This window comes from Numenius arquata, chromosome 5, assembly GCF_964106895.1.
Source record: "Numenius arquata chromosome 5, bNumArq3.hap1.1, whole genome shotgun sequence".
NCBI classification, from domain to species: domain Eukaryota; kingdom Metazoa; phylum Chordata; class Aves; order Charadriiformes; family Scolopacidae; genus Numenius; species Numenius arquata.
In genome coordinates, this window is record NC_133580.1 from 43,984,849 (window position 1) to 44,129,027 (window position 144,179).

At 37.8% G+C, this 144,179-nt stretch overlaps 3 protein-coding genes across 3 annotated transcripts; 2 read left to right on the plus strand and 1 right to left on the minus strand.

Annotated features, from left to right (window-relative positions):
- Positions 1-37,894: 37,894 nt before the first annotated feature.
- ANXA10 (annexin A10) lies at positions 37,895-56,349 on the plus strand. Its single transcript, XM_074147957.1, has 11 exons — positions 37,895-37,973; positions 40,364-40,458; positions 44,716-44,829; positions 46,647-46,737; positions 47,374-47,453; positions 50,230-50,283; positions 50,399-50,492; positions 52,000-52,095; positions 52,756-52,814; positions 55,301-55,423; positions 56,281-56,349. Exons 1-11 carry the CDS (start codon positions 37,934-37,936, stop codon positions 56,347-56,349), a joined length of 915 nt encoding a protein of 304 aa, XP_074004058.1. The 5' UTR covers positions 37,895-37,933.
- A 2,256-nt stretch (positions 56,350-58,605) lies between these two features.
- Positions 58,606-67,523, plus strand: LOC141465017 (uncharacterized). The gene is made up of 8 exons (XM_074148193.1): positions 58,606-59,151; positions 60,567-60,653; positions 60,861-61,094; positions 62,654-62,676; positions 63,533-63,678; positions 64,259-64,359; positions 64,455-64,556; positions 65,670-67,523. Exons 1-8 carry the CDS (start codon positions 58,606-58,608, stop codon positions 67,458-67,460), a joined length of 3,030 nt encoding a protein of 1,009 aa, XP_074004294.1. The 3' UTR covers positions 67,461-67,523.
- Positions 67,524-70,752: 3,229 nt separating this feature from the next.
- Positions 70,753-117,219, minus strand: DDX60 (DExD/H-box helicase 60). Its single transcript, XM_074147365.1, has 37 exons — positions 116,871-117,219; positions 116,696-116,765; positions 114,809-114,986; positions 114,325-114,666; positions 113,680-113,787; positions 112,136-112,297; positions 111,068-111,226; positions 110,436-110,577; positions 108,832-108,993; positions 107,334-107,436; positions 106,491-106,606; positions 104,235-104,398; positions 102,928-103,180; positions 101,918-102,081; positions 99,732-99,884; positions 98,377-98,526; positions 97,209-97,328; positions 96,234-96,329; positions 95,405-95,520; positions 94,748-94,893; positions 94,448-94,557; positions 94,236-94,340; positions 94,021-94,149; positions 93,081-93,208; positions 90,310-90,468; positions 88,912-89,056; positions 87,153-87,305; positions 84,743-84,847; positions 83,632-83,832; positions 81,374-81,478; positions 79,876-80,014; positions 79,089-79,210; positions 76,952-77,099; positions 74,893-75,035; positions 73,769-73,920; positions 71,561-71,623; positions 70,753-71,476 (listed from the first exon to the last, which is right to left on the minus strand). Exons 1-37 carry the CDS (start codon positions 117,217-117,219, stop codon positions 71,374-71,376), a joined length of 5,463 nt encoding a protein of 1,820 aa, XP_074003466.1. The 3' UTR covers positions 70,753-71,373.
- Between the last annotated feature and the right edge of the window lie 26,960 nt (positions 117,220-144,179).

Here is a 144,179-nt window from a genome sequence, read left to right on the forward strand (position 1 = left end):
CTTTCTCCAGTAATTCCACTGTCACTCACTTTCTACTTAATCTGTTCCATACATAACTCCCATGTTTTATCTCAGTTCCCATCTTAATCTACCTACTGCTTTCCCATGTGGCACCATGTCAAATGCTTTATTGAAATCTATACAGATTAGACATTTCCATTTTCTTTTGGGTGGCCAATCAAGTCAAAGAAAAATATCAGGTCAGCTGGCATTATAAAAAAAATTCAAGCTCGGACCTTTATGGTAGCCTGTTTACCAGTTTCTTCTGTTAATTCAAAAGAGTCAACTTCCTAGAGCTGAAGATCTTGCATCCCACTGACCTCAAAGCAAACTGTTTCAAAGGACAAGACTTGTCTTCCTATATTATTACAAACTGTGATCGTTTTCTGTTCAGCATGTGTGTTGATATCTATAACTGAAGATCTACGCAGTTCTCTGCCAAATCTCTAACCTCTTCAGTTCCATATGCAGCTCTTCAACATCAGGGGACTTTAACCAACACTAAAAGACAAGAACATATAAGCTAAGCAGCTATTTAATGGGTATTGAGCATTAACAACCTTTACACTGGAGGAGGGTCTGTCTGTAGGTCTAGTTACCATTTCAGTAGTACGGCATCCTTCTCACCTCACCTTTTATCAGTGTACTGATAAAAGTACTGTGTACTTGGAAAATTTCAGGTGAAGAAATTTATTATTTTCCCAAGCACTTAGAAAATCAGTTAGGCAAGAAACTCTTGAGTGCTTAGAATGTCATCTTTCTCGGTTTATACGAGACTGTCTTGTCCGTGACCTGGAAAAGTTGAAAGATACTAAATGACTGTATATACCTGTAAAATAAAAGCAGCCCAAACCATTTATCTTCTAAACTGTTAAATGTAATTAACTAGCAATCTCCAAAATGATTCCTGGCCTGGACACAATTCAGACGTTAGTACAGGATGGGGACCATTATGAAAGCTGCAGTTTTCTAGTAGATGGTAGCCTCCTGTTTCGAAGGCTGGCAAAGTCTGAAAGTAGCAGCACAGACAATTCCACATCAATTAATTGGTCTCAGTGCACAGAAACATTGCTTGGCATGCTTAACTTACTTGTGTAAGTATACATACGTACAGGCTAGGCATATAGCTACTGAGGAAATCTTACACTGCAAGTCAAAAAACAGATGTAAACAGATCCCTTTAACCCTTAACATACACAAAACAAAATCAGTTTAAAATTCCTTGTCTCCTCCTTCCCCATCCCAGAAGCGTATAGGGAATGGGAAGACTGCACTAGGAAGAATTATTTTGTGCCATATGAATTTATGAGACCTGACACTTATAAGCTTTGATGGCCCTGGTTAAATTATTTTCTGGGGCCAGCTCCCACACCACAGGCCCTAGAGCCCACTTCACCTCAGCCCCGGGTGACAGTCCCAGAGGAGCACCAGCTCCACCACACACCCCATGGGTCCAGACCCCAACCAGTGGGCTGACTTCCCAGCCTGACTTCGGGCCTGCCTCATCATCACAAACCCAATGACAGTCTCAACTGTGGTTTGAACTTTTCCATGAGCTCTGGGCCTGCCCCAGTTGCCTCATTTGGGTGGCAAGGGCCAGGGCACCCGCTGATCACGATATCACACTCAGCTTCCAACCCCTTAGGGAGCAGCCAGCCCTGCTGCTCCCTGACAGCGTGCATCATCACGAATCTCTTGATCAAGAACAGATTTAACTTTGTTTGCAATATTTCTTTTGAAGTTCTGTGGCACACGGACTAGCCTTATTCACTGCGCAAGGTTGGGGTGGCTACATCAGCCTCATTAATCAGCCAAGCTGAAATGCAAATTGTCAGCCTAGGAAAATATTGCTGCTGAAACTCATAGTGAGTTGGTTTAGGGAACAGTCTTACTTAATATTTCCACTCATGGCCTTGGCTCAAGAAGTAGATAGGTGCTAAAGAAGTTGGCTAGTAGCACAAAATTGATAGGAATACAGATGAAAGCAGGAATACACTGGGGAAAAATAAAAAAGACAACCTGGAAAACTGAAATAGTATAAACTGAATGAGATCTAACACTACCAAATACAAGCACAGGAAGCTAGCAACTTCCTACATGACCTTCCACTATAAGCATAAATAACATCAGTTGAACATCACAAAGGAGAGACCTCAGCTGATTAGTGAAGCTCTGTGAAGTGACTCTCCAGAAGAAAAATGTGAACCAAGGTCAAACAGATGAAGTACTATCAGTAAAGATGAAAACTAACTCAAGTTCTTGTGGAAAGAGTTTGTGGGGCCTTATTCAATACACTGAGCTCTTCTCACTTCTCCATGCTGAAGAACATAATAGGAGACACAGAAGGGACCACCAGATGAATGCAGAACCCATTTCATTAAGGGATATTACATTAATCTAACTTATTTAGCCCAGTAAAATGACAGCCAAGGCCGAAATACAGAAGGCACATATAAAGACCAGAGAAGGAGGACAGATTGGGTCCAACACAGGCTGTGTATAAATAAAAAGGTTTCCAAAGAGTAAATTTCTGGAAACGCCCTGCATTAGAGTCATGGGAGGAAAACCAACCTGTTCCAGCAAGAAAAATCCTAATTTATTGAAAAGGACAACAGTTGTATAGCTTCTTTCAGGATGCAAAAAGCATAGAGACACCCCACAGTTAGAACTGTATAACTTTACAGGGATATACCTGCCCAGGTTAGTGCATTTATCAGCCCCTAGTCAAAGTTCATTGGTTAATAGTGATAAAGCGGAATTAACTTTCCCTTTGAACTGAGGGACACATGCAGGACAACCACTTGACATCATGTGTTGTGTGAACATCCCTGTTGCCAGAGGAAACCACAAGCTAGGTCTGCATCAACAAGCAGAGCAGTTCAACAATAGGACATCGGAGGCAAAATAGTTAGTGCTGAGGACCTGACATCCACACTGAAAATATCTCAGGATGTTTTCCCTTTGTACTAACTAGTCTGACTCTGTTGTGACCAGAGTACATTAGATGCATTCCTGGAACACATTTTCCAGTTAAGCTTTAGTCTGAAATCAATCCAGTTCACATTCTAGGAAACTGCTCTGCAATGCAAACCAAAGCTCAGCAAGAGGACACAAGCAGGAGACTTGCTTCAAAAGTTCATTCTCCATCTGAATTAAAATGTAAGACTGTTGTCATTACAGCACTGACAGCCTTTAGCTACACACAGTTAGAGATAGACAAACCTTACCTTTCCACAGACCAAGGTATCCTCCCTGAAGTTAATCTACAGCAACAATGATTTCAGCAGATACTCCTAACCCTGGTTTTGCTATAAGAAAAACATTTGGCTCATTCCCCCTCACTGATGGCATGAGAGCGCTATTCAGTATAATCAAAACCACAGGTGAAACACATCATCTATTAGCAGGCATCACCCTGTCTTATTTGAGAAGAGGGAAGCAAGTCACTTTTCTATCCTGCCCTATGCTTGTTAAATATAAGCTTAAGAAAGGAAGTTTCAAGGCCATGCTGAATTCATTTGTAAGTGTTTTCTGGTCTGGGCTTTTTTTCCTCCTTCCTTTAAGCCATCAATAAAACATTAGTTGTGAATGGCTGATTTGTTCCAGTTCCAGCAGGTACACTCCAGGCTCACTGCAAGGCTTTTCATTTTGAAAATGTTTTTGACATAACATTGCTATGTTACCATCTGCCTGAGTGACAAATCCCAGATAAACAGCTTTGTTGGGACACTCTCTGTCCCTTAACACACAATCTATGCTAAACTTCCAGGGGCAGTTTTAAATATCTTAAGACCAAAAACAAACACTACAACTTGCACTGTATGGAGTATATTGGAAGGTTATAACAGCATATACAGTATGAAAGGCCCATACAGAGAAAGGCAAGTGCAAAAATACATATTGTATTTATTATTTATTAAGAATGAGAAGAAAACCAAATAGCCTACAATCCAAGCCATGCTGTTTTCCCATCTCATGATAGATGTCATAACGAGCTGCAAGGAAGGAACAGAAGAAGATAGTCCTTTCCCTTGGAGGTGGGGTAGGATTTTGAAAGCTTTCTGTACTTCATAGCATATGCTGAAAGAGCAAGGGTCTTTTACTGCCATCACCTGGAATAAATGAAACCAGAAAAAGAAACTCCCTCTTCAGGTAATACAGACAACACTCAGTAAGTTATGTGCTGTTATGCAGATACAATGGCAACGTAGGCTTAGTTCCTCATGAGAGTAGTCAGAGAAGCAGTGAAATTAGAAAATGGTATCTCTCAAGAGAAACAGATATATCTTCATTCAACATCTGTACAGTGAAACAAAGCATGATCTCTGCAAAACACAGATACCATTCAACATCCCAGCAGGGCCAGAGCTTCCACACCTGCTGTGCTCACAGAGGGACCTGCAGAATTAAACCTGCAGTTACCAAGGTGGTAAGAAAACAAAATAAGACTCCAGAAGATTTGGGAGAAACTGTAAGAGTGTAAAGCAGAATCATCAGGTGTATCAGACAGAAAGGCAGTGGGGCTTCCAAATCTCTGTTTGATGATTATGGTAAAATTTAGCTAAATATTATCAACCTCCTTTGTGCTTCACACAGACACCAAAATACATGCAGGTGATGTTTAGAGAGAAAGAGACACAAAACAGCATCCTAATGCACATAGATATGTAAGTTGTCTGTTTTTCATTAGATCCCATACGGAAAAATATCTTGCAGCTTGATGCAACAGACATTACTGCAGCTGAAACCAACAAAGGAACTCAAGAGACAGTCTCTGAATCTCCCTCATCCTCTGCTGCATAATCATTCAGAAATAGATTGATCTGGTAAATATTGAAGTCTTATACTGAGAAATTAATAAGAGCTTCCCTACTTAAACAGGCACCTCAAAGCACTCTTTGGGTCAAAAATAAAGATTAATCCAGTAGCTTTGAATCATGTCTCAGAGATTTTTTTATGAACCTTTTTTTAATTCACTGCAGTGATTTAGCTATAAAAAATACTCAGATGGTATGTGGAGCAGCTCTGTTGTCTGCTGTTCACATACCTCATTAAGCAGTTTTAAGACTCTCAAACTAATACAGGAAAAAATATCCATAATTCTTTGAATTAAGTATGTGCTATCTTTTCTTATTCAATACAGTAAAGGGGGGAAAAAGAAGTGTCACTAAAAATATTGATGTAATACATTTCTCCATTTCCCAAAGCGTACGTTAACAAGGGGGAAAAGATGCACAATAACCTGCACCTTGATGGTTCTTGAATACCTGGCAAAAGCTGACAGCTGCAGCTTTGATTTGGATAAGCAGCAAACAGGTTAGAGACCTGTATTCACCCAAGTTTGCTGGATGCAATGCTAGTTAAAAACCTAGGCATAAAATTCCTCAGCTGGTATAGAAATTCATGTCTCTTTCATACGAGATATCTATTCTTAATGTTTCATTATGTCCTTGTTCAAATCAAGTCAGAAAGAGCAGTAGAGTGAAAGCCAAAAATGAAAATCAAATCAAAGTGTATGCATGCTCAATTCAAGTTTTCATTAAATCCTTGTGTCCATCTTTTGAAAATGTTTCTTAGATGTAACACCTATCCCAGGTCAAAGTAATAGGCACTACAGACAGAAAACCTAGTGTATTAAATATATTACATCAGAGAAATGAGAATAGGAACTGTAACAATAGAAGAGCAGCTTTTTTGAGGGTAGACTGCGAAGTGTACATGATCTACAAGAAGAGGTTGGCTTGTGGCAGCACACCTGAAATAGCAGTCTTGTAAGAAGGTGTGCTACACTGCAAACTCACTGCTTGCACACACAAATATTTTCAAATGCACTTTTGAGCACTTCAATTGACAAACAACATTTAATATTTGTTCCCATGGCCAACTATGAAATACAGGAATTTGGCCCAAAAAAAGAACCTCTACTGAAGGTGAATTTCAAAATAAATTAAGATGTCAACACTAATTATGAAAACATAAGCATAACCACTAATTTGACTTTTGCATGCATCACCTTAGCTTAAATAAGAAGCAAAGCATGTAAGGGAAGGGTTTCAAAATCTGCTAAAGACTTCAGAAACCCATATCCCACTGGAAGTCACGGATTTAAAGGAGATTATTATGCTATTAATATAGAGTTTGTTTTGTTCAAGGTCCTGCTGGACCAGCAGGATAAAACCCCTGCCTTTGTCACATATACATAGAAGCAAAGAATAATGAAGTAATGCAGTTTGGAAGATACTTTTGGAAGTCATCTAGTCCAAGCCTCTGCTCAAAGAAGGGCCACTTCTGAAGTTAGAGCAGGTTGTTCATGGCCTCATCCAACCAAGTTTTGGAAAGCTCCAAGAAATAATATTCTGCACGCTCTGCGGGTAATTTCTTTCACCTTTGGCAGGTCATTCAAACAATCTGACTCCCACCTGTGAACTGGGGTAAGGACAAAACCTTACTTCAAGCAGTTAAATTGGAATGGATTCAGAGCCTGGGACACATGCTTACCTTGATTAGATCTACATACACGCATTAGCAATGTCTCTAATTGCCATGCATTTGAATAGCTTTTTGCTAATATTTAAGAATTTGGGAATGTAGTTTTAAAAGATTATGGGTATCAAATACTTCCAGAAGGCAATTCTGATTTAAAGATGTCTTTTGGAATACTTTTGAATAGAAAGAAGAGAAACTGGAATCATCTGCTTTATGAAGCTCTAAAATACATTATTCTTTTTAAGATAATAAAAGCTTCTCAAGAGGAACTGGCCACTACCTTGTTTTTGCACTGCACACTGCAGAAAACCTTTCTATTTTTCTGCCTTACCCCCATGTTATTTCAGGCCTTTTAGAGCTACTATAAAACAAAATTGTAATAGTACCTTCTAATAAACCAATTCAGACTTTATAGGTAATTGCTTTTCCCGTAGAGTGACCCCCTCCCTCAATTCAGACACAGCTGCAGAGAGCCAAGCAACAACAACTTCAGTGTAAAACATTTCCTGAGAAATATTCTTTGGATGAAGTTAATGGCCCTGAGTCTTGCCTCAGGCCATCAAGTCTCTCAATCAGTCATTAATCCCCAGAAATTGCCCAGGGCCTCAACTGTTACGGCTTAAACACACTAAATTAGGTTTTGAACAAACAGAGCAAATGAAGGTCAATATCAAGAAACAGAATTCAGTGAAAATTAAAGAAAATTCTGAGTATATAATAGGTCTCGAGTCAGTTCAAGGGATACAAGGACTTAATCACAAGGTCTTCTGTGGTTACTGAGGGTAAGGCCAGAAGAGCAGGTAGTTTAACTTCAGCGAGCTTTAGGTCAGATGCTTAATGCTCTTAACTCTCACTTCTGGCACAGGGTCAGGTCATAAAAGGTGCCTATAATGTCAAAACACTGAAAACAAATTATAGTTGCATGATATTTTTAATTATCCCTGGTAGATGATGCATTTCAAATACATTTATGTCACAAGACTCTACAGATACTGGAAATACTTCTTTTAGACTTTCCAAAGAGACTTTCATTCCCACAGCCTCATTACATTAGTCATTACTATTGCTAGTAAGCAGTTACAATCAACTCTCCTAACCAAGAAATGAGAGCTTTAATTGCCATCTTCCTTTAGGTTACTTTGTTTTCTTGTGTGGTGTAGTCAGCTGGCTATACCTGGCCGTAGAAGACTTGTCCTGCAAAGATAAGTCTTCCACTTCTACAAAACCAATTGAGGTTGCACCATCAACACCATCTTCCCCCCCTCAGCCCCTGGAGAATTTATATATGAGTGTACGCAGCAGCAGCATATGGGCCAACGAGGTTTAACGAACCAGAATCAGCTCAACTGCAATGCAAGTATCTAACAACAAGAAAGCAAAAGCAAAACATTCATAAGCCTAAGACAAATAACATTTTTCTAGTTACAGACTTTATTATATACCTATGTAGCTTTTACAGACAATAACAGAGTAGAAGTGCAGCAATTCAGAAGCTGTAAACATTGATAATAATCTGATGTTGTAGAAGTGCAAAACACATCCTGTAGCATCTACAGAAAACGTCAACATCATCATTTTATGTACCATTAAGTAACCAGTGAAATGTGCAAGTTAGTTAATGCCAAATAATTAGGTAAGCAGGACTTAATGGTGCCTCAAGTTGGTCACTTCGGTCCATTCAGGATAACTAACAGGACAAAGAGGACTGATTTTCACACACATTCAGTATTTTCCATGTATTTTGGAGATGCTGTACAAATAAACTTTCTCTTTTTTTTCGCATCAGCCCTGCTAGAGCTCCTACATGTTACCACAGTATCACTACATTTACACAACTAGATCCACTGGCTACCACTACAACTTAAGCAGACATTATGCTAAAAGGTTTGCCATTTTTTCCTAATGAAGACATGCTTTTTGTTAGCAATACCTGCCTTTCACAGCTTTCCAATGCAGTGTAACAGTGCAGGAACTGTGTGGGTATCGGTCATGCTTGATCAATATTGCATAAAACAGCTATTGCTACTTTTTATGAGCATCACAGACCATGCCTGCCATGCAACATGGCAGATAAGCTGTTTTTATCCTCATTTCCACTTTTGTCTCAGCTAAATAATGCAGCAAACGGATAGGGACCCTTTTACCCTTAACAGTAAACCCATTCTGCTAATACCCAACATTTTCACTTCTTACTCAGATATTTAGATCTTGGGGACATCATATACTTTGTTTAAAATCTATCAGTGTCTATTGAGTCTCTTATTAAGCAAATAGTGTGCGCTGACTAATGCACAGCAACAGAAAACTATTTTAACATATTTTAATTTGGTTTTACTACTGCCTTATTCTGGGCAATACGCTCACAACCAAAATTGGTAGCAGTTTACAATTTCTTTTTTTTATGACCTGCAGTAAATAAAGACTTGTAAAAGTAGTCATTATTTACTCTGCTATTACTGCTTGATAATACAGATCAGATCAAGCAATAGAGATCTATATTTCCAGAGAAAACATGCCACTCTGAGCAAAAGCAAGCCAAACAAAGCTGACTAGCTGTTCACCTATACCAAAGGAAAGAGCGATCTGCTGTGAGAGTACCACGCACATCTGTACAGCCAAAAGAGCCTCCCTCCTTCTGTACTCTGCGGATCAGTGTCAGGAAGTTGTATCCAGAGTCAGATCCTGTTTTGGGAAATAGCCTACCTCAGCAACAAGAGCTGCTACCCCAGCCCCAGCCCTCAGCCCCAGCTACCCCCCTCCCTGGCAGCATCAGAACTTCTGCCCAGGGCACTCTTCCTCATGGAAGGCTGGTCCCTTCCAGAGCAGCCACCCAAGAGACACAAGGGCTGCTGCAGGGAGATGCAAGCACCTTTCTATAGCAATGGAGAAGGTTGCTGCAAGTGTAGGTATAGTGCTTTTTCATCACATGGGAGTGGGAGAGGAACAGACCAGCCTGAGAGCAAGAGAAGGAAACCCTTCTGCAGCCCTTGAAGATCCTCTGATCACTCCCAGTTTACTTTCCTTACCAAGAATCCCCCTTCACCAGCAATCTCCAGCAGTCTACCATGACCCACTGGCCAGTTCTCGCATCACTTCTGAGCTTCACTGATTCCCTCGTGTTCTCCCTGCAGACCTTCAGAACTCCTACAAGTGTCCTCATAGATCTCCATGTCAGCCTCCCAAAGCTTCCTCTGATCCCCAGACCCACATTTGTCTGACCCCTGCCAGACCTAACTTCACCAAAACCACCTAAGACATCTAAAGAAATATTGCACGTGCAGAGAACTGGATGCACAAACTACCTAAATACACACATTTTTTTTTTAATTCTTTTTTTTTTCTTTAAGTGAGCCATAATGGTCAAATTTGAAAAAATAGCAGGAAAAAAATATATAGAAAAAGTCCGTAAAGAGTTTGCCAAGACAAAACCTGCGATATTCTTGGCCTACTGTTATGCTCTTTTCCAAGCACCTACTATTGGCCATTCTCAGAGTCAGGAAACTGTCTTAGGTACACAATTAGTCTGACATGCTTTTACAGTCATGGTCAAAAACATGCAGTTGTATATGAAAATCTTTAAAGCTGCTCATCTTTCATAAACAATTTTTTTCTCTGCTCTTCTTTTGCTTGACTTTGTAAGAATTACTAATCCTGTACATTTGACTTCCAAAGTAGTTGTCATGGAAACTCAGGTGATCTTGCAAACTGTAAACATGATTTCCCTCTAAGAGCATATAAGGAGAGAAACAAGAGGTCTTGTTTGAAGACGAAACAACAAATTCTGTTTTGAGCTAGACAGTCACATTTCACTCAATGGTAGACAGTAAGTCACAAGCCAGCAGAAACTATCATATCTCTACTGTAAAATGTATATAAATTTATCTGGCTGACTGCATCCTCCCTCCCCTCCTCCCCGAATATTTTATAGTAATCAGTTTGGAGTTGCATCGGTAATTATTCAAAGACATTAATTTCTGCTTATTTCAAAAGTGATGTGGTAAATAAGAATGGACCTAAACTCACCTGCCACGTATTCCAAAACTGCAGTGAGAAATGAGGAATTTCAGTGTTAATCAAGTTAGAGGTAGGCAAGTGACAAAACAAACAACAAAAATATTTATAATTCCAATGCAGAGAGTTTCTGGCACATACCTTCCCTTAAAACAATGTTGCCCTCTGTAACGTGCTTGAGTAAAATAGACTGAAGTACTCTAGAGCAGTTTTCACTCACTTCTTCATACGTGGCACCCCCTTCTTCAATGTTTGCATAGAGCTGGATTTAATGAAGTTATAACATGACTACTTTGCTGTCTAGTCTCAGTCACAGCACTTAAAATATTAACTTTTTTTTGAAAAAACAACTACTCTCCTGCTTGTTCTCTGGAAGTTTCAAGGAGAAAAAAGTGTCCTTACCTCATGTTGCCCTTGCCAAAAGAAAGTCAGGGCCTCTCCCATCACCTCTTCAGAGATAGGTTCTCTTCTCCACATTCATACGAACACCAAACAGTGAGAACACAGAATAGGTGCAGCTGCACGGCCGATCTGTACTGGGGAATTACACTATTTCTGTATTGAACCCTGGATAAATTTGATGCTAACCAACATTTCAGAGGAACAAGACAAGGAATAACAAAAACCATAAAGACTTATGTATACATTTAAATCATGACCAGATCTACATACTGAAGATTTTAAATATTAAGAATTTCTAGCAGGAACCCTGAACTCCCAAGAGTGCCCAACACCAAAGAAAGAAGTGTCCAGTCTAATGTACAAGGCAGATAGTGTGTAATATAAAAATCATAAATTCAAATAAACTATTTATTCAGGTATTGTAGATGTATATAAAAATCATAAATTCAAATAAACTATTTATTCAGGTATTGTAGATGTATATACTATATATTTAAACCAAAACTGAAAGAATTCTATAAACTGAGTACCAAAATTAATCCCTGAAGAAGTCGTCATACATACAGTTCTGTAGGTGCTTACTTGAAGCAAATGGCTTCAAGCTTTGTCTTTTGTTTAGGCCCAGATGAAAAGAGCAGCTATGGATTTAATAAAATTGTGCAGAGGCTCACAATTCTACTGATTACATTATCTTGCAAAACTTTCTACTGGTTTGAAAGCTCTTATTATTTTATAGTTCTTCCACTCCACATACAGAAAATTCCTTAAACTGACAAATTCCAAATTAAAACACTGCAAGGGCAGCCACTGTATCTATTTGCCTGTTGGGATTTATACCTCATTACTCAATACAGTTTTGCATACAGCTTGTGAATTGCTAAAGTATCCCCCTATACCTACTTGCTTCTGTATTTATTGACTTCTCTTTCTTCAAACTCTTGATTAGCTAGAGGCATCAGAAGATTGTGTCACCTCTTCATTGGTGCTCAGAAGAGAGGCTAATCAGAGTTCTATCTACTGTATCTATAGCAGCTCCACCTAACATTTTAGCTACTTAAGATTATTTATTGTTAGATTCTCAGCTTAATGGCACCTCATCATACTTGTAAGATATTTTTATCTTACAAAATTTCAGCTCAAACTTCATACTTGTGATAGAAAACAAAAGCTTTTGCTTTCAAAATTACTATTTGCTATTTGCTTCTGTATTTTAAGCTTCAAAACCTCCTAGCTACAGACTCAAAACTGCAGCTTTAAGTTTTTTGGTTGGTTGTGTTTTGGTTTTGGTTTTTTTAAACAAGTAATTAATTATTAGTAGCCAAATTTCAAAAAGAATGGTTCATCTCCATCTTTTATAGATAGCACTGCCAAGATTTGAAGACAGATGCTAGAAGCGGAGTAACTTTGAAAATCAGGACAACTAATTAGGTGTGAAAATGAGATTTGAGAACTACATTTCATGCACTTCAATTTTTCAAATCTTGGAAACAAAATTCTCTAGTATATTATCAAATTAACTTCACATCAAGGTTCTGCTGTCATGATAACATGATTTGTCTAAGATTTCCAGAATTATTTTCTTGGGAACCATAAATGAGAACAGTGAATAAAAGAGCTTGGGATTTTAAATTTTCAATTAGATCCTTATGTTGAACTGCTCTAACTTCAAAATTTTGGGACTTTAATAGCTTGTCAGGCAAGGTTTCAAGTGACATATACCTATACGAAAAGTGAGCATATACGCAGTGGATGCTGAAATGTATTGCTATTTCTTCATCTACACACCATTTGAAATGCTCATGAATGTAAGACAACATTTTGGCCCCTTGAATTTTTTCTCCTCAGCCTAACCAGATAGTGCAAAAGCATAAGAAAAACACAGCAATGAGAGGAGGCCAGTCGGCACAGGGAGTTGTGCTCTGCTTGCGTGCTGCTTGATGATCTGATTCTGGAATTTTTCCCCCCAAAATCTCGTGGAAGCTCTACCTCACCACAAAGAAAATATCATTTGCTCTGCTGGATTTTTCACTTCCTTCCCTTCCAATTATACCTATACAACTAAAGAAATAATAGTTGAAAATACCCCAAATTTGGAAAGAAAAAAGATATATTATTTGCCAGCCCCCTAAGAGCAATTTTCTTCCTTTCTTTCCCTTCCCTTCTTTTCAGTACTGGAAATACTGGAAGTACAGCCTCTAGCTGTAGCCAAGGACTCAGTCACAGGAGTTTAACTACAAGCCTCTACTGTCATTTACCCTAAAGACAAATAATAAAATATTTGGTTCAGTTGCCTACACTTTCCCCTTTTCCTATACTAAAAAGAGTGGGATGTTAACAGAATAGTGAAGTAGCTTTATCCTCCTTTCCAATACACAGTGTTCATAATTACATACCTGTGGGAGGACTGAAACAATACTTGTCACACGTTGTACTTCATCCTTTAAGGATTCAGCAGCTTCCGTTTACTCTTTTTGAATGCACAAGCATTGCCAGAAAACTCTCAATGCACTACTGCATACTAACTAGCAAAATGTGTTCATTATCTAATAAACAGGCTGACAGATCATTTTGGATGTTCTTCTAAAGCATTGGCCAGATCATCAAAAAGTGCAAAAGATTATAAAAGCAGTTTAAATTCATATACAATATATATCACTCTAAAAATTTAGGCAGATTTTCACAGCATTATTAACAGAGATTAACAGCATTAACAGCAAGTCCAGACTCTGCATTCTTAGCAGTCTGCTGAACTGCACACAATATAGCATGTGTTTCTACACAGCTGCGCAGCCATACTGGTTTGGAAGCTGCCACTCTGCAAGTACACGCTATTCAGGTGTTTATTTTTCCAAACTGTTCTGCTCTAAAGCCAGTAAAGTTGTATCCTTCCTGCAGCTAAACAAATTTAAGCTAATCCATATTCATCAGAACTAGGCTGGCACAAGTTTAAAATAATTCCTTTGCAAAAAAAAAAAAAGGGGGCAGGGGGGAAGTAAAACTGTAGGATAGCTATGTTAAACATGTTACTTTCCTAACCTAAAATCCTAAAAGGAAATTATTTTACCAGGAAAACTCTGTGTGCGGTATTTCCATCAGACATCAGTTAAGTTGAAGTCCCCCATGAGAACAAGTGATTGCGACACTTCTGCCAGCTGCTTATAGAATATTTCATCTGCCTCTTCATGCTCATGGAATATTCTTTAACAGACTCCCACCATTATGTCTGCCTTGTTGGCCTTCCCCCTGGTTCTTACCCATAAACACTCAACCCTATTGTCACCACCATCAAGCTGTAGACAGTCAAAACAGTCCCTAACATACAGGGCTACCCAACAGCCTCTCCTTCCTAGCCTATCCCACCTGAAGAGTTTATAGCCATCCATTGAAACACTCCAGTTGTGCATATCATTCCACCATGTTTCTGTGATGGCAAGTATATCATAGTTTTCCTGCTGCATAATGGCTTCTGGCTCTTCCTGTTTGTTGCCCATGCTGCATGCATTGGTGTAGATGCACTTCAGTTGTGCTATTGATCTTGTCACCTTTTTTGGTGGAGAAGCCCCAGTTCCTATGTGACCATTTTCAGGTGCTTCTGTGGTTTCTAATACATCGATAACCCTTGCGTCTTTGCTGCCGCGTGGATCTACATCCCCTACCTCCACTGAGATGGCAGACCAAAGGACCTTGATAGCACATTGTCCCTCAAACATTGGCATGCCACCCCCAGCCTTATCTCTAGTGAGCCTGGAAAATCTGGTTTAAAGTTCTTTCAATGAGCTCTGCTAACTCCTGTGCAAAGGTCCTTTCTCCCCTTTGAGACAAGCATACGCCATCAGTTGCCAGCAGGCCTGGTGTCATATAAACCAAGCAATGATCAAAAAAGCTCAAATTCTGCCAGTGTCACAGGGCTCAGAGCAAGGTATTGATCTGCTAGCTCTCCCCCTTTCTTGCTTCATCATTCCCTGCAACTGGCAGGGTAGAGGAGAACAATACTTGTGCTCCTGATCCCTTAACCACTCCTCCCAAGGCCCTGAAGTCTTTCTTGATTGCCCTTAGATATCTTGTTGCAACTTCATCACTGCCTACCTGAAAAATCAATGATGGATAATAACCTGAGGGCCGTACCAGGGTAGGAGGCTTTCTCTTCACGCCTTTAATCTGGGCTCCAGGGAGGGAGCAGACTTCCCTAAGAAGTGGGTCCAGTCTACATATTGGGCTTTCTGTTCCCTTCAGAAGGGAGTCTCCTATGACAATAACGGCCTTTTTTTCTTTATGGAAGCAGCTTTGAAGCAGGGCGTAGGCCAAATTTACTTTGGCAATAGCTCCAAGCTAGATGAACCATCACCACCATCATCGTTCGATTCCACTTGCAGAGCCTCATACCTATTATGCAAGGGGACCTGGGAAGGTGGCTAAAGCAGGCACCTCAATAACAGTGTTACTTATTCAAAGCCCTCACATAGCTCAAAATTTCGTTCTTAGACCTCATATGTTAGAGGAACAGCCAGAGCCAAAATAAGGATTAGCTTGGTTTTGTTTTTTAAAATCTAACAATATTTATACCAACTGAATGCTGTTTCTGAATGCTAATGCTTGTGCTTGGTAGTACTGCAGCAGATTCATTCAGGCAGTAACATTCCTGTGTCCATACTTGTCACTATCACTTCCAACCTTAGCCATTGGCACGGGAGTGCAGAGGGCTCACAGTCTTCTCTCAACTTGCTTCATCATTGACTGGAACAACTAATCCCACTGTATGGTGGAAAGCCGGAGTATTCTTGAAGGGTGCAAAGGCACTTCTTTGTATCCTGCCTGGCTTTTGTACTTTGCCAAGGGAAGTTAATGCATGACTTTTACATACGTTAGGGCCAGAGAAACACGAAAACATCTGTAATCAAAGTTTTGGGTATTTAAGGTTCAAAGATAAACAGCTATCATGAGTGCAAACACAAGGCTGGATTCAAATTGCAGCCTCTCTGTGAAATCTTCAGTCAATCAGTGATGAGGAAAATGTCAGAGCACAGTATTGAATCAAAAATATGGAGTATAGTATTCAAGGCAAATGGCTGCAACGTTTACAGGAGTCATCTGTGCAACATGTTGAAGCAGTATGCAACAGAAAAGAGAAAAAAGCAAAACAGAAAAAAGATTCACTGACTACAATTTTGATGACAGATTTTGCAGAACATGGACTAAGTGCTACTGAAGTTACTGATGGGAACATTAATTTGAGATTTTGCACAACATCAACAAAAGGCAAAGACAGTCTTACTGTGTAGATCTCTTTTTGATAAACAAAAGGATTTATGTATTTTTTTAAAAAATAAATCACTAGAAGAGAGTAAGTGCAAAGGAATAACTATAAAATATTCACTAAATAGATTTGACAAATGGGTTTCCCAGCATCATGCAGTAATGGCTACTCTCTGTGGAGAGATATTAATTTGAGTACCTCAATACTGCAGGAAAACACAAGCCATTTTTCTAAGTGTAATGAGCTTGGAAAGAACAAGAAGGAAGTGTAGTTCAAGTTGCACAAGTTTCTACACGATGAAAAATCTGTATGTTTGTATACATCCTCAGGCTTATAATAAGATTCTACACACCATGAAAATCTTGTTTGGATTTACATAAATTCTATAGACTGGAGGTTACGTTGCCTTTGAATGTGCACCGAAATTAATCATGATCTTTCAGTATGGAGATCAGACCAATCATAAACAGAGTTTTCATTTTCCTCTCAACAGTAAAAGAAACAGGACTCATATCTTCCTTGCCATGGAGATATTGGAAATTAAGCTCGTACTGTTTATTTTCAGCCTAATGTAGTCTTTCCTGCCTCCTGCTTTGTAAATTATTTATACTCACAGGACAATATATGGCATACAAGATAAAGCCATATGTGCATATCAGTTCTTACTTAACATTTTTCATGAACAGCATCTAAGTAACTTTGTAAAAGTTATCATTATACCCTCTTACAGAGGGGAGACAAAAGCACAGACAGGTAAGTTAACTTTCCTGTGGGGCGTCAGCCCCTTCGTTACATATCTAAGAACATAAACCAGGCACCTGAAAGTCCATTTTGGGGTTTTAGCAATTCTTTCTCACAACACTGAAAATGATGACCAAAATGCAGAAATCATAACCTTAAATTATCACAGAAAAGAGCCAAGTTCTCAACACTGGGGAGGGGTTTAAGATGATTCTTAGTTTTTATGGCCAACTTCGGAAAGTTAGGGTTATGCTACTGGCTATGTCTCTAAGCTTTCCTCTTTAGGCATAGTGGACATAAATAATATTATTTTTCTCAGATGAAAGTGCATGTGTTAGTGCCAACCTTACTCCAGTTACTAGGGCAACAAGGAGAACATACACACACACACAAAATGCACAAGTCAGATAAAATCAGCTCCTGTTTAAGCATGTGTTGTGACTGTCAGCATTGGCAAAGATTCAAAAAAACAGACAACTGGCACTAGGCTACTAAAGAGGCAGCATTGATTTTACTCTTCCTTTTGCTGCACACACCACATTTCCCTTATGTCCTTTTGACTTCACTCCCAAGCAGAAAATTGCTCTACCTTAAGTATGGAAGTTATTATCATTCCTTCCTTCAGATTCAGGCACCCAAATAAATGAAATTTCAACAGTGCTTAGCACCAAGCAGCTTCTAGACTCTAATGTTAGTGGAACCACTCAGGATTAAAAGTGGTAAGAACAGGCTTAACTGTCTGGAATAATGCAGGCAAAATATCATGTCACTTTTATGTGAAGTAATTTGATAGTGAAGCAATAATATTGAGCCTTACATTGTACCTAATCAAGTCTAAGTTATAGCGTCATATCAAACCTTTATTAAACTCATCGTTGGAAAACAATTCTCACAGAAGCTGATTCACTATCAATATCACTTTAGTCACAGTAGTTGCAGCTCTGCTGTAAACAACTTGCTAATTGTATTTCTCAGTCTTTATGCTGAGACATGCTAACGGATTTAAGCATGTCATTACAACAGAAAAGTTCCTCGTGAGAAACAAAAGCTCACAAATAAGCTATGCTCTCCAAATAAATCAAAGTTGCCCCACGTACACACCCACAGCCACTTTGCTTCTTTCTGAGAGCTTGCATGGGAGATGAGCAGCATCCATCATCAGTAAAAGCATGCAGTAAAGAAGCGTTCCATCCTCTACAAGATCAAGTGCTTGCATAATGGAAACAGCGTTGCAATTTGACAGCTTAGCATACAAGAAATCATACATTCATTATGTTTTCTACAAGTCTGTGTAAATCAGTGGTCTATTACCACTGATTCATTGTATATGCTGGTTTTGGTATAACTTACAACACATGACAAGACTTATAATATTTAAACCAGGCATCAATGTAGAAAGTTACAGCTACATCTTCCAAACACAGCTGGGCTTAACAAATTGCCTAAATTCACAATATTTCATATTTTATTTATACATATTTCATTAAAAAAGTAATGTGCTGCCTATGGGAGCATAGTGAGCATTTCATTATATAAATAAAGTAACCCTTAAATGTTTTTCATAAAACATATCAAATCCTTGAAGTGCTTGCAGTAAATTCCATATATATAATTATCCGATTTATTTTGAATCTGTTAGTGGATAAATTACACGTATCTATGATTTATCTGGCATGAAGCTAATAAAGTTAGTAACGAAATATTATGTTAGTCAGAGTAGAGAGTTCATCCTTTTATAGCTGTATTTCCAGAGAACCATATTAATTTTAAACTGGAACACCATTGTACCAAGAATGCTATGAAACATTGCTGCCACCTACACAAATTAGTATTGAAGAAATGTGTTTACTGTTTCCTTTTCATTTTGCAATAATATTTTAGGCAGCAGCTTTAGGAACCTTGCTGCTTGGATAATTATGTGGTTTATGGCACCTTCCTGTTTTTTTTTTTTCCTTACTGTGTATATTTTCTAGAAGGAAAACCTTTTTCCTCTGTTATGGCTCTCTAGCAAAAGTGGATTTTGTTGAAATTAATAAAACAAGGCAGTTTTGAACACTATGCAAAATATCCAGGAGAATGTCTTAAGTAGTATTCAGAACTATTCTGCTTAAGTGTAAGAAAGCAACTCCTAGGAGGACTCATTTCCACACATCCATATTTCCACTACCTCACCACCTAATTTCCTGAATATATCATAGATCCACTATGTTCTGTAAGTTTACATGTGCCACAGGCATAAATTAATTCTCTCTACAAAACATCCTAATTCTCCTGCCCAACCATTCTTTGAACAGCCTAACATTAATTTTAAAAAGTCAAAATAAAGAAATAGTTCATATAGTGCTGGACTATAGCCAGTTTTTCTAGGTCAGCAGAAATCTGTCTTAGTTGATACAAATATTTCCTTCCTATGGTGAACATATTTAAAGCTTAGGTTTTTTCTTATAAATGCTAATTAATTTCGCCTTCTGAGGTATCAAAGAGAAATTACTAGAGGGAAGTTGCTAAGAGAAGAACTCCTAGGACAAAGTTAAAAGAGACCATTTTCATACATTTTAAGGGTGAAAGAAGCACACGTGATGCCTTTTTTTATATGGACCCTTGCAAGGGCTCCTTATGCCTCGAAGTACTGCTCGGTTTATTAAACTTCTCTTTAAATTCCTATGCAAGCTCTTTCACCTGCTTTTCATAATGGCAATCATATTTTTGAGAACTTTACATGTATTCTACTGTTTACTTCAGCATACAAGAAGTGTAATTCAGAGAGACACCACCATAGGACTTCAGAGTAGACATGTGCACACCTACCAAATGATGTGCACACCTACTCAAAAGGAGTATAGACATTTGAACCACAGCTAGACAAGAAAAAAGCAAGGAAGCTGGGCACATCACACAGCAGAGTGTGGCACAGAGATCCCCAATGTAGCACATACCCACAGTGGGTATGCGTAACGCAATACAGAGCTGGTGACGCTGTGTTCAGCCTGAGTTAATAAGCCCTCCCACTCAGAAGCAAATCAAAGTTTACACCGACTAGACTATGTGGTATTTATGCCTGATCATTAGTCTCATTCCCTTAAGATAGCCTTAATGGGATATACTTCAGTCAACCCATCACCGTACAAGCTTGTTTTCACTAGACCAACATTTCTGAGAGTTTCCTGTAAATGGGAATCTGCGCTAACCATAGGAGGATGGTTTTACTAAAAAGTCTGAAAGCCTTGACACTTGCTACCGGCTCTGCTACTGGCTTCCTAGGTGACATCACACAAGTCAATCACTATTTCCTTCATTTGGAAAATAAGTAAATAATATTAGTTTTCTGGGGGCAGCATACAATACATCAAAATGTTAAACATGATCATTGAGTATAAGGTGCTACAGCCATGAACAGCTAACAGCTACTTCTCTGAAGCAAGACATTGATAGGAAAAGGGAATTATGAAGTTAATCGCACAGTCTTTACTCAAGCAAATGATCAACAATGATTCAACAAAGCCCAAAGTTGATAAAAAATTTCCCAAAATTCAGGATAATTTACTAAGCAGTGGTAAAATATGCAGAATGCAGCTCAGCATGAGATACAACTTGTAAATAACTATGGTTGTGAAAAGACCTTGCTTTTAATTTGCTCATTTGAATGTCTATCCTTTTCACTCATTAATCTTTTGCTCAGTTTTACTGTAATCTTGGGAAATACAATCGTTGAGAGATAAACAAGGGGAACAGGATTAGACATAAAGTATCAAAAAAAACCCCTTCCAAATAAAGGACTAATAAATTAGACAAAGCAGAATGGTTTTATTGTATATTCAACCTTTGAGGCAATATAAGTGCAAGGCATTTGTTTGACAAATATGTATTGTATTTAAAGTAATAAAAACAATTACAATGACATTTCCCTCCATCTGTATTGCACAGCTTACTGTGCTATCCATGACTAAACATTTTAAACTAACTTCTGTAAACAAAACATCTTCTGTGAACAAGGATAAAAATCAGTTCACTTTATAAGTGAAATAATTCTTAATACCAATTACCAGTTGCCATGGTAATAACAGAAACTCAAGAAATACGTATTTTGATTGTTTGGCATAGACAATCTGCTTCCCAGAAAGGCACACACAGACAAAGTTAAACATCTGTAGGAAGACAATACCAAGGTAAGATACGCATCCTACTGGCATTTACACATTGCCATTAAACTTACATGGTAACACTATTAATTATTCTTGGCTGCCTCCTTTTCCTTTCTTTTTTTTAAGCAAATAATTGGGAAGTTTTATAGTGAAAAATTCCTTCGATGATAGTTAGAGAAAAATATTTTTAAATAATGTGACTTTTCTTGCAGTATTAGGTTAGTCACTGTCATTGTTAACGTTTGGTTTTTTTTTTCATTGCATTCATTCCAATTTCATATTTAAACTGTGAAACTTTAAAAAATGCATCCATGGTGATTCAAATACAACCATTCCAAAAGTGTCAGAAGTTCTGTTGAAATAGTTTTATACAGTTTTAATAGGTTTTTAATGAAATGTTTTTCTTGGCTGGAAACATACAGTTATTTTTCATTTAGCTACTAAGCTTTGAGAATGTAAATGTTGAGTCCTTCATTAACACAGGTGTTAAGAATACCACATGCATACAGATGTTTTCTTTAATATTTTCTCAAAGTTCAGGAAAACCGTTATAGGAGTTTTAGAAACACATATAAACTTGTCAGCAGAAGTGAGGTCCAAAGAGTGAATTCCTGAATGCAAATTTGTAGAAACAGCTTTCATACTCTTAAAACATACAAGTTACCCACAAACACTAGCACTTATAAAACCAAGAATAACATCATAGGAGAATACAGCCTGAAATTAGGAAAACTTATCTATGTAATACATCTAAATAATATATACAAATGATATATTCTTCCATAGGAAAAAAACCAAGACTTCTTGTTGAGAAGACAATCCTCCAAGCAGTTCCCCAGACCAAGTGATTAGAACCCTAGGAAACCAGGGGCACACATCTGCTATAGTTTCAAACATAACTTAAACATGCTAAATATGAAAAAGCTATAAAAAGTCTGTAAATGAATGTAATTACAGTGGCAGAAAGAGTCTATAGTGTAAGATAAAAATAATAAATGAAATTTCTGTATCAATCCCACTTCAAAGCCTCAATCTACAGAAAAGCTTAGCTACCTGCTTACCCCTTTAGGCAGCTAAACCCCTGTGACATTAACGATGTGGGGCTTTATGGTTTGTGTTGTGGAAAAAGCTGGCAATTTTTTGTGGGTAACAGTAGGCACTTAGAGAAATTAATGGAAGGTGTTCTGCATCTCCTCTAGCTTTAAATAAACATCTGACACTTAAATATGAAGGCACCTCCGGTAGTGGTAAAGTTGAATTTGGAGGTTTAGAGCTTTGCAACAAATGTGTCAGTTTTGTTTTGGGTGGCCAGTATGCAAATATTTTAACAAATAATCTATTAGCTGTTGCCGAAGTAGAACCGTGGGCAACAACAACTTCACTACAATTACTATACTGCTTATCAGTACTTTACAGAATAGGACTCTGAGCTAGGGCAATTCCAGAAAGGCAAACACATCAGTGCAAGCCTAACATAATTCTCTGGTATCCAAATCAGTGACACTCAGGACTGAGAAGTGCTCCATAGGCCCAAAATTTTTTTCACCTTCTACTGATGAACCACCAGAAACTGCAATTCTAAATTATATCGACACAATGGTGAAAACAGAATTTTACACTCATTAAGTAATAATGTTTCTGCTGTTTCTAGAAAGCTACGTCCACTACACTTTTCATTACCCACTGTCTCATTCAAACCCTGTTCACTTTTTAAAAGCCTCCATCGCTTCATGTGGTCAGCCTCCCGGCGCTGGCTATACCCCAAATGGCAGCTGGCGGTTGCCCCTCCAAGGCACAGATTACCGGCTCCACAGTCCTCCCAGTATTGGGTATAGCCTCCTGTGCACGCATATTGTGCTCTGAGCTCTTCTCAGAAAGCGGGCAGAACTTGGCCCTGTCAACCCCAAGGAGAATTTACAGGTAGATAAGAGCCCAAATTTCTTTTGTGAGAACTTGGGAGTTGCGAAAGTTAAATTTGACTCATAGATCCTATGGTGATTCATTGTGTTAAGGTATTTACCTCTAAATAGTTCGTTTAATCATGGTGACTAAGTTTTCACACATGATTTTAAGCTCCTACAGTGAGTGTAATTCCCATTGACACATTTTTCAAACGCCCAAGACTGTTACTATTACACTAGAGCTAGAGATTACCTTTTCACCACTTCTTGACCTCTCTCATGTGCTGACACATGCTGTACTCTGGTGAGGGCTGGCAATTCCATCAGCTCTGGTTATACACAGATTTTCTTTCCACCACGTAAACTGCAGACTCAGCAACACAGAGTAAACTGGCCCATGCTTTTAGCACATTGCTACTTCCCACTGCAGTAATACTGGACAAAAACAGCAGTACAAATGTGTTTGCTAGTGTTCACATTTCAATTTTCTGAAGATACTGCAGAGCAATACCTGAAAGTTATTATTCCAATAATGTGAATTTTGGTTTTAATTTATATGTAACTGATATGCTAGAACCTAACTTTCAGAGAAAACAAATAGAATAATTTCATATTAAATCATTTTTACTTTGCACTTTAATTAAACCATTCATTTTTAGAAGTATACGGATCTCTAATTAGAAATTAATTTTGTCTCATTATTTTTACTCAGGGTTTCTATTAGAACAACACGGAAATGATCAGTTGCAATGTCTAAGCCTAAGCACATCAATGAGAAGGACAGGGGAAGTTTGAGGAAGAATCTTTACACAGTGGAGAAATTCCATTGTCTGGAAGGGTCTGAAGAGGAAGTGACCCCTCCTCACTCCTACAGAAAAGAATTAAGTCTCTCCACAAAGGAATAACAGGTAGCAAAGTAAGAGAGGAGAAAATTAAGAATGAAGAGGAAACTTTTTAGCAAGAAAAAGAGTAAGGAAAGCAACCAGGGCCCAGAGCAGTAAAAAAATCTCACCCTATAGCAGGGTGAGAATTGCAAAGTTTAAATAGAGGGAGAAACAGCAAAAGGGCCTTTCATCCGTCTGGTCCACTGTGAACAGAGAGGACAAAATATTTTTTTTTTCACTTCCCCGTGTAACAGCTTTTATTTTCTTGAATTGTTAAGGGCTCCTTCACTTTTTTTTTTTTTTTTTTGATCTAAACGATGTGAGGGTTTCCTGTCTTTCTGTATAAGTAATTATTTCTGCTCTCTTCAAGTAGTCCTTGTTTTCTTTTTTTTTTGGATGTGAGATTGCCAAAACCACTTGCAGTGCAACTTCTTTGGTTTTTCCCCCAAAAGACAGGCTAAGCTTCTCCCCCAGAAATGATTCACAACTTTGACCTACTGTCTTGAAGAACGTGTAAAAGTGAGATTAGGTTCAACATACTCCCTTTGGTACACAAACATTCAATCCATTTTGCTGAGCATTACGTGGACAAATATATTTTCATTTCCTTGTCATAAGCCCTGCCTCTTGCCTTGGAAAGTAGACGACAGGAAAGGACAGCCAAAGGACATTCACAAGGAAAAGGAGGTTGTAACCTCCTCTTCTGTTGAACACTTTCTCTCCCATTTTCTCTAGACTTTCTTGCGGCTTTTCTCCAGACTTTCTCGCGGCTTTTCTCCAAAATATTCATTAAAACCAGATCAGTAATTAGTTAAGTGCTTTCCTCATGCTATATACCAGGTATTAGTATTTCATAGAACAACAATTTTTGTCTACTTATTTACACCTTATGGTTCCTGACCACTGAAGGTTTTGACACAAGCAGACTAAAACATTATTGTAATCCTGTAAACTTAATCCATTTTGTCTTGTACTGAAGATTAACTGTAATACATTTTAATCACAGCAAGGAAATGCATGTAAAATTAGAGTCTGAAAGAGAGGCTTAAAATGTTCTCATATTCTTATCACTGCTTTAAAATATGTATCGTCAGGAGACTGGATCCTACCACCTTCAGCACCTCATGTGTACCATCTTCCAACCAGCCAGACCAGATTCTTTATGGATCATTTTGCTTAGCTGTACAATGGGATTACATTCCCCAGCCATTCTCAAAGAGCACTTGAGATACAGAGGTTAAAGTAAATGCTTGTAAAGTAAGTAACTATAATAAGGAAAAATATCTACCACAGCCCTAATGAAAAAAAAAAGAAAGCAAAGACATGCCAGGCTGAAGCCCACGTTTCACATGCATATGCTTTTCTGTGAAACTCTTCCAACTATTTCTAAGGACACACATGTAGTCCTCATGTATAACACATGCTGACATGCAAAAGCTTCTACTCAAATCAGTACAGCTGAGTTCATACAAGCCCAGAGACAGCTTTTAATTAGAAAAGTTGCTAAGATATTAAGGTTTCAAAATAAAGGTTTTTTTTATTCTTTCCAAAGTCTTCCTAAGTTATAAGCAAAAAAAAAAAACATCCAGCGTTTAACAAATGCTACAAAGCATGTGATGGATATGATGGATACATTAAGAAAAACAAGAAAATTTGAAGTCATTTAATTCAGATTTTGAGCTACTATTCCTACCCAACTATTGCAGAAAAATCTCTCTATACTGGTACCCAGTCAGGATCATTCTAGCCTATGCCTTCCATACAAGTTGTACTAGAGGATAAACAGACTGAATCTGCATGGGGGTTTTTTGGGGTTTTTTTTTTGGGGGTGGGGAACTTTATATTTTTTCAATGGTTTATCACAATAATAGTTATCATCAGCAGAAAAAATACATGGCATTAGCTATGAAAAATGTGGTTTTCATAGAATCATAGAATCATCTGGGCCGGAAGGGACCTTCAAAGGTCATCTAGTCTGATCCCCCCCGCAGTCAGCGGGGACACCCCCAACTAGACCAGGTTGTCCAGGGCCTCATCGAGCCTTACCTTAAATGTCTCCAGGGAAGGGACCTCAACCACCTCCCTTGGCAACCTATTCCAGTGCTCCACCACCCTCATGGTAAAGAACTTATTCCTAATGTCTAATCTAAATCTGCTTTTTTCCAGTTTAAAGCCATTACCCCTTGTTCTGTCATTGCCGGCCTTTGTAAACAGACTGTCTCCAGCCTTCCTGTAGGCCCCCCTCAGGTACTGGAAGGTTGCTATTAGGTCTCCCCAGAGCCTCCTCTTCTCCAGGCTGAACAAGCCCAGCTCCCTCAGCCTGTCCTCACAGGAGAGGTGCTCCAACCCCCTGATCATTTTTGTGGCCCTCCTCTGGACCCGCTCCATCAGGTCCATATCCTTCTTATATTGAGGGCTCCAGACCTGCACACAGTACTCCAGGTGAGGTCTCACCAGAGCAGTGTAAAGTGGCAGAATCACTTCTCTGGATCTGCTGGCAACACATCTCTTGATGCAGCCCAGGATGCAATTGGCCTTCTGGGCTGCAAGTGCACCCTGCCTGCTCATGTCCAGCTTTTCATCCATCAGCACCCCCATGTCCCTTTCCTCAGGGCTGCTTTCTAATACATCATCCCCTAGGCTGTTTTGCTGTCAGTTGGATAGTTCGGATTCTGTATAAGTATTTGAACAGAGCAATGTTACAGGAGTTTTGATCAGCTCTTGGCAGGATTTTGCAAATTAGAACTTGCATGAAAAGACCCTCATCTACACAGTTTCACTGAGGCCCGAGGATTTTCCCTTATTACTCCACATAACATGTAAAGGCTATAAAGTATCTTCCTATGCATGCCAGATGCAAATAGTTATTAGAACAAGTGATGAGCTGGGCGGTTTCAGCACAAGGGAAATGGGAATTAGACCAGAACCAATCTGAAAAGTAAATCATTAACACAAGCACTTTCTGTAGGTGAGCATTTCATTGTGTGACTAGCTGAATTCTGATTCTTAAAATCAGCACAGCAGAACAGAGGGTGTTGAGCTAATGACTCTGTTTACTTATGTTATAATCATACCTATTCACATATGATTAATGACTAAGTGTACAGTGAATGTATAAAACTAGAGGACGTACGGTACCAAGCAGTGTTCCTCCTTCATTGTTACCTCGGAGCCTAATGTACTTGGTATCGGTTTGATTGGATGGTTTCTCTTGATTCTCCGACACAGAATAAGAGTTAACTATAACAATTTAGTTTACTGAACTGTTGGCTTTATTCTAGGAAAGCTACCATTTTCATCTCAACAGAACTAGAAGACTTGTATCAAAATGTATTGTGGAGATTATGTGAGTATAATGATCTGTTCTCTGAAATCTTTCAAAACTTTTCATTGCTCTTGAGTTGTCATCACACATGTTGGGATCCATTTCCCTCCACTGGGAGAAATTAATCTCAGGTTAAGTTAATTTATTTGTGAAATGGGTCTAATTCTGCAGTTACTCACAGTATATATGAAGTGTCTAAAATGAAGATTAAAATATAAAGAATTATCAGTTCCTGCCTCATAATTGTAGACCTTTCAAGACAAAATAATTTGTCTTTTATCTCTTTATGAGACTCTGTGGGTTTTCTATACTTGCACTTAGCTGTTACACAAGACAAAAAATTGCATACTATCACCTAATAGTATTAAAAATAAAAATGCAAGTTTTTCAGAAGATACCTATTCATGGCACTGTTTTGGTGTATTTATATTTTCACATAACTGCATAAAGAATAGTTGTATCATTGCTAAACATTTGGTTTTGCTCACAATGTGAAAAATACTTCAAAGCAAAGAAATGCTACCTCTACAAGGGCTGTAACACAGGAAACCCTATGAATTATTGTTCCCCATCAATAAATTATAGCAATATATTAAATGGTTTCATTAACATTCTTCAAGACAATAAAAGTTCACACTGCAATTTTAAATCTACATTTTGAAAGACAATATAGTTATTATTTCATGACAGCAAAATATGAAATTGTTTTCTGCACCTGGCATTCTGATAATTATGTTCACTAGGTACTTTCATATTCTTTTAATTATTATTAATAGGAAAAATGATTCATTCCTCTCTAATGCTTTTTGCATGCGCATTCCCAATAAATTTACAGATCAATATAGAATTTTCTAAAGGATAAACATTTTTTTCCTTACTTATTTGAAAGTATAATTGCCGTAATTATTCTGATCTCATTTATAAATTATTTTTTCTATAAAATTATATTGCATATATTTGTTTCTCTAAAGCAATGGGCATTGAATGGGTTTTAGTAATGTGTTTGGTTTTGTGCAATTTGGGATCTTGCATTCTTTACTAGACCAGTTGAGAACTGAAAATGGATTTTCTTCTTTGTTTCTTATTTTCTCCTTCAATTACTATGTTATTAATGTATTCCTGATAATTAAGGGAAGACAGAAAAAACAACTCCATCTGACAAAGCTAGTAGATCCATCTCAGTCGGAGAAGTCAGGAATTTCAGGTTCTTGTCCTCTACTGATTAAAAGTATTTAAATAATTGACATTGCATCTGCATATAGTATGTTTCCTGATATTAACAGTAGTACATTATAAAATAACTTATAGAAGAAATTATTTTGCTCTTAAGTCATTAAAAAGGTGATTATGATATTTGTAACAATTTTGCAATAGTTTGTAGTATTATAAAAAAAAATACAATAGATTACACATTAATTCTTAACTGTGGGAGAAGTTTACACCACCTATTTTAAGCTTAATTTAATTTAATCATTCTGCATTAGCCTTTAGGACTGCTTGAGCAGAGAGGGAAATTAAGTTCCTAATTTTGATCCTCTGAATTGCACCAAAATACTCAAAAATAAATGGTGTGAATAACATCTCTCTATTCCCTCTGCTTCTAAACACATAAAGAAACACAGATTAGCCTTTTTTTTTTTTTTTTGTAATCATATAAGAGAGCAGAGAAGCAACTGTAGGCAATGATGGGGTGCATATCGGTCTTAGGAAAAACATCAAAACCTGATTACAGGCTTTCTCTGAAAAGTACTGTGATGGATTCTCAGGTTGGGTAAATTTTTATTCTTTATTACCATTTCCGTGTGTTGTGGGATGGGAAGGGAGAGAAATAAGTGGCTTGTATGGACTAGCTCACTGGATCCTAACCAGTGCAGCAAACTTCCCCGCTGAGGCATCCAGACAGAATGGGCACATGCAGTGCGCAGCCCATGCAAATGTTCTCCGTTGGATGTCTGCTGGTTCCTCAAGATAAAGTCAGTCATGGACCAGTGGCAGTTTTCTCAAATGAGACTCAGCAACAGAAAAATCCCTCTTTCTGGCAAATCATGAGCAAGAAATGAGGGCTTACCCGGTACTGAGTGGTGAGGCTGTCACATTAATTTCTTGTCTACCCTTCTTAAACACAACCTTAGATTGAGAACGAGTCTTAAAAGCACACTTTAGACTTAATGATGTTTTTCAAGAAATCCCAAAACATTAATATACCACTAATTCAGAAGCATAAGAAACATGGAAAAAAAAATAATTGGGAGTATTACTTTCAAAATGCACTTAGTTCTTTAAGATTATGTCCTTTATATTTTGTTACAGATATTAGTAATTACATATGTTATATATGAACAACTGGACAGGATGGAGTCCCCCAAAATCAAGAACGAGATGTACAATGTGTTAACAGCAGCAGCTCTGCCAGATTTAGCAATGCAGGGTGACATCGTTACCAGAGATTACATACAGAAAATGGCCCCCCACAGTACCACAGAAGTAAAACTTCCAGAAATTACATAAGATGTCATTTGTGACCTCTCCAAAATAGATATACAGGGAAACATGGGAGGCTTTGGAAAAAGAATTTTCTATATTTAAAAGTACTTCTTCCATTACTGTATCATATATTATTCAAATGAAGAGTAATACATACAATATACTCACATTAAATCAAAATACTAATGAAATTTTTACTTAATAAAGTTGCACACGAAGGATATCTTTGCTAAAGTATAGCTAGCTCATAGTATGTAGTTAGCTAATAAAGCAAGCATTTTATTTTAGTAGATATTCACTATGGGAAACATTCAGACTGAGTCTGACTTTGATTGTTATCAGCAGAGTGACTTACTGAACAAATATTTTTAGAAGGTTGTTCATACTTTTGATTGCTTTTTCCATCACAAGACTGAATTGCCTGAACTTTACACATCATAATTTGATAAAAGCAGCCTCAGCTTTACTGATACTTTTGTTGAACTGCTTATGTCTTTGGTCAGGAAAAGCTGTAACTTCCTTGCTCTTGTACAGAAGGAAGGTAGAGTGCAAGTATCATTTTTCAGACTTATTGCAAATTTTACAGTCCCCTTCCAATCTCTTTTGTTGTTTTGGTTTATTCCACTAACAAGCCTACTCTGTCTGCACAGCTGTTTTGGAATCAGTTCCTTTCAAAAGAGTTAAATGCACATGTGCAAACACACAGAGATATGTATGAAGTGCCCACCTGGACCACCTCTGTGGAAACAGGTCTGTGTTTTTGTAGATGAGGGTATTACGTCAGAAAGAGGATTAAAATCCTTAAAGTCAAAATCACTGAATCACCTCTGGAGATTTGTTTGCCTTACCTTTAGGTGCTTGGATACTTTGTGGGAAAAAAGCAAAATATTGTTGATTTTCTTCTTTCTGAATAATAGATATTCTTTTTGTTAGGATGCTGCAGAAGAAAGACAGTATAAAAACCATTTCCCCATGTTCACATCCAGCATCTTGTCTAAACTAATCCATAAAAAGGCCAAATTGTTCTCAGAAATAACTTTCCTCAGCTGCTCTTTGAAGGCAGTTTCTTTCTAATGCAGAAATCCCTGCCATGCTGAATACTATGCTTGCAAAGAGTGCTCCAGCAAAACGGTGCATAAGTGATGAGGGATGCTAGAATCCAGATATCAAAATTAAAAGTCTTTTAAATTGTGGGATTCTTCATGTTCTTTCAGTGACCATTGTAGACATTTCCCCGCTGGTTTCTTCAGAAAATTTGGCTGGATTTCTGTGTATTTGTCCATCCACCTGTCCCTACCAGTAACTTTGAACTTGATAGGGAATTTCTATCATATTTGGCAGAGGAACGGCAATCTCTTCTGAAGTTTTCTGAAAGCATTGCGCAGTGGAGGTGAGGGAAACATTCTTTCTCCAGTAAAAAAAAAAAAATACAGCACTTTAAAACTCAACAGTCAATTATTCTGTTTGCCTAGTGTTAGCCAATGCATACTTTGGGGTCAGTCACATGAGAAACCATCTTTTATTTAGCCAGTGGTTGACTTGGAAAGGACCTGATGTATTCTGAAAGTAGACAGAGATTCAAGGAACAAAGGGGAAATCAACTGCTGTTGTGGCTGTAGGAAGTAAGTAGGAATACAGAGTCAAAAGAATCTGGAAGAAGCTAGCTGTTACTAGCTACAGTGCTCCCAGAACAACTTGTATCACAGAACAGTGTATTTCAAATCAATACACCATCCAAATATCCACAAAATCTACATTCTTGCACCCAAACTGAATAACTAAATGTAATATTGTTTGGCCAGCAAAACATCTATGCATGCACTTGTGAGGATGGCTACTTTTAGTGCCAACAACTTGAAGGAAAACTTTAGTGTTACTGTGTCCTGTCCACTAATGGACAACTAATGGATATATCTAAACATGTGCAAAGCTGGGAAGAGCCACAGAAGAATGCATGAGTTTTCACAAGGTTCATTATGAAGATTGTGGGAACAAGCACTGTATTAGTAATAAGGATGCTTGAAGGACATCAAGGTAAGAGAGGAGTTAGGAGATTATTTAAGTTTACCATCATTCTGTGTAAAACAAAGCTTTAACGACTTTGTTAAAGTCATGTACATTTACACCAACTGAGGACGTAGCCCATATATCTTTGTATATTTTTTAGATCAGTATTTCCTTAAGGCAATATTTAGATACCCCCTCCCTCCCCACCTTTTTTTTTTTAATGAATGACTATATTTACTATGAAAGAGCTGAATAATGAGCTGTCTGCACTCACTGATCTGGTTCCAGATGCTTAAAAGCCCAGCTCTGCAGTTTCAATGTATGCTAATGTCCATTTGGAAAGGTATAACTACATTCAGAAACTGGTGGAATAGTGAACACCTTACCTGCTATAGGATCTGCCCTAGATTATTATAAATAAAACCCCTTTAGGGAAGGAATCTTTTTAATGTGATTGATTTATGAATAGTAATGATAAACTGGCTTGCTGTAGCTTCCATACAGACATTATAGTTAAGCTTACTTAATATCCATAAACAACAACTTAATTTTCTTTTTAAGTATCAAAGTCTGTCACTCCTAATAGTCAAATCTCTTAGGCTCCACACTCATTATACCTTCGTTAGCTTTCCATTTTGGGAAATGAAAATGCATAAATAAATTGAACATGAAGTTCATAGTGGTTTTATACTGACAATGTACACAATTCTTACCAGCACGATAACTCAAATAGTCACATTACGTGCAGTGGACACCAGTGATCACTTATCATCAATTTGATGATCATCATCAAATGTCACGTTTTGTGCCTGATCCTGCAAAAAGTTTACAATTCTTCAAATTATGTATCTGGAACTGGTGTATACCCTACAGGATTGACCCCCAGAGCATAATGCAAGTTTCTTTATCATTCAATCCCACGTCACTGAGAACAATCGGTGTTTGATATTGTTTATTTATTTTTAAAATGTTATTGAGAAATTCTTGTTAATTTTTGGCTTTGAAAAAAATTATAGAATTATTAGATTGAATGGAGGGTTGGTAGGTAACCCAGCCCAGCGCCCTCATCAAAATGGGGTCAATACTGAATTCAGACCAAGATGGTTAGAGATTTGCCCAGTTCAGTTTCTAAAACCAGGATAATTTCTGCTCACAGAAAACAGCAACATAATGTTCATTTTAAGTGTGAAATTCAGGATCACAAAGTTGATGTGAGCACAAAACTTTGATCTTTTATTCTGCCCCCCACCCTCCTTGCCATGGCCCACCATCTTCCTCATGTATTTCACTTTATATATTTGAGCAGTTTAGTATTTCAGCACCTATGTCAATTAGTTATGTTGTACTCGCAAACCTCTGAATCACTTTTATCTGAAGAAGGCAGACACAGAACATACTTGGGATTAGTCTCGAGAGAGAATACTGGTTTGAATTTTAGTACTAAATATACAGTAGCTGATTACAAATAAATAATTAAAATGGGACTTTCCTACAGAGGGAAACTCAGACATATTAAACCCAGGGTCAGAGAAAGCAATAACAGCCTGGTCTGCCTTCCTTCCGGACAATGGAAATAGTCCCTGACTCTTTAATATAAACTGGTTTGGGTCTCAAAATACTTTAATGATTAAGGACACACAGAAGAATTTGGGTATTTTATTAAATTTTCCTCTTTTTAAAGGTTTCACTGATAAAGCCAATTTCAGCAGACTAAATGTGAATTAACATTAAGAGTTCTGACCAGAAAGGTTTGACTTTAAAAGAGCCTGCTTTTTACAAATCAAAGAAATTTATTCAGTCTCTAGGTGAATGGCTGGAATTTAATTTTTAACATTATAAGTTATAACCTAGAAATGCTGAACTACAATTAAACAATAATGACTTCAATTGTCAAACTACTTCTTAAAAAAGGGAAAGATGCTATCAGTGCAATCCTAGCCTTTCCTCTCTACCCCTTAAGCCACTGTTCTGCTGATCCTATTCTCCTGAATTCTTTTGTCTTTATTCTATAGCAGTCTAGTGCTCAAGGTGCACAACATGCTTTGTAGTGATTTTTGTCACAGTTTACTACTGCTCGTTGGGCACATCAGTTACTTTTTTTAACGTTGTTTCTATCTACCGTGGCTTGTGATAAAAGCATAGATTGGGCTCTTCCCCCCCCACCACCCTTTTTTTTTAAGATGATCATCACAGGAATTTTTGATGCTCTCACAGCAGTTGCCACCTCACGCTTTCTATTTTGCAGAGGAAGCTGTAGTGATTCTGCAGGTTTTTATTCACTTTGATTTATGATGTGCTCTCTGGTCCTGTAAAATATTTTCAACTAATCTTCAGAAGGAGTTATTGTAATGTGATTGCTGCCTCAAAGCTGTTGGAATCTGATGAAGGTACCAGTGCTATGGCCTTCCTAATAATTCATCCTGATCGATGGGGAGCTGTTGCTTGAATTACTCAGAACCCTGTTGGACACTTCATTCACTGGAGGATGTTTAAAGGTTTATTTCTTCCCTATATAGGTAGCTTTTTTTCTTTCACATAAATTTCACTAGATGTTCAGGGTCTTCTGGTGGATATTTGGATTAATTAAATCTATTTTTAAAAGTGAACATTAAGTAAGACAAATCTCAACAGGGGAATGACTTAGCATCCCTATAGTGACCATCCAAAGGCACGTGGAAGAAAAGTCACAAGATCATACTAATAATTTCCCTGTGCTTTTCAGAGCTTAGGGGAGAAACAATGTTGTGTAAGAAAGAAAGAAATAGCTATAGACTCAAAACTGGCCATCCTGATGTCAGAGTCAAATATTCTCTCACCAGCTTCCTTTTCACCCACAGAGGTTGTAACGTATAACATCAAATTTACTTATTTGAAGATAAGTGATTTTACACAGGATTTTCAGTCTAGCAGAGTAGTACAAAATGTACTGAAAACACAGTACCAATGTAATACTGATGAGACCGCCATTACTGGTCTCTATGATATGCCGTTACAATGCTGGGCATCCCCAGTCACCAGTAAGGAATACATGGGCTGAAGCTAGCTCAAACCCATTGCTCTCTTCCAAATTATTTTGCTAGTTGTTTAGGATTTATACTCTATATTGAGCTGAGACACATATTCACTCCCCTCATGCTGGTCAGGCTAACTCAGGGAGACATTCACACCCTTCTAATGAAACCAGGTATAAACACTTACACCACCAGTTCATTCACTGAACTGTCGAGAGCTCTTTGTCTAAAACACAGGCCACCCTTGGCCCCCTTTGTGTTGAGATAAAATCAGCTTTCTTCACAACAGATACACTTAGTCACATCCTGCATTATTCCCTGAGCTTCATGGGCACAGTGCCCTTGCTCAGCTCTTCTGAGCCTTCTTCCATTATAGGGGTTTATTGGTCAGTCACAGCTGACTTGAGTGGAAATGAATGAAGTGAAATAGCAGTACGTGTAACTACACTCAGGTGTTCCATCAACCCTAAAAATGCCCTGCTTCAAAATAGGGCAGTAGAAATTCTCTAACCAAAGATAATGGAAAGGAACAACCTATTCCCATGTATTTGCCTGCTCCCTGATCAAAATTCAATCTGTTGTAATTTCATTCAGTTACCAAATGCCTCTACTGCTCTGCTCCCTCAGTTTGTGCAGTGATGAACACTGCTGCATTTCCTATATATGCATTTCCTAGGCACACTTAGGCATACAAACCCTGTATAATTTAGGGAGGAAACACGATTTTGTACCCTGGACCCTATATTCTGAAAGCAGAGACCCAGCTTTCCCAAGGTGAGTATTGTTTTGAATATTTCCTCATTTTCAAGAGGAACGTTGAGCAAAAGAATGTTGTAACCACAGACACTTCTGAAATATGACAAGATTGTAACAAATCTTTGCAAAACAAAGTGTTTGCCGCAACCTCCAGGTTTATCTCTCAGTACACGAGATAACTGTAAGCATTCAGTCTTGCTCAGCAACTTAAAACTACACCATCTCTTTCATGCTTTCACTCTCCCCATAAGACTACCCCAAAAGGCATTAGAGCAGTCGCTTGCTCAGAAAAGCCACCTCTTGGATTTCTGCATTGCTTTTGAAGCAAGTTTTTTCCTTCTCACCTGCTGTTTAGCACTTGTCACCACAGGACAGGAATGCCACCTGCCATCACGGCACTAAGGCCCCGTCCTCTGTGACAGGTGTATGCATTGTCCACATGGGACTTACTTCAGAGAGGCACAGACAGCAGTGCAGCGTCCAAGAATCAATCCCTGTCTCCACTCAGCTATCTACCAGTAAATTCCCTTGGCTTTGCCTTCCATGGTAAATATAACAGAGCACACTCAAATTATTTGCTGCTAGACCAAAAAAAAAAAAAAGCTACAACACCGAGCAAGTGGTAAGCTATCACTGTGTTATCATTCTGAATTCAGACCCAAAATTGCCAAAGTTCAGCTCTAAAGGTTCAGCCCAGACCTGCTCGTGCCCATATTTCAAAAATATGAATGAATGAAAATAGGGGGAATAAGTTCAATAAGTAATAAACACTTTAAGATTTTGAAATTAAGTGCATAAAGTGAACCAGGAATGCTTCTGCAGACTTGCCATATTCTGAGACTGTCGAAAGTAGTTACAGGATAAAACTGACATAGGTTGTGACAGGATAAATCTTCCTAAAGGTTACACTATGTGTATTGGCAGAATGCTGAATTTGCTGAGATACCACCCTGAAAATCCGAATACGAGATACACTGAAAATCCTCATCAAAAATAACACTCTTGTACAAATGTCTTCTGTGGAATGGAAGATGAAACCAAGTTCAATGTGTACACTATAAGAAAATTTTAATTCAATTTTATTTTGTTTAAAAACAAACAAAAGGATGAGAGTTCTTTCCACAAAGGACTTGTATTAAAAAAAAAAAAAAAAAAAAAAAAAGTTTTATTTTACTGTATCTTCTAAAAGTTTTTACCTGAGCCTTCATATTTAATTTGGTTCTACTTAAAAGCATTGTGTTTTAAATTAGATCCTGGCTAGGAGATGGGCATTTACTAGATCAAGCCTAATCTACTGACGGTGAGCCTCAAATAATGAAACAGTGAATACTTTATAGAAAAAGAGTTGAGCAGCCCTGCTGAACCAAGGGAGAATTACGCACACTCAAAAATCCTTTATTTTTTTCCTGAAAGATACATTACAAGGGCTGTGTTGATTTTTTTGGTCAAAAATTTACAAGCCTGAAAATGCGCATACTCACATCTGTTTTTTCTATGATCAATCCTTCCATATAAAGGGCTTTCAAGTGTATGTAAAGCAAACAAATTAATTAGTGTAATCAGTGTAACTCCTGATTCTAGGAGGTATTCATAAAAATACCCCATTTGTATTTATAAAATATAACCAATTTTTCCTTGAAATGTAAATTTCAAGTTAACAGTGTCATTTTATTTAGATGTATTGACTGAGCCCAGGAATCATCATAAAAGATAACCTTTATACTTGGTCTGTCTGGAAAGCAGGTAGAATCCTCAGAGGAAATAAAGAGTTTAACGAGGGGACAGAGCTAAGTAGCTTCCAACTTCAGTTATTTTCTTCTGTATATGTATGGGTCTGTGATTCTATTAAAATTAGTACATCAGTTATTATTCACAGATTTCTTACGATTAAGATAGGAAAAAATACATGAAATAAAGTATCACTGAGAATGAACTGACAGTAATTTAATCAGTTATAAAGCATCTATAAAAATGGTGTTGCCTTGTACGTGGCACATCAGAAAGCTATCTCACACTTAGCAGTAACATCATTTCTTTAAAAAGCACTAGGTTTGTAAGCAACCTATGTATCTCATTCATCATTTTCTCACTAGTCCTTTCAAATTACAGTTACCATGAGAAATAGATACTGAAGACTGTCAGGGATATCATGGATTAACTTTGAAAGAGAAAATAATATTTTCATAAAAAGACTGGGAAAGAGACAGACACAAAAATGTGGTTACATTTTAATGAAAAAAAAAAAATTAGGTTGTTTGTTGTTTTTTCAGGCCTAACTCCTGAAATATCCTGAATTTCCTCAAATATAGTCTGTCTTCCTAGGGCTTACTGCAAGCTTAAGTTCTGTTTCATAAATGAAAGCTTTGCATCCTGTTCTCATGAAGCAAAGACAATTTAATGTTATGATTGTTGGTTTTCAACAGCATTATATATGCAGTGTTATAGATGTAAAACATCTCAACTAAAGGCTGCTTTCTCCTTTAGCAGATACAAGGAACGATTTTTCCCGCTCCAAATTTTAACCCTATTATGGATGCCGAGTTGCTGGGAGGAGCCCTACAGGGAATTAGTGAGTATCTTGACTGACTTGACTGACTGACACTTCTTTTTTTTTTTTTTCAGAAAGCTCTCATAAAATAACAAGCATTAGGCAGAATAAACACTCATAAAATTAAAAGTGTCACCATGTATCTGTTGATTCTTCAAGGTATCACAGTAAGACACACTGGTGATGTCCAAATAAATCATGTATTTGCATTTACAGGAACTGAGGTGATTAATATTAATCTAAAATCTATACCAACACTTATACTAATGAATGCTTTCCTTGAGAAAATAATTAAAAGAAAACAGAATTCTGTGCTATATCACTACAGTGAAGGCCAGCAAAGTGTTTTAAATGTAACTTCAACAATTAACTATTACCAGGGACTGTTAAGTCTTTCAATCAGTCGTCAAGAAATAAAAATAAATGGAGTAGAAAGTTTAAAGAATTCACCACCTTTCACACAAGAGAAATTTTTGCTTTCAGTCTATGTGAAAAAAAATTTTTGTTCACCAAAGTATTTTCGGTGTTCAGATTTTTGTGTTTTCCAGTTGAACATTGTTGGTGTTGTTAAGGGTCAGAATATTGATTTATTTTTTTTTTACTATCTGAAACATTTTCCTCCTCCTTGGGCTTTTTGCAAGGTTGTACAGCTCCAAATCTTGCATTCTGTTTTTGTTTTTTTATTGGAAATGTGAGGACTCAGTCTTAATGTAAAATGAATCACAATGAGTATTATTGATCAAGAGGAATCTGAAGTATCTGTTTGATTAAGTAAGCTACAGATGAAATTTTTTAAACATTTTGCTAAACTTCAAACAGTACTTTTAATGCAATATTGCTAACATGACGATTTAGAGATTATTCTCTTCATTTAATACTTTAAATACAAATGTATTAACCTTAATTTTAATTTACCTATCAAAGTATATGGAACCAAGTTCTGATTTCAAAGCACTCGGCAAAATAAAAAGTTCAGCTTCAGAGGAGTTTTACAGGCACTGACACCCTGACCCTGACTCTTGCGCACAACATCCGGTCTTGCGAGATGGTTCAGTCACATATGTTGTCCCACTGATACCAGTGGTATTACACTAATGAATAAAGTCATTTAGGTGTTAAATATTTCCAGAATCCTTCTTAGTTTTTACTGCAAAGACTATATAAGCTTAACAGATTCCTACTGATAATTATTTTCTGAAAAGTAAAAAAGAAATCCTTATGCACAGTTTCACTAATACTTCCACTTTGTGAGTTTTGTGGAAATGAATCAGACTGGTTTTAAATCAGTGTCTTCCTAAAAAGCTCTATAATTGTGGCTAGATGGTCCAGAAGAAAGAGGACTAAACCTGGTGTATAATGAACATATACAGGCTTCCTCTGCCAACTTAAAAAAAAAAAAAAAAAGTATTCAATGTCCAATTACATTTGTGTCAAAATGGAACCTGTCAGTTACCGATGATATCATAAAATCTATCTAAGAAAGCTGTAATAGGTACAGAATGAGTATTTGTAACATATACATATATGTCTATATAACAATGACTGGTAGAAACTTGAGAGACTACACTACTCCATTCAGATGCAAGCCTATCCCCAGGCTTTCCAGCCTAGTTCATCTCTGCTGCAAGTGTGGTAAAGTCAATTGATTTACACTTGGAGATACGTTTATGCTGGAATGTCATTTAAAATGCTCAGCCATACGAAATTGCCAAGAGCCAACTTTGTGGATGGAAAAAAAATTAAAATTATAAAATAATTTGCAGAATACGTTAAGCATTATCTTCTTCTTCATAAGCAGTAAATACTGATTCCTTATAGTTTAACAGTATGCTCTAGTCATTGAGCAAAAGATCATAGGCAACCTTCAACAAAATGCCCTTGGAAATAGGTTAAAATATTATATTTTTTTTAAAAAATCACAACTTACTTTATGTAATTCCTCAGAAAATACTTATCTTTCAGTTTTTCAACAAAAGGTCTGACCATAATTTTTCATCCCCATAAAAGAGATACCTAATCCTGAAATGACAATTTAATCAATACCAACAGGGCATACAAGTATGACTTCCCGGGCTCAGCCACAAATTTTGCTGGTGTGCCTAGTTCTAAATAGATGAAAGCCTCTATCTGTTTTATTGATGCTTTCAAATCCATTGAGCTTGAGAGAGATGGTGATGTATCTGATAATAATGGACTACTTCACTTTTTGCTGGTACTACACCAGCAAGTGAAAGGTACATAAGGACAGTAAATATAACCGATGTTGGAAAATACCTGTGGGATATTAATCTGTTGATCATTTTTTTTCAAGAAATAAGGTTAATCTTCTTGAACAAAACATGAACAATCACAAATGTAAGTAAATAACAACACTTTGTTAATTTAGAGTCTGTGTCATGTTTCCTTTACAGGTTGTGAAAAAGATGTATTGATTGATATCCTAACACAACGTTGCAACTCCCAGAGGCTTATGATTGCCGAGGCCTACAGAGACATGTACGGCAGGGTACGACACAGCCACCTTACACTTTCTTTACTTCTGTCTCTCCTGTCTCCAGCGCGGTCAGTCAGCCCTTCCCTCAAGTCAATCACTGGAACCAAAAACCTAGCAGACAGCTAGCTGGCACCAACAGATTGGCACACAACTTTGTTCAATGCCTCTGATGGTTGCAAATTGTCATGTATATAGCAGTAGAAGTATGTCTGCCACACAGAAAATTAAAAAAAAAAAAGAGGCATGGAAAGTTCTTCTATAGTTCATTCTCCTCCTCTATTGACCAAACCAGAATTTCTGGACAGACTTGTTTCTTCCTCTATGAGCTTTTGGAGGTTTCTACATCAAGTTTTTGGAATACATAATAAAATAGTATTGTAATTGGGTTGAAACACCAAGGAAAAACACCATACCAACAATTACAGGTAGTTGTATCTTACTGATGCACTGACTTAATATTCTCATCTCAAGCACTGACATCCTCAAACCTCATACCACGTAATCCCATCCACACACTAAGCACAATAATCATCTGAGCTGCTTCATGTTAAATTTATGAATTTTTGAAAGGTATTTCAAAAATTTTAAGACATAAAAAGTCAGCTTTTTTTTTTCAAATGCATTTTATCCCTATTTACTATACATAACAAGGTAATTTTTTTAATACGAGTTCTTAAACATACACAAAGATAGGTACCCTCATCCTATTTTGAGATTTACTATTGCTAACCAAATGACTTTGGGAAATCGGCAATGCCTGCATTTTCCTCAGTTACCCCAGCTATATAAGGGTGAAAATAATAGCAACACCTTTTGTAAAATCCCTGTGAAATCTAGTGATGAAAAGTGCTGTATGAAACTACATACTACTGGAAAGCTAAAGAAAAATGCTGTGATTAAATTGACCAGACATGACCTTCCCCTAATAGAAGCCAGCCAAACATCTTAAACAAAATCCAGTTTTCTTCTTTTCCTGAAGCTTGAAAATGTAATGGCTCACTGGAAAACACCTTGAAGGTGAGTGTAGGCTTGCCACTGAATCGATCAGCATGAATAACGACAGTGAATTTACAGAAATCCTACCACACAGCCGTCAGACTTAGAGTTAACTAGAAATGGTTCATTCAAAAACTCCACATTAACTGCTGATGTACACCACCAGTCTGTTAACCAGTAGAACAGTATATTTTCTTCTTTGGGTAGCCAAGCAGTTTTCCAGACACAGCCTTTGTGCCACCAATATACCAAAACACCCCAAAATCGTTGAGATCTAAATATGCTGAAATGCCCCCTTACTCTCCTAGAAGTGGGGGAAAGAGAAGAGCCGGATTTAGTGTAGTGGGTTGATTTTGTGTTATTACTCACCTATAGGACATCACTGACTTTATTTGGACTGTTACAAAAATTCAAACACATGATATTTGTGATATTTTAAACGCAGCCTTGAATGGATTAGCATGTTTTAAATAGACCATAAAAGAACAATAACTGAATCACAGGTATCCTTACCTTCCAAAGATTCTGACAATGACTGAAATCAGTGGAACTGAACAATTAAGTGTTTTTCTATTATGAGATATTTATTATGTTCCCATTACCATTACACATGCAAACTGTACATCTTCAGTGTTTATCCATGAAAAATTCCTCACTGAGTTTTACAGAAAACTAAATCATGTCAAGCAACACAAAGGTGCCTGTGATAGTAAAGCAATCAAGCCCATTCTTTTCAAGTCTTTATCTCCTTCATCACTGAACAGTGTTCCTTCTCTACTCTATCCAAAGCAGCTGACTGGTTTCTTTTAACTTTTCCTCTAGTGTTTCAACTGGACCCACCATTTTAACAAGGAAAGACGTTTAAAAACTCCATATAATTTTTTATCTTTAATTTCTTTGTTAATAGAAAACAATTATTGACTTGCTCACCACCGATCTATTTGGATTTTCCTTTCAAATCCAAAATAAAAATATAAACAAATTAAAAAAATGCCTGTGAAACAACAGTGCCTTTAAATTCATACCTGTCAGCCATATTCAAACAACCTGAAGCACTATAAAGCCAGTGGCCACAGAACTAAAGGTCTAGAACTAAAAAAGCCAAAGAAAACTTCAGATGTCATTTTTAAGAACTTCCATTTCTAAAACTATGATTAATAATAGAAGGGAAAGGCAAGCAAACTACTTTTATATTCCAGTAATGAACTACAGAAAATTCTGAAACTCATGGACCCAATCTTGCATATACAGCCAGAATTTTAATTTAAATGAATTAATTAATTTAAACCTGTTAATTATAAAATTAAATTAATTTAAACCTGTTAAGCACTGGGTATACTTGATAGCTGAAGATATATCAAGATATTCTTGATAGGTTTCAAAAAAATGCCAACTAGTTCTACCTTTTGCCATGTGGGAATGGCAGTCAGTGCAAATTAGTTCTATTCTAGTTCAGAGATGAAACAGGAATGCTGGGGGTTTTTTGTGTGACCTGTGATAGCAGATATACTGAAATAGCTAATCTGGTTAGTGGTCCATGCAGTTTATTTGATTTATCCCTCAAAAGTTTGCTATCCTGGGCAGGAAATACCAAACAGGATGTGTCTTGCCCTGAACTGCTGCAGTTCACGCTTCAGAAAATACTTTAGCACACGTCAGTCATAGCATTTCACTGGCTGTAATCTGTATTACTGGATATACTACATTGGGCAAATGTGCCATTCAGCAGTCCCAGCTTATAAGTGGTAAACTCTGCAGGACGGAGAAGACAGACAGCAAGGCAATAACAGTTTTAGCCTTCTCAGTTTAATCTATGTCAATCCAGTCACCCACCCTCTGAATTTCAATTTGGTCTGCTCAAGATGGTAGCCACTATGCCCATTTGTTTGACAAATGTAAAGTGTGACACATTAGAAGGAGAAGTGTATAAAAAAAGAAAATAAAACCCTGAACTGGCTGCATGATTCAGACATACAGACAAGCTTTAAGAATCCTTTTTACAATTAGCCTTCAAGGATTCCTATAGAAGAGACAAATAAGGAAATGTTAATAAGGACAACTTACAGTTGTCTTTTCTTATTTTGTAATACTTCACTCCTCTTAGTTCTGATTGCAGAAGTAATTTTTAATTAGTATCCATTTGTATTATTAATCCATTTTCCCACAGGCATGTTGTCAGAAGTGAAATGTCTTAATGAATTAATTTCTATTCCTTGTGTGATTTAGCGGTTGTCAAATGCATCTAATCTGCGTTCACTGAAGACTGTGAACAGTTCTTCCTCATAAATTTATTTTTAATGCATATGTGTTCTCCTTCACTGCTACTCTAGCTACTAATTTAATTATATTCAGATAGGTATCAAAACCAAAATACAGATGCAGAGATGCATCTCAGAAAAAAAGAACAGTTTATAACACGGGATTCATTTTCTGTACTCTTTTAAATTCAGACTTAGGTCAAAACATATCTGACAGCTGCCCAGTACTGTACAGAAATAAAAAAAAAAATTAAAAATGAGTGCACAAGTATCCTTTTAATCAGAAACAGCAATAGTATAACTAACAAGCTTCTGGCATTCGCAGTGTTTTGAAGGATGCTACTGGGAAAGGGGAGCGTGGGGAGGAAACTCTCATCCATTAGTCAGCTACCTGGCAAGCGAGTACTGAGACACATGCGGGGGAAGAGGAGGGGTTCCTTTTTATCAATCCAACATCTGTCAGAAGTAGTGAATTCAGTTTGAATGTAATATATACATAAATTGAAGCACACAACCAAAGCAGATATTTTTATGTATTAGGAGCAATATGGATGATTTTTTAAATTTTAAATTATTCACATAGTGAGTAACACTGAAAAAAGCCCAAGAAATCACCTGTGTTCTATGGGATTTAACTTCCAAAGGTCCTTAGCTCCCACAGATTCTCACAAGGAATATGCCAAGGGAATCTGCAGATACTCTGCCATGGTATTCAGGTTTCCAAGCCTTTAAGTTGCACTTAAACACCTGAATTTTCTTCTGTACTCTAATGAACCAAAAATCAAAAATGCTATGTAGTCTTTCTTGTTTGTCTGTTGTCATCACATCCCTACTATTAAAAGAAGCAGGTACGGTTTAAAAGTATGTTTTTCTTATTTAATTTTAGCCAGAATTCATCTCCAACAATTCATCTTTATTCATTTACAGAGAAAACCACTAATACTCTTTTAAGCTGTCTTCATAAAGTGTGACTATTGAAATAATCCTGTCTATGCATTTTCTTTTTCTTCTCAAGGATCTGATAATGGACCTAAAAGAGAATCTTTCTCATCACTTCAAAGAAGTGATGGTTGGCTTGATGTATCCACCTGCCTCCTATGATGCCCATGAACTCTGGCATGCCTTGAAGGTACTTGTCTAATTCAGAATTGCTTAGAGTCACAGTCACTAATTACAGTACTGAACATATGTTAAATTGATTTTTTGACATTTAAATGGTTGATAAACAGCTGGAAGTTAATACACTGGAATACTGTACTACTACGCAGTACACTAGGTCATCAGACATAAGTGCTATATGAAGTTTATTCATTGGTATGCTAAAACCAGCATAAATAATATCCTGGTCATGTAACAAATACAACTGATTTAACACCCATGGTAAACTCAGTAAGTGAATAAATATTTATACGGGGAAAGGTAAGGCCACGATCCTGCAAGCATTTATGCATATTACGAACAAGACTCATTTGAACAGCCAGTGCCATGCACTAAGCCTCCACCTCTGAAGAGACCAATGCTTCTTTAGTAGAACATGTCTTTACATAAACACTTACAAATTACTCTGTGACAAAGCAATGATCATTCCACTCAAATTGAACTGATTGGACATTTTGAAGAAAGTATTTCCTATTCTTCCCAGGATCTGAGCCTATGCTGCTTAAACAACTGACGTTTTGAAACAAACAGAAACATTTTTACAAATGTTGTGTAATTAAATGGTGAAATCCATTCCCTCAGGGCAGAAGCACAAATGAGTTTGTAAAGGACTTCAACAAATTCCTAGAAAACTCGTCTACTGTTAGCTATTGAAAATAATAGTCCTTCACAAATTCCTCCTCAGGAAATTCCTAAATTGCCAATTCCTGGAAGACAGGAGCATATCAGAGCTGAACAGTGTTTTCCTTTTCTTTTTGCTACTGTCCACTGTCACAAATAAGATCCAGATTATACGACTCTGAGCAAGGTGACCTATCTTACATATTTTGAGAATCCCCTAAAAAAAAAAAAAAAAACCACTGTTTTTTCTTGTCCTTCAGACACTTAAACCAATGCACTTTCTAGAACTACTGATATATTTTTAATTACAGTTGGCATTAAAAGGATTGTGAAATATCATTGGTAGCACTGGAAGCATGACTTTTATTAAAATTATTCACAAGATTGCCAAATAAGTTTTTTTTTTCCTAAATGTGGCTCAAAGTTAACTTTTCTTATAGTATTCTATCTTGACCTGGATTCATACAGCCAAAGTAAAAAACAGACCATATGTGTCTTCAGTCTCAGGCTCAATGTCCTGTTCTCCCATTATCCCAAATGCCAAATACTCATCAACATGATACATTTGCATATCAAAAGCAGCATATGCAGTGAATCTTATGCCAATTCAAGTTTGAAAAGTTAATTCAAAACCTGTGGGAAAACACAGTGATTTGCAGCACTGCATGCATGGCCATGATGCTTCCCTTAAATACCAAGTTCTACAGTAGATATTACAGACTTTAACATTCCTAAATAAATAAATAAAGAAGATAGAAGCACAACATAATACTTGTATTCGTATCTACTTCACATTGCTAGAACACTTGCTGGGGATGTCCGCTCAAACTTTGCATCTGATTTCTTTCAGCAAATCCTAAATCGTTACTAAAGCTCTAAAATTCTTCCCATTATGTTTCTGTCAACACTAGTCTTACTTCATTCCCCCCTTGTTAATGTACATGCTAAAATTCAGATTAAGTAGCAATATTTTTGCAATACGGGGTTCTACTATTAATTTAAAGTCATTTTCTATTTAAACAGGTAGACTATGCAAAAGTGCACTCTGCATTGCTCCAGCAGAGACCGGTATTCTTTTGTTACATTTGATAAGCACAGCTTTGCTTTCTTCTAAAAGATGTGGTTTCTACTAACAACATCTTTTCATATTTACTTCTTTCCACACAGGGAGTAGACACAGAAGAAAAATGCCTAATTGACATATTAGCCTCAAGATCAAACATGGAGATCTTCCAGATGAAAGAAGCTTACTTAATGCGTAATGTTTTTCACAAGCGTACAGTAGCAGTTGTACTGTGTGTGCTCTGGATGTATTAGCAAACACGAAGGAACTGAACTACAAAAATGACGTCTCAATACTAAGTGGTTCCCTTCCCCCTCCTCTCCCATAATTATATACAAAAGGATGAAGCAAAATGTTTAAAGTTGAAAATGTCATAGTATTTTCGAGATGTATTACTGCCTAGGACATTTGAAATACTTGGCAGCCACATCTGGCAATTTTCAGAAACTTGCACACTTTAAAAAAGAAGTATGTAAGCTGTTTCCCTTCAAAAAGTGCTTACTCAGGTGGACACTCCTCTCACCTGCCTTGATGGGTCATCTCCAAGTATCCCACCATCACATGGCAGCAGCAGTGGTAGGGCTGTGCCTGTGGGTGGGTGGGCAGGTGAGACGAGGCAGCAGCTGAAGTCCCCAGCAGGGCCCAGACAGACCTGCCATCCCTATGGCTAGGTCCACATAGAACCCACGTGGGTTGCTGTGGAATAGTCACTATAGAAAATGGGCATGTATTAGCACCCTACTTATTTGTCCTTTGTTTGCTAATCTTCACTAGTACTATTCAGAGCATGCTCATTTGTGATTTAGATTATATGTTTTTGTTTTAACCTAGAATATAATAATGATCTTCAACAAGACATTGATTCTGAGACTTCGGGTCACTTCAGAGATACACTCATGAACCTTGCTCAGGTACTGTAAAAACAAGTAGTATGAGAGTATGAGTTTGAGAAGCCTTAAATTTTAAGGTAACTATGGTTAAAGATAGTTCAATAGGGCTACACTTTTGAACAAGAAAGGGGAAAGAGCAGAAGAGGAAGAGAACTTGAATTCCTTCATCTGCTCTGACTTTGGCTTTCAAATGGAGGGAAAGGTCAAGAGACTGTTTCATTAAGTCCTTGGATATTCAACTGCTGACCCTCTGCCCAATCTGTCTCATCTCAAAAGGAGTCTACTTGCATACACAAATGAGATTTTTAAAGCTCTGTTTTCTCCATTGTTAGAATACATGGTTCATAATTCAGCCTAAGCATAATGTTAAAATGGAGATATATCCATATTTGATTATGAAAGAAAGTATTAGATAGTTCTCTGGTTTAAACATTATGGGGTTTGTACTACTGCACATACTAAATCCCAGTATGTTCGCACGCAGGCAAACGAATTATCGCTACTAAACATCAACTTTTGCAGTTTTACTGGTTTGTAGTTTTATGCAATGAAGTTGGTCATACTTGTCAGGTCATGACTTCCCATTCCATTGCAGTCCCTGTGCTCATTATCTTAAAAATCTTTTGTAAACCAGAGTAACAAATAATGACAAAGGGACTGCCAGGAGGTAACAGCATACAAAAGGTATACCTATACTTTTATACATGTGTGTCTGGGGAAAAATATTTCTTACTAAGATTTGAAATGGCAGTAGGCTTCACGGAGATGCAGAGATAAAGAGCAGATGTTTCAAATGTAGAAGCTATAAACAGGAAATATTTTTTTCTAATGTTACATGGTTTTTTCCCCATAATAATGATTATTCTTCTTTGCGTAGAAATGAAGAGCTATAGGTTAAGCAACCTCACTTCTCACCTTTATTAAAACCATGAGACATATTTTACTTGTCAAAAGAACAAATTTAAAATAAATTAACTCAGACTAAATTATTAGTCCTTATTTTCGTAAACCACAGATATTCATAAAGAGGCCTGAAATCAGCAGCCTCTTAGCTAACAAGATCTCACTGCTATTTTTCAGAAGATAAAGAATAGTTGCAGGAAATTCCAACTTTATTCAGTTATACTGTATACTTCTCAAGATTGTTACTTGAATCATCCATGTTCAGATATAGTCGTATATTAAAAGTCAGCGATATTTCATTAAAAGATATCCATTCAAGTACCATGCAACTTACAGAAGATTATTCTATGCCAACATTTCCAATGCATCCCTTAATCGTTTTTTTTTTTCAGAAACCCTTTGCTTTGATTTCTATTAAATCTTGGGACTTCTGACGCACATATCTGACTGTGGACAGAAGTAAATGTGTTTCACATATGGAGAGCAAACTATTCAATTGCTGTAGTGTGGTATTTATGGTTTTCATGTCCACACTGAGGAAGATTAGATGTTAAGGGTTCTGGAATAGTTAGTCCTTCCTAAATAAATGAACTGAGTTACAAATTCAGGCTAACTAGTAGTCTAGTATGAAACAAGCAGAAGCTTTTTATTCAAATTCTCTCTTTTTTAATATTAATTGAAATATGATCATTTTCTACAATTTAAAAAATAATTATACATATCGTGGGATTCTCCAGCAAAACTATGCCAAGAGCAGTCACTGTTAAATGTTAATGAGGAAAGTGGGCATTTGACTTATGTAAAGAATTATTTAACTTATTTTATTGTTCACTTGTCTGACTTTTCCTGTGTTTTCTCATGTATTTAACTTTATGCAGTCATTCCAGCACAATTTCCTTCAAGTAATTAATCTTGTTAGTAGGAATTCCACTGTGTGAAATTTGTACCATTTAATTAACGTATAAATTAACATTTTTAATGGAAAAGAGCTACAAATCAGTCATTCTACAAGTTGATAGCCAATGCATAACTTTAATTCTCCCTTTCACATATACGGTAAAATGACTGTAAATTTTAAACTAAATTGCTTCAAACACGTATCATTAAGGCAGTGATTACATGCGGCTTGGGATTGTTAGGAGTTCTGCAACCAAGGTTGATTTGTACCCTTACAAGACAATTATGGTTAAAAAAGCAATTCCAAAAGTTGTGTGCTCTTCTCTTTTTCTAACAATTATATAAGTCAGATCACAGCATGTTTACTAAAGCCTATCAGCTTGATTTGTGTAACTTAAAAGCTATTAAATGTATGGGAAAATGTGGTTTATGTATCAAAGTTGTCAAACAATTTTCTAGTCTTGGATCTTAATTTTAGACCATGATTATGAGCGAAATCTCCATTATTTGATGTGTTTGCTCTTACGGTTTGTGCAAGGAGAAAAAAAATTGAGAAGAGATTCTTCTGTAATATGCATATTGATAAGAAACAATCAGTGAATGGCAAATGTTACTCATCCTTGGTTTCCCCTCAGAGTTCCATATAATAGTAAGCAATACAACATCCATAATACTGGAAATGGTGGTGGTAAAGTAAAAGCTTATTTAAAATAGGACTAAAAATGGGATAGGTTTATCCACTTCCCCCATTTTTCCTCTCGCAAGACTGTTCGTCATTCCAGAGTTCCTCTACTTAGAGGAAAAGAAGACATAATGTGAAGAGTTGAAGATATTTTCTACAGTTGCAAATTCAACCATTGAATGCATTGATCCAATCTAAAAGCCCATATGGGTTGTCTCAAGAAATGAAACATAGCTTCATATAGAGACTACTTTATATTCCTGCAGTCTTTTAGGATTTAACTTTTGAAGACAATGTATTTTTTTTTCCCCCCAGGGAACAAGGATGGAAGGATATGCAGATCCTTCTACAGCTGCTCAGGATGCAATGGTAAATATAGTCAGATGTGTGTCTCAAACAAAAAAAGGACAAATACAAATGCTGAAAAGTGATTTAGGACTTACTTAAAATCTTTTGCATTTTTTTCCTTTTTCTGATATATTAGATTCTATGGGAAGCATGTCAGCAGAAAACAGGCGAAGACAAAAACATGCTGCAAATGATCCTCTGCAACAAGAGTTACCAGCAGTTGTGGATGGGTAATCCAGCGGTTCAGCTGTTTGAACATAGAGTGGAAAGGAGAAAATCTAACTTGCTAATAAAACCGTGGCCTACACACCAAGAAGCTCGGTGTGCAGCAGGGTATTAGCCGGAAATCTAAGTGTGGACTGTTGGAGCTCTCACACTCCCACTGATGTTAACGGGATTTTGGAAGCAATGCAAAACTGAACTTTGGCCAATGACTACAGAGAGCTGTAGACAGAACAGACAGACATCAGAATGCCTAATAACAGAGAGAGAAGAGTGCATGACCAGGGAAAGGCACAGGCTGTGGCTGCACTGAGTTTACACACGACACCACAGGATGAGGCAGATTCTCTTTTAACTATTTTCTTCATTTTTCTTAAGTAACTCTTTGCTGTGAGTGGAAACACCTTGGGAGAGGCAGTTGGAGTATTTTCAACAATGTTTGTATGTGAAAACACATCGCTATGTTGAAGCATTTCCCTGGAAGTTTCAAAGAAGTTTTTGATGGGAGCACTTCGAGGTCCACATCCACTCTCTCATAATGAACATACACACAGAAACATAATAGGACATTTTACTTAAAATGCATGATCAGACATAATTACAGATTGCAAGAAATTTATGAGAGATTATCCAGATTTTCCACTATAGAAAAGAAACCTGTTTTATTTGTTTTGTGACAAGTTTGAAATGTCTTTTGCTCTGTAGTGGAAAAAACACGCTGTTTGGTGAAATGTTTATCACTGCGCAGCCAGCTGTATTTCTTCTGCCAGCTTCTACCAGTAGCTTAGAACTACTTTGCTGTCATGGATCAACAAATTAATTCTTCTATCATGACTCCTGTAAGGCTGGTGACGATAGGATTAACGTAATGTAACACACCTGCCTCTGCTCTACTCTCTTTCTGGAACAGAGATTTGAGGGTTCTGCCTGCAATGTAGTACTACATAAGTTTTGTAGTAAGCAGTGAGGTGAAAATTTTCCTCCTTCCCTAAAAGAATAAGCACACCCTGTACATCTGTGTGTGTAAGTCTGGACAGCTGCACTATCCAAAGAGTGCCCACATCTGGATAATGACATGTTACACATGTCATGCTATAGTGTCCTGGTTTGACCCAAACCATAACACATGGCTGCTTGTCATAATCTGTGAATCTGTCCAGTTTTAGCCAAACTGAGCAAGGAAGTTTTCTTAATGACATGACATTCTTACAAGTTTCATAAACAAAGGTTTCTAGATAGAGAATTTATTAAAACTTCCAGTGAAACAGAGGCTTTGGCGTGCATTCATTTTATATTGTATACTGGAGAACCCAGAGAGAGAATGTCCTGGAAGCCAGATTTGATTTAGATTGCCTTACCTGGGGGATATAAACATAATGAAACACTGAAAATAAACAGAGAAAAAAATAAACTCAATAGTTATAGTACTTGGGGGGAAGCAGGAAAAAAAGAAAAAGACAATTTGATCATTATTAATGAACTAGAATAAAGCAAGATTATTTTTTTTTCCCCAAGTTTTCCAGGAGTTCCAAAATATCTCTGGGCAAGACATAGTAGATGCCATTAACGAATGTTATGAAGGATACTTTCAAGAACTACTGGTTGCAATAGGTAATGTAAAAATATCATTTCATACTAGCAGTAATCTCTTAATAAATATTTGGTATGGTATGTCTGGTGCATCAAGAATATTAGTGTTATGATATTTTTATCCACTTTGCTCTCCTATATTGTCATTAAATTCTCAGAGATAATTAGAAAAGACTATTTGAATGACATTTTTCGTGTTTGTCTAAATCTAAAAATGTATATATGCAGCACTAGATTCTGACTAAGCAGAACTAGTATCTGTTCTTTATTTGATAACAAATTTTGTATGATCAATGATAACTGCCTTACCAACTGATTCTACACAAATTAAATAATTTGCAAAGTTTGCAGGACTTCAGCAGTATATAAACAAGTTCCAAGCTTTATGTGCCTTTGTTTCCCATTTATAGAATAAGGATAATAATATTTCTACAAAGATGTCATGTAAGCATGTTCACTGATATATAGTAAGTCTGTCGATGCAACAGTAATGAGCAGCCACCCAAAAAAAGTACCAGACTTTTAAATTATAAATATAGTTATGTTTGAGAAAACTGGTGGCTTAATTTTAAGCTGAGTCACGAATAGCACTACCCAGCTTTATATTTCAAGGAGCCCAAAGCCAATAGAAATTATTTTATAATAATCTTATGTTTACCTGTTGTAACTCTTCTCTCCTAGTTCTCTGTATTCGTGACAAGCCTTCCTATTTTGCTTACAGGCTTTATAATGCAATTCATGTAAGTAGTCTTTCTTTTTCACATATCATAAAAAGTAGCTCCCCTATTTTTTTTTGTTGCTTGATTATTCTTAAACAAGTACTTACAAATCAGTCTGTTCAATCTTTAAGGTGCGATTGCATGTTTTAAAATTGTTGGTACCTACATAAATTTCAAAGCAGTAGGGCCTAAGCAAGAGTTAGGATTTATTAGGAAAAGGTTTACTATTTAAATGCCTTAAAAATATATCTGTTGAGTAACTTTGTTGATCTGTTTTTTTTAAATCGAAAATCTGTTTTTTTCTGTGGATTGTATCTCCCCCTGCTGTGCAAACTCGATGTGCACTTTTCTTACTATGCTCTTTTTTTCTCTAGAGATATAATAACTATCACTAAAAATTAAATCATAAATTAATGTTACATAAAACCAAGTGGTCATATTTTCTTGTGGTGCTCAATGTATATATACAGGTTTTTTTATCTTTGTGTGTAAGTGCTAACATACTAAAACAAATGAGTGCCAAGAAGAAATGCAGATAAACGCAAAAAAACACCTACCAGTTCTTCCTACTAGAGGTCACTGAAGACATTTTCTTTTGTTTTTCATTCATTAGTGAAAGAGCTGAGGCATTATGTTGTATCAAAAATGAAATAGAACCTTTTAAGATTAATCTTTTAAGTGTGATCTTCAGAAGATGATAGTCATAAAAGCCAGCCAATATGTGAAGTATCGTCTTAAGCAGGAATGGCAAAGATAGGATTCAAGCCAGAACCACCATACAAAACTTTTCAGCAACACTTCGACAGGGTTCCAGTGTCCTCTTCCAGATGCTGCCACTACTGCTGTCCCCTGTTTCAGCTAAACCAGCAACAGCAGCAGCAAAAAACCAAGGAAAATCTCGGGGGCTGAGAAGAAGAGGCAGTATTTTGTCTGAGTGGTCAAAAGAGGATTCTGGCACATGACATGAAAAAGGTTTGCCAAAAGTACCAGGAAATACCAGCTATCAAGAAAAGTGATGTTTCTCAAAGGTCCTGTATCAAGACCACTTTTCATGTTAAAACCTCTTTTTTAAGTTTAAGAAATACCACATAGATACTTTTCTTCTATATTATATTCAAATTATATTTGTGGTGCAGGACAAAGTTTTTACTGATTAAGACTAAACATTTGCATTTTGTTTTAATTAATATTTTACTCTGTTTTCTCAGTGTTTTAATGAACACAGATAATCTCAAAAGAAATGCAAGAATTTAAAATAGAATCTGTTTTTGCAATCAAATTATGTCCAAATAATACCAAAAAGCTTTTATACGTCCATTTATAATACAATATAATAAAATCCACCCAGGATTCTAATACTTGAAATTATAGTCCATAATGGTTTATAAGAAATTTTTTAATCTAGCCATCAAGCATGTATCAAATTCTCCCTGTGCAGCTTTGTAACATATCTCATTACTTGTTTTTTGGAGAACAAGATTTCAATATCAATAGCTAGTCAATAAAATTACAATTTAGCTTTAAACAATCTAAATTGGTCTTCAGTCATCCCAACCCTAAATGTCTTGATTATTTTTATTACCACTAGATGTCCCTGTTCTCCACACAATTACAATATGAAAATTTATTTAGAAACAGTTAAAATAAAACTGCTGAATACAAGCTATGTAAATTCCAAATCAATAGTTAAAAGTCTCACTGAAATCACATTCGGCAAAAGATGTGAAATAGATTATTAGCTTCAGTATAGGGGTCTAGAGCACAAGTCTTTTGAGGAGTGGCTTACAGAACTGGAGCTGTTTAGCCTGGAGAAAAGGAGGCTGAGAGGAGACCTTGTCACCCTCTACAACTACCTGAAAGGAGGTTGTAGTGAGGTGGGGCCAGTCTCTTCTCCCAGATAACAAGCGATAGGACAAGAGGAAATAGCCTCAGGTTGCAGCAGGGGAGGTTTAGATTGGATATTAGGAAAATTTCTACACTGAAAGGATTATCAAGCACTGGAACAGGCTGCCCAGGGAAGTGGTTGAGTCACCATCCCTGGAGGTTTTTAAAAGATGAGTAGATACAGAGTTTAGAGACATGGTTTAGTGGTGGGTTTTTGTCAGTGTTAGGTTGATGGTTGGACAAGATGATCTGAAAGATCCCTTCTATACTGGACAATTCTATGATTTTTTGACTCCACAATGACAGTCACAACAGGAACCTACAAGCTGAATACCTAAGACTACTGAAAAAAAAGTTCATCAGGCTTTTCTTTTTAAAAGTTTCAGTGCATGGTTGAAACACTGATATGTGGGGAATCTCATGTTATTCAGTAACATGAATTCTATTATGCGAAAACTGTAGGATAAAACCTTTGAATTCTTAGACTCCTTTAAAATCTAGGATATCTTTATGGATAGCCTAATTAACTGGCTTATCTATCAAACATTAATATGAGCACGTACAGACAGGCAAACACATATTGTCTGAATATCAAGTTTACTCTTATTTTGTTTTCTTTTTAGGACTTTGGGTTTCACAATAAAACAGTTATAAGGATTCTCATTGCCAGGAGTGAGATTGACTTGATGAATATTAGACAGCGATACAAAGAGAGATATGGGAAATCACTCTTTCATGACATTAAAGTAAGTTTTTACACACTTTTTCATATATTCAGCATTGGCACCACACAGACTGTGCCACAGCCTACCAGAAAAATAGAGGTTTAATCTCCATTCAATTACTTGAATTTATTCAATTTAAAAAAAAAAAAAAAAAAGGCAACGTATAAAATCAATACTGTATCTTTTCAGTGCCTCAGGTTGACTTCATTAAGTGAGCAGTAAATTCTCAACTCACACTCATTCTGTGTGATTTTGTCCCTCCCCGGTAGCAAGAGGAGGATTTACAGGGCAGAACAATGTATGCTGAGGAACAGTTTGCATGAATAGTTTCTACACTCATTGATACCATCTTCTTTCATACTGTCCTGCAAGTTTAGGTTGATACCACATTTGTGCAAAACTAAGAAGAAACTGGTTCTATCCTTGCACTTAGGTAGTTTCAACCTTCAGAAAAACTATTGCTCTTGTACTTTTGCTCTGCATCTTAAAAAAAAACTCTGACATGGTTTAATTGTACAAAAATTACTCTTGCTAAGACACTTTATCTTTTTTATGTTGCTATAATCCAATGGTAAGATGTGCGGTAACTGTAAGAAATTGCTCATGATTTTTTGGTATTGAACTTGAGAAGTATTAAACAGGTTTGATCCAATCTCCAAAGGGAGGTTGTTTCTAGCTGCCCAAACAATCAAAGCTCAAGGTATGAGAAATTCAAAAAATCTTGGCCTAGAAAAATTCTTGGCGTAGAATCCTTATGAAAACACTGTAATATTTTATGAAAACTTACAACATCCATCTAGTCCTTGTCACACACTGAAAGAAGAAACATTAAGATAACATATAGCCACAGAAATGTTGATTTATTTTTTTTCTTGCAGCATTTTGCTTCAGGGCATTATGAGAGTGCTTTACTTGCTATCTGTGCTGGTGACGCTGAAGATTATTAAGGAAGAAGAAGATGAATTTTGAAGGCTGTATAAATCTATTTTAAATAGAAATTGAAGCTATACACAATACACTAACTGTGAGAGAGTCCTAATCTACATAATAGAACAGAAAATTCAGAGCTTTCCATTTGCTAATATTAAACCTTTCTTGAGACAGGAAAAAATGTTGGCAGGAACATGGTTTTATCCCTATTTCTGTTTCTATTATTAATGTAAATTAATCAAGCAAGTAGTAAAATAACTCCATGTAAGCATGCGTTCATCATTTAGTCTTGCAATATCCCAAACATTAGACAATAGGCTCTGGAAGAACCTATTAACTTCCACACTAGAGAGAAAAAACTATTCGCTTTATTCACTTTTAGGAGCATGATTTCTTCCTTTAAGTATTTATATTCTTTTCTTTCCCACTTCTTATACCTCATATTTTATGCTCTTTAACATTATTGTTTTGGTTATTATCAAACTAAGCATCTGTCCCAGTCTATTATCAGTCACTCACCAAAGAGCTTATTGTATTCTCTTTCACTTAGCCCACATACTTAATGGCATTTCCCCTTTTGCATTTGAAACAAAAGGAAAAAATAGAATCAAGTATTCCAAACCACTCTTGGTTTAGTGCCATGCACTGGAAACCCCTGGAAAGCAAAGTAGTATGTAACTTCGAGTGGAGAAGTTCCAGAGGAGTAAACTCTGAAATTCCATTTGCGCCTCTCATTTTAATCATTAATTTAATATTGACCTTCAGAGCACTGATATATCTCCAGGATGCCCCAGATGGTAGCAGTAGGTAACTCTGCACCTCCAAATGAGGCTGAAGGAAGCAGCGCTCCTCAAAGTACCAGCAAACTCAGGCTGACAACATCTGGTGACAACAACTCATACCACAACAAGGAAAAGAGGCAGATCCCAGCCCTGAGCCCGCGTCCCACAGGAAAATGTGACACTGCTTTTAAATATCCTGAGTCTATTCAGTGTAGCTTATCCATAAGACTCTCCAGCCCGTGTGTTCGTACCTCCTCTCAGTCTCTTATGCAAACAGACATAACAGAAAATTTGGTAACATACACTGAAATAAATACCCTTTGTTCTTCTCCTGCAGCTACAAGGTTTCCAACTTCACACAGACGTTTGCTATTTTTTTTAACTAGGTACTTTCTGCAAGTATAGCTCACTGTGACTGAATAAAGCAGGACTATAGAAACATACCAATACGTGGTTGCTTTTATGATGTTTGGCCTGTCCCTTCCCTCAGTCTGTGAGAATGACGTTATTTTCAATGTATCTTGCTTTTTTGCAACTACTGACTTCATGTTACAAATCTATTGATTTAAAATAAACTTAAAATCTCAGTTGAATCCCTCTTGAGTTTGACACATTTCAAAATGTTTCAGGTGGATAACATAATTATTAAGCCAGAACTTTGGAAGGAATGGCTCTGGGAGGAAAAATGAACTCCGAACAACAATGAGAATGAGATGGGCACTGTCCCAACTTGTCAGCATGAACAAAATCCTAAGCTTAAATTTTATAATGATTTTGCAACTGTAGTTAAGAGGTAGCTATAACAGCCATACCTCAGCATAGTGGAGTTACTTCGCTTTAACTCTGTACACTTGCAGACAGGAATAAGGACACCCCTCTGATCCGCAAACGCCTTGTTCTCTCGATGCCTCCCACAGAACGAGGTCCCGAGGCCGCCTCACAAGATGCAGGGCGGGAATTCTGTGGGGACCCCGTCACAAAATGGCGGCGGCGGCGCTAGGGCCCGGCAGGCGTCCGGAGGCGCATCACCCCACGCGCCGGGCAGGGGGCGAATCCCAGCACCCTCCGCCCCGCCCCTCTCCGGTCGCATCCCACTCGGACAGCTCCGCGCCCCGCCCCCACGGCACCGCCTCACGCCCTCGTCTGCTCTGATTGGAAAGCGGCGATGTCAATCTCGCTCCTTCCCCAATCGCCACCGCGTCTCTCTTTGCCCCTCCCCCCACCCGCTGCCGGGTTCCACTTCCCGGAGTTCGGAGCTCGCTGGGGTCTTCGGCTCCGTTGCTGCGTCCCGCAGCCCCTCGGCGGCGAGGGCTGGCTGCCGCCGAACTGGAGGCAACGAGGCAGCGGGACGAGCCGGGGGCGCCCAGCCGGCCCGCCTGTCAGCCGGGCCCAGAGCAGCGGGACGAGCCGGGGGCGTCTAGCCGGCCCGCCGGCGAGGCGGGCCCGGGGCAGCAGGAGCGGCGGCCTCGGCCGCCCGCCTGCCTGTCTCAGATGGAGGCCAGCCTGACGTGCGCCGTGTGCCTGTCCCTCTTCGAGGAGCCGGTGACGCTGCCCCTCTGCTCGCACAACTTCTGCCGGGCCTGCGTGCTGGAGTGCCTGGCCTCCGCCTCGGCCGCCCGCCTGCAGCAGCAGCGGAGCCAGGGGCAGGTCCGTCTCTTCCGGGGGGGGCCGGGGCCGGGCGCTGGCGGCGGCGCGGCCGGCGCTCGGGTGTCGTGCCCCCTGTGCAGGAAACTGTGCCCCCTGCCCCGCGGCGGCGCCGCCGCGCTGCCCGTCAACACCACCCTGGCAGAAGTGGTCAAGCTGTACCGGTCCGGCGCGGCAGGGGCCGCCAAGGCCGGGGAGGCAGAGCAGGGGCCGGGGGCCGGCCTGTTCTGCCCGCTGGCGCTCGGGGGAACCTGCCAGAAGCATCCGAGCCGGCCGGTGCAGCTCTACTGCCGGATGTGCCGCCAGGCGGGCTGCGGGCAGTGCGTCTCCGAGGAGCACCAAGGCATCTTCCACTCCGTCAACCTCATCGACACCGTGTACCAGGAGGAAAAAGTAAGCGCGGCGCTTCCCCCCCGCGCCAGGGCTCCGGCTGGGAGGTCGGGCTGTCCGACGGGGCGTCCCGCCGGGCCCGGGCTGCTTGTCCTCTGAGAGGAAGGCGAGAGGCAGCGAGGGCGTGTGCTGCTTTGAAGCAAGAGTCAGGGTCTGTTTGTGGGCTCCCGGGCTGTGCCTTCCCCACCTGCCGTCGGGCTTCATCCACCACATACAGGGGACCAGGTGATATTACAGTATCGACAGATGTGTACCCAACTTACCGAAGCACCTGAAGAGTTCGGAGGGGGGTGGGGAAGGGGAGGCGTTGTTTGGTTTTGTTTTGTTTTGTTTTTAATATAGAGACTTGCAATCTTTGCTGAGAAAACACGCTGGATGATGAGTTTATTGCATGTCTGAATCCAGTTTTTCCAAGTTCAGGAAGATGCTACCCCTACTAACACAAAGTAACCCCGCTCTCTTGTTTATAGGCTCTCTGAGCTGGCATGCGTAATTTGAGTCATAGATAATTACATATTTAGAAATAGGTGTTTTAGGTAAGTCATAATTTAAGAAATGTAAAGCCAAAATATGTTCCTGTTTTCATGAAGAAAGCAACTGCCTGGCCTAATGGTTGGTTGGCTGGTTGTAGTGGTAGTAGTTGTGATTTTTTGCCAAAATAGCTGCCATTTGGGTAGAAGGAGCTTTTCGTGTTCTATGTAAATTGGGTACAGGGTGGCATATCATACGGCGGTTCTGCTGTGTAGTAACTGAAACAACTGCAGGGCAGTGATGAAGAGTATAGGTATAAAAGTTTAAGTAGAGCATCGACTATTCTTTAAGCCAAAATTTGCTTTTGCCCTGATTTCCCTTCTGCCTCTCCCATCACCTATTGCATGTCACTCAGGAAACCAGGGGAAAACAGTCTTTGCACTAGACTTTATGTAAAACGTAGAGATTCTGTAGTGAGATAGAGGAGGAAAAAACAGTGATAATCTGTTTAAAACCAAACAGAATTAACTCAGTTATGGACAGCTTTCTATTTTATCAGTCTGAAGCATAAAAAAAAAAGTGAATATCACACAGTTGCTTGTAGAATAACAGCATTAAAACTTACATTGTGATAGATGCGCGTGTGAGGGGAGAGGTTAAAAAAAGTGCAGAAACAATTAAAGAAACTATTAAAGTAACCTTTTAGCCATTCTAGCAGTATGCATTGTAGGTGAGCCTAAAAATGTTACTTTGAGAGAGAGAAAGCAAAAGAAAGTTTGGATACTGATTCAGGAAAGCATTAAATGTTACCAAGTGATGTTTTCAATTGCAATCTTTATTTAATATGTTGTACAGAACATCCCGTGTTGTGATTCTAGGTAACCACTGAAACGTATTTATTTTATGGAGTGGATAAAGTCGTAATAAGTGTTTCAATTGTCTTACAGTTAACTTTCTTCAGCAGTCTGAAAAAAATGAGAATAATAAATGAGAAGCTGATGAATGAGATCTCAAGTCAACCGCATGATACAGATGTGAGTTACAGATGCTGGATATTATTTATATATATATATATAGGTATACATGTGTCTTTGTTTCCCTTCTCATGATAGGTTAATCACAACACAGAGCGTACTGGTGCTTCTTGTGGCATAGATGTGCTCTGAGCCCAGTTAGGGAAGTGACTCCATGTAGACATTGCTACTGCATTTTCATCTATGTTTGTGTTCTTGTGTTTCTAGGTGGCACTGAACAATGACGCAGAGATAATTGCACTGGAATTTGGAGAAATTTTCAAAACTCTGGAAATGAGGAAAAGGCAATTGCTAGAAGATGTTGAAAATCAAAGAAGTAAAAAAGAGAAAGAATTTCAGATTTGGAAAAAAATGAAGGAAAGTCACAAGAAGACCATTGAGAGTTTTTTGAAGGATTGTGAAAAGCTTGTCCATGAGCGTGATCCTCAGCGTTTCCTGGAGGTGATGGACTTACGGTTATTACTTGATATCAGTTTTGTAATGAACCTCAAATGTCATACAGAGCCTGCTATATTGTGGATTATGATTATGATAATGGTTGGATCAGTAAAAAAAAATACAGACTGAAACTATTTAACACTTGATACTTTCCTAACGGTGCTTTTAATTTTAGAAAAGCTTGATAAGCTTTCTTTGCAGTTTATTGTTGATATTTAGTGAATTCAGTAGACAATTTCTTCATTGAAAACTGATTAAATTAATACTGACTGTACAGCTGTTGCTGTAATGCTTGCTGTATTATGCTACCAGCTGTGACAGTAAACTGCCTTGGTTTTTTACTTGGTTATTTACTCCCTTCAAAATTGTCTCACATTTATTTGCTTTTTCATATTTATTTTCAAATGCTTTGTGTATTAAGCATTTCCATTACATTTTTACGCTTGTAAGACATTAAAAATACTTTTTGGGGAATGATTGGAGCCCGAACCAGTAACTTCTCTGTGCTGCACCATGGAGTACCATATTGGGATACCTGAGCTAAGGTGATGGTACTGATTCTGAAGCCTGCTGTAAACTTTGCACTGAGGTCTGCAATGGAGATACATCAGCCTATTCAAAGAGAGCTTAGGTACTTCTGATATACACTGTACTACGTAGCATATACATTTCTGTATACAGGACCCTGAAAGTCTTCCTCATAGTTTTTAAGGCAACTGCAGAAAAAATGACATTTCTGATTTAGAGAAATGCTATAGGAACCCAAGACACAAGCTTAATCTTCACTGTTACCTAGGCTAGTGTTCCATCTCGTTTATGACAAACACTGTGGCTGCAGTTGTATTGAATTTAGGCAGTTGGTAGATATGGGTCAAAGTACTTAAAGAAAACACAAAATTCAGTAGTTATTTAACTTTAAGGCTTATGCTTTCCTAAGAAACCATAGCATATTGCCGTCTTCTGTGATGGGTCTTTTTGCTGCCTTCAGGTAAATGAGAAGCTAAGCAAGTACTTAAGAGTTTGGCTAAGTTTCTGGTAACAACTCATTACCCAAAGTAAAAACGACTCCCGCTTTTGGAAGAAACATTCTTACTCCAGTGATTAGTATACTTAGCACCCTGCCCCCCATAACAGTAAGCAGCTCGTTTTTTTGAGGTGGGGGTTTGTTGTTGTTTTAAGATTCGGTACAGTGAGATCACCAGGTTTTTATAGTGAAGCAGCTAATCTATATAATCCAATCAGTTTTTTTTACATATGGGTCATGATTTGAATGCCTTCATTTGGCTCTGAAGGAGTTCTTTTTTGTCTTAATGCAAAATATTACAAGATAGGTCATTTCCCCAGACATACCGGGCTTTTCTTCCTTTACATTTGGCTGCTCTCTTCTTTCTTTTTTTTTTTTTTTTTTTTATATTAACAGGTTTATTGGTTTATTTCCTATAGTTCTGTAACTTGAAGACATGGAGTTCAGTCTGAAGTATTTTGATAAAGCAATAATCTCCTTCTTTTGAGAGTTGGAGGAAAACTCATTCATATCTTACAAATTCTTGTTTTATTTATAGGTGGCCTGTGGCTTGAATACAAGGTATGTATTTTTTTTTTTTTTTAATGCTTTGTTAGTTCTGTAGTGTGGTTTTAAGATTAAAAGCTAAGAAAACAGTTGCTTTGGATATGGTCAGATACAGTAATTTAAAATAAAAATAGTATTTAGTAATTAAGACATTATAATACTTTCAGATTTTTGGATGCTCCATATTCCAAATTTTAGGAAATGTGTCAAGAATTTCAGTTGTGCTATCTGGGATTAGAGATAATCAATCTTTTGAACTGGCTCCCTGACAAAGACTGAGTGTGGGAATTCATTAATACATGGTGATTGGATATTTTTAGGTATCTTAAACTCGGGAACACTGAAGCATGCCTGGACCTCTTACAGAAATCTTTAAGAATAAGAGTATGACTCCATGTATGGAGATCTTGCAGTGTCTTCATATTTGTGTTTGCAGTGCACATTCCCTGTATAATTCTTTCTAAAGATTCTTAATTACGTTTCTTAGAGCTTTTCAAGCAGAGTTTGAGAAAGAATACTGGAAATGGAGTACTTTAAAATATGCTGTGGGTCAGACTAACATACACTCTGAAGAAAGTGTTCTATACCTACATCTAAATTATACTCTAAGAGAAGTGGTAGTTTTTTAAACTTTTTGCTGAACTATGGGCACTACTTCTTGCAGTAGTCATTGTGTATGAAATCTAATTCAAATGAATTGTTAAGTAGTAAATTTTAAGAAAAAAAAAACTAAGAAACTTGATGTTTTATTGAAGCCTTTTTCTGATTTCTTAAAAATTTTTTTTTGTATTAGGTAGGTGTAATGTAGTTGTTGGCATGTGAGCCTTGAAAGAAGTGTTTAAGTTTGGGATTTTTTTTTTTCCTTTTCCAGAATGAAAACTCAGCTTGACCTGATGAATATAGCATCCAGCTATGAAAAACCACCAGAGTATACTCAAAAGAAGATGGACATCAAACCTGTGGTTAATGAAATCTTGGCTTTGAAGTTAATGCCCATTAGTGTAGGCATTGTTAAAGGTAGGGAAGAGGGACTTATTATAGGAGAAGATTCGGGAAGTCACTCTAGGAGCTTGCAACTTGTGGAACTAATTACTAGTAAACAGTCTGCATGGCAAAAGTATGCAAGTGTTCAAAAGGCAACTGAGCAAATTGATGGATGATAAATTCATCGAGGGCTTTTAAATGCATTTTGTGAATGTGCTTTCTCTAGAAAGTCCCTCAGCTGTCGTTTTGGAAGCTGGGGGAAGTATCATTATAATTTTCCTAAACAACCAGTATTGCCATTGTTGTGTTGCTGAACTAGACAGGCATTTGTTGTAGTGCAATATGAACATTAATTACACTCTGATTAAATGTTCTTACCCCATCGGAGAAAACGTTACATTTCGTGTCAGGGCAAGCATCTGCAGGCATTTAGGAAACTTCTTATGCAGGCCTCTTGCTTTATATCACAGAGGTTTCAAAAAGTACTGAAGCCTCACTTAGGGCAACATACTTTTGTTCTTAATTGGAATCTCTGTTTAGATGCACAGAAATCCTTCAGTATTTTCCATACTTAATATGCTCGCCATCAGTATTCTTGGGTTCTTTCTAATAGATTCACCTTCTGGAGGAAATGAGAACTCGACAAAAAATACTCCACTTAAAAATAACACAAAGCAATGGGAGGACCAGAAGAATACACCCAACGCATTTCTTGTAAGTTATTGACTGTGGGGCTACAGCACTGTACTATTTTGCTTATTTTGTCTTATCAAAATGAACTATAATGTCTGCTGCAAAACACTTTCCAGCCTGTAGCAGGACAGGAGGAAGCACTAGCAGACGGTAGCAGGATCTGTACTCGCTTAATGTCAATATCAGAAATGTCAGCGTTTCGAAACATGAGTCATGAGGTATGATTGAACGTCTCTTGTAAGTATGGCGAAGTTACTTCTTGTTATGACACAACTTCCTAAATAGCTTTCATAATCTTTTTTCATTTTTTTTAATAGAAATGTACCCTTCTGATTCTAGAATGTAAATCTGACTAGGTTATTAAAGCTTTCAGGATTTTACTCTTCTTTCTTCAGAAAGCTGGAATTTAATCTTACTGCTAATTTCAGATACTTATTTTTATATTTTGTTGTGATTTTTTGAGTCAAATCTGTAGCTTTCTAATTCAAGTAAGATTCTCTGTTGCCTGTTTGAAGGGAGAGTCATCTGCCTGTGTTCTGTTCTCTGAAGATAATAAAATTAATTCTTTTAAGACGACCTAAACTCCTGATAATTTGACATGAAATCCAATCTTTTTGTTTCATTTCCAATGATTTAGTTATACAGCTGGATTTTTTTTTTACCTAATAGCAGCTCAATGTGGGTGGCTGAGTATTGTTCTGTACAGAATGGTTCTAGTTACAGTTAGTGAAGCATGGCTGGCAGTGAATAACATAATGTATGTTCTGAGACTAACAATGGCAGATGATTAAATGAAAAAGTCACTTAGGTCCTTTAAATATAGAATTATTTTTCTTTTGCTATATTATTTTGGAGAATGTGTCTGTTTTCTATTCCCATTGAGAATGTAAGTTATATAGTTATTGTATTTAGTTAAAAAAAAACTTAAAAACAAAAACCAAAAATAATCCCACCACTTAAGTTGGTTTCAGATTGTTATTTTTCATGACAATTTGAGAAGTTGTCCTTTAATGTCTAAGCTAGTGTTTTTAGTTATTTCTGGTATTGGCAGTGACTTTAAATACAGTTTTCTACAGTCTCCTATTTGAAAACCTACTTTATCATCAGGGTTCCTTGTGTATCTTGTTCAACTGTTCTTAAAGAACATTTTCTATAATGATTTGTGTTCTGTTGCCTTCTAGTGGCAATGGAAAAATACATCATAAATGCAATAGAATATACAAAAACATTCTTCAGTCTTTCTTCACTGTATGTGAGTTTTATAACCTCTGAATCCACAAATGCCATTTCACTTAACGGGTTTTGTTTGGGTTTTTCTGCTGTAATTGTAGGAGTTACGTTACAAATACTATATGGAACGTCAGAAGATCACCAATGAGTTCAAGACACAAACTTTCCTTGCAAATAAAAAGTATAAATTTGTAACTGCTGAGGCTTTGAAGGATAGGTCCTCAGGAACTCCTTCTGTATCTTCGCCTACCAAAGCAGATAACACAGATAAAGTTAAAATGGGAACTCTGCAAAGAGCAAATGGCTTTGAGAAAAGTTTTTCTGAAGCCAGTAATCATAGCGTCCCATCCACAAATACAAACTTTTCGGAGACAAATGGTGACTTAAAATTATTTCCTGAGAGAAGTTCCCGGGAAGTAACCACTCCAGCCTTATCAGAAAACTCTAAAGACTTAGTAGTTAGAGAAAAATTGCCAATGCAGGCATCAGCAGTTATTGTTTCCAACGAAATGGACACAAATTCTAGTACTTCATCTGGCTTAAAACCAGCAGCATCGGTTGCTGTTACTGTTTCAAATTCAGAATTTCTAGATGTTTATGCAGAGACATTTTCTGCTTCACCTTTTGCTTTCAGTGCATGTAACAACTCATTACCCAGATTTATTAAAGATGCGCGTACGTTTTCCTTTAAAAAGAAAGACAGGAAATATGTTTTCCCTCAATTTTATCTGGGGAAATGTGATCGTGTGGATAAAACCGATAATGAAGATGAAAGCAAGCTTAGAAAACATGGTCCTGTAACCAAAGCCACAGTTTCTGATGCTTCAACTAGTCCTAATTTAGACTCGACAAAAAGTGAGAAGTCAGATTTTTCATTTCCCTTCAGCAATTCAGAAAGAGATTGTTCTGCAGGATTGGGAGTCAGCAATTCATCTACGGCTTTACCATTATCCTCACTTTTTAGCCAATCTGAGAAGCCATCTGACAAAAATACATCAACTCCTGTGAGAGAAAAAACACTTTGCGCAGAGGAAACTGCAGAATGTGGTACGCAGAAGCCATCTGTCTCAGGGGAACAAAAAGCTAATGCCTCAGAATCCATCACAACTGCAGCTTGCAGTACTTCAGAAACCAATGCTGCCGCTGGGGTGAATGATGTTTCTGAGTTCCCCCTTCTCCCCAGGAACTGTGTATTTTCCTTCAGAAGTAACTGTTTTCAGTGGTCTTCACCAGTATTTTCATTCGGAAGTACTGTCAGAAATACTTCTGACTCACTGACATCCTCCGTGCTTGTGTCTGGAAATGGTACTGAAAAAATGGAAAAAGAGACGATGAAATCTCCTGACAAACCACCTCTAATCCTAGGGAAGCCTGTTCCTTCAGAGTGTGCAGAACCTGCTTCTGGACATAGTCATCCAAAATGTGACAGTTTCTTCTTTCCCATGAACTCATCTAAGAAAGCTGAAAGTGCAGAAATGCTTGCTGATAATAATTCTTGCAGTCAGCCTTTATGTCCACTTGTCCTTCCTGTTAAATACAATAATGAATCTTCCCCTCAACTTACTGTTACAGCAGCAAAACAAGAAACAAAGGTCAAAGATGAAGAAAGTGAAACTGTTGCTGAAAACAGCTGTTCCTGCCCTCAAAGGGCACATGCACCTGAGTCTGTGCTGTTACAGGATGCAGCTTGTTCCATTCCCGGCACGTGCAATGGCCCATCTTCAGGAGGCTCTGTGCTTCCGGTGGATGAGGCGGGAGGAATGCCAAGTGACAGCGAGTCTGACACTGAAGAGCTAAGTCAAGCATCCGTCTCTACTGATACCAGCAGCGCATCAGAATATTTTTCTGTTGCCGAAGACAAAATATCTACTAGAAGAAAATCAGAGACGTGAAGAGAGGGTGAAACGGAAGATAACTATATTTAAATAAGCTGGAATTAAATAAACGCTTCTTAGCACATTAAAAAGTGGGGATACCTGTGATTTTTATAGCTGTTGTTTTCCCCAGTTCTTGCCAACTGAGGTATCTCTGTGTTAGAAACCTGCTTATCAGCAAGTACAACGTACTAAAGTGATTCTTATAGTACAAACCCAAACTAAAGAAACAACCAAAAATGTTTTATCCTGTTAAAGACTTAAGTCCGGCTGTATCTGCTGTATCTTTAAGAATGCAGACTTTCCACCTTCCTAGAAGCGCCCCTGGGGTATGTGGGGGGCTGAGGTGTCCCAGAAAGCAGGTTCAGTGAAGCCTCAGGAGCAGGGAGCAGTAGATGGCTGTTCGGGTACAGCAGCACTTGCCACCAGGGTTGTATCCGTAAGGAGAGCGCAGACAGCAGCCTTCGCCTCATAGGCAGGGAGGGAGCAAAGCCACGGGGAAAATAAGGGATGTTGAAGGCCACTACCAAAAATTGTTTTGCACATCTCCCTCTGGTTGTTTTCTTTGTCTGTGATGTATTTGATGTATATTGAAGGTGTGATTTCAACAATTGCTCTTATGCTTTTGAAATTGAGACACTACATCAATATTCTTGTTACACATTGCAGAAAGGTACCAGCTAAGCTTCTGAAATGCTGCCTTTATTAAAAGTAACCATCACAATTAATTTTCAGTTTCTTTTGGCAGCAGTTTGGGAATCAGTGGGCAGACAGCTACTTGCTGTTTTGATGAAAGTATTAGGAGAATATAGCTTTTGAAAAACACAAAAATCTCTTCTTAAAATTCACGTAACAACAGAAAAAAGGGAAACACTTCCCACTGTAAGTATTAATGATCCAGAATTCATTGAATCCTTAGTCTGTGAAATATGATGTGAAGTGAGGATAAAAATACCATCTTTTCTAATTTGTTAACCATTTCGTTGCATCTACGAGATAATTGTGCTTTAGCTATTAGAACACATAGATGGTATTTCAGATTACAGCACTATTTCATTTAGCGTTCACTTTCCAGCAAGAGTTGGTGCCAGATTTTAAGTAAACTAATCCTGCATTAGGTAGATACATCAACTGGCAATTGTTAGATCAGAAAGTTTAATATCGCTTCAGAATTTTCCCCTGGCAACTAGATAATAGTTGTCTTTAAAAAAAAATAAATTAAAAAAATCCAAATTATCTTTGTAACTTCATAAGAGAAATATTACTTGCATTCAAATCTCTGCAAGGCTTACCAATATACTTACTGGGACAGAATACTTGGAAATGCTATTCTTGGTTTAGGAAACACTGACCTAACTTTGATTTGTTTTAAATTCTTGGGCTTAGTTTTTCCTGTGTCAGTCCATTCCTCTATTAAATGTGCCGAAAAATAATTTCTAGAATTTATAAAACTTAGTAATCTTCCCTTTGCGTCTGCATTATTATAAGGAAGGTGGTGAAAATCCTCTTTGTTGTTAGTTTTATAGGTCTTTATGTTCATCTCTTTGGAGAAAACTGAAATACAGTAAGACAAGAATTGTTCTGCTTTTATCTCTAGATACTTTTCGTGTTCTGCGTGTGTAGGGGAGAAGCGTTAAAAAGGTATTAAGTTAAATTACTGGAAGACAAAGGCCGGGCGTGATGATTATGGCAGAAAGTGCCACGGATGGAGGTTGATCTCACTATAATGAAAACAAGAGAAATGAAACAATTTTAGAGAGACAGATAAGGTACTATAAAACTTGTTGCCAGATGGTTGTAGGAAATGTTTGTTTTCTGCTACAGTGACTGAAAAAAAATCCTAATGAGCTAGGGTTATTCAGAAACCCTACTGAATTTCTTAAAATTACTTGTTTTCAACATATCTCCTGTTCATTTCTATTACTGTGTTTCATAAGAGTTTGATAGAGTTAAACTTAAAAGCAGATACTTTGTCTTTTATGGAAGAGACACCACTATTTTTAAAGCAGAAGTTGTTGGCATATGGGTTCAGTACAATCCTAGGAACTGCTTTTTAAGCGTGGCAAGTTGCTGTCTAGGTGCATTATAGCTCAGCATTCAGGTTTTACAAGGAGACAAACGTTAAGTGGGATGTTTTATTTACAATAGGTCACAATAAAATTAAGTCTACCCAGATATTAAATCAGCAGAATTACTGATTTTTCTGATGATTTCTCACGTTGATTCCTTGGTCATTTTAACTTAATCATTTGCTCATCTTTCACTATTGACTCCTTACTAAAAGCAATAACAGAAGTGAGCTGCTTTTCATATACAGTATTAAAAGTGAAATGTTGACTGCTGTTACGAATGCTTTAAAGAGACATTACAGTCTTCAGCATATGAAATTAGTACGCTGTGATAGACCTAATAAATTTGGTTTTCATCCAGGATTTCATGCATACCCATCAAATAACTGAGAACTCAATAGGATCAGTTTCTGACGTTATTCCTTGGTCAATTAATTGTGTCTCAGCTACAAAGATTACTCATTTGTATCAGGAAACATGAACGTGGAAAGGTTCTAAATAAGGTCACTTATACCCTAGCTGAGGAACAGTTGTGCAAGATTTATCTACAAATGGCATGACTTGCAGACAGGAAAGAATAATTTGAGTAAATTTTACTGTCTGAGCAGAGCTAAAGCAGTCTTTTCTACCACTGTGTTCCATTTCTATCGTAATGTTGTTTCATACATTAAAAAACTAGAAGAAGAGAGTTTAAGCCAGTTGATGGTAGCTCAGCAGCACTACGTGACTACGTAAGGGTTTCCCCCCTGTATCTCTTAGCAACATGTTGCATACGGTTTAATGCTGCCTGAGGAGATTCCAAGTCAAAGACTTTATTGGTGATCGATGAACACCAGAGCTAATTCAAAGAAATGGGATTCTGAATGGGCCTTAATGCACATCTAGCTTATTATCAGTAGAGAATAACTTCCACCGCTATCTTGGTCATTGTTATAAAATTGTGTGGAGCAAAGAGGACTTGTCAAAGCCTAATTTTCTTATCTAAACATTAATGATGTTGTGTATGTTTTTTCAGGCTATAAATACGCTAAAAAGTAGCATTAAACTTGAAGAATTTTCAGGAACAGGATGAAAATACTGCTGAAAGCTCCTTCCAGCAAAAAACCAAGAAAATAGTTAGGAAACATGTTTTACTAAACTCAGTAATTTGTCTCACAAGGCACTTTTTGACAAGTATGCTAGAGGTGTCCTGGATCTTTCTGACTCTTAAGGATACAAGAGGTGAAAAATGAAGCAATTCTCCATGTGGTTGGAACATTTTATTAAACTTCATTGTACTGATACAAAACCCTCTTTATACTTAAAATTTTGTAGACTAAAATTGCAGACCAGTGTAAAAGCTTCTTAAAATGGTTCATGAAGGTACTACTACATAACTTACTAAAACCCTTGGAAAATAATTAGACCAATTTACTTGATTATAATTGCCAAAGTAATTGCTGAATGCCCTTCACAAATGGGCTGAAAGTTTCCAGTGCTGTCTTACTGCCAGGCTAACCTCACCAGCTGTCAGAACTGTGACATTGTTCAGTGTATTTCTGAGAGCTGTCTTAACATACATAGCACTGCCTAAAAAAAAAAATTAAAAAATGTGCAACTGCAAGGTAAGTGCATTTACCTAGTTTTGTAATCTGTTAGAAACAATTATACAGCTGATATTGGAGCTGCTAAAATGTCAATGTGTAAAGGTTAATTTTCTAAAGTAAGCTTTGTATTACTAATATTGGATATTCCGGAAGCTTTATTATGAAACATATTTGATAACTCAGACGTAGTCACTTCCTAACTTAACAAGGCAGCTGATCTGTGTGGTGAGAGTATTATGTACTGCTGCTTCCCCCCTCTCCCCCCCCCCCCCCCCTTCAGGTAATAGACTTCAGTTTCTCTTCATAGATTGCACCCAGTTGTTGAAATGCCAGTAGAACATTGTCATTTGGATCATCACACAGTTCACTCAGTGATGTTCTGTTAATAGAAAAAAAGATTTCATTGAAGTTGCTTTCAAGGTGAAATATATATTGTCTATTAAAAAGCACAAGTTTATCATACCCAATAGACTTAATGAGGAGTGAAAAATCGTGGAGTGCGTAGTAAGCGTCTCCCTCATTTAACCTAAAGAAAGCAAAAAAAAATTCAAATTGATACGCACTATAACATACTGTTTCACCTTTAATAAACCCTGCCATTTAGGTTGGGTAAGGACACAGCATCTTCCATGGCCTCAAGCACAGACACACTAGTCCATTAGGTTTACTGTACAATATCTGTAAGCTTAAAATAATTAATAATGCTATTGAGGCACATGTTTCTATAGTTATACTAAACATACAAAAGACTCATGAATAATATTTGGAAAGATAAGATAATTTATTAATATTCTCTTGGGAACATGGTTTCAACTGTTTCAATAACTAACCTGTCACAAGCTAAACTGGAACGCTATACATCAAATGAAACTGCTGGCTAAATTGAGTAGGAGATAGGGTCTTCGTCATTTGCAGAAAACTTACACTATATTTTGCAAAAAGGTGCACTGATTACTGAAAACCAACTTAATAAGCTCAGATTCTAGAAATTAGGAATACCACATTAGGAAAACAAAAAAAAAAAGAAAAAATCAGTATTGTGTTGAAAAGAATAGAATTATATAATGGTTTGGGCTGGAAGGGACCTTTGAAGATCAACCCCCATGCCACGTGCAGGGACATCTTTCCCTAGGCCAGCTTGCTAGAATCATAGAATGTGATTCTATAATCAATATATTTCCTCATCTCTTGATAATGTGGCATTAGTGCCAAACTCTGCTATTGTAACTACAACAGTGCACGGAATGTGCATTCTAACTGTTCTTATTAGAATCTTCTTTGGAGAGCTTACAAAAAAAGCAGATAATAATATATGCACCCAACAGCACCCTCAGGGAGCAGAGTGAGGTGGTAATTTCTTACTTGTAAGTAAGTTACTGGCTATGAGCACGAAGGCAAAATAAAGATACTGGAGAGAACAGTTGGGAGAGGGAGCTTTTTTGAGCTGACGTTGGGAATAAAACAGATGTGAATGCCCTCATTAAGAGCTGCAAGCCAGAAGTTTTATAAAGAGATTGATTTAATGAACAAGGTCACAGAAGGCCAGTGAGATGCAAAGGCAAAAGTGATAATGATGAAAATAACAAGACATTAGATTTAGCAGGCATATCTCTAAAAGATTGAGGACAACAGGGCCATAAAAGGTAAGAGCAAAAGAAAGAAAACCTCATATTTAGCTTCTGAGAAGAAGGAACAGAAGACTGATGCAGTTTATAAATCACTTACTTCAGAAGGTGAAAGTGTCTCAAAGATTATTTATTTGGAGCTCTATCAAGTGTAAGAGCTTGACAGGCTCTTTAGAAGTGTGGGGTTGTTTTGTTTTTTTTTTTTATTTGATCAAGGCTTTTTCCAGAGTGAAAAAAGTCCAGAAAGTCCTGAAATGAGGAAGCCCGATGCAGTGGTCTAGAAGATGGTAACATAGTAGCAAACATGTTAAAAGCTTGGTCAAATGACAGAAACAGATTAAAACAGGGATACATGATCAGTGTTATAAGAAAAGGGCACAAGAGTGTAAAAGAAAAGATTAGAACTCCAGTTTTGGAAAAGCAAGAGCATAAGTGACCCAGGAGGAAAGAAGAAAGGAAAACTGCATGTACCAGAGATTTAAACATGAAAATAGGATGGGATATAGCAGTGGTCAACCAGCTTGGGCACAGAGTTTTTGGTGGCTGGTTGGTTTTTTTTTCCCTTTAAAGAGAGAACACAGTATGATTGAATTATCAGGACAAGTTCCTAAATGCTTAGAAAAGATTAGGAAAAGGGGAAGTGTTGAAGCAATACTGCTACAAATACTGAATTACTGGCAAATTTTACTCCTGTAAAAGTCAGTTTTCTATGATGACAGTCTTCCTGTAGCAGAAAAGAATTTGTTTTGGATGCAGCAAGCAATGAGAGGTCGTTGGAGATCATGCCAGTGTTTGGCCAAAAAATATTGTGTCACTAAGTCAAGACTTCCCATTTACAGTACTGTTTTGAATACTCAGCAAATACTTTACTGTCATTGGACTAATATACTATATGTTTAATTCTCATTAAAACATTCAATTAATCTAATCATGTTAAACAGCTATTCTGTCCCTAAGTTCTGGAGGGAGAAGGCTTTAAAAGGAAAAATATGTCCTTGAGTACCATATTGTAAACAATGCTGCATATTTCAAATGGTAGTACATACCAGTTATCAGTGGTCAATGCAAGCAAGGAACCATGCTTATAGAAGTCCAGTGCATATGCATTGAGTGGCCTCCTCCTTCCTTGGTTATCGTACTTGTTCAAATAAAGCAGGGGGCAGTTTTTGACATTAATTCCAAGGGAACGTAAGACAGCCTAAAAAAAAAGTAAAATGGAATTATCTGCTGAATAGCTATTGTGGTTTTGTTTATATGCCTGGTTTTTTCAAACCTACAGCTTTAGACCCACACATGGAAAGTTCCACACTTCTAACCACTCCAAAAACCTGCACAAGTACATGTAGGCTGTAGACACCAGAGAGAGTTTGTTAGTAAAGTGACTTACGCTGCCAGTGCAGCTCTGGGACCTTCAGAGTAGTTTAAAGTTTGACTAGTCCACTGCATGTCTCTTGAGCCTTAGATGAGGATTGTTTCATATGCACAGATTGTGTATTCAGACTCTCCCACTGATTTGAATGTATTAATCAACCTGGAGCATGGAACGTTTTAAGGGTGAGTGTGAATTTCAAATCCCCAGTTGCAGGAATTCAGTTTTTTCCTACTATAGAATTATGAGTCGTGATAATTCCCAAACATTCCTACAAAGCACATGTAGAAGACTGTAGGAAAATGCAAGCTCTCAGTAAACATGGTGATGTGTATTACAATTAAGCTAATTCATATGCTAGCTAATATGATCACTGAAATCCTAGTTGAGAAAGAAACGATCAATGCAATAACGCATCCTTTTGCTAGGATCCCTGAGGCTACAGTGTGATTGATTGTTTTTTAAAAAAAAAAAACAACACTGATGTGGAGGAGACAAACTCGGGATATGGTTTGAGTTTGAAATTTTAGAGTAATTTACACATCTCAGAGTCAGAAAGAACAGAGGCCTTGCAAGAAAGCAAACTATTTACAGATGTTTTTTCCTACATTCTGTGTCTCTTGCACTGTGATAATGTGATGCTACTTGGTGCTGATTTTTTTTTTCCGAGACCTTTCAAATTGTTTCTCCAAAAGAGTGACACTCGAGCACAGCTGCCATCAAGAGAAGCAAGAAGAGAGTAATAAGATTATTTTTATTGAACTGTAATAAAATTCTGCCCCCCATAAAAAACAAACTTACTTTATTAATGATCTCCCCATGAAATAGATTGTTATCAACCACTCCACTTAAACATGCGAAAGGTGAGATGGCAGATATGCTTTTGGTGTTGTCCATCAAATAAGATGCTAGTTCAGAGCCATGCCAATTCTTAGATGTAAAATCTAGGCAAGAAGTTTCAAATACAATGTAAGCGATGCAGACACAAGCTCCCTTTCAGCAATCTATTTTAAAAGCAAGGAATTTTCAGTTCAGTAGGTAATGATAGGAAATAGTCTTCTAAACGTAAATCCTTCTTGATACTTTTTTTGTTTCTTTTGACTCGGCTGTAGCCAAAATTGCCAGCAGCATGAAGCTGGGCCAAAACCGAAGGGAGTGTTACAGTTAGAAGGCTTATTTTACATCCATCTTTTATTCTGTCCTGCGTTGAAGAAAAACAGGTTTTTTCAACCTGTACTCACAGGTCTTAATAGCTAAACACCTAATAATCTTTATTGTTCTTCTCTGGACTCCCAGCCAACATTTCTCTTGAAGTGTTGAGCTCTAAAGAATTAATATTCTAACTGGGGCCCTGTTATGGCTTAAGTATGTGAAGGTTGTTGCATACAAGCACCCTGCTTTATGCAACCCAGTATGAATTTCTGGTCCTACAACAGCGTGGCATTTCAGTTGGCTTATGGTCTGCCTGTAACTTCAATCACTGTCTGTAGAGGACCTGTCTAGTTATTTCTAAAAATACTTGTACTTTTGATTTTCCTTTTCTAAATAGAAACTTATTCTTTCTTTCAAAGTTGTCAACGATACTTTCAATCCTTATGCTGCAACCTCTTCTGCTTTGTGTTATGGTAAGTATGCTGGAGCTACACTGTTTATGACATTCACAAAAAAATCTGAGGAGTTTAACTTATTTTTTTTTGCAGCGTTGCCCAAGTTACAGTAAGTACAAAAGTCTCTACCACCTCTTGAACTGGACATGGTTTGATCTTGTATTTCTGTTTCTGTATATTTAAGGGAAAGTGTTTCTTCCAAAGTGAAACAGCTTCAGCAAAATGGGGAGAATGCACCTATATTACACCACCTATTTAAACAAGAAAATTTACCATTCAAATACAATAGGAAATTCAATTTCCACAGCTCACATCCTGGGTAAAAACAGGATAAGTAACACTAATATATATAAAGGAATATATATCCTGAAAATGCAAGGCAGCCCGTAGTTTGGTCTTCTACTCTGGAATTCCATCATTTTGGGTTTTACAGCTCTTAATTTCCTACATTTTTCAGGTAACATATCAAGGTGTGAGGTCCCTCCATTGTTAAAATAAGCAATCTTAAATTGAACGTGAAAAAATAGAATTTCACTATAGTGTTGATATTGTTATACCGTTATGCAGCACTTTCCAGTGCTCTGTACTGGAAATGGAAAACTGCTATTTACCATCTCAAGTATACATAGTACTCAATCTTGTTTTGCATTCACCTTTGTCTTATCTCCCTTAGTGACTCACCTTTGTATTAAGTTGACATCTACTTTATACAAAACTTTATGATCCAGGTATCCCCAGACTTGAAACTCAAAGCAGATGATAAGGCATCGGTTATTGGACCTCATTTATTGGCGTAAGTAACTTAGTTGATTTAAAAAATGGTGCAACATTTTTCTCTAACTGTTAGTTCAATCTTAAGGCTGTTCAGATGTTGAAAATCTAACATTTGTATGACTGACAGCAATTCAAGTATCTGAGGATGTGCAAATGCTTTGATGATTAGATAAAAAGGCTCTAATTCAATAATTACACTTAATAGATTTTTTGTTTTTATAAAAAAGTCCCTTTGATTTTTATTTCCTCTACAAAACAATAAAAGAATAGTAACTAAAATGATCCTTTTCCTGTACAAAGCTTCTACCATATACAATACAATCTCTAATGGTTGTAATCCAAAAGTGAAATAGAAATTGTACCTCTTTATTAGCATGTCTGAAGTCACCATTTTTCTTTATAAAATAAGAATTAACCTAACTTTCCTAATAAAATCAATTTCACAAATTATGAATATGCATTAATTTTTCACTTCCTACCTGTCTTTGACAGTGGAAGTCTGTATTCTTGTTCCATATCTGCCAGCTTGGCAACTGTCAGAAGAAAATGAGCAAAATTTTCCTGTACTTTGGTGTTGTACTCATTTACAGCATCTGCAAAGTCTTTTGGCAGATCTTCCAGAAAGACCTGAAATAACATGCAGTTTATTGCTTAATTTGGGTAATTTCTCCAAAAGCGTCAGTTCTACATTGGCATATAGATAAAATATTAGTACACACATAGCATGTTAGTAGAAAGAATGAAAGAGTACAGCTCCAAACTTTACCCAACTTCTCAGGCTGCCTGATGATCTAGAATTAATTGATCTTAAAGATGAACACGAATTTCAGTACGGAGGATAAACAGTAAGTATAAAATTCATAGATTTTTAGTCACAGAATACTTGGCCAACAGCTTTACTAAAGATGTTTCAGGTCCCTATAAAGGGCCATCTTCCCCAGATCTTGGTGTTCAGCAGGTTCCTTACCAACATGACAGACTGATGCTTTGCTGCCATGAGCCTACATGACCAGCCAATTTTCAGATATAAGTAACATTTTTCCTCTTGGAATGCTTGCTGGAAATTGGCCATATAAGCATCTTCTGGAATAAGTTTCCTTTGTTGTTCCAGCCACAGCTGTGTCCTCCAAAATTTTAACGCTTTGCATAGAAAAGCCAATAGGATCACATTACAAGTGTTTCACTTTCTGCCTGTACCCATGGTGGGTTAACTTTGTGCATAACTAATGTTAATGCTCATCCTACTAATATTGTCCTATTTTTGGAAAAAGCCCTACGTCTACAGTGTCATGTACCACAAAGCGTGCCGGTGTCCTTCTAGGTATGTGGGACAAAAAGCTACAGCTCCTTAGACAGAGACAAAATTCTAGCAAAGGGAGGAGAAGAAAGTAAATTGCCATTTGGGGAAGAGATACTTGAGTTGTATTGTACAAAGAAACGCTGTGTCATTTATACTTTTACATTTTGCAATATCATGACAGTAGCTGTATAATTACTGCCATCACTAAAACATACTTGAATAATCTGGTACTTTTCATTTAACCTGACAGTCAAGTGCTGCTTCTGTGGTTAAATCAGGGCTTCTTTATTTTAATCCAGTAAGTACTTTTTTCATTATTCTAGCTTCTTGTATTGCATGTAGGTGGCAAGCTGTTGGGAGGGAGAGGGGGTATACATGGTTCAGGACTGTCTGCTGTGAGAAGCCAAGGGCTGCTGCTTGACAGACACAGCCAGCTCCCATGGCCCCACCACAGGACAGAGCTGAGCTCATCAGATGCAGCACCTCTGTGAAAACCTATTTAAGAAAGGGCAAAAATGTCACAGAGGCAGAGAGAGAAGCTGCAGTGCTAACACCAAGATCAGAGAAGGAGGGGGAGGAGGTGCTCCGGATGATGAAGCAGAGATTCCCCTGCAGCCTGTAGCTGGAGCAGAGACTTCCCTCTCAGCGGGGCCGCTGTGCAGGAGCTGATACCCACACTGCAGCCCGTGGAGGACCCCACACCAGAGGAGCTGTGTGTTTCCTGAAAGAACTACAACCCATGGAGAGCCCACACTGGAGCAGGTTTATCCTGAAGGACTGCAACCCAGGGAGAGGTCTCACCCTGGAGCAGGGGTGATGTGTAAGGAGGAAGGAGCAGCAGACCAAGCTGTTAAAAATTCCATTACAACAACTCATTTCACAGCAGCTCTGCACCACTTGGTGTGGGGGGGAGGTAAAGGAGTTGGGAATGAAGGAGTAAAGTTGAGCCTGGGGAAGGGAAGGCGAGGGGGGAGAGGTGGTGTTGAAATTTTTATTTTTTTGTTTCTCACTAACAAAATCTATTTTAATTGGCACAAAATTTATTTCATTTTCCCCAAGTTGAGGCCGATTTTGCTCATGATCATAACTGATAAGCAATCTCCCTGGTTTTGTCTCAACCTATGAGCATTTCCATCCTGTTTTCTCCCCCATCCTGTTGAGATGGAGGAGTAAGAGAGCGGCTGGGTGGGCAGCTACCTGCTGGTGCCCCGGACTACTCTACATCCATAATGATACTAGTCTTACTGACAATAGGAAACAAGTTCACTAAAGTGATACACAACAGAAGTTACAGTAAAGACCAATGCTTTCTCTACCTTTGACTGGCAAAACTTTTGTTTATATTTCATTGAGCAGGCTGGAAGATGTCTTCTCCCAAATAGGTTTGCTAGAATGAGGACTAGCTTTTCCAGGACATCTTCTGAAAAAACAGTTGAGCCTATGTCAAAACAGAAAGTACTTCGGTTAAATATGAAAGTGTAAAAAAAAAAAATAAAGTGGTTTTTTTGCTTAAAATAAACAACTCCTATTCAGGAGTTTCCTTCCCAGCTGCCATTGTCATGACAGAGGTTATGCACAGCTTTGTTGGATAAAGATCAACTCCTTACGTACAAAAAACTCTGGTAGATAATTAAGCATCTAATACGTACAAATTAATACTGTATGCTTAAATATTTACATACTGCAGTATATCTCAGAATGGATTTTACTCATGTAATGAGACATTAGTAGTACTTGGTATTTTTAAAATTGTTGATATTCAGAGCAGTCATCCACCTTATTTGCTACAGGGCATTCAAATCTTGCTTGGGAGTCAGAATTATTGATTTTTCTATGTATAGCATTCTTCTCTACCTCACCAGAATGTTTCGCAAACAGTAAATTCAGGTTCATGATACCAGCATTGCCATATGTGTGCCTTGGCTTTCTCAGACAGAAATATAAGCATATAGAGACTATGTAGAAGCAGAGGCCAAGGACATGAGGATGAAAGGTAGGCAGCAGAAGGTGGCAGCAGCAAGAAGGTACCCAGGAAATTTCAGACCTATTGGGCTTACAGAGCCTGCCATAGACCGCAATTAAGATGCATGGAGTATTATTTACCTTTGATTGGCTGGCATAATTTGTGGAATAAACCTTTCACAAGAAAGCTCACTAAAACAAAATTTGAAGGTTCGTAATAGTACAAGTGTGTCACAAGTCCGGCAAATCCTATGGGGTTACCTTCTTGATCCAAGTAGCCCTATTTATTTTAAAAGCAAAAAAAAACTTAGTTGTGAAAGATGAACTTGGATATGACAGAAATAAAATGGTCGCATTTAGAACAATAGTCATTCAACCTAATGCATAGGTACCTATTGAGACCATTCAGTTTCCACTAAAAGGCAAAAATTTGTCCTTGCTGAAAAACAAGTCACCAACTACTTGATTTCCATGAGATCTTCATCTCCCTTCTTGACATCATAGTTTTACTGCCGATTTTGATCATGTTGCAAATGAAAATTGCAGTCACAAAAGTAAGATTTGATGCAACTTCCATTAAAAAAAAACTATTAACCCAAATGTTTGATGGGATAAAAGCACAGCAAGCAGTGATCTGTCAAATATGTTGCTGCAAGACGTTTGGGTGCTAGAAGCTTATACAGTTTCAAAAAACAAGTTGAACTCATGGAATAAAACTCCATGAAAGGCTATAAATGCAAGGACACCTGTCCTCTCAGAGACCACTCTGCACTCTGCATCATACTCTGTAAGAAAGTAGGGAGTATGCAGAGAATCATCATTATATGGTTCCCCCTTTTTTTTTTTTTTTTAATTTTAATACAGTTCCCTGGGAAAATTATTGGAGACAGGGAACTATGAATGTGGGCCACGTTTTGTCCAGTTCTTATGCTAATTGTAACTTTTTGGAAATGTTACTAATCTCTCTTGTACACTGACTGGATTCTTCTCTTCAATGGGAATCACAGACTCCTGGTCTGACATACAAGGAACACCCAGCTGAGGAGGCAGAAATGTTGGTTAGGGCTCCTACTGGGAGCAGAACTGGGAAATCTAGGCACAGATTACTGGGGCCTCTTACTGTCTGTAGTTCTGGGCTGTAAACCAAAATGGAGTAATGTATAAAAAGTTTCCAAAATGGTACCCATCAAATTGAAACTATTCCTACGGATATGTACACCACTAATTTTCAGTCAGATCTGCTTCCTAAATTTTTGTTAGAAATATAATTCCTCCCAACATTTTGGAAATCATGTCATCCTTAGTATGTTTTAAACCCCTCTCATTTCACATGCATGCATCTTCATATACAATATAGATGCACAACTCTTACTTTGCTAATCAATTTGTAATCACATAAACCATACCATAAGACTTTCCCCATTGAATTTATTCCATAACATAAGTAGCTCAAAATTAACCTCAAACTTAAAGCACTCTAATTTTATCTGTTTCTTTAAATTTCTTTCTAATAGAAAGAGATAGCTTGTTGCTATGGAATATAAAATATGTGGTTCTTTAAATGAAAGCATACTAACACAAACAAATGAGAATCTGTAGATTTAAGAACTACCCCTTATGAGAACAAATTAAAACCTACCTCTTTGACAAGAAATTGCAAGGAAAATATAAAATAAATTTTTAATATTTCAGCATATCTTTCTTTTCTGAATGACATCAGTGAGTGCTTCAACACTGACAATGCCTGGTCAAACAAACAGGTTAAAAAAAAAAAAAAAAAGATTAAATTAGAAATCCAAGGGAATGTTGATATTGTAACAAGCAAAAAAATTCAATATCCAGCTTTCACGCTTTGTTTCATCAATTGGTTTTCAGGGTAAAAAATGCTGGGTGGGGATTACGTTGTATTTTTATTTAAATTTAATGCCTAACTCCCAGAAATCCTTGTGAAAAAGTCCATCCTCTGTCTGCCAGATGTGTGTGCGTTTTCTAAATTTATGCTGAGGTTTGTAAAGTTAATTACATGAAATTCCTATAGAGATCTACAAGACAAGGATTTAAATATCATTAAAGTAAAAGCAGGAAGTTTTGAAATTATTCCTTACACTTTAACACCATTTTAATGTATTAGTATTTAACACAGAATGTTACCAATTTATTTTGTTACCTTAAGACAACATGTTTGATTTCATTCAGTGAGTCCTTGAAAATAAATGTCTATATGCTGGAGTGGATGTAAAAAACAGATCATTGGAGGTAAGAGTTCCTTAATAATTACAAGAGGAGATCTCTGACTAATTTGTAATCATAGTCATGGGTTGTTTACTTAAATCACTGCACTAAGTGGCAAGAATAGTAATTCTTTGATTCCAGAGAGTTAGTATGCAGATTTAAACAGATGAGTTATAGAACTTTCTCATTGTTTTACTTGAGATAGCATTTCATAGCTCCCCTCTTCCCTACGGAAATGTATGTTTACATCTTTTCCTCAAATAAAGCTGAAATTTTAAATATTGGAAGACTTTCTGATTCTCCAAGTTAATGGAAATATTGCATAGAACAAGAGTCAGTAAAAATACCTTCCTGCCAGTAGCATTCTTTCACAGAATCACAGAATCACAGAGGTTGGAAGGGACCTTTTAAGATCATCTAGTCCAACCAATGAAAAAAAAAAAAAAAAAAAAAACAAAAAAAAAAACACCACAAAAACCACCACACACGCAACCCACACACACACCACCACACCACCCAACACTAATCCATATTCCCAAGCACTATGTCAACTCCTCTCTTGAATACCTCCAGGGATGGTGCCTCAACCACCTCCCTGGGCAGCCCATTCCAACGCCTGACAACCCTTTCAGTAAAGAAATATTTCCTAATATCTAACCTGAACTTCCCCTGGCGCAACTTGAGGCCATTGCCTCTTGTCCTATCATCTGTAACTTGGGAGAAGAGACCGACCCCCGCCTCTCTACAGCCTCCTTTCAGGTACTTGTAGAGAGCAATAAGGTCTCCCCTCAGTCTCCTCTTCCCCAGACTGAACAACCCCAGCTCCCTCAGCCTCTCTTCGTAAGACTTGTGCTCCAGACCCCTCACCAGCTTCGTTGCCCTTCTCTGGACCTGCTCCAGCACCTCAATGTCTTTCCTGTGGTAGGGGGCCCAAAGCTGGACGCAGTACTCGAGGTGGGGTCTCACCAGTGCCGAGTACAGGGGGACGATCACCTCTCGGGTCCTACTCACTACACTGTTCTTGATACAGGCCAGGATGCTGTTGGCCTTTTTGGCCACCTGGGCACACTGCTGGCTCATGTTCAGCCTGCTGTCGACCAACACCCCCAGGTCCTTTTCTGCCAGGCAGCTCTCCAGCCATTCTTCCCCAAGCCTGTAGCGCTGCCTGGGGTTGCTGTGACCCAAGTGCAGGACCCGGCACTTGGCCTTATTGAACCTCATCCCGTTGGTCTCAGCCCATCGATCCAGCCTGTCTAGATCCCTCTGCAAAGCCTCTCTACCCTCCAGCAGATCAACACTGCCACCCAGCTTGGTGTCGTCTGCAAATTTGCTGAGGGTGCTTTCGATCCCCTCGTCCAGATCATTGATAAAGATGTTGAAGAGAACCGGCCCCAGTACCGAGCCCTGTGGGACACCACTCGTGACCGGTTGCCAACTGGACTTCATTCCATTCACCACCATCTTTCTGATGATAGTATTTATTGCAAAGAACAAATGCATGAAAATGGACAGTGCAATACTGCGAAGAAGACAGCAGACGTACTAGAAGCAGTTCGCAATTTCATTTGGAGGCAGACTGCTTACTTCTGAAGTGCATAACTTTCTGCTCGTGTTAAGGAGACATTATAATTTAATTAAAGTGCTATTAAGAAAAACATATTGAACCTTTGCTCTGGCATCTGCTTTGTCATCAGCCTTCGCAGCCAACAGCATGAGTCTCAATATTAAGGTAACAGTCAGAGGAAACTGGCCTTTCAGCTGCGGTACGTTGGATTTGATAAGCCTTTCAACTTTGGGCAGTGGGATATCATAGAAGAAGACATTTCCTATCATATCTTGTCCCCGTCTTCCAGCTCGTCCTGACATCTAAGAATAAAATATGTAATAACTATGTTACTAAAATAATAAAATTATTAATTTTAAGTAAAATATACTGAAGTTGTATATAATGCTACCATCTATACAATCTCAATAAAGCATTGATGCAGATTTATTAAAATAGTGTTTGCAAAGTATGTTGTACCTCAAATATACCTGGTTTGCAAACATGCTGGGTTTATTTACTTTTTAAAATACGAACTTCCAAATTTGACAGAACACCTAAACACTGGCCAGGATACTTACATTCTCTCACATCCCTTTTTAACATTTATATGTTTTCAAGGTATGTTTTAACTTAATTTATACCCATACACCAGCTTTGTTTTCAATTCACATTTAACTCTGAATTATTTCCGGGTAGATTTGGGGCAGAGGTAGTCTCAGTATGAATAAAGAGCAGAGAATATGAATAAGGAGTAGGGAGAAGCTGCCTAAGGGTGTATTCCCTTGTTTGGGTCACCTATTCTTGGTCCAGACCATTGCAGGGACCTAGCCCTTGTACCAGATGATGTGACAAAGCTGGAGTCATACCATTTACGTGCAGCAGAAGTGAGATGCACATAGGTCTGGCTACTGCACAGATCGACTCACACTCTAACACTTGAGAGCTACCTGCCAGGTGATACCATCAACTGTATCTGGCCTATATGACCTTTAATATACTGAGCAATTGTAAAAGGTCTTTTGACTACATACATTACTTGTGGGCTGGCAGTTATGAAACATTAGTAAAAGTCACCTTAGCTAAAACTATTAGTCACCAAAATAAACAACTAAAACTCAGAATGTACCCAGAAGTATGTGTTAAAGAAAAGACATTTTTCTGATTTTGTGTATGACGACAGCTACACGTGCACTGTTCTTATAATAAGAAATAGGTGTTCTGTTTCCATACCTGTCTGTAATTTAGGGCATCTAAAAAGACAGAATCTTCAGCAAAGACAACAGATTTGCATGGCATGTTGATTCCTAGAGCAAGTGTTGAAGTAGCTGTGACTACCTATAAAACATGAAACATTAATATATCTATTAGAAATGGCAATATACAGTTTAAAAAAAACCATCTGTAATACCCAACATAAATCAACAGGAACGTTACTATCATTTTTCATACAGCTAAACTTTAATCTGATGACTTTAACAGAGCTATGAACAAATAACATTTTCACTCTTCAGTGCAGTTCACAAAGCTATTACATATGCATATTAAACACTTGTGTCCTGAAAGTTTATACCGCATCTTTTATGGAACACAAATTGAACACAAATTGAAATATTCCATGAAGACAGTAAAAAATATCATAATACTATACAGTTCGTTTAATTGAAAAAACATTGAGTTGGCTGCTCTGGTAAAAGACAATAAAAAATGTTTCTATAAATACATTAACAACAAAAGGAGGGCTAAGAGGAAACAGTGACAAAGGCTGAGGTACTCTTAAAGAGTGAAGCAAAGAAGGTAATCAGTAAGATCAGTTGTTGTCTGGGTACCCAGACCCTTGGGCTGGAAGACAGGGATGGGGAACAGAATGAAGGGGAAACGGTTAGTGACCCGCTACACCACTTAGACACACACAAGTCTATGGGGCCAGACGGGATCCACCCAAGAGTACTGAGGGAGCTGGCGCAAGTGCTCAGAAAGCCACTTTCCACCAGTTATCAGCAGTCCTGGCTAACTGGGGAGGGTCCCAGTTGACTGGAAGTTAGCAGATGTAACACCCACCTACAAGAAGGGCTGGAAGGTGGGTCTGGGGAAGTACAGGCAGGTTATGGAGCAGATCACCTTGAGCGCCATCACACGGGATATACAGGACAACCCGGTGATCAGGCCCAGTCAGCATGGGTTTATCAAAGGCAAGTCCTGCTTGACTAACCTGACCTCCTTCTATGAAGGGTGACCCATTTAAATGATGAGGGAGATGCTGTGGAAGTTGTCTACCTAGACTTCAGTAAAGCCTTTGACGCTGTTTCCCACAGCATTCTCCTAAGAAACTGCCTGCTCATGGCTTGGATGGGAGTACACTTCACTGGGTAAAAAAATCCTGGGCGGATGGCTGGACCCAAGGAGTTGTCATGAATGGAGTTAAATCCAGTTGGCAGCCGGTCACCAATGATGTTCCCCAGGCCTCAGTACTGAACCTGTTCTGTTTAATATCTTTATTAATGATCTGGATGAGGGGATCATGTGCACCCTCAGTAAGTTTGCAGATGACACCAAGCTGTGTGGGAGTGTTGATCTGCTCAAGGGTAGGAAGGCTCTACAGAGGGATCTGGACAGGCTGGATCGATGGGACAAGGCCAACGGTGTGAGGTTCAACACCACCAAGTGCTGGGTCCTGCGCTTGGGTCACAACAACCCCATGCAGAGCTACAGGCCTGGGGAAGAGTGGCTGGAAAGCTGCTCAGCGGAAAAGGACCTGGGGATGTTGGTCGACAGCCAGCTGAATATGAGCCAGCAGTGTGCCCAGGTAGTCAAGAAGGCCAGTAGCATCCTGGCTTGTATCTGAAATTGTGTGGCCAGCAGGAGAAGGGAAGTGATTGTCCCCTTGTACTCAGCACTGGTGAGGTTGCACTTTGAACACTGTGTTCAGTTTTGGGCCCCTCACTACGAGGAAGACATTGAGGTTCTGGAGCACGTTCGGAGAAGGGCAGCAAAGCTGGTGAGGGGTCTGGAGCACAAGTCTTTTGAGGAGTACTTGAGGGAACTGGGGCTCTTTAGCCTGGAGAAAAGAAGGCTCAGGGGAGACCTTGTCACCCTCTACAACTACCTGAAAGGAGGCTGTAGTGAGGTGGGGATCAGTCTCTTCTCCCAAGTAACAGGCGACAGGAGAAAAAGAAACAGCCTCAAGTTGCGCCAGCGGAGGTTTAGATTGGATATTAGGAAAAACTTCACCAAAAGGGTTGTAAAGCATTGGAACAGGCTGTTCAGGGAATTGGTTGAATCACTATCCTTAGAGGTATTTAAAAGACATTTAGATGTGGTGCTTACAGACGTGGTTTAGTGCTGAACTCAGCAGTGTTATGTTTACAGTTGGACTTGATCTTAAAAGTCCCTTCCAACGTAAATGATTCTATAATTCTATGATAAGCTAATCTGAAGGACAGAAACTCTTAGTTAGAAGTTTTACAGCTATCAGTTCACTTAGTTTATTTTATTTGTTTGGAAACCTTCATGTCAACATTTTTGAGCATGACAAAGTCATTATAATGTATTTTACCACTGGTGAAAGGTTCACTATATTTTTTAATTAAATATATGGAGTAACTAAAATTAAAAAGAAAAGAACTGATTCTAATTAACCAACCTTGATATATCCCATCCTGAAAAGCATCTCCACTACTTGTCTTTCCTTGGCATTCATTGATCCATGATGGTACCCAATGCCCCTCAGTGCCATCATTTGCTGCAGGTAACCTTTTCTCTCAAACCTAATTCGACGAAAAATCTTCCTCAAAGTCTACAAATAGAAAGAAATGTCAAGTATTAACCACAACCAGGTGATAATGAAAAAAATTCTTATCTGATAAAATTCCAAGCACTACAGACAAATATAGCTGTTTATGATCTTCAGTGAACCTGAAGCCCAAAGTATATAGTTGGATTTGTACCATAAGTAGCTTCATTATGACAACAAATCCAGGCTTTTCAGCACACTTCTATATACTACTACGTTTTTTCACCTTTGTAACAAATGTCAATTGTCATAGCATGCAGCTAGATGCAATCAGACATGACAAGCCTACATATTCAGGACTTTCCTACTCGAAGCATGGCCTCATGACCATGTACTGCGAGCCACTATCATAGAACAAATTCCTAAGTAGCTTTATGAAGATTATACTCTTTTGCTCTTGGTTGTCATCCCTGCTCAGTACCACCATCTCATCTCACTACGCAGTTGGAAGCTTCCCTTTCCCAAACTCAGAAATAGCACTGAATTGAGATTTTTCAGTATTTTCTGAACTTTATAGCTAAGTGTCATCTGTTCCAGTGTTCAAGCAACTTCTTTGCTGCCTTTACCCATGTGCAACTGTGGGAAGGAACATTCCTTCCATGCTGGCTGACAGCAGTCCAAAAATGCCATTGGGATCCCAAGTTCCCAGAATAAGGAATCATGAGAATTTTCAAGTTTGGTCACAATACACAGAATTTTCTTCTCTTTCAAGACACATCACAAAAAGCAGAAAGGATTATCAAGATAGTGTGTTCAAAATTTTGAACACTCTTCCTCTGAATTAGGAGCTATATACCACAATTAATTTTTTTACTTAAAAAAAAAAAAACCCAGACACAAAGAGACAGCTATATAAATCACACAGTCATGTTTCAGGAAGTTTAGACCAGAGGGAATTTCCTGGATCTTGACTGGCGCAGTCACCCACTACTGCTGGAAATCACATCATATAAATCTCTTTCATAAATTATTCCTTAATTATTTGTATACAAATACATGCGCTAATATTTCTGATAGACATTTGCAGATTTTCAGTGCTTTTCTCACCTTTTCTTTCCTCAGGGGGCATAAATACATTGAAGAGCATGGAAAATTTTGCTTTGTGAGGACTAGAACTTTTAAAGCTTTTAAGCTTAGAGCGAGAACTTTTATTTGGTATTTTTACAAGATATGAATGGCTTACAAATGTTTTGATAAGCACACAGAGGTGACATATAGTCTATGCTGATGACTCAGTCAGAAAAGAGTCTATGCTGATGACTCTCAGTCAGTCTGAGATCTGAATTAACAAGTAAAAGAATTGTATCGCTGATAGTTCATGGAAATGAATTAATCGTAGTATAAGTCCCAGGACTCCTATCACAAGGACAAGTCAAAATCTTTTATTTAGCAGAATGAAAGTTGTCCATATGTCTTAAAAATAAAGTTATCTAAGACTGATGCCTGGAACCAAATTTAAATGGAAATATTCAGAATGTTTCATGAAGTCAATCTGTACTGTTAAGTACAACTGCATCACACATTTTATGTTTTCTGTGTATTTATGCAAATTCATGCATTTTAGACATACAAAACAAAACCCCTGTGTTTTGTTCAGTGAATTACTTACATCTCCATCCACTGCTTTAGGATCAGCATAACTACATGTAGAAGGGATATCAGTTAGCATTTTAAGTCTTCTTTCTAACTGTTGTTTTGTAGTCAAAAGATATACCACATTGTCCATTTTACTGGGGCTCATCTTTTTGGTATCCCTGTATACGATATACAAATAAAAATATTATTTCTGTAATTAACATTCATTTCTTGATTTTAAAATATTCTTTGCATACTGAAAGATACAGACTCATCCCCTTTTAAATTGTAGGCTCAAACATGTAGGTAGATTTGTTAATGTAAATTTACTGATAATCTTAACAGCTTCCTTTTACCACGGCTTGTGTGCAAAACAGCAAGTAATTCTGGGTGAAGTAGAGAGGAGGAATTATGGTGATACACAAAAACGAAAGAAGATGAAGACAGCAACTCATTTAGCAAATTAGTAAGCTAACAAGGTTGCACAGTAGAAGAATTAAACATGAAAGAGAAATGGGATGGATTTACTGCCAATAATGACAGGGACTGTAAGCATTTAGGATAGGATTTGAAGAAGAGAGTAGAGGGAAAACTATTTAGAGGCAGATTTTCAAGCTACATCAATGTCTAAATATGTGTCTAAATTCCTACTGGATTTTCAAGTTCTCACATATTCCTATTAAAGTTAGCTAAGTTCATTCTTTCCTGATATTATGTCCAAAGAATGCACTGTAAATTGCCATGATTAGGAGGGCAAAACCACGATGCTTTATGTTCCTGACAACCCTAACTGTAGCCACATTTAATTGCCAAATGGCTTATAAAAATTCACACCCTATCACAAAATTAAGAAAATTCAAGCTTAAGGAGGAACACAGTACAATCCAAGCAAAAGGCTGACAAATATTCAAAGAACATCTCACCAGCCAGGTGAACCCGTACTTCAGAGAACCACCACTGAAACCAGCCATGGTGAGGTTAAACTATGAATATATTCTCCTACAGTGGCTGACCCAGCATGAGGGTCAGATGCCACACCATTTTTAAGAGATGCATGACAAAAGTTACTATCTGGAGAAAGCGCTATTCTGATATCTTGATATCTCAGTAGTGATTATTCCAAAATGACCACTCTCATATACTCAGGTCTCTCTCTTTGATTCTTATGTTGTAGTGCCAGCACCTCACACAACATCAGCAACACCGGTATCTTCCTGCTGCTTGACTATGCAGTAGGTACTGATGATGGTTATCTGCCATGTAGCTGCTCTCGCTGTGTGGGTTCCTAGAGCACAAAAAGGAGCAGGAACTGCTACACTGCAGCCGGATGAATGTGCTGCTGTAAGGTACATTCCCCAGAAACAAGTTGTCACGAAATTATGATCTGTTGTAATATGTAAGTGTTCTAATAATATAAAGTTATAATACTTACTGGGGGTTCAATTTTGTTAGCTGTTTATTCACTTTTTTTAGTTCATCTCTTAAACATTCTTTTTCCTTCTCGGTATTAGGGTGTTGTTCACTTTTTTGTTTTTTCATCAAAGTGAAGAATACATTCTTGGCTGCACATTCCACTGAATCCACGTTAAATCTTAAAGTAAATAGTTCATATTATACGTCAATTAGGTGAACTCCAAGAGAGTTTTTATTTATATGTAATGCTGTTACAATAATATTCAGTGAGGCTTATCATCTGACAATAGTTAGAGTCTAATAATTAGGAGCCTACCCCTATTCCATCTCCAAATCATAGTCCACATTCACTTTCAAACTGCTATTATTCCAAAACTGAGTGGTGAAATGTAGAATGGTTCTGCCAATAAATTATCTGTAGAAAGTTTTTCAACTTTACCTTTCCCTAAGCTGGACACTCAGACATACAGATAAAGTAAATTGTAGCTTAAGTCATTTTAATTCTTCTCAACTACCCAGTTGAGAATCAGTGCCTGTCTTTCTTGGTCTTCTACATAGTTGCTCTTCCTCATTGCTTTTTCAGTATTGTTTGGAGTTTAACTGGGGTGAAGACTTCTTCAGCTTCACTCTCAAAAAGTATTTTTTTAATTCTTGTTGCAGCAGGCAGATCATGCTAACTAATCCCATACAAGGTGTTGGCAGCCCATGGTAAGGTTACATCCTCTTCCACTAGAATAGTCACAAATCATTCAAATCTGCCAGTCACCAAGAAAAGAATCAAAAATTGAAGGACTTCATCCTTTTTCCCAGAAAGATCAAATACAGATTTTAAGGCTTGGATGTAACCTCTCCTAAAGTTAGGCTTTTCAAATCTTCATGGATGACAGAACTCAATAACAGTCATTTGCAATTTACTGGGTTTTTCCCATCTTTGAAGTTCAAACTGAATGATCTATTTTCTCTCTATCACTGAGTTTATTCAGCCATAATGAGTACTAAAGCGGTGCCAGCCCATTGTTTTCCTTGGTGGCTCTTAACAAAAGAAAAGCAGACTAAGAACCTTTTTCTCCCACCACCAATGGCTGCAATAGCAATTTGGCTTCTACAGCTCTGATACCTGCTTTCTCAGGAGTCTCCATTAATTCCATGCTAACATAACACCATACAGGATAACTGCTTTGCAATCGAATTCATCAATAGTGGCTTAGGGAGAAAAAGCTTACCAGCACCAAGGAAGCATAAAAATCAGTCTATTACTCCAAGTCACTGTCTACTACTTGTGAGGGCTATTCATCCCTTTCATCTCCACCACCATTTCTCAGGACTAGGACATTTAACTAGAGAGATTTTTAATTTTTTAATTCTGTCTGACTCTTGCCCCTTGTCTGACTAAAAAGACACTGGGAAGGTCTATCAAGCGCTGTTACACTATCCCTGTGCCTTAAAAGACCCTTAGATAATGGATTTCTGTACCTAATCCTCCAAGTAGATACCACTAAGTTCTGCCTCCATGTTCATTCGTCTGGAATGTGTTCTTGTCTCCCCATCTCGTCTCACTAACATCAATTGTCTAGGATATTCATACTCTACTCTTGGTCTCTTACCAGACCCATAAGTCACCAAGAATTTCTAAGGACCCATCATTCCAGGGTAGGTAAGAGGAAGGCACTTACCCATCTCCCCTAAGGGGAAGCACCTTGGAACTTCCTATTGAGTACCCCAAAATGATGTTACAGTTCAAACAGCAGCCCTGAAATTATTCTTTATTTGCGGGAATTAAAAATCTCTAAGAATCCTTTTGAAAACTGTCAGTTTCACCTTGAAATCAGCCATAAGATTAATTTACAACTAGACCATCACTGCGAAATGGAAAAAGAAATAATCTACCAGCAACTAGAGTAATTTGAGATATGCCATCAGTATGTATATTCACTTTTTGCTTCTTCCTTTCAAGAGTTCTTTCAGAAACACCTTTTCATCAGCATCAAGCTTGTGAGAACTAAAACAGCAGTGAGCATTCTACCCCTAACTATCAGTGTCCAATGTAAGGAAGGGCAAGGCTTCACACTGAGATGAGAAAACTTTCAATTTTTTCATGATTGTTACTATGCATTATTACAATGAGAATATGCACTAGACAACTCTTTACTGAGAAGCAGCTTCTTTTTATTATCAAAATCCAGCATTGAGGTACATGCCTACTTTACTAATATTAGCAATATCACTGACAATAACAGTATTGTCAGGAGGCTCAAAGTTGTGCATGTCTGATTACATCTCACATACGTGCAAAACAGGTTGACTGATGCATGTCACTGGATGTAAAATGAGATTGTCAGAGGCTATGCAGTGGAACCGTCACAATGTGACAAATGCACACATTAATAGAACCTTATTCCACCCTTTTCCCTAGCAAATCTGCCCCTATGTACACCATTTGCACCTCTAAATAAAGAACATACACTTTCCACCAGTTTTGCTGACTACGCTGTGGCAAAGCAACTGAGAATCTGACCCTCATTTCAATGTGATTCAGTTTCTTACCATTTTCTCAGACATCATGCATGGATTCTACCCTTTCCACACAGTAATTAAATGCTCCCAGTTTTATTTCAGCTAAACCTTTAGTGGGTTGATAGAGCTTGTAGGCCTTTACTTGGTTTGTTTTATAGCAAAGGTAACAAATATCATATAAATGGCATTTGCCAAGCCATATCAATGCTTATCTCTAAAAGCCATTAATCTGAATACAGGCGATACACATATAATACATGGAATATAAATACTTACATAAAAAATATGGCAGGCAACTTATCCATCTCATGTAATTTATCAACAAAGCTTGCAAAATGCTTCCACTTTTCCGTTTCTGAGCAATCCACAGGTTTGGGCTTAAGGTGCTCCAGCAGCAAATTCACCTGACCAAAGTAGTATTATTGTGGAGATGTGAATGGCAGAACCTTCTGGCCAGAGGCTAACAAATATGAAGACTCAATTTTCCTGTGTCAACTTTTATCAGCTCAAATTTTTTAAATCATTCAGAACTGCAGTAGCCACATAGAATGAAAGGTCTGCAAGTTATCAACTGAGTTTGGTAAGAGCTCAAAATGCAAATTGTTGTAGCATTCATGGCTACCATCACTGTGCAAATAATAAAGTATCACTAACATAAATGATTATGATACATCTTCACATTTAAGTGTCATATTTCAAGAAATGTTTTTTTTCCCAAATATTCTTTATTTTGTCCTTGTTGTTGATCCACCACCTCCTCATATTCATTTTTATGACATAGCAATAGGTGCCCTCCAATCAAGGACTCAGTTTTCTGCTCATTGCTTTAATTTTTATCTTTAACATGGAAACATACACACTGTCTATGGTTACACAGGAGGTTTCAAATGACCAGCAACAATGAGGTAGACTAAAAAAGCAGAGCAACGGTACAACATTCTCACTAACTGTAGGAGGTACCTAAAGGAATCAGGAACTGAAATGTCACAGCAATATTAGAAGTTTGATTCCAAGAGAAGCTTGTGAAAACATCACCTTGAAAACGCTTACGGAAATGCCACAAATATTAGTGCTTATCTTTGAAGTACAGCAGCAGTTAAGCCTAATAAATAATAATTATGGGAGGAGAAACTCCCATAATTATATTATTAAATACAATTATTCATATTTTAAACCTGTACACAATCTTAAGAAAGGGCCCTGTAACAATTGTTACCTTCTGTCTTTGGCCAAGCACAATCCATTTGCTTAGCTCTTTCTTCAGTTCCTGTTCATATTTCCTCACGTCTGGCTTTTTTATTACTACTTTATTCTTGAAAGACACAAACTCCTCAGGATCTAGCTCCTGGAAAACAACATTAATATAAAACATTGCAGTATTTTGTTATCTATTTATTTTGATATATTTTACCCATATCTGTGTATACACACCTGTGCCCTTGGCCACGCTGGCCAGACTTTTACCATTGTGTCATAAAGCTGGATGCTCTCTCGTGGAGACAGAGAAAGATCTGAAGGAATACCATAGTTCTCAATCTGCAAGGAGTTTCAACAAAAGAAAAATAAAAGAAACATTTTGATGGAATCCGTCTTGCCTAAACATAACGGTTGCTAAACAACATAGACACCAGTATTATGCTTACATGATTGACTGTTAATGCAGCACATGGATGACAATGTTCAACGATAAAATCACTACCCTTTAGAGAACACACATACTTTTCCAAATCATTGTATCTTTCTTCATACAAGACTGTGAAGAGAAAAAAATGCTGTCACAATGCACTTCATTGTTTTAAAAAGCAAGTACTTAATCCTGCAAGGTTTGTTTTTATTTAAAAGAAAACCAACACAAAATACACAAGTTCACACACCATCATTAAAAGAATAGCAGAAATAACACTGAAATTTATTTCTTAGTTACAAAATATTCTCATACACACCTAGTCTAACACGATATGATTTCTTTTGTGCTTTTACTACAGATTTTACTTTACATTTTCTTGCAAAGTTCTTTTCAGAGTTTGAAGAGCTTCCTTCTATTCTATTATCAGCATGTTGCCAATACCTTTTCACAGATTGTAACCACCTGCAGTGCAAGAATAAAAATGAGCTGTAAAAATATAGCTGTAGCAATTTTCTTAAAATAATAGACAAATTACTACAATCTGCTCAATTTCTCCTCTAGAATTTTCAGCCCCCCTCTCACCATCTTCAGTGCAATTTTCTCCAGCTTATCCCAGAGTGCAAATGAAAAATGTGAAATAGCACCATTATATACATAAATAATAGTGCAGGTGTCTTCTCTGACTGATGATGGACAAGTGTGCTTATCAGGCTTTGGCAATTCAAACAGATATAAAAGCTTCCTAAATTCCTCTGCACAGCTTAGTTATAGGGTCTGAAAGAATAGTAGTGCCTGTAACAAAGTTAAGAGCTACAGTATCGCTTTGTGTCAATTGGGGGAGAAAGGGTAGCATAATACATATAACAATATAACTCCAAATCAGTTGCCTCCCAATAGTAATTGACCTCTCTATCTAAACCAGCTCATATTCAGTTTAAATACGCTCTTGTGAGCAAGAATATTCCACACGTACTCAGTTAGGTGTTCTGGGTTACTGACAGTAGCAGAGAGTGCCAAAAATGGACACCGAATTGTTACCAGGAGATGCTCCCAAATCTCTGCTCCAATTTCACCGCCAAGACAATGGACCTACAGTTTTCGGGAACAGGATTAAAGGAAAAGAAATGTTCCTTATCAAAGCGCATCCATAACAGGAATTGTTTTATGCTTTGCAAAAATCAAAAGTTTGGCAAGATCAGTACTGAAGTAATTCTTATGTTGTAGCAAATGACAACGAGATCCAAACCAAATATCCAGCAAATCCCTCTCCAGACTCCACTGGATAGAAAATTAGTCTAAATTTCAAAATTACTACATTCACTGTTTGTATCATAGATACTGACTGGCACCATTAGCAATTAATTCAATATACAAGAAAGAATACAGTAGGAATTTTAAATTTTGCAAGATTAATCACTGATTTTCCCTGGAAAGACTGCCTAATACCATATTCATGTGAAACATGTATGATCCCAGTCTGGAATGCTCTATTTGTGCCACTCAGATGACAGTGGTTACTTTTAGTTTCTCAATTAACTGGCTTGACAGAAATAAAGAAGTTCCTGGTAGCTTTGACTGAACTGTATGTCCTCTTGAGGACTAACAGTCTTTTAAGTTCTTTCACTGGAGTAAATACACATGCTCAACGAACAGGAAAAAGCAAGTTAAGTCTGAAATAATATTTCTGAAAGTTGGGGTTTTTTACTAGCAATAATGCATGTAATGAAAAATTGAGTCACCAGCATTTTTGGTCAAGATTTTCCATCTATTTGTTAAATTGGTTACCATTAATAGATGCCTACCTCATCAAATATAATGTATTGTATCCGTTTGGTCCATTTCTGGCAGCGAGGAGACAGCATCAAGATTTCTAAACATTGAGGCACAGTCACTAGTATCTAAGAAGAAACATTTGTAAAGCATTATTTTCATCATCAGGTTTGCTGATGACACCAAACTGGGAAGAGTGGCTGATATGCCAGACAGTCATGCTGCCATCCAGAGAGACCTAGACAGGCTGGAGAAACGGGCTGATGTGAACCTCATGAAGCTCAAAAGGAAGATGTGCAAAGTCCTGCACCTGGGGAGGAACAACCCCATCCACCAGTGTATGCTAGGGGCCATCCAGCTGGGAAGCAGCTCTTTGGAAAAGGACCTGAGGGCCCCAGTAGACAGGAAGCTGAACAGAAGGCAGCGATGTGCCCTTGTGGCAAAGGCTAATGGTATCCTGGGCTGCATTAGGAGGAGTGTTGCCAACAAATCAAGGCAGGGGATCCTTCCCCTCTACTCAGCACTGATGAGGCCACACCTGGACTCCTGTGTCCAGTTCTGGGCTCCCCACGACAAGAGAGACCAACTAGTGGCGTTCTGTGATGGAGTGACTACATTAGTGGACAAGGGAAGAGCTACTGAGGTATTCTGCCTGGACTTCTGCAAGGCATCTGTTGTACGCTGGCAACCAAAGGATTTTAATGTCTTTTCTTGTAACCAGAGCCAGTAATCAACTGCGCTTCCCCTAATGGTCACAGAATCACAGAATGATATGGGACCTCTGGAGATCATCTAGTCCAACCCCCAATGGATGAATTGGATGAATAGGTACAGTTGTATGCCATAGACTGAAAGTTTCTGGCAAGCAGCCCAGGTATGCTTAGAGTTTTCCTGAACTTTGTATTTAGTAGTGACACAATTGTTATAATTAGAATTAACATTTTCAGAAGCCAGACAGAATACAGAAGTCATTATTATTATGTGTTAAAACACCCATAAAAACATACCTGAGAATTCATTACATCATTGCGATAATCTCGCGTGAAGACTCCACACACTACCAATCCATCCGGAAGTTTCTTGGTGAATCGACTATATATAGTTCCCACCACTTGGTTTACAAGGGCCTTAAATAACGCAGGTAATTAACAAAACTAGATAGTGTATGTCTAAAGGCATATGATATTCTGACACATATAAAAGAATTCAATTTTGGCACCGATATTAATGTACTAGACTATAATGAACTATGTAACGTACTATTAAGTCTAGACTGTCGACAATGTTAACTTTAAAACAATATGGTACTTGGTTTTTAATTATACTCAAATACTTTCAAAGAAATTTAGTTTGTGTAAAGTGAGTTATACGTTATTAATTCTGTATTTTAATTGTTTTCAAAGCAGTTAAATATAGATCACATACTACTGCATCCACAAGCACTTTAATGATCTCAAAGTCCTGGGGCTGCAGGTATAAAATACATTTCTGCATCCAGACTGATATTCAAATGAAAAGATGATTTTGATGCCCAACCTGAGTATAACCACAAAAAAAATTGATTTTACTTATAGAAAACAATCCATAGAAATTGTTATTGAATAACAGCACATGTAATTCAATATAAAAAAATATATTACTGAACATTAAAATAATTTTTGGAAGAAGTCAAAACATTCTGTGTCAGCACTTAAGTCAGTTTTTAACTATTAGGACAGAACTCTCACTAAAAAAATATCCCACTGCCTAGAGTTTCATAATTTTTTCTCTTGAAACATCAAACAGTGAATTCAATTAAAAAAAGATTACTTGATTGGTTATTGTTCTGTTCTAATATTACTTTCACCATGTTGATAGGCTTTTGGTACTCTCACCATTTACTTAACATGCTACTTTGAGCACTTTTGTGTACATTAGTGTTTCTGACCATAAACGAGCTATACAGATATTAATAGACAAAAATTCTACATGAGCTTATATATTTTGAAGATTTTTTTTGTAAACATGCTGTTTCTAATAAATGTAAACGTAAAACAGAACGTAAAGGTTCCATTCCTAATAAAAAATATATATATCAACTAAATTCACGTAACAAGTTACCCCAAACAGTTTCAGAATCATACTGAGAAATACCATAGTTATACATACAGAAAATGTAGTAGGATGCAGCCTTACCTTTGTAGGAGCAACATACACAACTACTCCATCATTGCTTGTTTTCAGAACTTTTTCCATGCAATAGTATGATGCGTATGTTTTTCCTGATGAAGTGGGAGCGACTATCACTGCAGACTCATTATTATCTACAGCATCAAGAAGTTCTCGCTAAGGAAAAAACAGTTTCTTATTCAAAATATCATTATGTTCTTATTGAGTAAACCAGCTCTTTCAGTAACAACATCTCTTATTTTTGCATGTAGAGTTTATATACAGATTTTAGACTACAGAAAATTAGAGTGAAGCTAGTTGTTTTATGACTGTATTGTTTTCTCTTAAACTGTTAGTGGGGAAAAAAAGGAACTACAAATTATAACTTGTCTATGTCAATTATTTGGTCTGAGATACTGATACCAGAACATTCTGAGTCCAAACCTGGACATTTTCAAATTAAAAAATAAAGCCAGTTAACAGCAGTGTATCATTTAGTTCCAAAAACTTCATTATTTTATACAAGGCCATATTTTTTTCTTGCATTATAATAGTTAGAATCATAAAATGGTTCGAGTTGGAAGAGCCCTTAAAGATTACCTCGTTCCAACCCCCCCAGCGACCACTCCCACTAGCCCAGGTTGGTCAAAGCTCCATCCAACCTGGCCTTGAACAAGTTACATCAATACTGTCCAAATCTCTCTTCTGCTTCTAGCTTACAGTGTTTATTAATCTGTTTTCTTCACTATTATTGTCTTCCTCTATGCTCTCTCACTTTACATAGGTCGGTGAAAGGATAGGGGAAGGGTTACAGAAGAGGAAACAGAAATAGTACTAACACGATCTTTTTCCATCAGCACATATGCCAAGTTCCAAGTTGCTTTTCAAGCAAGTGACTGTTTTGCAGATACGGACATGCAAAGCAGCAAATTCAGCTGGCCTCCCCAGTCCAATAATTAAAAAAAAAAACCAACCCAAACAACTGAGTTAGACACTCTGCTTAAGACAGAAAAGTTATTTCTCAGCTGCTACTATAGGTAATTCTTTAGCGACAAATAAGCTGAGGATGAACAGTCAGAGATTATCCAAACGGGGCATTACCACCATCAAATATGGTAATAAGTACTGAAATCTCATGGATTAGGCATTTCTTATGTTGAATTCCTTGGGCAAAGCTCTCTGTAGAAAAGCTCTCAGTGCAGAAAGAAGATGAATTACAGTCCAAAATGATCTACTGAATTTGTTAACAAATTTAATTTTTTAACAAATTTAAACTGCACTGTTTTTGACAAATAGTATAATAATGTGTATTTTCAAATGGAAAGAAAAAAAAAAAAAGATCATTTCCATTAACTTGATGCAAAAGGTTTGTGTCTCATTACCTGCCATGTGTCTGGTATGAAATGTTGCACTCGGGGATCTGGATCGTTTCTCTCTTCTCTGAGCAAGTAGTAATCCATGTGTTGTAGCTGAAAGCGAGCTGGACCCAATTCGATAGCATACTTGCTTATATTGTGATCACTACTTTCTCCAGTCTATAAGGTCAAATGAAAATTCAACTTGGTTTGAAAGCTAGCAAAAGATTAACAAAGTGGCACATCTTTTGCTCTGTGCAACTCTGCAGGCTTTTAAAAACATGAAAGCGAAGGTGAATTTTACATAATTTCTTGCAGAAATCTACACCATATAGCCTTATGTCAGGGTTATGCTTGTATCTCTTCAAAGAAGACTAAATTCTAAAAATATGTCTTCCATAGCCGGTGGTGGTTTGTTTTTGTTTGGGTTTTTTTTGGTTGTTTTTTTTTTTTTTGAAGACCTAACAAAACCGGCTAGCAGGCAAAGCTCAGCCTGCCCTGACTGCTTGTGCAATGAATCACAGTTGCAAAAGGAAATCCAATATAAAGACCAACCGTGGCCCCAAATTCAGTAAAGCATTGGAATTTTAAATAATGCCTGTATACCCTAAGATGTACCAAATTTAACGTTCATTGACACAGCTGGCAACAACATCTGATCCTGAGAGCTGTATAGAAAAGCATTACATGTTATACCAGAAGATTAGAAAATCATATAATAATCTAGGTTTTCAGGGACGCCTGGATGTCAATTAGTCCAACTCACTGCTAAAAGCAGGTGCAATTAGATCAGATCACTCAGGGCTGTGTTCAGCTGAGTTTTTCCTACGTTGAAAGATGGAGATTTCACAACTTCAATTTATTGAAAGAAATACCTTCAGTTATTCCTGAAAATTTTAGTTATTCCTAAAATTTCCCCAACTTTGCAAAAGTAATAATCAGAAACAAGCAGCTTCAAAGGCAGGTCCAAAATGCACTGACTGATCTAGAGCCCTTCTAAGCAAAACGATAAACTTGCCAACATATCCCTTCTATCACCACAAACCTTTACAACAGACCCTTTGAGATCCTCAGATCCTACAGTTCTACTTCCTGAAATGTAATATACTTTATTTGGGGTGCCAAACATCCTTACAATAACTATGTAGCCAAGAGCAAACAATCATCATAAAACAGTTGAATTCACGTAGGAAAAAGAGACAAGTAATTCCCACTCTTCAAGGGAAAAAAAATTCTTACAAAACAATCGCTTCCTCCCTAACCTCTTAGTCCTGATCCTCAAGGAAGGAAGACAAATGCTTTCCAGAAATAAGCTTCCAAAAAATCCTAACTCTACCATGCCTGAAAAATGAGACTCTGAAGTGACTGATACTGGTTTTACAGTTAGCTGTAATCTTCCTTCCTTTTGCTACTGACTCTATCTTCTGCAGGCTGTGAGTTATATCCTCCCTCTTCTGCCTCAAAGCTAGTTTAGCATCCTCTCTCCCTAATAGCATCTCATCTACACACAAACGTATCCAAATGCTCTTAACATTAAATCAGCCAGTGACCACGTTGCGAACATGCAGAAAAGCATAAGATCAATACTTAGAGAAATAACTTCAGAGCCAAATTCAGTGTAGCTACTGGTGGTGTCAGCTGTGGTAGCAAGGACAAGCAATCAAGCAATTCAGGATCTGGAACTGTTTGCTTCAGAGATGATCAGTAATACCGTAACAGCAAACAGATTAGTTTTCATCCACCTCTTCAGTCTCAAAGATTTTATTTTCTAAAATAGCTTACTTGGGCCTGTTAGAGAGCAGGTGCTCATCACTTAGCTTTTAATGGTTATTTTTAACATGCAGAGTTCAGCTGATGTAATGAGCTGAACAGCAGGTACCTCTCAGAGATATCCAAGGCCTCAAGCTGACATAACTAGAGCAAATTAATAGTGATGCATGTTTCAAAGGGTATCTTTGCAGCTATATAAAGCTCTATTTAATAAAGGCGAAGTGGCCTATTGTGCCAGCTATCTCTCACATCAAGTAATGTATCCATAGAACTAAAGATTAATATCTGAAGCAAGAATAGACAGTACCAAATCTTATGGTACAATACAAAACAAAATAAGCTCAATATAGATCTTCTACACAGTATTTAACACTTAAGAAAACACTATTGATATTCAACTACAGATCTAGTTACTGTAGAATCATTACAGTCTATAAAGTTACCTGGCCAGATAGAGAGCATGCCAAATTCTCAAATCCAAGAAGTCTTAGACATCTGGTCAGCTTTTGTAGATGTGGTTTCTCCAAGAGATCTTGATATTTTTCAAGGAGGATATGAATTCTCCTCATGACTTCAACAGCTTTGCTTAAATCTTTAGATGTGTTACCTTTTTTTTTAAAAAGAAAAGCCTACAGTTATTTGAGAGCCAATTGTATCATTGGGAGTCTTCTGATATTAGGTATTTTTAGAACAGACCGTATCTGTCCTACCACATTTATGATAATTTAAAAATTAACTTTATTGAAAGACAACTAGACGAACACAACCCACACTCCTGTGACCTCTACTGTAGTGGCCACTGAAGACCAAGCACCCAAATAATTCTATCTGCTTCTGCATGCTCAGCTAATAAAAGGAATTCATACTTTTGACATCTACGCAGTAAGAGCTCCCCCATTTCACCTTCCAGACCCACACATTTATTAATCTTATTAGCAACATATTTAACTCCAATGTTGACAACTCTCCTCAACATGTTTAGAGCAGTGTGTGTTTGGAGCCTCCTGACTGAAGGTATGGACTGAACAAGTTAATTCGACTGAAACAGGAGGCCACTAACCACAGTAGCACAGATTTCTGTGCAAATGGTCAACATTCAGACTGTGAGCTGACCACCTCAGCTAATGAAACAGTCCACCGCAATAAAGATGTATTTTAGGGTGCATGATACATAATCATTAAAGATATATACAATAAAATGAACTATATATGCATTCAAGTTTGACAAAGCAAAACTGGAAAATAGCTACAATCTAATTTAATTGGCTGACTCAAAGGATCTTGAAATTGGAAAAGGGGACCAGAGCCTGTTAATACTTAAAAACACCTTGCATGCTCCTGAAACAGGGCTGTATTTTCACGTCTTTATTCCAACGGAGAATGTCCAAAGTCATCACTCTCTTGGTAAAAGGGAGTGGAAATTAAATACTGAACATGAATTTGGCCATCATACCTTGCTCTTTGCAGTGTTTCTTCCACACTTCTAAACAGGCAGACAGACCTGTCATTTCTACGCTGAACTTCACAGATTTACTTTTAAGGGTCTTGAGAAACTTCTCCAATTTATTTATTCCAACAGTCAGATTTGCTTCTATTTCCTTTTCAATTGGTGTACGCAAGGCTTTCCATTGCTCCTGTTCTTTCCTTTCTTCTTTAGTTTTCAGTCGCTTGTTGTTCTCCTCTACAATTGTTTCCGCTTTACTTTTCTACCCAATAAAATGAAGATACTTAGAATTAATTTGCTGTGTGCAAGCACCATCGAAAAAAAGCTGATCCATAAACTCAGTCACAGCACGTACATTATAATTTTCAATTTATCTGTTTGATACACTGTGTTTTGGGAACTGTTTAAAATTGTACTTCATTTTGAAGGAAGTATAATTTCTGAATCCTAACACATGTTGCTCAAACGAGCTCCCCTAAGCTTCATTTTAGGTCAGTACAAAGCTTCACAAGTAGAATAAAAGTGCACAAATGTGGAAAAATAAAACAGCAGATGCCTGAAAGTTAAATTTCAAGCTTTTATTTATACATGGGTAATAGTAATTCTGGTCATATTGAGATGCTTTTCAATAAATTGAATAAAATTAAGAGTTCAACCTTACTTGAAGTTAACAAAGTTATTTTATATATGGACTTTTACAGATAATTCAATAGGCCATAATCTCTAATCCACAGTACAGTCTATTACGAAATATTACTCAAATTACTATTGCTGAGTATTGTTCATGAGTGTGCAAGTACATGCTACATACCCTGCGATGTCTGACAATGTTCACATAGTTAGCATTAATTGCAATATCTACAGGATCTTTCACAGAGAATGTTTCCAAATAGTGCATGGAAATACATAACTGAATAATGTTTTTTCCAGTATTTCTCAATAGTTTCTTAAAGGAAAATTAAATTCAGGAACCCCCGAATTTAATTCTGAGTTCTCAGGAACTCAGTTTCCTTCACTCCACATTATAATACTGGCCATAAGCCAAAACCTATCAGCCTTTACAGAGTTGTTTTTTTTTTTATTTATTTACTTGTGCCTGTTAAAATATCATCACTTATTAGTATTCCCAATTGGGAACAAAAATAGTTTTGCCATTTTACTAATTAAATTTGAAGTACAAAGGCAATTTAGATTTCTTCAACTGAGAACTCCTAGTGCATTCAGAATATAAAACTTCAGCTGTATGACTCATATAGTAAAAATCCTTTCCTGGATAATACGTAAAAATTTGGAAAGAGCAACTTGAATATACTCACGTGCTTTTTTTCTGTCTTTTTAACAGCAGCACTAGCATTCCCTGACGCATCCTCTTGATGTACAATAAGTTTTGAAGTGCTGTCTTCCAAAGTGCTTCCATAAAAATGACGATAAGTCTGTAACTTTTGTATTTGTCTTCTTTCTTCTGGATCTTTGGATTTTGCTGCAAACAGATATAACTGATGTAAAAAACACTCTGACAGAATTCCAGGCTAATCTATTTCCAAGACAAGACACCAAGGTAGTGGATAAATTTCCTAAAAATTCCTCATTGACCCAAAGGCCAAAGTCACATTTTGAAAGAGACTGGCTACCAAGACTCACTGAAATCCAGCAGTACTCTGAATTATCTGAGAAATAGGCAATGGACTCAAATTCAAACTACTTTAGGCACACACTAACAATATTGGAAAACTTAACAAGCAGGAAGCCTGGAAAGAAACTATAATTGAGCAAAATGTCTAGGCTTCTCACACACTCGATGAAAATAGGAAGGTGTCTTCTGAAGGCAATTCAGATGATCAGAAAGAGACCTCTTCCCCATGAAAACAGAGTCTGTCATCAGAACATAAATAAATAAAGCTGTTGGAAGAACACTTATGCCAGCCATTGGAAGATACTGAACTGAGCACATAGTTACTTCCACACTCATGCCTAAGTATTTCTCTCTGCCCTAAAATCAAAACGATGAGTCAATTTCCGAGTGTGAAGACCCATTTCAGAAAATCTTTCTGTTTTTCACAAGAAGGACTGAGATAACACATGTCGGCATTCAAAGTATTTATGCAAGGCACAAGAGAGGACGGCCGCCTCTTCAACTGCAGTGGACATAAACTTTCCAACCCCAAAATTATGCAAGGTGCTCTAGCTACTATTCTGCAGGTTATGTTCTCCAAACTTCCTGTTGACATCATAGTGCACAAAATAATGCAAAAAATCATCCAGTAAAAAAGATGAGCACGTGGAACCCTGGTTTCAAGGTCAAGTGGTGCAAGTACCCATTCAGGAAATGCTTCTAAGTCACTGAACGAAAACCATAAGCAAGGCTGGAAGTACCAACAGTAATCCATGACTTCTCAACTCCTGATAGGTTTTTCACAGTTTAATTCACTGTATGATGCAATAGGTGATGGGAACATCTTTGAGAGAAAGTTTTGTGTGCTTGCTGGTACAGATAGTCTCATATACTTCATTTCATGTAAATATGAAAATCTAAGATCAAAACTAAGTCCATGGTCTGTTTTCCTTAGTATCTCAAACCGGAAAAAACTTAAAGTATAATGCATAACATCAAGAATTATCATACAAACAACTTTTGTTTACTTCTGTGCTGGTTTTAGTGGGATAGAGTTAAATGTCTTCATAGTAGCTTTTATGGGGCTATGTTTTGGATTTGTGATTAAAACAGTGTTGATAGCACAGGGGCGTTTAGTTTTTGCTGAGCAGCGCTTACACAGCATCAAGGCCTTTTCTGCTTCTCACACCACCCCACCAGCAAGTAGACTGTGATGGCAAGTGATGGCACTTGTCTTCCCATGTAACCATTACACATGATGGAGTCCTGCTTACCTAGAGATGGCTCTAAACACCTGCCTGTTGATGGGTAGTGAATGAAATCCTTATTTTGTTTTGCTTGTGTGCACAGCTTTTGCTTTACCTATTAAACTGACTATCTCAACTGATGAGTTTTCTCACTTTCACTCTTCTGATACTCTCCCCCATCCCACTGGGGTAGGGGGGAGTGATCAAGCAGCTGTGTGGTGCTCAGTTCCCGGCTGGTGTTAAACCACAACAACAACTTCTTTTACTTCTTATTTTAATTCTGTTCTCAAAAGATAAGACTGGCTATGCGTGTACTGTGAAAAAATTGGAGCAGATTTTGTATATGTGTGGATGTGCTTACCAAGCATTATCCAAACTATATATTTAAACACTAAGCTGCAAATGTACATACAGTTTGCTTATATACATCTGTGAAGCATTTCACAAGCTAAAGGGAATGTATCACGAATATCTGACCACAAGTGCTCATTCTGTTATACTTATTAGAACTATTTAAGATTGTAAACAATGCATATACATCATGCACAGGAACATCAGCCTAAGTATAGTTTAGCTGTTCTGCAGCTCTAGTTTGGCGAGCATTTATACAGTTGCAAATATTTTCTGAAATGAGAAGTCCTTCTCCAAAACCTTTACAACACTGTTCTAGCCATCACAGACACGTGGGCTCTGTGTTTGTTAGTTTTTCTTACCATCAGCATTGCACCGTACTCGCTCATATTCCTCAGACAAAGGTCTACCAGAATGCCAGTGACGAAGCTCATCAAATTCCTTGTACTTAATAAGTGAAGTAATTGCAGGATCATTGCTGAAATAGACAAACATTAAACAGAGCAGAAATTAAGTGTCTTCCAGCATCTCTAACGAAACATTCAAAACATTAAAAAAACTGAGTATTTATCAAATCACAATTTTACTGTGGCAGAAAAACACCATAGGGTTTAATATATATATTGTGCCAAGACAGCCTCAGTTTTTCAGAAAGAATTACTAACAAAGTAAAGCCCCATTTTTTCACTTATTTTCATACAAATGAATCACAGAATGCAATGTAACTACATAACTTGTACACTGGCTAAAACTCCCTCACTGAACAGCACAGAACCCACTTCAACAAGTAGCAGAACAAATGTAAAGAATAAGCTCTTCTTTTTTTTCCAGTATTTTTATTTAATGTTTTTATTTTCCTGAAATCAATCTGAACTTTGCAATTTAGGATAAGGCCTTTCAAACACAAATTGTACTGGAAAAACTGGAAAAACAGTTCCAGAATGTAGAATAAGAATCAGAAACTATAATGCAAACAAATAACAGTATCAGAAAATACAGATATGTTGACTCTTACCCATTCTTGTTCTGCACTTCTTGTTCTGTTAATATTTACACCAGCATGTGTGAATGTGAAAATTTACCCAGCCATAGCAGAAGCACTTCTACATTTGTAAAAATTGAGCATAATACGGATGTAAAGTGCAAGGGAGTAGAAAATAAGCCCATATAATGTTATTTCATTAGAATAAAATTCATATATGTACCTTTCTAAAACAGGTAGGTCTTTCAAAACATCTCCAGCATAATTTTCAACAAGATGGGATTTCACCGAGATAAGTCCAATGTTAGGAATTTCTTTTGCATAGTCTTTACAGAATAAAAAATAATTAACAGTTTCATTAAGAATATATATACTTGCATATCATACTTGAAAATTCTATCACGTTACATTATAAATGAAATTCTATACAGTAAAATTCGCTAAAAGTAAGGAGCTGTTCACAAGTTCCCCTTTTCCTGTTTCTTCTCAAGCATGAGAAGAATGAAACAGACATCATTATTGCTTCCGTGTAGATATCCTCATAATCCATTTTAGACACCTATGCTAACTTTTTGAATGCTACAACCCATCCCACCTCACAGGCATCTACTTTCCTGCACTGATTCCATAAATATGCACTTTCAACTGCACTTATGTTAGATGACTAAAGATGACATGTAACATTATGTATCCTTCCCATGTTTGAAGTGTAGCCACAACTTCAGTTTTCTAGGTCTCCAAAGGAGATACAGAAATAGGCAACACAAATACTGTGCCAGAAGATGCCTTAATATCTCACAGATAACAGAGAAACCATCTTTTTTTGCCCGCTAGAGCCCACTTCGCCCACTTGACATCTTTGAAACCAGCTGAAGAACACTGACAAACTCAAGTAGAGTTATATTTCAGCCTTTACTGAATCTCTTACTAATTGTCTCTTCTAAAGATTTATACATGTTTTTAGGTTTAAAACAAGCATTCAAAGGTTGTAACAAAACAGGTTCTAAATAAATGTCAGGTATCAGGCAAAAATGTCTACCTACTCCTTTCAGATATTCAGAACAGGTCTTATAAGTAAGGTAAGAAAACAAATAATCTCTGAGCCAACTGTGCACTTCCCCAATTATGGGCTACTAAACAGAATGATGGTGTAATTTAAGAGACACTTATGGGCAAGTCAGATTTCTACAACCTTCAAGGACTGCAATATGAGCTACAGTGATGGCTGGACTCTCTACCAATATGGCAACAATTCTATATTCCACTTAACTTGCTGCTCCATGCCCTGTATATCCTGTATAACCCTGTGTCAACATATACAAAGATTTTCTTCAGAGACAATCTTCCTGTCTTCCTTATAATTAATTATGAGTGATTATTATGCTTTTTACTATTATGTGTATTACACAAATCAATGTTTTTTACAATACAGACAACGATTTGGGCTGGCAATCGTGGAACTAAACCTAATTTCTACTGAAGTCAATAACAATACTTGTGCTGTCTACAGTGGAGTCAGAATTTCACCTGTAAGGCCTGGTCAGACTTATTTTGGCATCAGCTTCAAGTTTTGCTAGTGGGTTGAAAAAAAGGAGGAGAGAATCCATAAAGCATGGATTAGATCTGTGATCAGGATAATACCAGATCACTACTCCTAGAACTTTTAGTGAGAGTAATGAAGATGATGTTTCCAACTCTATAATTTGTGGAGTTGTCAGTACCTCTAAATAATGTCTGTTCCTGTTGAAGAAATAGTTGGGAAGTCTTTCGTATTGGGAAGGCATCTCCAAAACTGTATTCCACAGCCAATTTTGTTACAGTGTCCCATAAACACTGGTATTCATCCTCTATTTCTTTCCCCAATTCCTTTTTGAACTCTAATCCTGTGCAGGGAAGGAAAAAAGGGGGAAAATGGGAAAAAAAAGGGAAAAGGAGAAGAATGAAAGGGAGGGAGGGAAAGAAGGAGGAAGGGAAAGAGGGAAGGAGGGAGGGAAAGAGGGAGGGGAAAAAAAAGGCGCTTTAAAATTAAAAGTTTCCTCAAACAGAATCTACCTATTCACCTATGCAACATCAGGCACAAAGACTTCAGTCCTATCCAAGGTCTTTGGTCATTAGAACAAATTAGAATAGAATGTTGTACATTAACAGTTTTTAATAGCCTAAGGTATAAATAACTAATTGTGCTCAAGAACGTGTATTTTCAAAAGAACACCAGATTTAGACTGCTTGTGGAAGTCTGCAAGCTCCACAGCTGAAGAAGAGTTTCTCTCACCTTCACCTCCTGCAGGGTAGGATCCTGAATTGAGAATTTTCTTTTTAGTGCCTAATAATAGGTATCATTATAAAAATAAATGTTTCATATTCCTAATTTATATTTCCTTTGAAAATTCCTCTACACTTCCTTTATTGAGGCACATACAGGACATCTTATGACTAGATACATAAAGTGTTCTGGTTTACTATCAGACAGGCAGACACACGGCAGAGCATTTCATGTAAACAGAATTACTCTGAAAAAACATTTGCTACAAATCTTTTTTCATACTTTCTTGCTCTGTCAGCTTTTGAATCTTAACATATCTGATGGTGTTCTTAAAGCTCCAGCTCCAAATTCATGTATTTATAAGACAATATATGATTTTGTCTGAATCAATCTCATCTGAAATTCAAAATATAGGGAGGTGATGGAGTCGCCATCCCTGGAGGTACTTAAGAAACATGTAGACATGGCACTTCAGGGCATGCTCTAGTCCCCGAGATTGTTGGTTTGTGTCTGCCTGTGGGGTTTTTTTGGTGTGTGTGTTTGGTTTGTTTTTGGTTTTGTTTTTTTGTGGTTGGACTCGATGATCTCAAAGGTCCCTTCCAACCATGAAGATTCTGTGTGTGATCTGTGTGATATTATCCAATGTCTCAGTGATATTAGGGATCAACTCTAGTTTCCACTCTGTGTTGCACCACGACTTAATGAAATGGGTAGAAACCTGGCTAAAAAAACAAACAGTTGAGGATACCCAATAACAGTGACACAGACTTCTTACTACCTAGGCTATATCACTCTTCCTTTGCATAAGTACAGGTGGCACATCAAAGATATGACATGGTAAAGTATTCTGAACGAGTACTGGTGAAAGACACTTTCATATGCAATTTTCTAAACTTGGCTATAGAAAAAAGTTTCCCTATTATTCCATAAAACGTATATACTATTATATGGGTAATTAGACAATCGTACTCATTTATGCTTGTACAAGCAGTTTCATTCTCATTTTGCAGCTTAATAAATTTAGAAATGTAAGACAGCAAACTGTTCAACAAAGATAAATACCTTTAGTATACTCGACCTCATAGTAATGTGCAATATTTCTGAGCAGTGAATCATCATTTAAATCAGGCAGGTAAGTTAAATCCAATTTCCAACCATTTGTATCTCTTAGCTGTGTCAGAGAAAAATGTGCACACAACTGTTGCTGTTAAAATAAAGCAAACAATTAATTCTTACAGAGCACCTTTTCACATGGAGGGATCAAAGCATCTCCAAAGCAAGGTTAACTACCGCAGGTTTTGACGTGAAAACCAACACACTGTTACTTGACTTCTCTGTGATCAGGAAACTACCTTAACTGTTCTCTTTCACTGTAATAACCAACAACAAAAAAGCCTGACAAACTTCCCATAATGGATGGGACCGAAAGGTCCATCTAGCCCTGTACCCTAACCCTAACGCTGGCTAACTGGAGATGTCTAACAAGAGGTCAAGTATAGAGATATTGCCCCAAGCCCTCTCCTAGCTCTACTGATTCATGGCTCACAAGATTCCTGAATCGGGTAAGGATTGTCTCCAGCAGGTACATTACGTTCTTTGATCTCATCAGATGACTAAAGTAGTATATAAAGGAAAATGAAAACTGAAATGACAATTACACCTGAAGACAGGGAAATTAAAACAGTGCTACGTACCATTTTTATTAATGGTAAAACTTGCTTAGTCCAGCAGGATTTCATGATCCTGATCTGAGCTCTTTGTGAAAGAGGCATATGAAGAAGAAAAGCGACTGTAAGACATTGCATTCTACAGAGGTCAGCTGCTTCTTCTGGAGATAGAGGTTTACTTCTTCCCTGCTGAGACATGACAGATAAAAAGTTGACCATGTCCTTCAGCAAAATAATTGTGCTCACTTCTACTTAATTCAGCGGTTTGCACTTTGTTAAAACAGCTAATAATTCTGATCTATTTAAACAAGTCGTGCATTGCAATTACTTGTGGATACACTTACTTCAAAATGAATATTCTTGTAGTGCTGGTAGATGCAGATGTAGATGCATTGTGGAAAAAAAAAAAAAGAAATCTCTTTTCTGAAAAGAATATGACTATAAAAATCAAGACAAAACTTAATTGTCAGTGTGGCCAGAAACATTATTATTTTAAGAGGAAAAGTTAATATCTAGATATAGGCCTACGCTCTTTTCTCAACTGCACAGCAAAAAGTCTGTGCAGAAATACAGTTGTGCTAAACACTCATAGCTACCCTGTAGTCCACTGAACATGTGACTCATAAAATATTACTGATATATTGCATCTGTGTTAACTTGATGAAAATATAAGGCTTGTAGTATGGTCACAAAAATGATGTCATGACCGCATCTAGAAAGAGACCTTTTTTCTGAAATGTCTTGCTAGCTTAAGGAAAAGTGTATTCTTCTGTAAAAGCTAGTGTGCTATTGAACATTAGGAAAATAAAAAAAATGAGCGCAACTACCTTCCAAGGTAAAACTTCCTATAGAAGTAATTGCTCCTAACATAAAACTTTCGCCAGGAATAGCCACAGCCACAGGGAGCACAAGACCATGCTCCTTTGGAAAAGCTGTGGCCACAGTAATTACCTTAACCAGACCACTTACAGAGTGCGATCACAAAGGAAGCAGCTGGGCCTCCCTTCAGCTTGGGATCTAGAAGGACAGCCATCTCTCCTGTTAGCAATATGCTTATGATCACTGTGGTGAAAAGATATTTAAAAAAATCCTTACTCTTGCTGATTGCTTTCTCTTTGCTCCTGTGGAAGTATTTGAATCTTTTAACATGTTGTTGTATAGTTTTAGTCCCACAGCACAAGCAAGAACGCAGACCACACGCCGAATGTCAGATCCTTCGGGCCACAGTTGTTTCAACAGACACACAGTCTGGCAAACCTGCAGTCATAATGTTATGAATAGCACAAATGACCGCTATAATAAAACTTAGAAAAAAAGGACAAATGTTATCCTTTACAGAGCTCTACAAAAGGAAAAAAAAAAAAGGATATGGAAACTACAAAAAGAAAAGTGCACGCTATCATTAATAAAAATAGCTCTTTTTTGTCATGTTCCTGAGGGCACCAACAGCCTGCCCCAGCCTCGGCCTGTTCCCAGGGAGGTGCCTGATGTCCTGCCCACCTTGGCTGCCCTGCTCCTGGCTGGGGCAGTGGGACAGGCCCTGGTTATCAGGCCCTGCCCTGCAGCCTCCAGGGGAGCCCCCACACCCCAGGCCCCAAGGGAGCAGCCGCCCACCCTTGCTGCGCCCTGATATTTTTCTTCTCCTGGAGTATCTAATTATTGAACTTGCCTCAGGAAAGGTAATCATAACAAAACAAAATATTAGCAGTAGTCAGGCAGCTGTGTTTCTACTGACTTTAACAATGCTTTCTAAGTAACACCATTTTTTTCTGGACTGAAAAGAAAAAAAAATCAGCTTGCTGGACCAGTATCATTCCCACTGAAGTCCAAGGAAGCCTTGCTACTGTTCTCTGCACAAGCAGAAGTACAGCCACAAAACTGCAGGGCAACTTAACTCTCAGGAAAATGGCAGAGATATACTAGGCACTATTTTGTACAATATATACATAAAAATACCAAATTTTTAAGGTCAAATTATTTTAAAATGAGGTTAATGAATCCATCCGTTTAATCATGCAAGCACAGACCATGCAACTGCAATCAAGCTCTTAAAAAAAAAGTCCCAGATTGTGAATACTTTAATAGTTAGTAGAGTGTGCAAGCCTTGGCAGCTGCAACAGAGAGGTTCAGATGTTGAGATGTCTTTACAGACAAGGTTGCTGCTGGCAGCAACACCGACTCTTGCCCGCTGCTGCTGAAAGTACCCTCCTGCACCCTCCCCTCAGGAGCCAGCTCCTGCTGTGGGGGTGAGGCAATGGCCACAGTGCACCCAGAGGGTCATAGCCATAGCCCCCCAGGTGGCTAAGGGTGGATTTATGCCACAGATGGTGTTTTGTGCTGAATGGGCTGGTTCCCACCTTCTACAAGATAAAGGTAGTCGCCAAGATGAGAACATCCCTTAAGTGGCACCCCACCAATCAGCTTCCAGCTGAACCATCCTACTTTAGTGAACTTTAAAGAAACAAACAACTTCACGCTGCTGTGAAGAAGAGCCGGCATAGAGGAGACCTTCTCGGACCCAGGGCATCACTTCACAATAAGGAAGGGAGTTCTGGCTAGGAAAGAATTTCAGGTAAAAGAATGGAGAAAGACAGTCAATCTGAGGAGGAAAAAAGAAAAATTATCAGAGGTCCAATTACCTCTTTTTGTATGCTCTTCAGGCCCAGCTTGAGATGTTCATAGAGACACATCAATGGTTCTTTGTACCTGACTAGGTTTTCGCAGGCAAATTGCAGATCATGTTGATACTAAGAAGGGCAAAAGTCAAAGTTACATGCAAAAGTCAACAGATACAACGCGTCAGTGACTACTAGCCTCAGACAGAATCCATTCAGGGTGTCAGTGACTACTAGCCTCAGACAGAATCCATTCAGGTATATAACAATCCTCAGCCTCCCAGAAACACCTATTATAAATAAAACTCCTTTAAATATCGTATCCCTGACCTAAATGCTAGTCTTGCGTGGCATATTACAACTCAACTATGACATGCAATACTGAAGATACAGAAAAGGCTGTAATTGAGACTACCATATCTTCAGTAGGATTCTTTACAGGGATGTGAAATGAGACTATAGAGAACAGGGCAGGAATTTGCCAACAAGCACAATGTTTGCTTGTTAAGGATTTCAAGACCAGTAGATTAAAGAAATGTAAAATGTGCCATGTATCAGTGCTTTGTAATTTTAATATGTAAAATACTCATATTGAGATATTTTAATTAAATCCGCGAAGTAGAACTAACACAGTTATTGCAAAACAACAACCGAGGTTGTGAAACTTACCTTTTGAAAAAATACTCTGTGTCTATACACACTCTGAACATGATAGCCGTAAACTCTAAGAATATCGTACTCCTGTCCTGAAGTAAGCACCACGTTGATTTTCTTTGACAATGAATGAGCAATTAAAATAGATAAATAATCTGTTTGGAGAGAGGTCAGTCCTATGTCAGACACAATGATGAAGTAAGGATAGCTTTTCTTCAGGAAAATCTCCCATTTGGATGATAAACAATTGGAAAATTCTGTATGAACAATTGTGCCTGTGTTATGTCTCAGGTGTTCTATTAAGGCAGTACGTAAGAAAAGAAAATGAGGATATGGAAAGTACATCTGTTCTGCATCCTGTGGAAGATAAAAACAATGAAATTATTCAGTTACATTTTTTGACACAATGAACAGTTTCCTAATCCTGATTAGAAACAAGCAGTTGGTTTTAAAGGAGTGCAGAGGATCAAACAGCAAAGAAATGTTACTTGTTCAGTACCTTGAAGAAAACAATGACATATTTTGCTCCTTTTTCAGTGAAATCCTGCAGGAAGCATTCAATTTGGTAGAAGAAGTTCAGATACTGTGTTTTTGAATCTAAAAACATAAGCAGTAAGGAATCCCCATCTATCACGAAGAATTCAGACTCAACAAAATCTTTTAACAGACTGACATACCTGAAAGAAAAAGAAATAGCATGTACATAACGTTACTCCAAGAAAAGTTGAGGACATGGGACAGAGAAAATTTGATACTAATAGATTTTAAAATAAATGTTTTTGTTAATTAAATCAACTAAACATTAAATGTATAAATTAAACCAATAGCAAAGCATCATTACTGGATCTAATGTTAGTCCTAAATAGCTTACAGTCCTTTCAGTTATTGAATGTATTAGCAATTGTCTCCTTTACAACTCCAGAAACTTTTGTAGCATCTGAGGCTTCTGTGAATTAGGTGGCACCTCTTGTCCATGTCTGCTTAAGCAGAAAGAGTTATCTGTTCTATAAGAAATACCCCACAGCAGATAACCACAAAACATATTTTCAGAGTGTTCCTACCTGAGTTTCCAGCTAAAAATAGCAAGTGGGTTATCAACAACTATCATGACAGTAACAACTACCTTCCTCATCCAAGGAATATCTATGGCAAGAAAAATACCTTAACAGCAACAGGAACCCAATCACCACACACTCCTTTAAGAGACCAAAGAATTAAAAGACTTCATCATCCCCTTCCAATTTTAGAAAACTATGAAAGTTGATAAAAATCTGCATTAATCAGTCTTAGGTAAAACTTGAAATAAATCCTCTTCACTGAAGATGGCAAGTATATACAGGTAGCACCTCAGTAGTTTTTTATACATCCTAAGAATTGACTGCATTCCCCAGCTCTTTGAGAATCCATGACAGTCCAGGGATATGGGATATGATGTTTTACCCAGGAGAGACCAAGGATTCAGAAGAACTTTTGCAGGTCCAGATGAAGAAGAGGCAAGCCCTTCAAGTAAAGGTTCTCCGCTTTCATGTTTGTCTGTTACATACTACACTGTCTATTACATATTACAATACTAATGTATGTTATGAGAACATCCCTACTCTAACTGTAAGAACATACTTGTTTTCTTCAAAGCTGTCAAAAATGCCTGATACACATCACCTCAGATCCACATCTGAGAAGACACAGCTTTCCTTTCTGACTGGGATTAACAGCTTCTGGTTTACAGGCCCAGTTTGTTATCCGATGCAGTAAGTAGCCTTCCATGAACAAAAACTATGTAAACTTCCGCCTTACAGAGTTAAACTGTCTGCCTTTATTTAATACTAATCTCTTTAGCATGACAGCTCCAGAATGTAGAGAAGACACTTCGTTGTCAATGTGAACAGCACTATTGCTAATGCTTTTCCATATCAAGCAGGGAAAGGAATCAGAATGTGGATCTGCAGAAGATCATGCATGAGAACTGACATGCAAAAACACAGAAGGTATATATGAAAAGGAAAATTTTGTAGGAAAACTGTTTTAAATGCTGTAAAAGTAGTAGCCTTAAAACATGTGAGGAAACATGCTCAAAAAAAGTATGACAGAGAATCTGTCATGAAAAAAAATTAATAGCAATAGTTAAAATTGTAGATAAGTTCCTAAAACAAGCATACAATCCCTACTCTTCGGGAAGACTTTCTATTATATTAGGAATCTTCCTTCATGCAGCTGGAAGCACAAAATCCTAAGCATGCCTTAGGTCTCCTGGTTTTCCACAAACCTCGGTGACGAGCACACAGCTTCTTTCTCTAAGGGATACTACAATGTGATGTCTACTTAGTTCAAAGAAACTATTTTTATTACCATTTATTACGTTTCTTTCCATGAACCGCACTGTACTTACTGAGCTCTTGACAGAGATGCCCAACTGTGTAGCTTCAAATTCTTCAGAAATTCAAGATGCTTTCTTATTTCTAAAATAACCACATACAAGGTTATTGATGGAACCATAACCCATCAATTAATTACAAAAGAGACAAAAGGTAAGACACTGCAACAAAGCCACAACAGCTCCTCACCAGGGCTTTTGGAATCACATTCCTGCTGGAGAACTCTGAAATCCTTGTCTTCAGTTTGTGATGCTTGCTGGGTCACTTCTTCAGTGGCTGAGATACAGTAATCTGGGTCTTCGGCTTCTTTTTTTCTGTCTTCCTCTTCTTTAAGCATTTTTTTAACAGCTGCTTCCGCTTTGTCAGTGGTCTCATCCTCCTCATCACTTTCACTTGTAACCACACTCTTTTTATCTTCCTCTGTTGGAATGAAGCCCATTTTCTCACTGTCGAGACACTCACTATCATTGTCATCATCACTAGCATTCTCCTTTGCATCATTATGAACAAATTTCTTGAAATAACGTGCAGAATCCATCAGAGATCTTGATTCTGGCATTCAAAAAAAGAAAACTCTAAGTAATCAAAAGATAACTTTCAGGAAGCATGGTACGCTCCAGGGCTTCAACCATTAAATTAACTACTTCACAATCACACTTGAATAAAATTTTAAGAAAAATCAGAAAGCATTTTGTGAACATCCCTGTGAGGCATACTTTCATTTTAAAATAAATAAGTATTTATTTGAACTATAAGGAAAATACCAGCTTTTGTCTTTATTTAAATTTACTAAAAAAGAGCATTATTTACCTGCTTTCTTAAAACCTTTCTTAAAAAGCTAACGAAAGAAACTAAAGTGCAACCTCCATTTTTCAGATTTCACAAACTCAGAACTCAGCTGCAATTTTCATTTTGATCTTCATCTTGCATTGAACTCCTAGCCAATGAAGTTGTAGAAAAAAATACAAATTTCTATTATCTACTTATAAAATACTGTACAGATAGTGTGCTATATTACAGTGGTATGCTTAACATAACTTTTCAGTGCAACTTCAATACCTATTTTCATGAAATGTAAACTATTTATATACATACAGCTACACAAAGTCACCTTTTGTGTACCTGCATACATACTTTTTGTCAAGGCAGCAATAAACCTGAGACTTTTCTCCATTCTCTTATCTAGTAACACTGAAGAAGATGTATCAAAGGCTTCAGAACACCCTTCTGGGACAAATCATGTATTTTTGCATGCTGAAATTGTTGTTTACCTAGAAAATGGCCATCACTACTTCAGCAATCTCCTGAGCAAGACTGATTTTCCATAACTAACAATAGAAAGTCAGCTGCTATCAAAGAAACCAAAACTGTATCTGCACGTACGTATGGACTGCTATATTTCCTTTAAAAAAAAAAAAAAAAAAGGCTTAAATACTTTGCTACTTGGGTGCTTTTCTGCTGAGCACACAGTGACATCTGAGCTGCCTGGGGCTACGGTGTGGGCAGAGACAAGTGGGTGGCTTTGACACCCTGCCAGCGCTCCTGTTGGCCCTCCACCCTGGAAGGTGCTCCCTTGCTGCCAGAGAGGTCACAGATGTTCCCTTGCGTGCTGTCCAGCCACCTCGTCCAGACCTAAAACAACTGCACCCCTAATGCAAACCCCAACTCTAGCACCATACCTAAACCCAACTCCAGCCCCCTAGACCTAAACCCAACCCCAGCCCCAGCTCCAATCCCAGTCTCAGCCCCAAACCCTATCCCAACCACAACTTTTAACAAAGCCCCGGCCCGGACAGTACCTGCCGCCGCCGCCCACTCCGGCTCCGCCGCCACCCCGCATTTAAGGGGCCACCAGCGGGTAGCGCCGGCCGCCGCCCATCCCAGCAGCTTTCGGTTTCCGTTCCCGGCGCGGCCAGGCGGCCAGTTCAGGTTTCGTTTCCGAGGTGCCGGCAAAACTGCGCCCCTGAACGCGACCCAGCAAGGCATCATCAGTATTTCGTTGCTTCCACTCGATTATGCTTTTCTGTCACGGTGGCTTCAGCTAACAGTCCAAGAGCCATTAAGCCTGCATCGCTTAAGCATCTTGTTAATGCAGGCAGCATATCCAGTGAAGAAAATGTTAATTCCTATTTCTATCCCTTTATTCACCATGATCTATACTTCTGCCAGCCTGCTTTCTTAAAGTAGGAAATTCCATATAAAAATAAACTAAGATATATACTTTACACAACTTCTTAGCGTTTCCAGCAAATCCTTTAGCAGAATCCTGGACCCCTCTCACAATTTAAAATAGTGAAGCCTCGATTTGCAAGGGAACCTGTGTACCCAAATACTGTTCAAACAATATTTAGGAAACCAAGAGTTCACGTATCAGATTGTCTTGGCGAGAACTGCAAAGCCCAGCTCCTCTTTAGGTCAGATCCTTGTGCAGGTTACAGGACAGAATACCGCTGGGGTTACCTATGTAAGTAGGATCCTCATGGATCCAGGTAGGGTTTCGACAACCTCCCTGGTGGGCAGCTGACACGTTAACAGTTTCCAGGTAAGCAGATCAGAGGTCTCTTCCACATCTTGCACTTCCTTTGAGACCTGTACAAAGATTCCAGAAACTCAGGAGAACAGTATCTTTTACAGCCCAGTAGCACCCCCACAGTGCTCGGGCATATCAGAATCATTTTGTTTTGCTAGCCAAGATAAGAACCTGCTCCCTCAGCACACTTTCTTTTTCTTTCATAGGTAGCTATCTGGAAAATAATTGAAACTCTTTATTTCCTTTCCTCAAATTAAATGGGAGATATCTTCAGCCCAGTGCTTCAACAGATTTTTAATATAACTTTGGATGATGCATTTTGGTTCAAAAAAGTGTATTTTAGGTTTGCTATTCACCTGATTAAAAGGCAGATCAGACACTTTACTGTCCTGAGGAAGCTGGTGCCACCTACATGAAAACATATTTAAGAAAGAGCAAAACCACCACTCTTGCAGAGGAGTGAGGAATGGGGAAAAGAAAAGGGAAAAAAAAAAAAAAGTGATAAACACTAGTCCCCCAATGGACGGCCCTACGCTGGAGCAGGTGGATATGCCCTGAAAGAACCGCAGCCTGTGGAAAGCCCACACCGGAGTGGGTTTATCCTGAAGGACTGCAGCCCACAGAGAGGACTCACACTGGAGAAGTGGTAAAGTGTCAAGAAAAACTGTTATGTCCTGACTAACGCCCACAAGCCTCATCCCCCCTGTACCGCTCAGGGGATGGGGAGGGATAGAGGAGTCAAGAATGAAGGAGGAAGTTGACCTGAGAAAGGGAAGAGTGGGGGGAAGGGGAGTGACAGAAGAGCTGGGCGAGCATTTGGCAGTTGGCCAAGGTCAACCCATCACTCTCTTTTAAATGTCTCTACATAATGCATGAGGCAAAGAAGCGGTACAGACAGATGCTTGACATGAGGATCCAAGACAGTAATTCTTTCAAGCATGAATCAGAGTGCCTAAAATCATCAAGCAGTTGGCAGTAACCATCTAGTATAGGAAAACAGCTGCAAAAATTTTAACTTGAGACATCTTATGAAGGGGAAATCCAAACTGTAACTGCTCAGCAATGGTAATTGGAGGCTGAGGAATGACCTGGTCCTGGCAGTGGGAAAGCTTAACTCCAGAACCACATTAAACAATAGAAACAAGAATACCAGAGGTGGAACAACTCTATACAAGGGAGAACAAATTCCCTTATTGATAAAACAAGACATGCTACAGTATTGATCTGTAATGACATGACTGGTGCTGGCGCAAGCGAGTATAAGGAATCAGCTCATGCCACATCTTTGCAGACTCCCTGTAGAACCGCTTACTTCATACTTAAGCACAAATGTGTATCTAATTCACCTCAAGGGGTACAATAAAAATTCCCCAACACTTACTTGAAGCTGTCAGGAGCCACCTATCTTAAGCTAAGCTAAGCTCTGTCCTTTAAAATAAACACATAAATTCAAATTTTGCTTAAGTTATGCCTCAACTGGTTTTGGAATCTAACCCTAAATCCAATACAGATGGTGGAAAGACTAGTACATGCCAGAATTGGAGAAGTTTTTGACTCAAATATTAAACTAAATATATGAATATTTTAATTTCTTTCATTAAACTTACTGTAACAACACAAAGTACAGAAAGTAGTGATAAGGAATTTGGTAATGCTTTGATTACTTTTTAAACAGTATTAAGCATAAAGGCCATACCATAAGGAACCCTCTGCTTGTCTGGTCTAACACCAGCCATAGAACTTTCACCACATTTCTCAGATGTCACTTAAAGAAACAGTGGAAAATCAAAGGAAAAGATTAAATGTGCACACACTTTTATGTAGAAGAAAAATTCTTTACTTAGTGTTAAAAGTTATTCTGAACAGAGTAGCTCTATTCAGAGTTACGCAATCGTTTTTATTAGTATTTTTACTGTGCATTTTCTCATTGAACTTTCTAAATAGTGTAACTCCAGTCATGTTTCTTCTCAGTTCTTCCTGAAATTATTCATCATAGAGGGCTCTCCAGCACCCAGATATTTCATCTCCATTTCTGAAGACCAGCTAGATTTTGATACATTTCTATTCAGTTTCTAGAAATAAGGAACAAGTCTGCATCTGCTCGTAACGGCTTACCCATTCATGTGAGATTTACTTTATTTTGTTATGAAAATTTCCTTCCCTATTTTATCAGTCTTTATAGTATGAAAGCATATTAACTTTGTTAATATATACTAGTTCACATTATACACTGCAATGTAATTAGGTAGCGGAATTTTACTGGAGGTTTTGGTATTGCTCATGTCTAAGTAAAGCAAACAAAAGGACACCTCATTGCAAGCATGAGAAAGGGAACTCAGCCCTCTAAATAAGGACTTTGCTTTTTAGATCTGTCCATGAAAGATAAAATATACCCCTGGACAACCAAGGTAATGCTAGCATCCTAGCCCCTCCAACACATCTTTGAAACCCTCCCAGCATCTGATGTCACAGATAAGTCCTACAGCAAGACTGACTCCAGGGACATCTGAATCAATGGACAAGCAGCAAGAACACTGAGAGATGATAACACTGCAGAAATATAGTTACTTTGCAAAGTTTTACTACAATTAGTAGTAAGTAGTGTATGTGTTAGTTATTAGTCAAGTTGTGTTGTACCCAAACACTCGAAGGGCCAAAGATCCCTGTGTAAAAACCACATCCAGTGCACCCCAGATTGGCTGGGACACATCACATGCATGATAAGTACTGACCCTTGTCATTCTATTCTTTGCTTCCTAGCCTCTTTCCTGGGCTCCATGGGCCAGCTGCAAAACTTATGTAACACAATATACAGGGCAGAAGAAATTAAATTAGCTTTGGTGTCAGACATGTGCATTTTAAGTCCTAATGAAAGTTCACCAAGATTTGGGCTAAAATCTATCCATAGATAGAATATAATTGTACCAATTCAGTATAGATTATTTGTAACAGCCTACTGAAATCTCTGATTACTCCTTCACTACATACGCATCAAGTGCACAGACTAACCACAGTGAACATGCCTTACTCTTTCTTTCAGTCTCATGATCATCACAGAGGAAAACTGTCGCAGCAATGCAAACACAGGAACAGCAGTGAAACACTTATTGGTGCACTGGGTGGGGACACAATATGCAAACAGGTTTTGATTAGAGAAAGAACCACCAGAGTACGAGTACAAGGGCACTGCAAGCGTGATATTATAAAAGATTGCATTTTCCCACACACAGTCCTCCAAATCTTCCTGCAATCCATATAGCAGTTTTTTGAAATTACACTCTCTGCTTCTAAGAAAATAGAATATTTACCTACCGATTTCTAAAATGGGAAGCAAATACTCTTGTTTCATATCAGCCATCCTAGAAGCAATCAATAGGAACTGGCCAAAGTTCTCCTCTGTTTTCCTGTTTTACTCGTTTAATGCAGCAGCAAAATCTTCTGGGAGATCACTATGAATTACCTAAAGAAAAACACAATTTACGTTTATGTTTCTGAGCAGCTGGAAGAAAACATGAAATGCTATAATCAAATCGAAAACTGTAATTGAAGTTCATTATGGTACAGCCACAGCAATCGGTCAGTGCAGCTACTGGGGAGCAGGGCCACTCCCAGATGGCAGCCAAGCCAGTAGCGCACAGGGACAGGACCATGCCGAGGGGCACAGTCCCACCACACCCACGTGAACAGGGCAGGGCAGTGACAGCAAAGGGTCCCATCAACAGCCCAGTCACCATCGGGCAAAATAAAAAGCCAAGGTTAACCCAAGAGCCCCACACAGTAACTCAGGAGCAGGGCTAAGAAAGCTAGCTGCAACTGGACAGAGCTTAAATGGAGCCCCGTGGCTGAGGGAAGAGCAAGGGAAGGCTCCAGGTGATGCCGGTCAAGACAATTAACGCCAATTAGTACACTCAAGTCCCTGACAGTATCTGAGCTTAGGCTGAATTACTTTTCAAGCAAGGTTCAGTATCTGTGTATTAACTTCTAAGAATCAAAGCTGACATTAGGCTAAGAGCCATGTATTTGGCAGTTTCGAAGCACAGAATTTCAAACCAAATCCACTAGTTAGCTTCAGGATTTTGCAGACAATTTATCTTTTATTTTGTACTGTTTCTGGAGTTTACACTTGAAGATGTGATTTGGTACCTTCCTCAGGTTGCTAAAAAGATTACTTTAGAAAATGTGAGTACATTGTAGAAATACTTACTCTTTCAGAGAGGTGATATGTTTGCAAAGGACTCAGATGCATTCAAGGGATCAACTTATATGGTTTACATCTGAGAATATATTCTGAATCAACAGTTATGGATATGGTTGCTGTCACACTGACCCTCTCAGTGATAAAGCTGGATATTTCCTGTCAGATTTCCAACCATCATGTACTGCCATGTAGTCCACCTCTATTTGCTTTCCTTTATCATAAACTTTAACACACTGTTAAAATGCAATGGTAGTGTTCAGATGGTGGTATTAGACTCTGCTGTCTAACTGATGATGTCGAATTCCTGACCTGAAAAGGAAACACAGCATTAAGCTTAAACTTATTTGATAAAGATGTCAAATAAAGCAAATGGGGGGGAGAGGCGGGTAAGCAGGGGTGTGGGGGGTGGGGGGAATAAAGGGCAAATTAGTAATTATTTAATCTCTATTCAGCATTCAGCATTTTTGATGCAAGTGAAGTACATGGAAAATTTTGGGCCTGAACAGCACAACTGGAAATCTTTTGGACAGTAAAAGCAGTAACAACCAGTATAGCTAGATATGCAGTGATAAAAGCCAAATGGCATAACCTATTCAAAAAAGGAACTGACCCTGCAAAGAAGTTTGCATGCATGGATATTTGTGCCCAGATAGTATGTTGAGGCCACAAATGTGTCAATGTAGAAATAATCCATTTGGTTATAAAAAAAAAAATTACAAAGACTTACCTCTTTCATAAAAAAAAATGCACAGAAAACAAAAAGTATAATTTTAACATCTCTAAGGCTTTTGGTTGTTTGAAGGACATAAATGAATGCTTCAGCAGTCACAAAACCTTTGATAGAAAAATACCTATATAGTCTATCTTTAAAAAGACTAAACAGACCATCTGCTCATAATTAGCTGTTAGTTGTACAGTGATGATTTTGAGATGTCTGGGAAAAAGAAAAATAAAGTGAAAAACTGGGAAGGGTTTTTTTTTTCCCCCTCTTCTCTTTCAATTTGGAGCTGGAAACATTATTCTGCCAACATAAATAAGATGTGAACCATGGCTAAGCTATTTCTTATACAGTAGAGACCACTCTATTTTCTTTCTTAGCATTACAGCCTTCTCCCCTCCATCCTTCTGAACAAGTAACAGAAGATATTTCTCCTGATTAGAGCTCTCTGTGAGCACTTTAAGTAAATAATAGAAAGAAAATGGGCATACTACAGAGAATACAGAATAGAGAAATAAAAATACAACCACTTTTTATCACTTAATACATTAGGAATATTATTTTTTATCTGTTTACTGAAAACGGGATGCATGTTTTTCAGCGTGCCAAAAATAATACATAGATTTAACATCTTTATTTAAGATTTTAAAAAATATGTTTAGCTACAAGATACAGAATTCATTCTCAAAATGAGGAATAGAACTATATCATATACCTTTGCTTTTGCATCTGCCTCATCATCAGCTTTGGCAAAAAACAGCAGGAGCCTCAATACCAATGTGATACTCAGTGGAAACTGGCCTTTCAGCTGGAGTACACCAGATTTTAAAAATGTTCTTGTTTTGGCCTGTGGAATTTTATAGAAAATTGTATTTCCCAACACATCTAGTCCATGCTGACATCTGAATGAAGAGTTCAAAAATACAATTTGATTTCATTTTTCTATCCTAGCAAATCATCGTTTCAGTAATATTCAGGACTATGCCTTAAAGTGAATTGTGTTGTCAGAAGAGTAATAAGACTGAGGTGGAAAAAGAAAATAAAGAAGTGTTTAAGTGAACTGAACTATACCTTCATCAGACTTGTTGTATTAGATGTATTGATATGATGCTGTCTCAGATGAAGACATTTTTAAATCAGTGCATTCCACATCTTTTCTGACCCTTAGACAGCTACCTCAGCTCTGGTCATTTGGGATGCAAGTTGGTAAAAAGAAAGATTTCAGAGATGTGAGAATCTTGTGTTATGCAACTTTCCTCCATGTCATTATTTTACTGTGAGATGCCTCATACTGTAATTAAATTAAACTTTTTAAAATGGTCAGTTGAGAGAAAAGTGGAGGCAAACCAGTCAGTGCCCCTATTCAGACTGTATTTTAAGCTACACAGAGTAGCTACACAACCATACTCAGCTGTTAAAGGAAGAAAGCGTAAAAAAGTATGCCAAGTTTTTTCATTTCAAATTTTTTCAAATAATTTAGTTTTCCCACTTTAACGAGCTAATAATTTATAAAGAATCAGGAATGGAGTTGTGAAGTGTAAATGGAGTTTGAATGCTGTTACTGGATTAACAGAACTTTGCATTCTGTAATTGTAAAGTATAAAAGGTTTTTTAAAGGGCTATTTATTCTTCTAGTGTTTATGGCAGGACACAGTCCTTTGTTTCTCCTCCTCTCTGTTCATGCACTTTTTATCAGGTGACTACATCATGTAAAGGCTTTAAATGATCTTGGGTTTTGTGATTTACAGATCCATTTATCCATGCCTGATTTTATTTCTAACCATCCATTTCTACATTTCCTCCTGCCTCTGTGATATACAGGAAAAATGTCAGTTTCAGCACTATATAGCAAAACTAATGAACCCAACTGCCAACCCATTTCTTTCCCAATTTGTGGCACAATTAAAACCACCATCCTTCTCCAAATCACTGTAGTCTGCAGTTATCCCTATTCTGTTCGTCCTACACATTTAAGCCAAATCTAAATTATGCTGCATTATGATTCATTAGTGATGAAACTATAGGTAAATTTCACAAACTGCTACAAAAGACAACGAACACACTCAAGCATTCTACATATATGTCATAATGCTACCAAAAAGATGAGATTTTTCAGCAAGTTTTAACACTGCATTGTAAGTGTTCTTTTTTTTCCTTCCTATTTATGAGCTTTAGTAACTATCTTCATTCAACTACATAGGCCTTAAGAATGGGGGAAAAAAACCCTCCATTAATTATGTCACAGAGTAAGACTTTTTCCCCACTCACCTGTCTCCACCAGGATGCTTCCCTGCTTCTTATACTTAGTGCTGGCTAAACCACCAAAAGACAACACAGGCAGCAGCAGCTGGAAAAGGTCAGAGCAGACTGAAGGACACACAGGGTGAGAAAGGAGACAGAGAGCGTAGGCAGTGGATTAGACCTCCTGAGGTTTAAGGAGCACAGTCCTCTGTGAAATGTTTTACCTAGCCTTGCCTTAAACACAGTCCTCAAGCATGCCTTGTTTGCAGACAGCTCTCATTTGGCTCTTGAAATGTCTGTTTATGCTGGAGGGAGTGGTGGGAAGAATTTTTCTAGTGAATTACAAGTCAGTTTGACGTGAGCTGACAGTTCATTGCAGCTGCTGGGAATATTTCCTTTTCACACCTCTCCTTCAGCTCTTCGCTTTCACTCCTCTCCACCTATTGCTCATTCGCAACTACACAACCTGATCCCTTTTCTGACTTTGTTTTTGTCACTCATCTGCTGACTCAGGTCACTGAAATGGTAGAAAACTATTCACTTCTTTCTTGGATCATTTCTCTCCTGCATTGTCTTCATAATTTCACTCACTGTGAAGCCAGATAAGTATGAGAGCCAGTAAGAGATGGGGTAGCTCACACAGCTGGGACAGGAGAGAAAAAAGAGAGTGGAAAAGGGGAGCAGCAGAACTAGGGTGGCCTCTTTTGCCCCAGCAAACCATTAGATTGGTTTGGCTCAGGGTCTCTGATGGTACCCTTCAGAAACCTCCGTATTTGTAAAGATGCTTACCTTCCCATCGTATTGTGTTTGTGTGACAAGGTTCTTGTAGTGATGGGGGCTACAGAGGTGGCTTCTGTGAGAAGCTGCTAGAAGCTTTCCCTGTGTCTGACAGAGCCAATATCAGTTGGCTCCAAGATGGACCCACCACTGACCAAAGCTGAGCCCATGAGCAAAGGTGGTAGCACCTCAGGGTTAACATATTTAAGAAGGGGAAAAAACAACCTGTGCAACAACCTGCATCTGGAGAGAGAGAAGAGAATACGTGAGGGAAACAACCCTGCAGACACCAATGTCAGTGAAGATGGGAGGGGGAGGAGGTGCTCCAGGCACTGGAGCAAAGATTCCCCTGCAGCCTGTGGTGAAGATCATGGTGAGGCAGGCTGTCCATCTGCAGCCCATGGAGGTCCACAGTGGAGCAGATATCCAGCTGCAGCCCGTGGAGGACCCCGCACTGGAGCAGATGGATGCCTAAAGGAGGTTGCTCCTGGCAGGACCTGTGGAGAGAGAGAAGCCTGGTTTGCTTGCAGGACTTGTGACCCCATGAGGGACCCATGCTGGAGCAGTTCGTGAAGAACTGCACCTTGTGGGAAGGACTCATGTTGGAGAAGCTTGCGGAGGACTGTCTCCTGTGGGAGGGACCCCACACTGGAGCACGGGAAGAGTGTGAGGAGTCCTCCCTCTGAGGAGGAAGTAGCAGCAGAGACAGCATGTAATAAACTGACTGTAACCTCCATTCCCCGTCACCCTGTGCCACTCGGGGGTGGAGGGAGACAGAAAAAATTGAGAGTGAAGTTGAGCCTGGGAAGAAGGGAGGGGTGGGAGGAAGGTGTTTTAAGATTTGGGTTTTATTTCTCATTACCATACTCTGGTTTGATTGGTAATAAATTAAATTAATTTCCTCGAGTCAAGTCTGTTTTGGCTGTGACAGTAACTGCTGAGTGATCTCCCTGGCATCATCTTGGCCCATGAGCCTTTAGTTATATTTTCTCTCCCCTGTCCAGCTGAGGAAGGGAAGTGACAGAGCAGCTTTGGTGGGCACCTGGCATCCAGCCAGGGTGAAACCATCACACCCATTTATATCAATGGTAACTATCGGTACTAAGGATGCAGACAAACATGCCATTCAATTCTAAATATAGAATTAAATGCCTATATTTTAAAAATGTAAGTGTATTTTAGAGGAGACTAATATTTGAATTAAAGCTATTTTAGTTTCCTGTACTTACCCAATTTAACACTGTATGTGTTATTTACTGTCTTGGTAGTTTTCTGTTTTCTGCTTCTTTTTTTTGAAGCTGTCAACAAACTGGAGATTTCTTCTTCTTTGCTCTCAGCATGTTGCCAGCATCTCTTTACTTTCTCTAAGCTTCTAAAAAAAAAAATAAAATGCAATGCGTTGTATTACTTTCCTAGCAGACGTAATTAGCTATTGAAACTTGGCAAACTCTTCAAAACAGCAACAACAAGAACAAAACACACTGGTAAAAGGGTATGACTTTATGTCACTAAGGAACACATTTTTAATTTCAATTTGTCTAACAGCCATTGGGTGGCAGACGAAGAACAGTATGTAAATGGCCTGCTGTGGGCCGAAGAGATTTCCTCATTTATGCAGTTTGTGCCCAACCAGCTGGAGATTAGAGATATCCACTGGCTCCTTGCAAGACGCAGTCACCAGCACAGCACTGTCTGAGAAGTTGCTAAACCGTTTTTTAGACAGATCCCAGAGATTCAATCCCTCATCTTTTTGAATACAATCCCAATACAGGTTTCTATTGTTTGATACCTTTTTTCCCCCCAGGATTTGTCATGATAGGCAAATTCTGACAAAAAAATCCTTCTGGAAAAAGTAAGCGGAAGCTACAAATAAGACAAACAGAAAGTAAGCAAACCTAACATGATATTGTAACCAATTATATGTAGTTATTCATTTTGATAATACACAGAATGATTTTACTTTGTGCTTTTCTGTGTGTCTGCATGTATATGCATGTATCTGTAGGTATTTTTCCACATGCGTATGTTTGGGTGCATAAGTATATGGATGTTAGTGCAAGAGGAATGAAATTGCTTGGAGGAAAGCTCCAGATCCTGAACTCCATGAGACAAAGCCCAGTATCTTAAATCTCTAATTTCTGAGCTGGAATTCTACATCTTCCAGCTGGCACTCAAATAAAATAGTTACAAGTAAGTGCTAAATCAGTGTACACATGCATTCCTCAGTGAGACAACTGTGATGCTAGTAAGAGTATATTTGTTCTACAATGTCAGCCCTCATCCAATAGTGTTAGTTTTTGTAGTTCTTTGGAAGTTCAAAATTTAGAAGCAAAACTTTTAAAACTGATACATCCCCAAGTTTGAATAATCGTATTTTTTAAAATAATTGAAATAATTCAGCATACCCGACAGTTGAAAAATATATGCGTGGTGAAAATTCCACCTAAAACCACTACTCACTGCTAGGCCACTTGTTTTATCAAATTGATTACAAATAGTTGCCCATACTTGGTTAACAAGAGCCTAATTTTTGAGGCAATGCAGTACTTCAGTAATAAGTAAACAAAAGTAAGAGAATAAAAAGAGTAAATAAAGATCTTGGTTCATCATATTCCATATGACACAAAACCTGGAGTGGCCGATATGTCGGTGTCATGCTGTGAGGGTGACTGAGCACTGGCACAGGTTGCCCAGGGAGCTTGTGGAGTCTCCCTCCTTGGAGATACTGTAGTTGGCCCTGCTTGAGCAGGGGGTTGGACCAGGTGACCACCCTTCAAACCTCAACAACTGTGTGATTCTGTGACCTTGTTATACTTCTGTAATTACAGCAGTATACTACTGTATACTAAATATTCAAATACTGTCAATTCAAAATAGAGTTTCTAGAGATTAAGGATGCAGTATGATAGAAAGCAACTCAGCACGCTAAGTATATCAGAAATTAATGATGACAGAATGTTTATACTGAATGCAAGAAAGATTGCACAAGATCAGATTAGCCACATTATAGAGGCCATATTAAACCTTCAAAAAACAGGAACCAGTGATTCTCACAGATGTCCCAATGTATACAGAAATCGGCAAATGCAATAGATCATAGAATCATAGAATGGTTAGAGTTGGAAGGGACCTTAAAGATCATCGAGTTCCAACCCCCCTGCCCTGGGGGGGTTTCCAGATGTACTTGGAAACAAAAATGTATGGATAATCTGTCTGCAAATGTGTGACATGCCTTTTCCCCTGGTCTTCCATATCATTCCAGACCTCCAGCCCTGTAAACCTTAAGAGACACCGGCTGATCTGGGTTAAATAGTTACTGATGTCAGCCCACCCCTAACTCTTGTCACTGCTTCATTGCTGGATGTTACCATCCCAGTTACTCTACATTAACTGATGATAAGCTAACCTTTATCTGTTAGGTGATCCAGCTTGAAAACAAAACAAAAAGCTGCCATAAGAAGCTAGTATGTACAAGAAAGGCTACTGCAAGCTGTTTATCATTTCCTTTCATTCCTGGAGAGTCTATCAGTGGGCTCATTAAAATACCTCAAAATGAGGAGCATCAGCAGTCCCAAACTGAATGGGTTGTGGGTCTGGCAACCACAAAATAGCAACGCTTCACCTGATGCAGTACCAGAGCCCCTGGCTGACACTGTGGAGGGAGACTACTAGGCAGAAGAGAGGTCATTACACCCAGTGGAGGCATACCTCACTCATGGACCTCTGTATGCCTTATTGTTCGTCATGTGAAGAACACATGTTCATCATCACTGCTATGAATTTAGTGGAAACAGAAATGAAGCGAGATATGCAAGCTTTCCATAATAAAAACATTCTCAAAAAGCACAATATGGGTCTATTGTGTGCCTTAGCAGGTTTAAAGCATTCTTTCCTCTTCTGTTACTCAACTGGCCCAACATAACCTGCAATATACCTGTTATGAAAAACTATTTCTTACAAAACTCAGATGATGCCAAACTCATGAATTACTGTAATGCCTAGAAAGCTCCTCAAATACAGAATCTGACTCTCCCACAAACTAATTTCCTTGAAGTCATCTGAGCTGCACACAAAACTGTTGTTAGTATGAAAACACTACTGTGTGCCATTACAATAGGCAAAGTTTATTTGGATGTTCTTCTCCAGTCTTCATAGAGTTAATTCTTGCCATCCCCTCCAAAGTAACCACAAAAATATGTACACTTACCTTTATCTAGGGATCGTTCTTCCCACAGTTGAAAACAGACATTCAAACCAGACATTTCTGCAGTACATTTCACAGAATTACTCTGACATGTTTCCAGGAAATCTTTTAACTTATTTATTCCAGACCTAAAATTCTGTTTAATTTGGTTGTCAATGCAAAGGCTTTTCCATTGTTTCTGATCTTTTTTTTCTCTTAATCTTTCATCTTTTTCTGCTTTTCTTCAATGATTTTTTTTTGCTTTCTACCAATAAATCAAACTACAGATAAAGTATTTGTAAAATTTTAGTTAAAAAATACTAAATGTCTTTCATAAATTCCATGTTCATTGCTTTACAAATTTGATTTATATATTGCATTTTCTCTCACATAAATTATTTTCAAAACAAAATCACAGTCAGTGCATACACCACCAGTAGTAACCCAGTGGTAATGAAATATTCCCACATACAGTGAAGAAAACCTGTCCAAGGACAAAGCAATTTTAAGGCTCTGAGAACTCTTAAATCTTTGATCTGAGTAAAGGACACATCTGTACTTTATCATACATACAAGTTGGCTAATAAACAAACACACAAAATGGCAGTGATATTCAACTGATTACCTCACATATACATACTACGTGAAATCTTTTTTTCTAATATATTATTCAAACTTTTTGAAAAAAAATATTTATTTTCACTCTATATCATCTACTATCCAAAATTATAATGGTATTTAAAATAAACAACCTTTGTAAAAGAATAATATTCACCACTCATTGCTAACTAAACTGTCTAATAATAATAATACCTGAAACATTGATTCCCTCATATGCCTTTGCCATTCCTCTGCCCTGTGCCATTATTTTGTGTATTAGCCAAGAAACAAAATAATTGTTGTACACACATTAGTGTGAATGACCCTGCTTCTAGGCCTCTGTTACCCATAAGAAATGCTCAGAAAAGATGTGAGGACTGCAAGCTCAATAAAGGGTCGGTACTGATCCTTTATTATCACTATGCATCACTAAACAAACAGCAGATTGAAGAGATTTATCATGACGTCTTGCATTTCTTACAATGCAACATTTTGAACAGTATTTTTGAGGAAATGTGAGTCTGAATGTATTAAATAACAATCACTCAGATGCCAGTGTAGTAGGTAGAACCTAAGAACCTAAGTACACTTACACACATACATCATATGATGAGACACCAGTCCATTCAACATACATCTGTGCAATTCTGAAAGTGAAATTTTAGAAAGCCTTAGCAAAATATCACAAGGATGATGCAATCATATTCAAGTACCCCTCTACTCCATGATGCACCATACAAGAATAACATTAAGGCTGCAAAGCCAAACATTCAGAAATCAGATACAGACAAAATGAAGTCTGCCTGCAGAAAGTGAAAGCATATAGGAACTTAGGACAGGAATGGATAAACTAGGTTTATTTCCTTCTGTCTTGTTCTTTCACAAGTACTATGACATGTAAGCCGTATGCAACCTCTATGACACCTTAGCAGTGAGGCAACAGACTGTACAAATGTGCAGTCTGCTTTCGAAGCTGTTACATTTAGGAACTTGAAAGCCTTGTGCAAAGACACGCTTCTGTACATGAAAGGTGTCAGTTCCTACTTGACTTACAACTGACCGAAAATTAAGGTATTTAGTTAAAAACATTTCCTAAGTCATAAACTGTTACTTATCCATGTAGAATGCTGGTGAAGTATAAGAATAATTATGTCTGCTCTTATAATAAGGAAACATTTAGAATAAAAGCTCAGTAATACTTAAAAAAATAGTTTTGATTGAAGTACCTTCCTCAAACTATATGAAAGTTTGTTTGATAAACACAAAAGAGAATTACTTTCTTGCCTGGATTTCTGAAATCTTTTTTGTTAAACTCTTTGACTGTCAATATCTGCTCTATTTCCTCTCTGAGATAATGTATTTGAAAGTTCTCTGCAGTCACTTTTATTTTCTCCATGATCCTCAAAAGATAATTTTTCTTTACAGCTTTTAGCTGTGAAATTGTCATTATCATTTCCATTTTGAAAAAAAACTGTCACGACTGTCACCTTTCAGTTTATATATGCTTATTAGACAGAATTGTTCTATCTCCACATATTACATCTTCTGGATATCTCTAAGAAAAAAAATATTCTTATAAGCTTTATTAGTTAAATAACTGTATCAATGAAGTCAATAGAACCTTGAAAAATGAAAGATAACTATTGTTATAAGTTTTGGTAAATCATATTTACTAATTTACTTCATCAGGGTTCAAAGTCAATGGACACCAACAACCTTAAGCAAAGTCTGCCATCCTGTCTGTGCAACTCCCCAAACTGCAAACTCACTCTCTTTCACACCAGTACAAGTGCCTAGGAAAATAAAGAGTGTCAAAATTGGCTATACAGGAAACTCTAGGCTTCACTGCTTGCCTGGACTATTGCATCATCCATTCAACTTGCAGAAGAGAATTCTTGGTCAAACATATCTAGATGTCTGCAAAGGAGAGGTAGTGACTTTTCTGGGCTTCTTGAGGTAGTTGACTCTGTGACTAAATACCCACAGACACCATGTCCCAAAAGGAGGCTTTAAAATTCAATTCCCGAGACTCACTCATAAGATTTCTTTCAATTTAGGACTTAAAATGTACACTCCAGAATAATCCTGTTAAAAATAGAGAGAAGAATGCCGTAATGGCTTATTTAGGTAGAAATTTAACATCCTCTCATCACAAAACTGTACAATATATTCTCATACAGTTAGTACAATTACCTCAAAATAATAAAAGTTTTGTGTTAACTAATTCCTCAACATTGTGTATTTGCATATTGTAGTTGTACGCGTATATGTATTTTTTCAAAAATATACATAATTATTACACCAATTCCATATAAAATATATCTATTTCCTCCTCTAAAACTGTTTCTATTAACATAAACATTCTATCTCTCCAGCATGTTTGGATTTTTTTAGGATTTGGGAGTGGCAACAAAGTGGACTAAGCTGCTTGTTGTTTGGTTTGTTTTGTTTAGAGCATGACCCTCCCTCTCTCTTGTTATGTAAAGTCAAGTCTAGATTGATTTGCTCTATTGGATCCTAATTTTGCACACCAGGTCTGTTGCTATTTCTGTCTGTACCACCTGTGCAACAATACAGTTACTACTATTGCAAAAAGTTTTTGAATAACAGATTTATTACCTCACTTCTGTGGGTTATAGCCAGGTCTTACTCTTGCCCAAATTTTAAAGCAAATAATGTATGTATGAGATGGCTTATACGGCATCTTAGAATTTCAGAGCCTTCTGTGAAAGCATCACAAAAAAAATCCCCATCTTTCATCTGTGGGTTCTTTGGATCCAGTCAAACTTTGGTGACAAAGGCAGAAATTCCATTCCGAACAGTCTGATGGTGTTGTTTCTAGTAATCCACTTGGGTGAATCATTGCTTCAGTGGCTCCTTCAGCTGCCTCACTGACAGCTTCTAACTCTCATACACACACTTGCATCATCATTAAAGGGTGGTTGTCTTGGCTCTTCAGGCCTGCTTCCTCCCAGGTCCCGGCCTTCCTCTGACTTGTTGAATATTTTGCATGACTATCATTTCACCTTTCATTTATATGAATATTTTGCATGATTATCATTTCACCATTTACATTTCACCTTTCAAAGAGAGTTCACTAGTTCACTAATCAATCAGACTCCCTTTTCTAGACTAATACCACCAGCCTCACATAAGGACCAGAAAATTGCTGTATTTATACAGTACTTTAGTATCACTGAAACTCAAATGACCCTCATTCAACAACTACGAAATACATGAATTTAGAATTAACTGTCCCTTTCTTTGATAGGGAGTATCCAATAGAAGGTGCACATCTGATGCTGTATAATTTAAAGCATATAAAAACATACCTGCAGGTGGCTGCATACTTTGCCTCTTTATCTTGATTCTAACCAAAGAATCAAACAGAACAGGAGGGGAGGCGTGCATACCATATCATGCATTTTTCATGTTTGATGGTGAGTAGAACCTATCATATTTTATCTGGAATATATTTTTACGCAGCACTTTTTCACTGACTTCTAAACGTACTCAATTCAGCTCTGCAATTTTATTTTTTTTTCCCCAGGAATGTTCACTGTTTAGGAAAAGGAAAAAGCTTGATCCTGCCTAAATGGAGAACATGTTAAACAGCTTGTTTTACTTTAAAATCTTGGACCTTCTTTTTTCCAGTCCATCAATGACAAAGCACCAAGACTGTACCCCAAGAATGCTTAGTCAATGGGTCTGCAGCTGTAATGCCTAGAGAAGATGTACTTACAATATTCTGTCAATATCCAGTCTCTGTCAATACTATGTCAAAATTCAAACTGTTGCTTTTGTCAGAACCAGCGGATACAATTTGGGGGTCCAAGCTCTATAAATTGACTCCAAAATTACAAAATACAAGGATTCTCAGTGCCACCACACAAGTTTTCATTGGAACTGAAAGGGTCCCGCTTTCTCCCAAGTTTTGCGGCTTACTTTATGTCATTCCTAAAAGCACCTATTTTTAAAAAAGAATTTGTTTGCTACATGGTTTATCTCTAAAATTAAAGGATTCATTTATAATGGAATATTACCTTTCTGTTTGAAGGACATAGGCTTTTTAAACATAAAACATGTATTTGTAAAGGGCATAGAACACTTCACCCTGGAAGAAAAAATATTTGGTTTTAGTTTTAAGCCACTTAACATGTGCTATGATAGAATATGCCACTCCCAGATTGTAAACTCAGGTTGTTGTGTTTTCAAGCAACATTATTCAGTGTTTTGTCTGACCTCTTTTCATTTCACATCAGAAAGAAAGGAAAAAATCTGTTACATTTTTACATGATACAGCCCATCATAAAACAGAAAGTAAGTTGCCGTTGCTTGTCCATATGATATTTACCACGTCTGGAATATTTCTGCCACCACCTTTTTCAGCACCTGTCTCTTGGCCAATCAGAAAAAAGCAAAAGGCCTGAAGCCTCTCCAACTCCATGGAAACTCTTTCCAAAAATACTCCCAAGCTAAGTGTCTCCCTAATAGAAGCTAGTGACTGACACATCTCTCAGCAGTTCATTCCATATCGCCAGCTGTGTTTTAACTTTTTTTTTTTAAATTTAGTCCTACTGAGGTTAACAGCGGAAGTAATCAGCTGTTCAGTGCTCCTCCTTCAGCATTCATTCCTCTTTCCAGAAGTATGGATGTCACATTCTTGCACATTTGTCTTTGTTTAGCACTATGACTTCTGGCAGCAATACACAGCTGTCTACCCTTATCTTCCACCAGACATGTTTTTAGGTGGCAGGCTGAGCCTTCCCACAGACTGCAGGAATACATGTGGCAGAACAAAAAGACAGCTTGCAATAACTGTTAAAAAGGTAAAGTAATGTAAAGCTGTATTATGATAAAAGGAAAAGAGAAGTAAATATTTATTTTCCTAGAGATCAGCATTTCACAGTTTGTTGAAAGAGGCACATTCCTTTTTCAAAGTTAATCCCCTTGTAAAGAAAGAGGCTTTAATCTGGTATTGAACTTCAGCGCTGTCTGTGCCTGCTCAGATCAAACACATTTCACATGCTAAGAAGGAATCTGAGTACGAGACTGGCTGTGAATATAAACACGTAAAATATGCACTATAGGCTTGCAGCTAAAATTAATCTAATGGAGATCATTTTCCTTATGAAGAGGAAAGTCTAACTGAGCTGCATTGACAAAGGCTTAGTACATACAACATAAAAAGATGCTGTATGATGCTATAAAGCATTTTTCTCACTGCCAAGCTATGAAAGTTTTATGATATGCATAAGAGCAAACAGTTTTTACTTAAAAAAAAATCAGATTTGTTTGAAATATGTTTTTTACAGAGGTACCCTGGTAACAGCTAATGTGAGCGGGTCTGAAGTATGTATTTAAACAGGAATTCCATACTACACAGGGCATAGAGGAATGGATAACTTTTCAGATATGGTACAGGGCGTGATAATGAGTGTAATTAATTTACAAAATAAAATAAATGTTAAAGCCACATGAATACGACTAACATTTACAGAATACAGGATAAAATCAACTTAGAGAAGAATAACAGTTGAAGTAGATAAATTAAACTAGACAAAATTACAGCTAAGGTCTGTAATGTGGACTCTTTAACAGAAAACTCTTGATTTTAAGAACCACACTAGTGTTAATTCTGCTTTGCACAGTCGGGAAAATTAAATTAACTACCTAACACTTATGGTTTACTTTTCTTCTTTCTAACAGTATACGAGGTATCAGTCTGTTTAACGCAGACTGTTACTTTCGTGACACAGATTTTACACTAGTGTTTCAGTTATAATCTCTTTCTTTAGAAAATTATGTAGGACAACACTGAGCTGATAAATAACAAAAGTGCTTAGATTTGTTATCACATATATTATATCATATAATTATATCATATAATCTGAAATCTTTACATCCTAAACTATCCGATCTCTATTATATTCCCATGTGCTACACTGTCAAATGTTATCCTTGCTTTCTCTACCCTTGTGAGATTGCATCACTCATATCTTCTGTAACTTTCACTCCTTTCCCATGTTTCTTAATTCAAGAGAAAATTGGTTTCTTGGGGGTTTTTTTGTGCTTTAACAACATCAGCTGTATTATAGGTTTGCTTAAATTCTTACTTGTATACGTTCCCAAATGCTAGAACCTGGAATGGCCTTTCTACTTAAACCACAGAGGCTGTCAATTCCAGTTTGTTGACACCTCATTTCTTGACCTTTAATGCTACAATATGCCTTAAATATTTATATCTAGGCCTTCCGCACAGACGTGAGCCTAGCCTATATGGATTTTCAAGGACTTTTATTACGAAAAATATCAGTACGTGTAAATCAGACTGTCTTTTCTCTTGTCTGTTCTGAAGAAGAATTTCAATGAGAAAGGTGTCAGGAGTGCAGGGCCTAACGTACGTGCAGGCCCCCGGTCGCAGAGTTTGGTGGCGCACCCCACAGCGGCACGTCCCGCCAGCCCGCCCTGTGGGCCCCCGCCGCCCCACCACGCCCTCCCGCTCACCACAGCCAGACGGGGCGGCAGGCTCCCCTCGCTCCCCGCCCGCTCCCTGCGGCGCCTTCCCCCTCACCCGGAGGGATTGCCGGGCTCCGTTCCCCACCTGAGGCAGCCGCTCTCGTCGGGTCCGCCCAGAACCTCTTCACCTCCGCCCCTCAGCCGGCGGCCATCGCCCTGCTTCGCTTTCCCCTCGGCGCCGACCCCCACTTCCCGCCCTTCTCCCTCAGCGCCGACCCGCCCTCCTCCTTCAGGGCCTCGCCGCGGGCCCCTCAGCTCGTACGTGGGTTTGTGAGTGGACGAGCTTAAAAAGACGCAAGGCAGGCTCAGAAACGAGTGTCTTTAACAGCGTCGTGAACCTTGAGGGAGTTTGATGGACGCCGGGGCCTGGCAAAAAGCAAAGGGGCTGCCAGTCTGGCAGGCTCAGAGGGCTGGGTGACAGCCCGGGCCACCACCAGCTCCCAGGTAACTTGGGCAGGGACATCTTTTCCTCAGGCACAGTGTTTATTGGCGAGGGTAAATGGCTTTGCTCTACCTTTCTTCACCTTAGTGCTAAATCCTGTGAGGGCATGGTGTGGTTCACGGCCCCAGATTCAAAAGTGTATTAATCACAGTGTACAAGGGCACAAATTTCTAACAAATTTCCTTTGAGATTTAAGGGGTGTTGAAGACACTCACTGTTTATCCATGAGTTCAGTTTTTACGTCAATGGCGAGTAATATATTAAAAACCACAGCATTTTGAGAGACAGAAGTATTACAAGTGTTTTAGTAGCCTTGAAATAAGGGAAGCTGAATTACAGGTTTCTCAGTCTGAGGCAGGTTGTTTCAGAAAGGCCTTAGATACCGTAGAGGTTGGACTGAGAAGCCTTCAGCTGTTTCCCAGTTTAAGAAACAACGTTAGTTCTTTGTGAGTTGCTTATTAGCCTTCCTTTCCACTTTATGGTTTCATTTCCTACTCACAGCTGTGGTAATTCTGGAAAGTTGTGATATTTTTAAGTTTATTGAGCTGTTGTTAATTGCAACCCCTCAGTCACATTGTTCATGAAGTACTTTGTCAAAAAAGGGTGTGAATTATTACTCTTCTTTTGACAGTTTAACAACTGTTGTATTTGTTCTAGCAAGCAAAAGTGAAGATGTATGTGCTTTTCCATTGCACTTCTACAGTTTCCTCCTAGGAAAATGCTCAGAAAAAGTCTTCCAGAAATTTTGAAAAATGGTGTTTGAATGCCATTGACACTGCTTGGCTGTTTCAGTATGTTTGACACTTTCATATATTATGACAGGTAGGTACTTCCAATGCACTCTATAAAAAAAATACAGATTAGTTCTAATGTAACAAATTTATTTACAAATATATTTACAAGCAAAATAAACATGTTTGCATACTGAAGGAAAGCAAAAAAACACAGATTATCTCTAATGTAACGAATTTATTTACAAATATACTTACAAGCAAAATAAACATGTTTGCATACTGAAGGAAAGCAAAAAAACCAAAGCTATGTACAGCATCAAACTGCAGCAAGGCAGTGACCCGGTATGTTTAAGCACAGATATTTTTTTTTAAAACTTTCAGAGGTAGAAAAAAATGTATGTTAGTGAATCAAAATAACTGGAGGATTCGTATCATCTAGTAAAGGGGTTTGTATCTGTCTCTGCTGCTTAAAGTAGAAGCAGCTCTTAAAAATTCTTATTTGCAGTTTCCAAACAGACTGGTGTTTGGACTTTGGGTCTTGGAAAGGAGATTTCCTATCTACTTGGTTTTTATCCTGTTGCTATTTAGAGTAAGATACAGAATAATAGGAACCATAACAGAGTTTTTCTGCTTTCTCAGGTAAGTACACAAGTTAGTAGGGGAAAGAGCCATGCTTGTTATTATATTTTGGTTTTAGACCAATTAACAATGAAAATCTTTTGCATTGTGTAACATCATCAGATGGAGTGGAAAGCTTGTACAACCAGAATAGCTTTATAGTTTGTGACATGAGGTTTTGAATGACTGGTAATAGAAGCTATTATTAAAGTTTCAAGAGACCAGTCTAGCTATGCTCCATCAAATCTATGGGTAGTGAAAAGTATTCTCACTCTGGAGTTCTGTTCATCCGTTGAACTTGCCACAATACTGCAGTGGGAATGGAGGGAGCATATCAGGCATAATAGCCTTTATCTTCATTGTATTATTAATTTTTACATTTTACATGTAAATGTTGAATTATTACATCATTGCATATTATTGCATATGTTTATCTTTCAAAATGTGTGATTGTTCCAAAGTTTTAGTCCTTCTGGCATTTGTTTATAGTGATTTACTGCTGTCTACCACCTTTGGAAAGGAGCATACACGTTATTTTTGCAATAAAAATGGAAGGTCTTGAACAAATATTAAGTAGGGTTCCAAAAGGTTCAGCACAGGTCAAAGGATATAAGCGTTCCCTAAATCTCTGTAGAATGACATTGGGAAAATTTGTTCATGGCTAAATACAGCTGTATAAAACCTTGCCCTAGTAGGTTTGCAAGTTGTGATGAGTGTTTCACTAACACTTGAAGCCACAAGGAATATATGGAACACAAATCTTTCACTTTCTGGGCAAATGTTTCTATCATGCTGTACAGAAAGTAATAGGCATACCTCATCCAGGCAAATCACCAGTGTGACTCTATTCATAAAAGCTCAGTTCCTTTAGACGTGATTTCTGCAGGTGTCTCCAGGCAGATATATTTTCTTCCTAGAAGTAACAATTTAAACATATGATTCCAAGAACTGGGATTTCATCCACCCCCTCCCTGTAGAAAATGCTGAAGGTAGCCCAAGGCAGTTCATTGCTGTTTATCTGCAGGCTATTTTTGGTTCCCATTCCAAGGTGGCTAACTCTTATGCATTTGTTGGAGAGGCCAGGTGCCTGACACAGGGCCTGGATTCCGCTCTGTAGGGTGACTGCTTAAAAATTAGGCATACAGTGGTTAACTCTTAGATGACCAGCTCCTTTTTTGTGGACAGTTTTTAGCCTGGAATTTTTAGAATGATGATTCTGTTCCTATTTGACATACTGAAATTACTGTAAAATGACCTGAAATTAAATCCTTTTTATTAATTTCATTACAACACGGTAAGGATACCAAGCCATAAGAATGAGAAGAAGGGGTTTGTATACATTGTGGAGTAAGTAACTATTCCTAATCCAACAGTGAATCTGTTGAAGCTCTGATGAGGGGAAACTGCTTGTATGAAGATGCAAAGAAAGATACTACATTAGCCACTGAAATAAGATGTGTGACATGTAACATAAACCACTGAAATAAATGTGTGGCACTTGGTAACACATAAAGGTGGTCTGGGACCAATAGGGCGCTATGGGGCTTGTGTACTTCTGTCACAGCAGTGGGTCCACTGCACTTCCATTGTGGCCAAGGAATAGACTTTAGTAAAAAATGCAAGGCATTATCTAGAATACCTTGAGCTAAGAACAAGTGCCAGCCCACAAAATGAATCCAGTTCAGAGAGCAGATATAATGGACACTGGCAGAAGGGACAGAGGTCTGTAACGTCTATTTGGAGCTACAATTTCTGCTATCTGCTCTAGAGAATTTGATTCGCAATAGGCTGTGATCTGGCAGAATCAAAAACATATTGCTTTTATTTCTGGAAATTATGTGATAAAGTGTGTAGATTAAACCAGCACTCTTCTTGTTTACTTCTTCCTTTCACTGAGTATCAAAGGAAATGAGGTGCCTGAAAAGGCAGAAGTGTTCTTGGACAGAAAATTTTTCTTCCCCGAGATAAAACTCTCACATGAGTTCTTAATGAGGTGAAAGTACTTCCTTAGGAAAGACAGTAAGGGACAGCTGACTGTGTTACTCATTACACTCTACAAGGCTATAGAAACCAGAAATGCATTTTGATTGTTTTAGTGTTGATACATGTGTCAGAGTTGTGGGGCCTTTTTAAAGCATACATGTTTTCCAAGGATTTTGTGTGTCATTTCTGAGGGAGATACTTCTTCTCTGATTGTAGGATTACTTCATTTGAGATGTGAAAATTCAGTAGGCAAATTTGTTTATACAGTGTAATATATCATTACAGATTAATGATTCTCTATTATTACAAAAAGATGTACCATTTCTGCTGATAACTCTGAAAACGTTAAGGGTTTTCCAACCTAAATGATTCTATGATTCTATGTTTTTTTCTTTTCCTGGAAGATTCTAAGATACACAAAGAAGCTATTAATTTTAAACAGCTTTTTTGTAGAAAAAGACATCTATTTTATTTATTGTCATAAAAATAGTTAATTTTGTTAAAAATTTAAAAATCTGTTAAGACAAAATGCTTCAGAAAGACATTATTTTTAAAAATTAACTTTCACAGACTGTGTTTTCTATGACACATGGAGGTAGACACTTTAATAATGAGCAAAAATCATGTCCTAAAATTCCAGAATAGTATTTTAAAACAGCCTAAAATACTGTGTTAAATACAACAAGAATTGCTCATTTAAATGATTAAGTTCTCTGAATTTCTGAGTAGTAAGTGCACAGAACTTTGTGGCACTTCAGGCCTAACGTTGCTTCTACTGGAATTCTAGATAGCGGCAGTCTGCTGAAACATGAGTTCAGTTACCAAATATAGATGAGTGGGGTAAGAATTACATAGTCACAGAGGACAGATGTAACGCACAGGCCACAGTCTTCTCAATGCTTACTGAGGACCAAGCAATCTTTACTGAATAGCCGGAGCAACTTTAAGCCTACTCAGATAAACAAGGAAGAAAACAACTTTACCTGCTATTAATTATACTTTAGACTCTTCATATTGGCCTGTTAATTGTAAGGTCTGTTTTATATTTTCTGTTAAGTTTAATTATTGTGCTTTGGGGAGTAATTTTGCAGGATTTCAAAATTCAGAGGAAAAGTGGGTGTCTTTTTTGTTTTAAGAAATCTTTGTAGGTACATTTCTTCCTTCATGTTATTCCTTTGAACAGATTTGCTTTGGGTCATATTTTTTTAAATAATTTTTCATTGAATAGGTTGCTTCAGGATGCTTATATTTTCTTGCAATGAGTCCTTTGATTTTCTATGGTTTTCCATATTTCATTATTTATTGCTTGAATACCTTAATTTGATTAATTATTCAAATGTTTTCTGAGATGACTGTAATCTAGCACATTTTGAATTTAATATTTACCATATTATTCTTTAGAGCATCTACATTATTTTCTGAATAAATATTTAAACAGTGTGATATTAAAATGTGTGTTTACTTGTAAGTAATTTCTATATATATAACTAACAGGACCCCATAAGTAGTTTATGCGTAGTAATGCTGGAAGTATAGCTAAACACTGATCTGCATGTAACATTTTATTTTATGTTTGTGTCTTTAAATGATATAGTATATGGCTTTGCAGGTTACCTAATGACTAATGATGATGAAAACTGTTATAAATACATTGTAGCGTAACTTGGAGAAGCTAGAAATAGCATTTGAAATTTCTAATTATGATCTTATATGCTACTTGATAGGGTTAGCAATACTTCACCTCCATTTCACTGTGGTTACAAGTTGCTCTAAAAGAATAGTGGGTTTGTGTAGTACAGTGTGACTGAAAAAAAGTCTTTATACTGGAAGCTTCCATTCAGCTGTCTAAATCTAGACATATAAATCCATTTTTAGGCACCAGACCTTTCGCCCAAGAAGGCTTATCAGCTTTTGAAATTGCCAGTAACCAGGATATGTTTAAATTATTCGACTTT

What these genes read in the sequence shown, in the direction of transcription:
- ANXA10 (XM_074147957.1), top strand. Translation starts at nt 37,934, where the DNA reads ATGGATGCCGAGTTGCTGGGAGGAGCCCTACAGGGAATTA. An exon ending in AGGAGCCCTACAGGGAATTA is followed by an intron (nt 37,974 to 40,363) that starts GTGAGTATCTTG and finishes TTTCCTTTACAG; the next exon opens with GTTGTGAAAAAGATGTATTG. An exon ending in CACTCATGAACCTTGCTCAG is followed by an intron (nt 47,454 to 50,229) that starts GTACTGTAAAAA and finishes TTTTCCCCCCAG; the next exon opens with GGAACAAGGATGGAAGGATA.
- LOC141465017 (XM_074148193.1), top strand. Translation starts at nt 58,606, where the DNA reads ATGGAGGCCAGCCTGACGTGCGCCGTGTGCCTGTCCCTCTTCGAGGAG. An exon ending in ATCCTCAGCGTTTCCTGGAG is followed by an intron (nt 61,095 to 62,653) that starts GTGATGGACTTA and finishes TTTTATTTATAG; the next exon opens with GTGGCCTGTGGCTTGAATAC. An exon ending in GCCTGTGGCTTGAATACAAG is followed by an intron (nt 62,677 to 63,532) that starts GTATGTATTTTT and finishes TTCCTTTTCCAG; the next exon opens with AATGAAAACTCAGCTTGACC.
- DDX60 (XM_074147365.1), bottom strand. Translation starts at nt 117,219, where the DNA reads ATGGATTCTGCACGTTATTTCAAGAAATTTGTTCATAATGATGCAAAG. An exon ending in GAAACACTGCAAAGAGCAAG is followed by an intron (nt 102,082 to 102,927) that starts GTATGATGGCCA and finishes TTAAAAAAAAAG; the next exon opens with GTAACACATCTAAAGATTTA. An exon ending in TCATACCAGACACATGGCAG is followed by an intron (nt 98,527 to 99,731) that starts GTAATGAGACAC and finishes TTTTTTCCTTAG; the next exon opens with CGAGAACTTCTTGATGCTGT.